Here is a 144,179-nt window from a genome sequence, read left to right on the forward strand (position 1 = left end):
TAAATTACGGAACGTGTGAATAAGGCCTAAGGGTGCCTTCACACCTACCGACTCGCAGCATTAATAATGCTGCGAGTCGGCTAGGTCCTGGCAGATCACTGTCATTACATACACGCAGTGGTCTGAACGACCGCTGTGTTATGTAAATCTGCTGGCCGCTTAACCCCTTCTGATGCTGGCCACCTCCCGTTCCGCTCTGCATACATACCTCCTCGCTCCACGGGGTCCCGGCGTCCTGCTCTCCCGCCCGGCCAATCAGTGTGTTGCCCTGCCGCAGCAGATTTACATACACGCAGCGGTCGTTCAGACCACTGCGTGTATGTAATGACAGTGATCTGCCAGGACCTAGCCGACTCGCAGCGTTATTAACGCTGCGAGTCGGTAGGTGTGAAGGCACCCTTAGGCTGCGTTCACACGTACAGGATCTGTAGCAGATTTGATGGCCCAGATTTGAATCTGCTGCAGATCCTGTAGGTGTGAACGCACCCTAAACATGGCCTCTTTCTCCCAGAGACAGCACCCCCTCGTCTCCAGTTCGGGTGTGGTTTGCATTCACTCCACTCACTTCAACTGAACTTACAAAACCCCACCCAAACTAAGGACAAGAGTGCTGCTGTCTCTGGAAGAAAGTGGCCATGTTTTTGAAGCGCTGGATAACCCCTTCAATAAAATTGCGTTTTGTGTAAATAATTTTTGGATTCCTGGTAATATAGGAGTGTAATTCTTTTATACAGTGCACAGAAAACAAACTTTCATAAACTCCAGAGGATAACGTTAAACTTTTGATGCAAAAACAAACCGCGTGCCTATCAGGGTGTGCGAGAATTTAGAGGATGCGGTCACCCCGGCTGTGGCTCTGCTGCCCTCGCATATAGTAACATAACTCATATTTCTGCCATCCTCCTGGGTATGATTAGTGAGTGCTAAGTGACCACACAGCCCTGCCCGGGCATCTACAATAGAATGGCACAGGCGCAGGACCGTCACGGGTGACTAGGAGCGCATTCCAGCAGAACTACGATCACGTGATGTCAATGTTGCCAGGAGCAGCTGTCACTCACCAACACACCTCCGCCCCGCCCACCTAACGTCCTTCCGATTCTACATTGTACGTACATGACTCACGCAAGCGTCAACGGCGCCATCTTTCTACACCTAACTCCCTACTAACTCGGGAATTGTGAGGTCACCGGAAGTGTCTGTTCGCCATCTTTGTCCTCCCGCTAATATTGATAGTTTTGTAGCGTTTTCAGATAATCGGGTGATATTTTCCAGCTTGTATCGTTATTATTGAGGATAACGAACGTTCCGATGCTGAAATAAAATCTGTTCCCGCTAAAAGTACCCGAATTTTTAATTTTCTCTTAGGTGTACAAAGATGGCGCTCCCGGGTGGAATGGTAGAAACGCGACCTCTAGGGGGAGGTTGAGGTTAAAGCAACTGCCGTAGGAGTTCCCGTATCGCCGGGGAGGTCATTGAAGAAGGAGAGGACCCAGGCCCTGAGTGCTCCCTCCGCAGCCATGCTCCGCCTGTGCCTGAGGCTCCGCGGCCCTCTCCGCTCTGCCCTGCCGGCCCGGGGACATGGCAACCAAGCGGGGCGGCTCCGGCGGTACCACATGGGCACTGGCAGCCGGCTCAAGGCTGTGACTGGGGCTCCAGCACGGGTGTCTGCCGTCCGGCTGCCGGGATGGGAGGTCGGGCGGAGGTGGTACAGTCTGCCGCCTCATCAGAAGGTGAGGAGCCGGGCAACGGGGGATGGTCACGTGACTGGCATTGCGGGCACCGCTGTGTAGAAGACTTTGGTCACGTGATGCTGCAGTTATAATACACAGGTAGTGTAATACTGAGCTGTTGTCATGGTGGCAGGAGGTCCTGTGCTTTATGTGGAGCCACCTTGTACAGACATAATGGGCACCACTTTGGGGGGATGCCCTGAGCTCAGGGGGGGACGCCATGTCTCATGACTGGAGCGCCATAGGTGGAGTAGTCAGTGACCCTCTGTAAAGTCATAGCAAGGGGAAATGTTAGTGGTCATGTGCTATTGTACCCACAGTGGGCATCACCATACACAGGAACCATGTGCCCTAAGCTGTGGGGCTTTACCATACACAGGAACCATGTGCCCTAAGCTGTGGGGCATCACCATACACAGGGAGCCATGTGCCCTACGCTGTGGGGCATTACCATACACAGGAACCATGTGCCCTAAGCTGTGGGGCATCACCATACACAGGAACCATGTGCCCTAAGCTGTGGGGCATTACCATACACAGGGAGCCATGTGCCCTAAGCTGTGGGGCATTACCATACACAGGAACCATGTGCCCTAAGCTGTGGGGCATCACCATACACAGGAACCATGTGCCCTAAGCTGTGGGGCATCACCATACACAGGGAGCCATGTGCCCTAAGCTGTGGGGCATCACCATACACAGGGAGCCATGTGCCCTAAGCTGTGGGGCATCACCATACACAGGGAGCCATGTGCCCTAAGCTGTGGGGCATCACCATACACAGGGAGCCATGTGCCCTAAGCTGTGGGGCATCACCATACACAGGGAGCCATGTGCCCTAAGCTGTGGGGCATCACCATACACAGGGAGCCATGTGCCCTAAGCTGTGGGGCATCACCAGACACAGGGAGCCATGTGCCCTAAGCTGTGGGGCATCACCAGACACAGGGAGCCATGTGCCCTAAGCTGTGGGGCATCACCAGACACAGGGAGCCATGTGCCCTAAGCTGTGGGGCATCACCAGACACAGGGAGCCATGTGCCCTAAGCTGTGGGGCATCACCAGACACAGGGAGCCATGTGCCCTAAGCTGTGGGGCATCACCAGACACAGGGAGCCATGTGCCCTAAGCTGTGGGGCATCACCAGACACAGGGAGCCATGTGCCATAAAAAAAGGGATGGCGGCTGGGCAACATGGCAAATACTTACCCCAAGGAAAGCCAGGTGACTGCTCACATATAAAGGGAAACTAACAGCAGGTTGGAAGCATCTAACCTGCTGATATGTCCCTTTATAGCGCAAGGGGAGCTGAGGATGAAGGTAAGTTTCTCATTCTCTACCCATCAGTTCCTTGGCACAGTCTCAGTGACCAGAACACGCTGGTGCTTTATGTTTTTTTTCCTCCCCCTAAAACCCACCCAATTGGAGCAGCTTCTCTGTGTTACATGGCTCAGTTTCTATTGGTTATACTACATAGTCCTACATTTTCTCTGCCCCCAATTTTGGGACATAATGTTGGGGGTACGTCTAGCTGTGCTGTGTCTTCTATCTCATAAGAAATGTTCTTCTCTCTGTTAGGTGCCTTTGCCCGCACTTTCTCCCACAATGCAGATGGGGACCATAGCTCGATGGGAAAAGAAAGAAGGAGATAAAATAAATGAAGGGGATCTCATAGCCGAGGTAATAACCTGGCCAGTGAGCTGTAAGTATTTAATGTTCCTTATGTTTTATCATAGTTATAGGGCTCTGATTTTATTTTATTTTTTTTATATACAGGTAGAGACTGACAAGGCCACAGTAGGATTTGAGAGTATAGAGGAGTGTTACCTGGCAAAAATCCTAGTGCCAGAAGGAACAAGAGATGTTCCTATTGGTGGTATAATCTGCATCACAGTAGACAAGTAAGTGATTGGCAGGGGTTTATGTTCTCTACAAAGGTTGGACAGCTCCCCACCCCCCCCCCCCCCCCCCCAGTATGCTTCTAGTGATGGTAGCCTAAAGTGTCCCTGTCACTTCAAAAAGCTTTTGACATGTAACACACATATCAGAAGCTTTATTAGTTGTGAAATGGGTGTTTAGACCCTGGCCAATGGTTAGAGCCATAAGGAGCATTCAGCTAAGTGTGTCGATCACTGCCTTTTCTGTTTTCTGCAGGATATGGGATCCATTGTAAAGGTGCCTTCACACACACCGGATCCGCAGCAGATTTCACGCTGCAGGTTTGCAGTGAAATCTGCTGCGGATCCAGTGTTGGTGTATCCCTATGAGAATACATACTCGCAGCAGGATTGACATCCCGCTGCGACTATGTGAGTTAACATCCCCCCCCCGGCGGTCAGAGCATACATCAACTGCTCCAGTTTGCTTTGGGGGTTCCCGGCGTCTGCTCGCCCCGCTCAGCCAATCAGTGCGCTGCCCTGCCACAGCGGGACGTCCTGCGGAGAACCCCCGAAGCAAGCCAGAGCGAATCCGCAGCATGAAATCTGATGCAGATCCGGTGTGTGTGAAGGCACCCTTACGATCCTATTAGACGAAGCGTTTTTTCATTCTCTCTGATTAACAATACACAATTGCGAACTACCTAAAATCATTGACCATAGTACACAGAACGATAGTTGTCATTTATACACTCTAGTAGTTGAGACCTTCTCTGTCGCTATATCTAGCAATCAGCTGGGGTGTGAACACTCAGACCCTAAACTAAAATCGGATAGGGATCGAATGATTTGGATCCCCATCGATCCTGAGAAGAAAAAACTCCTCTGAGTGATAGGAGCAGCAGCACAGCTCGGCAATGTTCAGAAGCCATAGAGAGAATGGATGGAGTACTGGCCACATATGCACTGTGTACTCCGTTCATTCTGAGGACATATGCCTTCTATTCCCAAGATAAATAGGGGTCCCAGCAGGTGGATTTCCACCGATCTGTTAGTTAACCTCCAACCTGAGGATAGGGGATAAAGTTTGATCGTGAGAATATCCCTTTAAGCAGCTGAGAGAAGTTGTATCTAGCCAAAATGTTGCACCATTGCATTAACGTTTCCATTTAATTTTCTAAACTTTAACATGAGTGCTGCTCTCCATTCTTTTTTCCTCTCATGTATTTTCTATACAGATAAACATGTTAATCCTGCTGACCTATGTGCATGAATAGATAGACAATTATAATTATAATATTATATTATAATTTCTGTTTTTTACGTTGCAGGCCAGAACTTATTGATGCCTTTAAGAACTACACCTTGGATTCTGCAGCTCCTGCTGCTTCTGCACCATCCGCAACCCCTTCACCAGCCCCTGCACAACAAGCTCCAGCACCTGTTCAAGCCCCCGGCAGCTCCTATCCCCCTCACCTAAAGGTAATGCAAACTCTGCAAGGTATGGTTCATGTCTGTATGAGAAACATAAGTCATATTTGATGGATCCTGCTAGGGAACCTGAAGGACCCCAGAGTGTATCAGAAACCACATAGGATAGGATATATTCACATGCTGAATATATATGCTGTGGATTCCATGTTATAGATTTAATGCTGTGTTCAATCATTTGTTTACATTGACTTACACAGCGTAAAATCCGCAGTATATATGCAACATAGGAACATACCCTAACTGAGGGATCTATATGTGTATATTATGCAGGATACAACTGGGTTTTCATGCCCAGTTTGACCATCATTGTGCCCATTAATTCACGTAAGGTTACTTATTGGCCGACTTCACAAGAATGCACAGAAATCGGTCCATAATACAGATGTATTTCAGATAAAATTGCATCAGTATTTTAAATGACACTTTTAGGCCATGTTCACACACTCTATGAACATCAGGTTGATGTCGGATAAACAGACGAACATCACTTTGCCATAGACCACAATAGAACATCACTCCAATTTGCCAGATACCACTGTAAAGTAGGGCCAGGAGCCTGTTCACTGAATAGCGGCCGCACAAAATAGACCTGACAATTATCTTGTACAGCCGTAGTGTATATAGTGTTTTTGTGTCCTGTTAACCATTTTTAAGGAAATAAAATCCCTCCCCTAACTATTTAATCAGACCTAAATTCCAAGAATGAACTGGGCTTTTCAGACCTTTCACGCTATCATAAAGCTGCAGTGATGGCCTATACTCTCCACTGGTTCCATCATGATGCTTCCAAGCAGTGGTTAAGGCTGCATTCACACGGAACATGTATGTGGAAGGCCTGTAATGGAGTTCCCCCCCCATAGGCGGAGTAGTCAGTGACCATCTGTGTAAAGTCAGAGCTAGGGGAAATATTAGTGGTCATCACCATACACAGCGCCATGTGCGCTGTTGCGCATAACTTGAGCACTATAGGAGGTGTAATCTGTTACTGTGCATGTGGGGGCGTAACTAAGAGGCAAGCTGGCAGTGATTTCCTACAAGCTACACAGCTCTAAATGGTATGAAAAAGGGATGGCTGGCCAACATGGCGAATACTTACCCCTTAGGAAAGCCAGGTGACTGCTCACATTTAAAGGGGTTATCCAGCGCTACAAAAACATGGCCACTTTTCCCCCTACTGTTGTCTCCAGTTCAGGTGCGGTTTGCAATTAAGCTCAATTTACTTCAATGGAACTGAATTTCAAAAGCCCACCCAAACTGGAGACAACAGTAGGGGGAAAGTGGCCATGTTTTTGTAGCACTGGATAACCCCTTTAAAGGGAAACTATCAGCATGTTGGAAGCATCTAACCTGCTCATGTGTCAGGGAGCTGAGGATGAAGGTCATATTCTTACCTTGATTTAGTAACAGCTGGAGAGCCGCAGGTTTTGGAACACTGATCCACAGAAATGTTTCTACTTAGCACAGCAGTAACCAGCCCATTATTGGTGTGTAATAGTGGAACGTTATACGTGATATCTGTGCAGCAACGGATGGGTCTCAGTCTCTGCATGTAGTCAGTCTCTATGTACCACAACATGCTGGCAGTTGTAGTCCCACAACTGACTGGAGGCCACTGGTTGTACACGCTATGTGTGCTTATGATGGGTATCGCCATGCTTCTGAGGTTAGGTTATAGTCAGCAGAGTTATGATAAGTATAGATGCCCGAGAGGTTAAATAGAATAGTGGGGGGGGTCTAAACACCCCAGACCACCAGTGATCAAAATGTTTGACATGTAAGAAGCTGCCAGCTGTTTAATACAGCCCGAGCTAAATGCATTATGATCACTGCAACATTTCAGAGAAATCCTATCTTTAGGGTATGTTCACATGTACAGTACAGTATATACTGTGAAGTTAATTTTTTTTTTCCTACAGCTGCAGTGAAAAACAGCCGTAGCACAGGCTGTGTGTGAGCACTACAGTCGTTGTTGCACTGACAGCTATGTTCACTGCAGCGCCGGAAAACTACGGCCATAGGTTTCTGTATTTTTTACGCTGTGTGAACAAGTTATACTAGCCTTATACATATGTGAACCCTTTAAACCCTTAACAACCGCGGAAGTCATTAGGGGTTAAAGAGTTCGAACCGCCGTGGTCCCGGGTGTCACATGTAGCCCGGGACCGCGGCAATTAGCGGGCACGCCGCACCCGGTAGTTAAGAATTCAAGTGCAGCTTTTAATGTTGACAGCTGCATCTGAATCCTCTATGCAGCTGATTCCCTGGTGTCCCCCCCCCCCCCCCTCCCCCGGAGGAGCGATCCACACATCCTGTACCTGCCAGGGTCAGCGCTGTAAGGACACTGATCCTGGCTCGGCACTTGATTGCTTTCGGCTGCCGAAAGCAATCCAGTGCCTATCTCATTGATCTATGCTGTATAACTATGCAGCATAGATCTCAATGAGAGATCAGTGTACTTATACTAGAAGTCCCCCAGGGGGGCTTCTAGTATATGCGTAAAAAAAATAAAGTATTATTAATAAAAAGCCCCCTCCCCTAATAAAAGTTTGAATCACTCCCCTTCCCCCATGTTATAAATATAAATAAATAAACATAACCATGATTAAGTGCACATGTGCGCGAAAAGCGTTGGTTCCTCTATCTGCCTCTACATGAGCTCTATTCATAACATTTTTTGATATGAAATAAAGTATATAAATTTTACTTTTGGAGTGCTGGGACCCTCATCATTCTATCCTTCAAATAAATAAACATGTTTGCTATCACCGCGTGCATAATTGCCCAAACTATTAATTTATCCCATTCCCAATCTCGCACGGTAAACAGCGTAAGCGTAAAAAAATCCAAAGTTGAAAATTGCACATTTTAATCGCATTAAATCCAGAAAAATTGTAATAAAAAGCGATCGAAAAGTTGCATATGCGCAATCAAGGTACCGATAGAAAGAACACATTATGGTCCCATCATGACCTGACACAGCCCCATAGACCAAAGGATAAAAGCGCTATAAGCCTGGGATTAGAGCGATTTAAGGAACATATATTTGTTAACAATGGTTTGAATTTTCTACAAGCCATCAGATAAAAGAAAAGTTATACATGTTGTAATCGTAACGACTTGAGGAACATATATAACATGTCAGTTTTACCCCAGGGCGCACGGCATAAAAACAAATACCCCCCAAATAAACAAAATGTGTTTTTTTTTTTTGTTTTGTTTTTTTCAATTTAATCACACATTTAATTTTTTTCTGGTTTCGCAGTGTACCTTATGTAAAAATTCAGCCTGTCATTGCAAAGTACAATTAGTGGCGCAAAAATAAGGGCTCATGTGGGTTTCTAGGTGAAAAAATGCAAGTGCTATGGCCCTTTAAGCACGAGGAGAAAAAAACGGAAGTGCAAAAATCTAAATTTGGCCCTGTGTTTAAGGGGTTAAAGGGGTTTTCTTAGACATATGTCATTGGGATAGGCAATCTGTATTACATTGGTGAGTGTTCAACCCCTTTGATCAGCTGACTGAAGGAGCTGTGGTGCTTGTGGTACCTCCTTCTTATCTAAAAGATTCAGCTTCATGCATTTGATATAGCTGATATTGCAGCTACCATAAAGATAGTTTATCATTAAGTAGGCCTCAGAAACCCCAATTTAACAGCTGATGATATAGGGTACATACACATGTTATGGTAGTACTCATTTGGCCCATATTGTTTACATTATTTTAAGGTCCTCAAAATGATGGAACATCCACTGGTGGCCCATGAAATAATGAGTGGATACTATGGGGATTTTCTGCCATTGGCTGCTTACTGGAAAACCTTATAAGTTGCTGAAAATCTGTAATTGTGTATATATATTTTTTCTATTAAACAGATCAATTTACCTGCACTTTCCCCAACAATGACAATGGGCACAGTACAAAAATGGGAAAAGAAGGTCGGAGAGAAGCTCAGCGAGGGAGATCTTCTAGCAGAGATTGAAACGGACAAAGCAACCATAGGTATCTGATATGTGATATATGATGAGTACAGTGGTAATACTGGTTGGAGTTGCTGCTCATGTTACTATAGCAGTGGGGTTTTCCATTACACATTTTGTGGGCTTGTGCAACTTTCCTCTCACTGCTGCTTTATCCAAAAAATACTGTCATGTAAATTTCCATCCCAAGTAATTGTCCCTACTGTGTGTCTAGGTTTGTGCATTTTATGTTGGTGAAATAGGATTGTGGATCAGTGTGACTGTCCGGCTATATTCCTTGTACAATTACAGAACCAATACAAGGGGTTAATAACATGTTCATTGTCTTTATTTCAATAAGGTTTTGAAGTTCAAGAAGAAGGGTATTTGGCCAAAATCCTTGTACCTGAGGGCACTCGGGACGTACCCCTTGGGGCACCCCTTTGTATAATAGTGGAGAAGGAGTCAGATGTTGGAAGCTTTGCTGATTACAAGGACACAGCTGGAGCAGTGGACATTAAACCTCAGCCTGCTCCGGTATGTACTTTTTTTTTTTTTTTTTTTTTTTTTTGCTGACAGGAAAAAAATATGGTGGAGGGAATTTATTTAAAACAGCATTCAAAACGCTCTTGTGCGCGACGATCCCTTCATTCTAGCAAACAGCGGGATTCTCAGCAGCTGGACCCCAACCGATCAGCACTTCTGATGCTATGTCGCTGGGACATGTCAGAAGTTTTTAAAAGTGATAGTTACACTTTAAAGGGGTTGTCCGGCGATAAAAAATTATTCACAGAATAACACACATTACAAAGTTATACAACTTTGTAATGTATGTTATGTCTGTGAATGGCCCCCTTCCCCGTGTCCCACCACCCCCACCCGTGTACCCGGAAGTGTGGTGCGCTATACATTACCTGTCACGTGCCGACCACGGTCTCCGATCCTCAGCAGTGACGTCTTCTTCGGGAGCCCGGCGGATCTTCCCGAGTGCCGGCCGCCCTCTGCAGCGTCATCCGAAGCTCAGCCGCGATTGGCTGAGCATAACTGTGCTCAGCCAATCGCGGCTGAGCTGCTGATGACGCGGCCACGTCATCAGCAGCTCAGCCGCGATTGGCTGAGCACAGTTATGCTGGCCTCCCGAAGAAGACGTCACTGCTGACGATCGGAGACCGTGGACGACACGAGATGCGGTGAGTATAATGCACCACACTTCCGGGTCTAGCGTGGGTGGGGGGAAACATGGGAAGGGGGCCATTCACAGACATAACATACATTATTTGTATAACTTTGTAATGTGTGTTATTCTGTGAATAATTTTTTATCGCCGGACAACCCCTTTAAGATGTGCCAGACTTAAGGCAAAAGCCCATTAATAAACTTGCCACATCTCATGCTCTATCCGTACGTCCGACTTAGAAATCTACACCGGCTCTGAGCTGCAGTAGATTTCAGTTGTTTTTATTTTTTTTTATTTTTGCCTATTCCAGGTACGTAAAATCAAGCAGGCAAACAAGTATATATGGGGCATGATGCCAACAGCGGCACCATTCTTTATACATGCCACTAAGAGGACACTGGTCACACTCAGATTCGGTTTCCAGTGTACCGTCATCTTATATATCCCGTTTGGAAAATATTGATCTACAGGGGGGAAGAACCATGATTAAGGACCACCTGTGTCTGAAACGCGTCGGCTGTTTTTTTTTTTAAATGAATGAAAAATAAAGTTTTTGGATTTTAAGAAAAAGCTGAAAAGCATTACGTAGTTTTTCCATTAAGAGTACTCATCCCTTGGAGTCCAAAGGAGTCTCTTCGTGCTTTTCCAATTTATGGTGGGACTATTTATTATTAATAAGATGAAGAGGTGCTGACAGCAATTTGAGTGGTTTTGTCTTTGCTATAAATACAGTTAGCCGTTTTCTAATCAATGTACCATTGTGGGGTGCTGTAAATAAACTTACCTGAAGTTCCAACACCCTCTGGCCCTGACACCAATGCTGGCTCCTGTGTCGGGTCATCACTAGTGGCACAGACTGCAGTGGTGACCCCCTCTTCTTGTCCAGTGATTGTTTCTGCGAGGATGACTTGTCACCGAAACCAGGAAGTAGCGGGGATCAGGAGACATCAGAATGGCAGCAGTGGGTTTTGGGGCAGGGGAGAATGGGTTCTTTTTTTTCTATTTTCACTGTGATCTCACCATATTTCTTTTCAAGGCTACTGGACTGCCACCAGCTCCTCCATTATCTCCGCCTCCTCCTTCATCTGCACCTGCACCAGCTCATACTCCAGCTCCTGCTGCAACTATGGGTAAAGTGTTTGTGAGTCCCTTGGCTAAAAAGCTGGCAGCTGAAAAAGGCATTGATATTAAACAAGTGAAAGGTAGGTTCTATATTATTTCCTCCACTCTTTGTGTGACCTGTTATAGAACAGATGACTCCTGTAATTTTTTTTATTTAACCTACAGTGCTTGGTGGAGCCCTTGTGCATTTTCCTTAAGTATAGGCTTGTGTAATAGTTATAAGGGGCACAGTAGTGCATGCTCTATTCTATAGAAGGCCTGAAGTATTATTCCGTCTCTGGCACTGGTGTGCCATGTTATTCTCCACTAAAGACATGTTTATGAATGTGAGAGTTAAAGAGGTATTCCAGCTATAAAAAGGTATCTATCTAGCCAAAGGATAGGGAATAAGTGTCTGCAGGGGTCTGACCTCTGGGATCTCGCTGAATGGAGTGGTAGGTCGGCATGCACACCCAACTGCTCCATTCATTGTCTATGGAGCTGTGGAGATAGCTGCATACATTCTCTTGTGGCGCCATAGAGAATACAAGAAGTATGTGCCGACCCATTGCGCCACTCAGTGGGTAGAGAAGGGTCCCTGTTCCAGTGATCGTGGGGAGTTTGAGGTTTTATTGCTGCAATACTCCTTTAGTGTTGTGGTATATTATATAGAGAATAGTTTATGTTATATTTCATGAGTTCGTCCTCCTGTCCCATCAGCTGTGCTGTATCTTTTCTGGTAATATTCTAGGTACTGGTCCAGACGGCAGAATTACAAAGAAAGATATTGAGACTTTTGTTCCTCCCAAGGCTGTTCCTGTAAGTGCAAGTATCTATATTTATTTTTGCAGTCTCATGCAGAACAATCATTATAATATCATAAATGTCATAAGCATCTAAATGATGGGTCCACCATGGCAGGGCTCCAGATGGCGACCAAAATGGTCGCCAATGCGACTGACTTTTTGCAAATGGCGCCCAGATTTATTAATCTGGGCGCCATTTGCGACTGGCCCCGGCGGCGGCGCGCTGTCTCTTTAAGATGCGCGGCTGATGCGCGGCTGCCGGGGGTGTCCCGTCCTATCCCCGGCAGCGCGGCGCATCAGTGAGCTGCCTGGGGCCCTGACTTCCGGCACAGGAAGCGCACGTCAGAGACGCTTCCTGTGTCAGAAGTCACAGCCCCGGCGTACAGGAGCTCACTGACGCGCCGCGCTGCCGGGGATAGGACGGGACACCCCCGGCAGCTGCGCATCAGCCGGGGACAGCGCCTGAAGAACAAGAGGATCGCCGGGGGAGCGGGTTGTCAGGTGAGTTTGTGTGTTTGTTTTTTTTTAAATATTGCTTAGCATAGAGGAAAGGGGGGGGGGCATCTATAATGGGGGGAAGAGAAGAGGGGGCATCTATAATGGGGGGAGAAGAGGGGCCATCTTCAAGGGGGGGAGAGGGGGCCATCTATAAGGGGGGGAGAAGAGGGGGCATCTATAATGGGGGGGGAGAGGGGGCATCTATAAGGTGAGGGGGTATCTATAAGGGGGGGAGAAGAGGGGGTATCTATAATGGGGGGAGAAGAGGGGGTATCTATAATGGGGGGAGAAGAGGGGGCATCTATAATGGGGGGAGAAGAGGGGGCATCTATAATGGGGGGGAGGAGGGGGCATCTATAATGGGGGGGGGGAGAGGGGGCATCTATAAGGTGAGGGGGAATCTATAATGGGGGGGAGAAGAGGGGGCATCTATAATGGGGGGGGAGAAGAGGGGGCATCTATAATGGGGGGGAGGAGGGGGCATCTATAATGGGGGGGGGAGAGGGGGCATCTATAATGGGGGGGAGAGGGGGCATCTATAAGGTGAGGGGGAATCTATAAGGGGGGGAGAAGAGGGGGCATCTATAATGGGGGGGAGAAGAGGGGGTATCTATAATGGGGGGAGAAGAGGGGGCATCTATAAGGGGGGGAGAAGAGGGGGTATCTATAATGGGGGGGGGAGAAGAGGGGGTATCTATAATGGGGGGGGAGAAGAGGGGGTATCTATAATGGGGGGAGAAGAGGGGGCATCTATAAGGGGGGGAGAAGAGGGGGTATCTATAATGGGGGGGAGAAGAGGGGGTATCTATAATGGGGGGAGAGGGGGCCATCTATAAGGGGAGGGGGTATCTATAAGGGGGGGGAGAAGAGGGGGCATCTATAATGGGGGGAGGAGGGGGCATCTATAATGGGGGGGAGAAGAGGGGGTATCTATAATGGGGGGGAGGAGGGGGTCATCTATAAGGGGAGGGGGCCATCTATAAGTGTAGGGCAAACTGGCTGCAGACACTGGGAGATAGATATATGCACAATTATTATTATCAGGGCCCCTCAGGTGTCTGTATTGTAGGGGGTCACTTGCATTAGTCACTAGGTGAGAGATATATCTATCTATATACACATCTTGTGGGGGGTCACTATGGCTGCAGTCATAAGTCTAGCTCAGTATGTATAGACTGTTGCAAGCTTTTAAAGGGAACCTGTCACCCCCCGTGACGGGGTGACAGGCTCCCAACCCCCCGTTAGAGCCCCCTATACTCACCTCATCGCGCCGGGTCCCGCTTCTGAAGATGGTCGGGTCACGGAGATCTCAGCCGCTGCAGCCCGGCGCGCACACTGAGAGATGAGTCCAACGCTCATAGAGAATGACGGAGCGCTGGACTCTCCCGTCATTCTCTATGAGCGTTGGACTCATCTCTCAGTGTGCACGCCGGGCTGCAGCGGCTGAGATCTCCGTGACCCGACCATCTTCAGAAGCGGGACCCGGCGCCATGAGGTGAATATAGGGGGCTCTAACGGGGGGTTGGGAGCCTGTCACCCCGGCACGGGGGTCGACAGGTTCCCTTTAAGTTCAAGTTCAGAAGAGTAAGCCTCATTAAAAGGCTAGCCAAGTGAAGCTGAAGTACTGAGTCAGACTGGATATGGTTGTCAAGTTGCAAGTTTCCATGTTGAACGTTTTCAAACTAAGAAAAGAAAGAATCTAAAGGAGGAGGAGGCTGCCGCGGCCTCTGCACACAGTAAGTCCCATGTAACATAACATTAATTTTACATGGTTTAAAATGTTGGCGACCAAATATTCTATTTGGCGCCTAAATTTTTCAGGTTAGGAGCCAATGGCTCCTAGGTAAATTTTTTAGTCTGGAGCCCTGCATGGTCATCCCAGTTAGACCAACACATTACGTATATACACCTGAAGTTTATAAGAGACTCAGCAGAGTAATGATTTAACATAACCATTGTATTACTGGTTGAGTTATACACAAAGTTATGGGAAATTTGGAATAAAAGTTAATTTGCAGCACATTATATCCAGGCATATTGCAGTTAAGTTCCGTCCTGTTTAATCCTTTATTCTTTGATTCTCTTTATGCCACCAGGCTCCAGCTGCGGCTGCTCCGACTCCGGCAGCACCATCTCCGGCTGTGGCCGCTGTCCCTACTGGAGTTTTCACAGATATCCCCATTAGCAATATTAGGAAGGTAAGATCAGTGATTCTTATGTGATATGTGCATTTCAGCTTTCTGTAATGATTACCTTTGCTCCTGGCAAAATCACACACCAGTTGGCCATTGCATGTGGGTGTGTTGTCCTTTCTGCATGCCAAGTTTGGCTTATGCCCCCCTGAGAAGAGCATTTCCAGAAACACTTCCCCGATATGTTTCCAGATGAGGCCTACATTTGTGGGGTGTGCCTCCGGTGGCAAATGTGATTTACTGAAATGGTGTATCTGGAAAAGTTGCAACTTTTGTTGTGCTCCATATGATCCACATTAAGCTCTTGGAAAATACCAATGGGTGTGGGCTCAAAGTTCCCGCTATGCCCCTCACTGCAGTAATTCTATAATACAATATTCTTGGCTACATCATTTCTGATCTTTTCTGCAGGTGATCGCCCAGCGGCTAATGCTGTCCAAACAGACGATACCTCATTACTATCTGTCCATTGATATCAACATGGGAGAAATAATAAGGTTAAGGAAAGAGTTAAATGAGGTAAAACTTATCTGTCTGTATCTCAAATTTTTTTTTTTGACGGTATATGTTAGGGTGCTTTTGTAACCCACCTCCCCACCCCCATCTTCTCTGAATATGAACATCTGTATCACACATTTATCAAAGGGGATGGATGGATGTCTGATGTGTCGCACAATCACTCTGAAGGTTTATAATATTTTTGACATAATGGAATGGATAGCATGTGCAGATTATTGGATATTCAAATGTGTTTTTTTCCCCCTTTACTTAACTTGACATGTCCTAGACCCCAACAACTTGAACAAATGGGGAGCAAAACCAGAGCTTAGCGATTCTCTGTGGGACCAAGATAGATCCCATAGACTTGGATTATGATACCATCCTCAGTCACATGATACAGAGTTGGGAGAAATTGGCTTTATCTGGCAATTGTTTAATTGTTGAGCTCTAAACAGTGAAATCCCTGTAATGTAGGAGATTTGTATCCACACTCCTAGTACATGGTAGGTGCTGTATGGAAAGGGCAGTCCACCAGATCTGGACTGCCCAGAGAGTTTGGTTAGAGAAAGGTCTGATAGGACCTAAACCTTGTCACATTCCCTTATCTCTATTTACTGGTTGGAATTATGGAACATTCACACTGAGCAAAACAGGCGGAAATTCCAAATGGAACCCGCGCCATGGAACCTGTTCAGAATCTCGCCTATCTATATGTCTCAATGTGATGTCACACGCGCCGCCGCTCTCCACTCAAAGAACTGATATGTGGTGCATTGGTTATAAAGGACAGGACTGCAATCCATGAATAACCTGTGATGGCTTTTGATATATTCTTCTTTGGCAGGTTGTAAAGTCTGAAAACATTAAGCTCTCGGTCAATGATTTCATTATTAAGGCTTCAGCTTTATCATGTCTAAAAGTGCCTGAAGCAAACTCCTCCTGGATGGACACTGTTATTAGGCAGTAAGTATGAGACATCATCAAGAAGCAGGGGCAGAATTGTTTTATAGGCTTAATCTGTAATTTTCCATCTTTGTAGAAACCACGTGGTGGATGTCAGTGTGGCTGTCAGCACGCCGGCTGGACTTATTACACCTATAGTCTTCAATGCGCACATAAAGGGCCTTTCATCAATCAGCAAAGATGTGACGTCCTTAGCTACACGTGCACGAGAGGGCAAACTAAAGCCCCATGAGTTTCAGGTATGTTCCTTGTCTCAGGATTATGTTTTTATCTGATTTAAGGGGTTGTCCAGCAAAAATCTTTTTCTTTCATATCAAATGGTGTCAGAAAGTAATATAGATTTGTCATTTACTTCTATTAAAAAATCTCAAGTCTTCCTATACTTATTTGCTGATGTATGTCATGCAGAAAATTTATGTTTTTGTTTTCAGTTTGACTCAGTGCTCCCTGCTGACATCTCTGGCCGAGACATGAACTGTGCAGAGTGGTAGAGGCTTTCTATGGGAATCCCCATAGAAAACCTCTCCTACTCTGGACAGTTCATGTCTCGGCCAGAAATGTATGTCCTGCAGGAAATTTTCAGTCTGACAGCAGCTGATAAGTATGGGAAGACTTGAGGTTTTTTAATAGAAGTCAATTACAAATCTATATAACTTTCTGACACCATTTGATATGAAAGAAAAAGATTTTCGCTGGACAACCTCTTTAATGAATGTGCAGTGCTGAGCTGGAAAGGAAAGAACTGTTAACCAGTAGTGAAAGGGGGTTTTCTAGAACATTTGATTTAAAAAAAAATCCAGGACGAATAACGGCTAGAAAAGAAAAACATACTTTCTGCTCACTCCTGATCCAGCTTTCCCACTGCTCCAGACTGTTCAGAGGAAGTTTGCCAACAATGTCCTTGCACACTCCGCACTGGGAGCTGCAGCCAATGTGGTTTCTCGTGTTTTGGGTGTAACCTCTGAGGCTGATTGGCTGCAGCCCCCATGCTGAACAGATGGGGATGACATCAGGGCACTTCCTCCAGGCAGAACAGGACATTTGTGGCACTTAACTGGGAGCCAATGGAGGGGTAAGTATTGTCTTTCTTTCAGCAATTGTTTGCTTATGTAAAATTGTCTCAAAAATGCATGTATGTGTGTAATAAATACATTTATCACTGCACATATAACTGACTGTAATGTGGAAAAGGCTGTAGGTCAGGGGCGTTGCTAGGGTCTTAAAACATCCGGGGCACGGGCCCCCTGAGTTGATTTCTGCAGTGACGTTACACACACACACGCTATATATATATATATATATATATATATATATATATATATATATATATATAATATATATATATAAATGTATATATTTATAGTATATATATAATATATATATATATATATATGTATATGTGTATGTATATATATATATGTGTGTGTGTGTGTGTGTGTGTAACTTTTTTTTTTAAACAGATGATCGAATTGAAATTGAAATTGTGACTCACAGTTGACGTCTTCTCTGATCAGATTCGCTCACTTTTCTCTTTCTTTTCCATTCAGCCGGAGCCATAACCCTTCTCTTTAGAATCTGCCAGGAAAAACATTTTAGGCTCCTTGCTCCAGCACACACAGTAATTAGTTCTCCTCTGTGCCCTATATGCCCTATCTGTGCTCACATAGGCCTTTTCTCTACCCCCACATAGTTGTAGCTCCCCCTTCCCTCTGTGTCTGCATAAATTATAGGCCTCAACTGTGCCTCCAAATAGTATAGCCCCCCTGCTCAGCATCCTCCCTATATAGAATAACCCCCCTGCTGTGCAGCATCCCCATATAGAATACCCCTGCTGTGCATTATTCCAGTATAGAATACCCCAGCTGTGCACCCAAATATAGTAATAATGCTCCCTGCTGTGCCATCCCACATTGTTAAATGCCCCTACTGTGCCTCCATATAGTAATAATGTCCCCTGCTATGATCTCATATAGTAATAATGTCCCCTGCTGGGCTCCCATATAATAATAATGTCTCCTGCTTTGCCCACCATATAGTAATAATGCCTCCTGCTGTAACCTCATATAGTAATAATGCCTCCTGCTGTGCCTTAATATAGTAATAATGCTTCCTGCTGTGCCTCAATATAGTAATAATGCTTCCTGCTGTGCCCCAATATAGTAGTAATGCTTCCTACTGTGCCCCAATATAGTAGTAATGCTTCCTACTGTGCCCTAATATAGTAGTAATGCTTCCTACTGTGCCCCAATATAGTAGTAATGCCACCTACTGTGCCTCCATATAGTAATAGTGTCCATGCTGTGCACCCAAATATAGTAATAGGGCTCCTGCTGTGTCCCCCATAGTAAAATGCCCCCACTGCTGTGCCCTCTATATAGTAATATAGCACCTACTGTACCCACCATAGTAATAAAGTTCCCCCCTCTGCCTACAATAAACCTGCCCCCTACACACACCCCACCTGACCCCCCCCCCCTACATACTACCCCCATCTGAGCCCCCCATACACACACTACTACCCCCATCTGAGCCCCCCATACACACACTACTATCCCCATTTGACCTCCCCATACACACACTACTTCCCCCCATCTGACCACCCCATACACACACACTACTACCCCCATCTGACCTCCCCATACACACACTACTACCCCCATCTGAGCCCCCCATACACACACTACTACCCCCATCTGACCTCCCCATACACACACTACTACCCCCATCTGAGCCCCCCATACACACACTACTACCCCATCTGAGCCCCCATACACACACTACTACCCCCATCTGAGCCCCCATACACACACTACTACCCCCATCTGACCTCCCCATACACACACTACTACCCCCATCTGACCTCCCCATACACACACTACTACCCCCATCTGAGCCCCCATACACACACTACTACCCCATCTGAGCCCCCATACACACACTACTACCCCATCTGAGCCCCCATACACACACTACTACCCCCATCTGACCTCCCCATACACACACTACTATCCCCATCTGACCCCCCATACACACACTACTACCCCCATCTGATCTCCCATACACACACTACTACCCCCATCTGATCTCCCATACACACACTACTACCCCCATCTGATCTCCCATACACACACTACTACCCCCATCTGACCCCCCCCATACACACACACTACTACCCCCATCTGAGCCCCCCATACACACACTACTACCCCCATCTGAGCCCCCATACACACACTACTACCCCCATCTGACCTCCCCATACACACACTACTACCCCCATCTGATCTCCCCATACACACACTACTACCCCCATCTGACCTCCCCATACACACACTACTACCCCCATCTAACCCCCCCCCATACACACACTACTACCCCCATCTAACCCCCCCATACACACACTACTACCCCCTATCTGAGCCCCCCATACACACACTACTACCCCCATCTGACCTCCCCATACACACACTACTACCCCCATCTAACCCCCCCCCCCATACACACACTACTACCCCCATCTGACCTCCCCATACACACACTACTACCCCCATCTGACCTCCCCATACACACACTACTATCCCCATCTGACCTCCCCATACACACACTACTATCCCCATCTGACCCCCCATACACACACTACTACCCCCATCTGATCTCCCATACACACACTACTACCCCCATCTGATCTCCCATACACACACTACTACCCCCATCTGATCTCCCATACACACACTACTACCCCCATCTGATCTCCCATACACACACTAGTAACCCCATCTGACCCCCCCATACACACACACTACTACCCCCATCTGAGCCCCCCATGCACACACTACTACCCCCATCTGAGCCCCCATACACACACTACTACCCCCATCTGAGCCCCCATACACACACTACTACCCCCATCTGAGCCCCCATACACACACTACTACCCCCATCTGATCTCCCATACACACACTACTACCCCCATCTGATCTCCCATACACACACTACTACCCCCATCTGATCTCCCCATACACACACTACTACCCCCATCTGACCTCCCCATACACACACTACTACCCCCATCTGACCTCCCCCCCCCATACACACACTACTACCCCCATCTGACCTCCCCCCCCATACACACACTACTACCCCCATCTAACCTCCCCCCATACACACACTACTACCCCCTATCTGAGCCCCCCATACACACACTACTACCCCCATCTAACCCCCCATACACATACAGAGTACTATCTGGTCACCATCCCCACACACTGCCAGCCCCCCGCCACCCCGGGTTCCAATACTATTCCCCACACACTCCCCCACCTGATATCACACACACACACACTACACTGCCAGCCCCCCCTCCCAACACGCACAGTAACCCCCCCGGGGGTTACAATACTCACCCCGAGCTGCAGCCTGAGGTGGAGGAGCGCGGCGGGGGAGAAGCTTGGCCCCGCTACAGCCGGCTGTGACGTCCCTGGAGTGCAGGCGGGCCAGAGCGTGCAGCGTCCACTGCGGTCCTCCGTCCAATGAAGAGCCGGGTGACGTCACGAGGTGTCCGGAAGTGATGCCGGCCGATCCCGCTCCCGCGGCCCGCCAGCGCTGAAGTAACAGCAGCCTGGGGCCTCTGATAGTGATCTATCACAGACCCCGGCTGCTGTTATTTCGGCGCTGGCGGGATCAAAAAGACTTTCGGGGCTAGGCTAAAATCATTCGGGGCTTGGGCCCCGAATGATTAAGCCTAGCGACGCCACTGCTGTAGGTGTTTTGCACTTAAGTAAAGAAAGTCCAACAGCACCTTATAGATATATTGCCAAGGTATGGCTGAGTAGTAGGTAGGGATGCACCCTGGAGGGCCCACTATGCTCGCGGTGGGCACTGTAAACTCTAAAGCAGAAGAATTCCTGCAGCATCTAAATAGAAGCAACAAGATCTTTATTCACGTAACCAAGTACAGGAAATGCAACGTTTCGACCCAAACAGGGTCTTTGACAAAGACCCTGTTTGGGTCGGAACGTTGCATTTCCTGTACCGTTATGTGAATAAAGATGACGTTGCTTTTACTTGGATGTTGCAGGAATTCTTCTGCTTAACATGTGTTTTGCAGTCTTGGCAACATACAGAACTGGGAAGGATATCCTGTCTTCAAGGGAGAAATTGCAGTTAGCATAGGATCTGTTCACATCTGCATTGTCCTCTCCTCGATCAATGTTGCAGTGCCAGATCCTTCACACACTGGACACCAACCAGTGACACACACCAGATTTTGTTATATGTGTGATATTCATCCACTTAAATATGATGGAATCTGAAATATCATCCAATACAGTTGTGTACAGGGACTTAGAGAAGATATGGTGAAGGAAGGCAAAGCCCCATGGCCTCTAGGTTATTAACATCAAGGGTGACTGGATAGAGCTGGTTAATAAATCAACCGTGAAGCAATAAAATAATTGAGCAGCTTTGTATAAGCTGCGTCTAAAGAATAGATGCATTAATATAAAGCTGGTTTGTTGATTTTGTGATGTGTTTTAGGGTGGAACTTTCACTGTCTCCAACCTGGGAATGTATGGAGTCAAGAACTTCTCGGCTATAATAAACCCACCTCAGGCCTGTATCCTTGCTGTGGGAGGATCGGAGAACAGACTCATACCAGCAGACAATGAGAAAGGGTAAGGATGTTATTGTGGCTATATATAGTAACTGGGATTAGAGATTAGCGAACCTGGAGCATGCTCGAGTCGATCCGAACGCAAACTTTCGGCATTTGATTAGCGGTGGCTGCTGAAGTTGGATATCCAAGCCCTAAGGCTATGTGGAAAACATGGATATAGTCATTGTCTGTATCCGTGTTTTCCAGACAACCTTAGAGCTTTATCCAAGTTCAGCAGCCACCACTAATCAAATGCCGAAAGTTTGGGTTCGGATCGACCCGAACCCGGTTCGCTCATCTCTAACTGGGATATATATTGCTGCTATTAGTGACTTCACCTTCAGGGATTTTGTTGTAGATATATAAGACATAGAAGATTGTTGGCAGAAAAAGAACACTTGGTCCATCTAATCTGCCCTTTTAGTATTTCCTTTCTTATTCTCTTAGGATAGATGTATGTTTATCCAAGGTTTAAAAAGTTGCAATATATTTTTTGGATTGATATATTAGCCCAATTTTCAGGGAAATAAACCCCCCTGACAATGACTGCAAAACTGATCTGAATCTGCTAAACCAGCAGCTCCTGCAGTTACCCAGACGTAAGCCTTAAAGTGTCAGTTTTTTTTTTTGTTTTGTTTTTTCTTTGTTTCCTTTGCAGAAATCAATAGTACGGGCGATTTTAAGAAACTCTGTAATTCGGGTTTATTAGGCAAATATGCCATTATCTGCATTCAAAAAGACTTTTCCCAGGTCCCCCCTCCCTCCTCTCTTATATTCACTGTTCATTATCAGGAAATCTCGACTCTTTTACATCAGTCGAGCCCTGTGTAACCTATAAAGGGGGGAGGGGGGAGGAGGGAGGAGGGGGATTAGTCGGCAGCAGAGAACAAAGGATTACACAGTGGGAGCTGTGTGAAAGCCGGTATTCAGAGGTCAGTGCTGACTTCAGAGGGGAGAGCCTGGTGATGTAGCTGTAAATTAACTCTTTGTTGTCCTGTTTTGCTGCCTCATCTCCCTCCACCCCTCCCCTCTCTATAAGAGAACCATGAAGACAGGGGGGAGAGGTTCAAACTGCTTTTTCATGATAATAATTCATATTTTGGCTAATAAGCCCAATTACAAAGTTTCTTAAAATCGCCTGTACTATTGATTTCTGCAAAAAAAAATTTAAATGACAGTGACACTTTAAGCCTTCTGCTAAACTTTGTACTTTTATTGAGCACTATGTATACAGAGATAAACCGTTCTAGTATTTGACAGCCTACTCCCCATATACTTCACATGCAATTCCAGATATCATAAGGATGTCCCTTTTGGGTCAGTTATGGAGCAGTTGGATGTTTGTAGTAGAACAACATTGCAGACCTAGTGTCTGTCTAAAGCTATGTGTCATTTTTTTTATTCTGGTTCCTGATCCCTTTGCAGGTTCGATGTTGCCAGTGTGATGTCGGTCACATTGAGCTGTGATCACCGCGTGGTGGACGGAGCAGTCGGTGCTCAGTGGTTGGCTGAATTCAAAAAGTTCCTGGAGAAGCCGACCACCATGCTGCTATAGATCATTGGACATTCTCTTCCTTGGGTCTGCTCTACTACTATTTATATACTGCTATCTCAGAACACTCAGAATAAACATACATAACCTTTTTTTATTTAAACGAACAAAGGAAAAAAAAACCCTAGTTATGTGGCTCTTTTTATTCCCCATTCTGTACAGGTCACCAGTGCTCCACTTCTGTAATGGGTCTCTGTGCAGTGTAAAGGTCATCAGTGTCCTAAATGTCTTCTTACAGAGGTCAATGTTTCCTGATATGGTTCTAAATCATAGCTGTCAAGCACTTCAGAGGGCTTCTGAATATATACATGAGGTCTGCATATTTTGCCAATGGATGAATAAATGTCGGTTTAGACAACGCTGAGACACTGACTTTTTTTATGTTGATTTCTTATTTTAGAAGTTACCAGTAGTGCCACTTTATCATTTGTTCACTCATAGCAGCAATATCCCCTTAAAGGCTATGGACACTTGTTTTTATTCTTGCTTTGTATATCCTCTCTATATACTGTACACAGCCCATATGATTCTCCTCAGTCTTGCATCTTCTCTCTCCACAATCAGATCTGATGATTAATCCCCTCAATGCTGCTGTATGTGACACTGAGAAGGTCTATTTAATGGATGGTAGGAAATTTGTAATGGAGACTATTTAGAAAGTTGCAGCTAATTGTGCACTCGGGAGCAAAACAATACAAAAAGCAAAGATGTTTTATAGCCTTTAAAGCTGGAACTGGTCTTCAACTTACGGATACACTAAAATGTTTTTAGTTCTTTTGAACTGTAAGGCTATATTCTCACCGGCCGTTGTTTAGCATACTTTAACAACTGTTGGGGCATTATTTAAGTTTAGGTTTAACGATGGCCGTGTTTAACACCCTTTTGGGTGTGGCTAATAAAAAGTTACATAGAATTAAAGTGAAGAACTGTGAAATGGCAACTAGGGAAAAAAAATCAATGTATGAACAAATAAATATAATGTTCATTGTTCGCTAAATAACATCTGCCACTAAATTCCTGAACATTAATTTGACACCAAATGCAAACAACGGCTGTTATTCTATATATATATTGTGTGAACAACAAACGCTGTTCACATTAGCTTTCTATAGGAAATATTAAAGTAAAAAACGGTCGTTATTTAAAAATTAATATCGGACGTTATTTTGGATAAAAAGACAGTGTTAGAACATAACCTAAGAAGGGGGGGGGGGGGGGGGGGGGGGGGGGCTGTGTGGCCCTCCAAAGAATACCACCCCACACCATTACTGACCTTCTGCCAAACTGGTGCTGAAGGATGTTGCAGGCAGCAGATTGTTCTCCACAGCATCTCCAGACGTGAACCTTTCATCTGTGAAGAGCACAGGGCGCCATTGGCGAATTTGCCAATCCTGGCAAATGCCAAGTGTCCTTCACGGTGTTGGGCTGTGAGCACAACCCCCATCTGTGGACATCGGGCCCTCGTACCATCCTCATGGAGTTGGTTTCTAAACGTTTGTGCAGACACCTGCACATTTGTGGCCTGCTGGAGGTTATTTTTCAGGGCTCCTCCGGGGCAGTGCTCCTCCTGTTCCTCCTTGCACAAAGACATTGGTAGCGGTCCTGATGCTGGGTTGTTGACCTCCTCCACATCTCCTGGTGTACTGGGTTGTGTCCTGGTAGCGCCTCTGGACACTACACTGACACACAGCAAACCTTCTTGCCACTGCTCGCATTGATGTGCCATCCTGGATGAGCTGAACTACCTGAGCCACTTGTGGTAGCATGAGATGGACTCTATAACCCACACAAGTGTGAAAGAACCACCAACATTCAAAAGTGACCAAAACATCAGCCAGAAAGCATAGGTACTGAGAGGTGGTCTGTGGTCCCCACCTGCATAACCGCTCCTTTATTGAGCGTGTCTTGCTAATTGCCAATAACTTCCACCTGTTGTCTATTCCAGGGTTTCTCAACCTGCGGTACGCACCGCAGGTTGAGAGGGTATGTGGGAGGTGGGGGGAAAAAAATACTTTTGTTTTGGGTGTCGGGACACTTAGTGAGGCTGCTGGGGGAAGGATGAAGTCAGAGGATCGGGCTGTCGTCCAGCCGGGGGCTCAAGGAGGATATGCAGCAGCCTGGGGAGTGCTGGGCAGGCTGTCTGAGGTGACCCACACAGGCGGAGAGGAGATGTGGCGGCGGCACGCTGATGCCCCTGCAGGCGGCCGCCGGACCAGCAGGTCCTCAAAGAAAGTCAGTGGCTAAGGGGGGGGTTGTGGTGCGCAAGACTACCCCGCCCGGGGCTCCTGCACCTGATTGTGGACTGGGAGATGGGGTGCCCCCCATGTCCACCTGCTGCCGCCGCTTCTCCCCGTTCAAGCAGTGGATTGTGGACAGGGAGATGGGGGGGCCTCCCACGGCTGACGTTGCTGCCGGTGGAAGTGGGGTGCCCCAACTCCCGGCCCACAATCCACTGCTGCAGGAGCCTCCGGCGGGGTAGCCCCACTACCCCCTTGCTGACCTGGTTCCCTGACCGGGAGCTGGACAAACCCCTCTCAGTAATAGCACATCCTCCACCTCCTCTCTACTCCCTTTGTACCCCCATCATCTCTTCTCTCCCCCTCCACCCCCTTTGTACCCCCATCATCTCCTCTCTCCCCCTCCACCCCCTTTGTACCCCCATCAGCTCCTCTCTCCCCCACCTCCTCTGTACCCCCATCATCTCCTCTCTCCCCCACCTCCTCTGTACCCCATCATCTCTCTCCACCTCCTCTGTACCCCCATCATCTCCTCTCCACCTCCTCTGTACCCCCATCATCTAATCTCTCCCCCTCCTCTGTACCACCATCCTCTCCTCTCTCCACCCCCTCTGTACCCCCATCATCTCCCCCTCCACCTCTTCTCTACCCCATCATCTCCTCTCAACCCCATCACTTCCTCTCTACCCCCTCCACCTCCCCTCTCCCCATCACCTCCTCTCCCACTTCCTCCTCCTCTCTCCCCCTTTACCAACCCTCTCTTCCCCCTTTACCAACCCTCTCTTCCCCCATCACCTCCCCCTCTACCCTTTTCACCTCCCCTCTCCTCCTTTCTCCCCCTCACCTCCTGTGCCTCCTCTCCCCTCACCCCATTTACCTCCCCTTTCTTTATCTCCCCCTTTACCTCCTCTCTCCCCCATCACCTCCTCTTTCCATCCTTCTCTCTCCCCTTCACCCCTTTTACCTCCTCTCTCTTCCTCTACCCCTTCCCCCCTCTATCCTTCTCTCCCCCATAACCTCCTCTTTCCACCCCCTTTACCTCATCTACCCTCTTTACCTTCTCTCTCTTCCTTCACTTCCTCTCTCCCCCATTCTGTCTCTCTCGGACCTCACTCTGCACACCAGGCCTTGATGAGATTTTTCCCTTGGCTCAGAGGCTGGAGAAGAGAGGAAGATCCGCTCCCTGCCCAGATTAGGAGAGTATGACTTTTTTGTGTTATGGTGGTGGTGGGGGGAGTGGAACGGTGGGTATTGCTATGGGGGCACAGTAGGGCAGGGGGCATTTACTATAGGGACATAGCAGGTGAGGGGGCATTTACTATGGGGACACAGCAGGAGACATTATTACTATATGGGGAACACAGCAGGAGACATTACTATATGAAGGGCACAGCAGGGACATTATTCCTATATGAGGGCACAGCAGGAGACATTATTACTATATGGGGAACAGCAGGAGACGTTATTACTATATGAAGGGCACAGCAGGGACATTATTACTATATGGGGAACACATCAGGGGGTATTATTACTATATGGAGCCTATAGGTAGGAAAAAGGAAGGGAAGTGAAAGGAAAAGTCGGGATCCTAAGATGTTTGGCAGTTTATCTGGCAAGAGATGAATTGTGGCTGCAAAAAATCATCAGGGTGATCTGGGCCGGATGGAGAAGAAAACATGGGGAGGTATCTGACTACATGAAGAGGTGTCTGGCTACATGAGGACATATTTGGCTGCAATGGGGGGAGGTATCTGGCTGCAGGGTGACATGTCCAACTCCATGGGACAGATCTGGCAGTAAGAGGCATATCCAGCTTCAGGGAACAAATGTCTGGAAGAGACATATCCACCTACAGGGAACATACCTGGCATCTAGAAACATATCTGACTTCAGGGGGCATACCTAGCTACAGACAGTACATCTGGCTGAAATGGGCAATTCTGATTCCAGGGGGCGCATCTAGCTCCATGGGACATACCTGGCTGCAAGAGGCATACCTAGCCAAAAGGGGTGTATGCGTCTGCAAAGCATGTATTTGGCTGCAGGGGACATATCTGCCTCCAGGGGCATACCATGCTTACCTGCCTGCGCTCCCACCTGCTTCTCTGGGAACCTGCTCAGTACGCTGTCCTGCTGCAGCCACTGATTGGCTGAGTGAGCCGTCAATGACCCACAAAACTGAGAAGCAGGTAGGAGTGCGGGCAGGTTAATATGATCTGTTTAAGGCCTTGCAGCTAACTAGTTAAATAGGCAGTGGCTACATTCTCGCAGTGAAATGAAAATCTGCTGTGAGAATGCAGAGCCATAGGCCATAACAGTAGAATGTCACATCGGATTTTGCTGCGAAAAGTATGTGTGAATCTACCCTTAGGCTATGTTATTAATGGATGGCATTAGGGATGGTCCGAACAGAGTTCGGTTCGGGTTCGTACGACCCCAAACTCTCGGCAATGATTCCCGCTGTCTGCCCTCTCCGTGGAGAGGGTGGATACAGCGGGAGGACCGCCTGGAAAACTGGGATACAGCCATAGGCTGTATCCCAGTTTTCCAGACGGTCCTCCCGCTGTATCCACCCGCTGCACGGAGCGGGCAGACAGCGGGAATCTGATTCTGAACCTCGGCAGTTTCAGACCATCCCTAGATGGCATCCTTGGGGGCTGAAGCAGCTTGTCACATGGGGGTACTTGGCTTCAAAAGGTTGAGAAACACTGGTCTATTCCATGCTGCACAACAGCATGTGAAATTAATTGTCAATCAGTGTTGCTTCCTATGTGGACAATTTGATTTCAAAGAAGTTTTATTTAGGGTAGCTTCTCACACATCGGATCCACAGCGGATTTCACGCTGCGAGTTTGCAGTAAAATCCACAGCGGATCCTGGTAGTGTGAAGGTCTATGGGGTTACATATCCACAGCAGAATTTTCATTTCACTGCGAATATGTAAGCCCCTTTAACCACCCGCAGCCCCCGGCCTGGAGGGGCGCCGCGGCTGTGTGTGAGGGGCGCCAAGCAGGTAATGTATGCTGCGGGTGGCGAGGGGTTAAAGGGTCCGGGTTACATACTGGCAGTGGAGTGAAAATTCCGCTGCGGGTATGTGACCCATTCAACTTCACACTACCAGGATCCGCATCCGCGTGAACTCTGCAGCGGATCCGGTACATGTGAAGCTACCCTTATATTACGTTTACACGTAACGATTATCATTCGAATTTTCGCGATAACTATCGCACTTGAGCAATAATCTGCTCGTGTAAACACAACTAACGATCAAGCGACGAGCGATAAATCGTTTGTGATCTTTCAACAAGTTCTCAAATCGTCTTTGGTCGTTCCCTGAAAATTTGCAGATCGCTTTGTGTAAACAGTCTTTCACCGATTCACCGTATTTGTAAGATGGGCTTAAGCGATCTTAAAACAATTGCAATGATTTTTCCAAATGATTTATCGTTCCGTCTAAATGCTGATCGTTATAAAAAAAACATAGTTACTTCGAAATCGTTAATCGTTCGATTATGCGAATTATCGCTCCGTGTAAACGCACCATAACTTGGAGTTATATTGTGTTGTTTAATGGTACGTTTAGACGGAGCGATAATTCGATCGTTTAACGATTTTGAAGCAACAATTTGGTTTTTATAACAATCAGCGTTTAGACAAAGTGAAAAATCGTTAAAAAAAATCATTGCAATCATTTTAATATTGCTTAAGCCCATCTCTCACTTACACAAAGCGATCTGCGAATTTTTAGCGAACGACCACAACGATTTGAGAACATGCTGAAAGATCTCCATCTCTGTGGTGCGACCGTAACCCCTACACAACAAGCCCGCTGCCTTGGGGTTATGTTTGACTCAGATCTTTCCTTCACTCCTCATATTAAATCTCTTTCACGTTCCTGTAATCTGCATCTAAAAAACATCTCTAAAATCCGTCCCTTCCTTCCTGTCGAATCTGCTAAAACTCTCATTGTCGCTCTGATTCATTCCCGTCTTGACTACTGCAATTCCCTACTAATCGGCCTTCCTTCCTTTAAACTCTCCTCTCTCCAGTCCAGTCTCAATACAGCGGCCAGGCTCATCTCCATGTCCAGCCGTTATACTGATGCCTCCCCCCTGTGTCAGTCACTACACTGGCTCCCTATTAAACACAGGATACAATATAAACTCCTCCAGCTCACCCATAAAGCTCTCCACCGTGCTGCACCTCCCTATATCTCCTCCCTCATCTCTGTCTACCGTCCTACCCGTGCCTTACGCTCCTCTAATGACTTACAACTAACATCCACCTTGATCCGCACCACTCACTCCCGTCTCCAGGACTTCACCAGTTCTATGGAATGCATTACCCAAGACTGTTAGACTCCCCTCCAATACACAAAGCTTCAAACGTGCCCTCAAAACTCACCTGTTCCAACAGGCTTACCAGGTTCCCTAATTTTGACTGCTACCCTCAACCACCCCCCCACCCCCCAACACACACAGACACACACCTCCACCATGCACAGACACATACATACACACACGCCAAGCATTTAAAGGGGTAGTCCACCCAAAAATTTTTTCTTTCAAATCAACTGGTGCCATAAAGTGCCAGAGATTTGTAATTCACTTCTATTAAAAAATCTTAAGTCTTCCAGTACTTATTAGCTGCTGTATGTCCAGCAGGAAGTGGTGTTTTCTTTCCTGTCTGACCCAGTGCTCTCTGTTGCCTCCTCTGTCCATGTCAGGAACTGTCCAAAGCAGGAGCAAATCCCCATAGAAAACCCCTCCTGCTCTCCAGACTGGAAATAATACAACTTCCTGTTGGGCATACAGCAGCTAATAAGTACTGGAAGGCTTGAGATTTTTTAATAGAAGTAAATTACAAATCTCTGTCACTTCATGGCAGCAGTTAATTTGAAAGAAAATTTTTTTGGGTGGACTACCCCTTTAAGCACTTAGACCTGTGCATGCAGGCATTGGCTGGTGACAGGTTCACCCACCCTTACCTGCACTGCCTTATTTATAAAGATGGCCGGACCATAAAAACAATGATGCACTTTGCCCCTCTGCCATTTTTTCTCAAACCCCCTCCCGATAGTGTGTAAGCTCATGCATGCGAGCAGGGATCTCACTCCTCATGTATGGATAATTATATGTATATCTCTGTAATGTCTATTTTTTGTCTATGTATGTACCCCCAGAATTGTAAAGTGCTGCGGAATCTGTTGGCGCTATATAAATAAAAATTATTATTATTATCACAATGAACGATTTCTCAAATCATCGCGAAAATTAGAACGATAATCGTTCCGTGTAAATATAAGTGTTCACTTTATTTTTTTGAGCAGTGTATATGGCTAGTTTAAAGAAAATATGTTTAATTTGGGTGTTCAGACTCCTACCAACTGTTAGAATGAGTCAGGAGAAACACGGCTAAGCACTTCTTTCCCTGTGTCCCTGCAGGAGATAGGCTTTGTAGGCTTCTCTCTCTCCTGCAGCAAAGCGAGTGCTTCTCCTGGCTGATTCTAATGATCAGTGGGGGGCTGAACATGCAGACCCCAACTCATCAAAACTTTTGATATGTCAGAACATTTTGACAAATGACACTTTAAAGCTAGAATCACACTGTTTAATAAGCTACATCCAGAAGAAAATACTTTCCCACTTTCCTGGTTCTACTGATTTTGGCCAAAAAAGGTATGTTGTATAAATAGCATAATGTGTTAGATAAACTGTTTAGTCAAATGTGTGCAAAACAGATATCAAATGGACTATACAATAAACAAAACAATTGGTGACATGTTCACACTTTACTGTATATTTAGCAGCAGTACACTCCACATCAACTTTGTCTCCAATGTTCCCAACCCATGGTTCATGCTGATGCATTATTCTGTGCAATATTACGTTATTTTTTTAACCTGTATGCATTCTTTTGTAGAACTTTTACATGATGGCATTTTAGTTGTTTGCCAGCTGTCTCAATGCATCAAGGACTCCTTCACTTCACAAAGCCATGGTGATGGTGCCATTTTACAGAATTATGGTGCTATAGTACAGACATTGTCACAGTCAGTGTGCCGTTTGCTCTGTTGTACTTTGCAGTGATTGTTTCTTCATTGACCAGCTCAGGCAGATCCAAGTGCAGTCTGTACTTTCCAGGGACTTCAAGCAACAGATCATCCTAAAAAGTAAATAACATCTAATTTAGTTGTCTGAGGTAATATTTCCCCAAGAGCCAAATAAACGTAATATTTTACATGTCATAATTTCTTCTTTCCTTAGATTTCTATATTGCGATCTCGCTCTGTTAATGCCCCTGGAAACATATGAATAATGAAACAGAACATTTTCATTGCCTGTTAATAGGGTGTCCCTATCCAGTCAGATACTGTTCAATCAATGACTTTGTCACTATGGACACAAAGCCCCGGCTGAAGCTATGTTAGCCATGAAAAGACAGCTGCCAATGTGATGTGGCATACAAACTGAAAACAAGTGGTGCCATTTCTAAAAAACAGTCACCAGTTTGGGTTTGGTTTTGCAGATCCGTTCCATTGAATTGTACAGCGGTAAACTGTAATGAGGCAAATGACTGAGGACAGGCTGTCCACACATCAGCAAAAGCTTTGAAGAAGATGGCAACAGACACCAGGTGGCCTGGAAACTGGCAGGGGAGGGAGACGAATAAACTAATACATGGTTATATTCGACGCAGCAACCCCTTTGAAGGCTGAAGTTACTTTTGACCACAGCATCAAGGGGGTTACACTGCTGTGATCTGAGAGTTTACTGACATTTCTATGTATTATTTTACTTTAGTATCTGTATCCTCCCACTATCTTATTGAATCTGGACACACAGCTATTAAAAGAAGCCAGCACTTACTGGGAGGATACATTTGGCATACAGCTCTGCCCTCTTACCTTGGATACATTTAGATCACAACTGGAAACAGAGCGCACCCCTTCTAAGTTTGCTGTAAGAATGAGTTTTAGTGAGTTCCCGGCCTTGTCCCTTATTACAGACAGTTCATGGTGTGGGGGAGGTGTGAGGTCATCCTCATTCAGCTTTGTGCTGGAGATCACTTCTATCAGGCCTACTTTTGCTTTGGTCTTGCTTTCCTTCATTATCTCTATGTGCGTTTTGGGTTCCGCCTTTTCTTCATCTTTCACTGCTATGCTTCTTAGTTGTTCCAGTAATGGTTTGTCAGTAACTGGGGAACCAAACGAAAATTAATACTCTGCACATATCACCAGCTCACAATAGAATGTACTTTAAATAGGACCCCCCAACCCACCAACACATACCTACATAACCCCTTGGTCTGCAGAAAGCCAGAGACCATGTTCCCTTTTATGGGTTATTTTATATCTCTATTTATTTTATTTATTTATTTTATTTATTCCATTATATTTATAGCTCTTTTTGGTCATGCTGCTCTTCAAGAGCTGTCACACAGAGAAATAAGAACTTTCTTATACAATGATTCTTCCTCACCACACTCATCTCAGGTCTTGTAGGGGACAGGGGGGCAGGTTTGGGACATCTGCTGTTCTATGAACCATTTCTATCCTTTGCTCTAATCACTGCCTTAGGGCCCGCCCCGTTCACACTACGCAATCCGCACGATAACCTCCAGCGGATTCCCTGCATTCCGCCCCCCCCCTCTCCCCACTTAAAAATCTGCCTGTCCCATAGTTTCCATCCTATTTAGGCAGATTCCGCCGTAAGCTCAAATAAGAATTGACAGATTACTTATTTGGAATCTGCTTGAGCGCAGAATGAAGCCTATGGGACGGACAGATGTTCAAGCGGGAGCGTGCATAGAATCCGCTGGAGGTTATGCACTTTTATTCTGTAGTGTGAACGGGCCCTTAGAGTAGTAAAACTGTAGAATCAATTATCTAGGCAAAGCAAGCACTAAAATATTACCATACATATAGGGTTTTAAATAAAAGAAATTTCTCTTGCAACACTATTTTAAAGACAATACTGTTTGAAATGTATGCTATTCGTCATATAATAAAAATCTATAGTTTTCCAATATCTCAGCTTTCTGTCAATTTATCTCCTAAAAGTACACAACAAGGTTTATCTTGAATGCTAGCAGATATCTTAAAGGGGTTGTCCAGGGAGAAGAAGACTGCTAATTCCTTCTGTTCCCCTGAACTGAAACTTTTTCAGCCCCCCCCCCCCCCTTCCCTTTCCAAGACATGGAGGGGAGGGTCTAAGTCCCAATCATTGCATGCAGGTGAAACTATGCCCACATGTGACATCCCATAGCTGTGTGGCTGCAACATTGGTGACATTATGCAGCTAATGGACATTGCGGGCTTGCGGGCTTAGGGGCTTAGAGATTTATCTGACAGATTTTTAAAGCCAAAGCCAGGAACAGACTATAAAAAGAAAACAGGTCATAAAGAAAAGGCTGACTTTTCCTCTTTTCAAATCCATTCTTGTAGCATATCAATAGAACGGCGCCGGCACGGGGAAGCCAGTGCCGCGGACCTTTTTTTTTTTTTTTTTTTTTTTTTTAACAGCGCTAGTCTATTGCTGGGCACTGGCCTGAGCTGAAGCACTGGAGGCGGGCTGGGAGGAAACCCCCACTCCTCTATGTCACAGCTTCATTGATTCTAATCTTCAGCCCGGGTCGGTAATAAACCTCCCTGTGCTGGTGCCGTTCTATTGATGTGCTTCACTTAACCCATTAAGGACGGAGCCAGTTTTCATTTAGGCTCTTTCGTTTTTTCCTCCTCATGTTTAAAAGGCCACTGTGCTTGCATATTTCCCCCTACAGACCCACATGAGCCCTAATTTTTTGCGACACCGATTATACTTTGCAAATACAGACTTAATTTTTCTATAAAATATGCTAAGAAAACTGAAAAAAATTATATGTGCAGTGAAATTTGAAAAAAAGGTGCAATTCCTTTTATTTCGAGGGGTTTCATATTCACGCCGTTCGCCCTGGGGTAAAACTGATATTTTATCTATGTTCCTCAAGTCAGTCCGATTACAACGATATGTAACTTGTATAACTTGTATATTATTTGATGGCTTTTAAAAAATTTAAACCTTTTAAAGAAAACTAAATGTGTTTAAAATCGCTCTATTCCCATCCTAATAACGCTTTTATTGTTTGGTCTACTGGGCTGTGTGAGGTGTCATTTGTTGTGCCCCGATCTGTTCTTTCTTTTGGTACCTTGTTTGTATATATGCGACTTTTTGATCACTTTTTATTAGATTTTTTCTGGATTTAATGTAAACAAAAATGCGCACTTTTGCACTTTGGTGGGTTTTTGCGCTTATGCTGTTTACCGTGCGAGATCAGGAATGTGATAATTTAATAGTTCGGGCGATTACTCACATAGCAATACCAAATTATTTATTTATTTTTATTTATAAAATGGGAAAAGGGGGGGGGGTCAAACTTTTATTAGGGGAGGTTTTTTTTTTTTTTTTTTTTAAATTAATAAAAACACTGTTTTTTTTCACTAACAGTAATTAGAAGCCCCCTCGGGGTCTCCAATTGAGATCAATGCTGTGTATATAATAGAGCAATGATCCATCAGATCGGTGCTCTATTATAATGGTCTGCTGCAGACCACATACATGGATTGCAGAGACGGGATCAGCGTCTTTCCGGCTCGGCAATTGGCTGTGCTGAAACTACATGTTTCACCCACTTACCACCCCCACCCCCTAACGAATCACAGTCCGGCCCCCAGGGGTTTAACGTTACGTTACGCCAGAGAGGAGAGAAAACCACCGCTGAGAAAAAACACCAAGTATGTAGGGCATTTGATAAACTTCCATTGACTTTTAGCTAACATCTGGCCGCTTACGTTCAGCACCATGTTTTTGGGGACGTTTTTGCTAAATTGTGAGGCAGTGTGAAGCCAGCCCAACAAGGAATAATTACAGAGCATATATTGGAAAATTGTGTGAATTCACATTACGAAAGCAACTACTGTTACCTGCTATTTATCATAACCTCACTCACCATCCTCTGTCCTTCCCTTTGTGATTTTTTGCTTCTTCCCAATTCCTTCTAGACTCTTCTTCATTTGCTGTATGGTGCCCTTCAGTTTGAAAGGAGCAATGTGGTAAGAATGGCAGAGAGTGACTTTATGCTGTTGTTCTATGTATTTCATTGCTAGGCGGATAAGCTGGTCCTGTTCTATGGGGTCTTTGTCTGCTGTCTTCAGGACATCTGGGCTGTAGGCGATGCTAATAACTGGCAGAGAAAAATAGAACAGTACTAGTAACTAGGGAATTGATCACGAATGTATCCCAGTTCTCAGACAAATTTGTTACTTTTGCCAAAAAGTTATGTTAGAAATCTATTCCACCTTGTGCCTCTTAATGAATTTGGTGCATCTCAAACGAGTCTCCATAGACTTACAGTGGAGCCCATCTCCTAGAATGAGTCGGAGGTTAGGAGTAGAGATGATCGAACAGTGCCGAGGTTAGGGTTTGCACGAACCTGAACCATCGGCACTGTTCGATCATCTCTAGTTAGGAGTAAAGAACACAGCCAAGCACTTCTCCCAGCTATATCTATAGATCAGTGGGGGTCTCAGCACTAAGATCCCTGACTGATAAAAACTTTTGACACATGACTGTAACAATTTATGATTGTTTTCCGAGATGCTGGTGTTACTTTTCAGTGTATTTGCTTGTCAATGGGGCTCTGTAGCTCTGTAGCTGTTACTTTACCCTCAAATCAAACACTGACCCTGGAACCTGCTTCAGATTTTCTTAATAACCCCTCTGGAACTAAAGAGTGCTATTTATTTATATTATTATATATTTATTATATACGCAGCAGATTCTTTTCCAAGGCAGAGCTAAAAATCCACATGAAAATTTTCCACTACATGTCAACAGAGTGCTGAAACTCCACACAAGTGGATGGGATACAAATTGCCATTGGATTTAATGTAGATTTAACAAACTGTAAATGTGTGAAGGGGTGGGAGCTGCGTTTGTAGGGGAGACTCATATAGGCCCAGATGTAGCAGTATTGCTTCATTTTCTGCACATTTGGAGCCAAGATTGTTTGTGCATCTTGGAACAATTTGTCCTTAAAACATTTGGGAAAATGTGGGATGTGTGGTGTCAGTCGCCTTGGACACTGATTATGCCCAACTTTGCCCGACCCTGATTGTATGTCTTGGAGAAACAACTCTCTCACAATGTGCCTAAATACCTCCTCATCTGTTGGTAGTTTTGCCATGACTGGTTGTTTTTTTTTATATACTTCTTCCCTTCTCTATGTTTGTTACTAAATGTGGAAGTACGTTTTGTTAGCATATTGTGGATTGTAAGTGAATGATCCTGTTTAATGGACCCTCTTACTGCTTATGATGTCTTGTATGTTATAATATATATTCTAAGTTTAAAAAAAGGATAACGGGGGAGGATTTCTGAAGACTAAAAACCAGCGCCTTTTTGCCAACATATGATGGGCAGGCAGGGGGGCTGGCAAGACAGAGGAGGCACAGGTGAATTTTTCATGATTTATGCCTGGAGCTGGAGTAGATTTCTGCAGCTGCTGTATGGCTGCCTCAGATTCACTGGATTTACTTAGAAGCATGCACCTTCCAGTAAATCCAATGTGGAGCGTGGGGGCGGAGCGACAGATCTTGATAAACTCCACCCAAAATGTATGTAAATCTGGCCCATAGTCTGTACAACTGTAGCAAGGAGGAAGTGCTCAGACGGCAATTTGCGGAGGCTGAAAGGTGCCTTATTACTTCATTTTAGTTTACTTTACAAGATGAGTAAGGTGTGTGATGACACAATGGCTAGACAAACATAACAACAGTATTCATATATTTGTATACCAGTCCTGGACTGGACAGGCTCGTTTTGGCACACTCACCTGCTCCATCAGATGTATCCTCTAATTCCCCAGCCATGAGAGGCACAGGATGCCCATCAGATTCAGGAGATGGGATCCTCTTCCATCCACATACATTAATAAATAACAACCGTTCATCTGGATCCTGCACACACAGTTTAGTGAGAAATTTATATATTTATATATATATATATATATATATATATATATATATATATATAGACAATGTATATTACATTTTTTTAATAAAAAAAAAAATATCTGTATTTTAGAATATGGTTTAATTTGGTGTAATGATTAATTATTTACTCAGATCAAACTTTTTTTTTTTTTTATAATTTCTGTAACATACTTCTGTGTCTTAATATTCCCTTACATCAACCAGTGGCATAATAATGCAGTAATAGCAATTCAATTAGTTAAACAATAAAGTTGCTACCTTGGTTCAGGTAGACCACTATTTTATCTGACTGTTTTTAGCCTTTCTGATACATTCAACCACCATCTTTCCCTATATTAGCATCAATATGCAAAAAAGCCATCGGAGCCTCAGTTACGAGTCTTAAAACACAGGAAATTTCCCAGGATTGGATCCAGCTTTTAACCCTGAAGGCTGTATTCATGTTGGCAATAACATTTGCTAAGAGAATTGGAGAGCTGCAGGCTATTGCTTCCAAGCCTTATACTAACTTTTTTTTAGGCAGTGCTGTTAAAGTTCTTTCCTTCTTTTACACCTAAATGTCCTTCTTTATCATATCTGAATTTAGATTATTTCCATACTGGTACTTTCTCCAGAGTCAACGTCTTGGGATCCACAACTACAGGAGCTGGATGTTGTGAGTATCTCCAAAGAACTGAGGGATTTAGACTCTCTGAAAGTTTATTGATTTCCTTTATGGGAAAAAATAGTTTGTCGTCTACAGCCTTTTCTAGGTCTGTGGTTCACGCTGCTTGGCATGATGCCCTCCCATAGGGGGTTGTATGTGCTATATCTCTGTTATTTTGTTGCTGGGGGATGTAAGGGAAGGATACATTTATCTTTTAGTCCCAACAGTGGCACAAGCATCCCTCCCTTTTCTTTTTGTTTAGTCTTTATAAATAACTCCTTATCTAAAGGGGACAGGCACCTCTTATAACCTCTGGGTAGGAGCCTTTATTGTTTAATTGAAGTGCTTTTAAAGATTCTTCTTTGTCCTGCTTAGATCACAGGGGCAAAAACATCCGTTATTGGGCTGCTGCAGCAATTTTTTTTCTTACAAATCAACTGGTGTCATAAAGTTATTTAGAGTTGTATTTTACTTTTTATTATTTATTTAAAAATCTTAAGTCTTCCCATACTTATCAGCTGCTGTATGTCCTGCAGGAAGTGTTGTTTTATTTACATTCAGATACAGTGCTCTCTGCTGACATCTCTGGCCGAGACAGAAACTGTCCTGAGCAGGTGAGGTTTTCTGTGGGGATTTGCTACTGCTCTGGACAGTTCCTGACATGGACAGAGGTGGCAGCAGAGAGAACTGTTTATGAATGTAAATAAAGCAACATTTCCTGCATGACATATAGTAGCTAGAGATGAGCGAACCAGGTTCGGGTTCGAGTTGATCCGAACCCGAACGTTCGGTATTTGATTAGCGGGGGCTGCTGAACTTGGATAAAGCTCTAAGGTTGTCTGGAAAACATGGATACAGCCAATGACTATATCCATGTTTTCCACATAGCCTTAGGGCTTTATCCAACTTCAGCAGCCACCGCTAATCAAATGCCGAAAGTTTGGGTTCGGATCGACTCGAGCATGCTCAAGGTTCGCTCATCTCTAATAGTAGCTAATAAGTATGGGAAGACTTGAGATTTTTAAATAGAAGTAAATTACAAATCTATATAACTTTCTGAAACCAGTTGATTTGAAAGAAAAACATTTTCGCTGGACAACCCCTTTAAGATGTAATCTTGCTGTTACTTATTTGTTATGGCTCTGAGAGAGTATGATTTTTTTTATACTCTCTCGGAGCCTTGATCTAATCGAGTATCCTTTGCACAGTTTTCTCAGTAGTTTGGTACAGTGCCAAATTATCACTTCATCTGTTTACTTTCAAAGCTGTCAGGACACCCTGACTGCGAACTATAAGATGCAGGCACTTTTTAGCAAAGATATTTTCTTGTTAAAAAAAAGCATCTTATAGACCAAAAAATATGGTATGATCCAAAAAATGTAGTCTCAGACTAGCTGTAATACAATAATTTTACCAATATTTTGGTTTGGAGACACAGATGCGGTTCAGCGGGTGCCATGAACTCCTTCCCTTCTTCCAGATGTCGTTGTATAAACTTCTGGTAGCTCTGTGGACTGTTCTCAGCCATGTCATCCAACATGCTCCAAAACTGGTTGACTTGAGACAGCAGCTGGTCTGGGCCGATTTTGAGGTCCATCTTGATTTCTGTAAGGAAAGCTGTGATCTACGTTCCCTAACAGATGAAAATAAAATATGACTTATGAAGTAATGCACATAGAACTCAACTTCTACAGACAAGATCAGTACCATAACTTGATAAGTTGCTATAAATCTATTTAGACTCAACAAATTAGGTTAAAACTGTCTGTATATCAGTCTGTATGACGTGAACGTGAACCGTCACCCACAAAAGTAAGTTGTCACTCTTAGGAACCTTACATGTTTCTTTCTTCTTTTAAAGGGCATTCCAATCTCCAGATGTGAACCCTATCCCTTAGGATAGGAGATAATAAGCTGATTAGTGAGGATCTGACCATATGGAACACCTACCAATCCTTAGAACAGGGAAAAAAGATGTTTAGCCAGCGCTCCACTCAGTCTCTGTGGGGCTGTCAAACATTTTCAAGCAGTGAACAGGGAAATGTTTAGCAGACCCACAGAGAATGAAAGGAGCACTGGCTGCACACCAGCCATTCCGGGGACAATTTTGTCAACATTCTCACGGACCCCTTTGATCAGCTTGTTAATTCTATCATAGCCACACTCATTATCCCTAGAAAGACTAGTATGCGGACAGCGCTCCATTCATTCTCTATGAGGCTGTCAAACATTTCTCTACTTGAAAATTTTGCTGGCCCCAAAGAGAGTAAATAGAGCACTGGCTACACACTGTTCTTTCAAGGGATTCCGTCCCCGTTCTCAGTATTAGTGGGGGTCCTAATGATTAGGCCACCGATCAGTTTGCTATCCCCTATCCTTAAAGTATACCTGTCACAAATTCTGGACCTGGTGCGGCATGCAAGCCATTTGCGTCCAGAAGTTCTGAATTCTATGAAGATGACCACTGCGTACGACTCACATTCTGATTCAATTGAGGTAACAAGCATTACCGAGCTAGCATGGTGGTCTTCATGGATACCTGAACTTTTGATAGCAAATGGATTGCGTGCTGCGCCAGGTTTCAGGCTTCATGACGGGTACACTTCAAGACGGGATAACATCTTGAGATGGGAATACCCTTTAATACAATATATATAATCTGAAAATGTCACCCCTTTCTACTGTAAGGGTGGGTTCACACTACGTAATTCTCGCTGATAAACTCTGCGGAATTCCACAGTATGTCCACGCGCCTTTCCGCCGGCTCCGCCGCCGACATGTCACTTCTTTTGGCGGATATCGGAATATGCCGGCCCATAGAATGGTGTCTATGGAGCCGGCAGAACGGCGCGCGGACAGCCGACGGAATTCCGCTGAGTTTATCTGTGAGAATTCCGTAGTGTGAACCCATCCTTAGGGCCCGATCACACAGAGCAAAAGAAGTTCTGCATGTCCAATTCATTGAATAGGATGACATTTCAATTCTTTCGGTTGAGAGCGGCATGAGGCATCCTATTCAATGAATAGGACAGGCAGAACTTCAAGTTCCGCCTCTTTTGACCTAAATTCTGAATATTGTCCATTTTTACTAGTGTACTATGGCCTTATGCCACATTACAGATCCATAGTATAGTACTCACAAAAGCCATGGCCCGTATTGTGCTACCATACAAAGGATTTTCTTTTTGTTACAGATAAATATAAATCTGTGACCACAAATGTGGCTGTTACATTAGATCTCATACTAAAAAAATATTCTCTAGTATTGCTTCTAGAGGTCACAGTACTTTAGAATTAGAATTGGATGATTTTTACTGGAAATTTGCATGGGGATTTTACCTTTGCTGCAATGAAAGGGGTTAAAGCCGAAGGTAAACTAAACAGCAACTCCGCATAAAACCTGAGGGCCCATTGAAGTGAATGGAGCAGACTTGAAACACTGCATTAATAAGACATTCACTTTCTGCTCAGGTAAAGCAGCTTGTGCTAACATGTAGCTGTTCTTTCTGTAGGCCACAGGATCAGTGGATACTGGCACCAAACATGGGTCATTAGGCGGCTGGAGGGTGACTGCACCAAATAAAAAATCCTTCTTATTATCTATGCAGTTGCTGTTACATCACAGCGAGCGGCTATCCTCTCACACCGAGGGGGGATTTATCAAAAGGAATGTAACGTGATCTATAGCAACCAATCAGTATCCAGCTTGCAGGCTGCCCCCACAATGGGTTGCTATGGGCAACAGCCCCACCGGAGAGGGTTGTGGGCTCCACTCAAGGGGCTTGCGTTACGTCTAGGCTACTGGTTCGGGCAATCTTGGGCAGGCTTGCAGACGTCTCCACTACTTCTACAGGGCCCAGTTTGCTCCTCTTGGCCCTCTCCTTGCCCTGCAGGTAGCGCAGCAGTATGTGAGTCTGGTCAGTGACTATAGTCTGCTGGGAGGGGGACTCCTCTGTGGGAATATGGACTAACAGATGCTTCTCTGAAAATTTACACTCAGGTTCTGCCTGAAATCTGGTAAAGCTTCTCTTATTGTAAGATGGAAGGTCTTTTAAAAAGTGCGCCATGGTCTCTCGCCTGACGGTATGCTGCAAAGTATCAGCCGCTCACGTGACCAAGCAGATAAGGAGCCCAGCAGTCACATGACAAAGTGATAACCCTGCATATCCCAGTTTCTTCTCCGCCTCAATTTACTCACCCGAATTGCTGTACTGTCGCCTGTGCTGTGTAGTGAGAATAATATACACATAGAATAGATCACAGTCAGTCATACTTACACGCGCCGCCGTTCGGTCAGTCAAGAGGCACAACAGTTTCTATGGAAACCAGAACACAGTGCCTCATTCATATGCATCCCTCCTACAACAGGAGCCACGCACAGTAAGTTCCGCCCCCTGAGTTGTGCGCTAGACCCTGAAAGGTACTTCCGGGAGGAACGGGAAGCGCGGACACAGCTCGGCTCGGAGGTGGGAATGCTGTGTGACTGATCTCCGGAGGATAGCGGAGAAGAAGCCGCGGAGGTGACCGGAGAATGACATAGAGAACGGGAAGGCCGGAGCGGAAGTGACCGTGTGCTCGGGATGTCCGTCTGCTGGCTCACCATTACCGAGGCTTAGCAGCTCTAGTACGTGGCAGGGGATGGTGGCATCTGACGTGTACCGGGGGGAATCGTATTCTCATATGCAGTAGCGTTATATATATCTGTATATTATCAACCTGTGTAACTGCCCACAGCAACCAATCACAGCTCAGGTTACAGCTCTGGTGAAATGAAAGCTGGCCTGTGATTGGTTGCAGGTTACATGGTTCTTACAGTTTGATACATTTGGGTCAATATGTCAATGTCCCCAACGTAGTGTATATGTGTATAGAGATGTAGTGTCCATGTGTTATATGTGTTTAGAGATGTAGTGTACATGTGTTATATGTGTATAGAGATGGAGTGTCCATGTGTTATATGTGTATAGAGATGTAGTGTATATGTGTTATATGTGTATAGAGATGTAGTGTCCATGTGTTATATGTGTATAGAGATGTAGTGTCCATGTGTTATATGTGTATAGAGATGTAGTGTCCATGTGTTATATGTGTATAGAGATGTAGTGTCCATGTGTTATGTGTGTATAGAGATGTAGTGTATGTGTGTATAGAGATGTAGTGTATGTGTGTATAGAGATGTAGTGTATGTGTGTATAGAGATGTAGTGTCCATGTGTTATATGTGTATAGAGATGTAGTGTCCATGTGTTATGTGTGTATAGAGATGGAGTGTATGTGTGTATAGAGATGGAGTGTATGTGTGTATAGAGATGGAGTGTCCGTGTGTATAGAGATGTAGTGTCCATGTGGTATGTGTGTATAGAGATGTAGTGTCCATGTGTTATATGTGTATAGAGATGTAGTGTCCATGTGTTATATGTGTATACGAGGCTGAAGTTGGTTTCTTATTCGGCCAGTTTCTTATTCGGGGTTGAAGTTGGTTTCTTATTCGGCAGTTTCTTATTCAGAGGATTTTTCTTTTTCCTGTTTTAGCTATTATTCTTACAGAAAATGTATAATATTCATACCCTACTGTAAGTGAGGGGCCCTGAGAGGACTGGTGATAAAAATGGCAAAAAAAGACCCCACGGTTGGCATAAAAATGGGCATGAAAGTAAAACCACAAAATTATTATTTAAAAATAAAATTGACTTTGGGCCACTGATCTCACACTGATAATACACAGAGAGGGATGCCCCGCATCACATCCAAGAGATTCCAGCCTGGCCCAAAGTGGTTCTGGGTATAAAAACTGGCATCAAAGTGGGCACATAGGCATTTTTCATGATTTGAATAAGTAACAGCTATTTTCAAAGGGTTAAATGACTTTGGGCCACTGATCTCACACTGATATTATACAGAGAGGGATGCCCCGCACCACATCCAAGAGAGTCCAGCCTGGCCCAAAGTGGTTCTTGGTATAAAAACTGGCATCAAAGTGGGCAGATTGGCATTTTTTCCTAATTTGAATAAGTAACAGCTGTTTTCAAAGGGTTAAATGAGTTTGGGCCACTGATCTCACACTGATAATACACAGAGAGGGATCCCCCGCATCACATCCAACAGAGTCCAGCCTGACCCAAAGTGGTTCTGGGTATAAAAACTGGCATCAAAGTGGGCACATAGCCATTTTTCATGATTTGAATAAGTAACAGCTATTTTCAAAGGGTTAAATGAGTTTGGGCCACTGATCTCACACTACGTACACACAGATAGGCATGCCCCGCATCACATCCAAGAGACTCCAGCCTGGCCCAAAGTGGTTCTGGGTATAAAAACTGGCATCAAAGTGGGCAGATGGGCATTTTTGTCCTATTTTGAATAAGTAACAGGTGTTTTCAAAGGGTTAAATGAGTTTGGGCCACTGATCTCACACTGATAATACACAGAGAGGGATGCCCCGCATCACAACCAAGAGAGTCCAGCCTGGCCCAAAGTGGTTCTGGGTATAAAAACTGGCATCAAAGTGGGCAGATTGGAATTTTTCCTGATTTAAATAAGTAACAGCTATTTTCAAAGGGTTAAATGAGTTTGGGCCACTGATCTCACACTGATAATACACAGAGAGGGATGCCCTGTGGGTCCTTACCAGACTTTCGAGCAAATGCCAAACTTTACTGAAACGGTAATAAGGATTAAGGTAAAACACACCTTTATCCATGGTGTTTTTGGTGCAATAGGGAGCTATCAGCAGTTTAGATTAATCTAACTGGCTGACAGTTCCCCTTTAATAATGGTCATTATTTGCCCTTATTTTTACTTTGTTTAAACATAGCCTAAAGGGGTATTCCTGGAAAAAATGAAAAAAAAAAAGAACCAAAATTACCCCTTAACTAAAGAACTTATATATTCCTTGTTGGCTTTACTCGGAGATTGCTGGTCCAGTCACATGATGCAACCTTTCTTACAGTGATGTCCTACTTCCTTTCATCTTCTTGGGTATGGTGACGTCAGCACTTGGGGGCAAAGCCATCTCTCGTACCCAGAACGGCCTTCCTACACGTGCGCAGTGCGATCATTAGTATTGCAGCATGCATCTGCTAATCCCACTGGGTACAGGGACATCAATGCTCCCGTAATCAGGTTCTGCTGGCTACTAGGGCGGTCTTACTGGCTACAAAGGGGTCCTATATGGCTACAAGGGGACCCTGACATTGCAGGCAACACATAGGACAAATATATTTCAATGGCCCTGTTCACACATCTGTACAAGTGTTCAGGTCCATTGTCTTCTACATAGTGCTCCGTAAACTGCGTAGCACTGTTACTGCACATTCATAGTGCGGTCCACCATTACAGGTCCGTATTCACTGGCTGAACTATGGATGTGTGAATGAGGCCTAACATAGCCTAAAGCAGACCTGTCAGCAGAAAACATTGCTGCAGGTATTGTTATTATAGAAATGTATTCAGGGTTAGCCGAGAAATGTTTAATAAGACGAGATGGGACAGCTAATTCTGGGATCCTGTTATGCTGACAAATGCCTCCTGAGTACTTTAGCCCTGTTTGCTTAAAGGGGTAGTGCGGCGCTAAACATTTATTCACAAAATACCCAGAACCACTTTGGGCCAGGCTGGACTCTCTTGGGTATGATGTGGGGCATCCCTCTCTGTATATTATCAGTGTGAGATCAGTGGCCCAAACTCATTTAACCCTTTGAAAACAGCTGTTACTTATTCAAATTAGGAAAAAAATGCCAATCTGCCCACTTTGATGCCAGTTTTTATACCAAGAACCACTTTGGGCCAGGCTGGACTCTCTTGGATGTGGTGCGGGGCATCCCTCTCTGTATAATATCAGTGTGAGATCAGTGGCCCAAAGTCATTTAACCCTTTGAAAATAGCTGTTACTTATTCAAATAATGAAAAATGCCTATGTGCCCACTTTGATGCCAGTTTTTATACCCAGAACCACTTTGGGCCAGGCTGGACTCTCTTGGGTGTGATGCGGGGCATCCCTCTCTGTGTATTATCAGTGTGAGATCAGTGGCCCAAAGTCAATTTTATTTTTAAATAATAATTTTGTGGTTTTACTTTCATGCCCATTTTTATGCCAACCGTGGGGTCTTTTTTGCCATTTTTATCACCAGTCCTCTCAGGGCCCCTCACTTACGGTAGGGTATGAATATTATACATTTTCTGTAAGAATAATAGCTAAAACAGGAAAAAGAAAAATCCTCTGAATAAGAATCTGCCGAATAAGAAACCAACTTCAGCCCCGAATAAGAAACTGGCCGAATAAGAAACCAACTTCAGCCTCGTTATGTGTATAGAGATGTAGTGTCCATGTGTTATGTGTATAGAGGTGTAGTGTATATGTGTTATGTGTATGTATAGAGATGTAGTGTCCATGTGTTATGTGTATAGAGATGTAGTGTCCATGTGTTATGTGTATAGAGATGTAGTGTACATGTGTTATATGTGTATAGAGATGTAGTGTCCATGTGTTATATGTGTTTAGAGATGTAGTGTCCATGTGTTATGTGTATAGAGATGTAGTGTACATGTGTTATATGTGTATGTATAGAGATGTAGTGTCCATGTGTTATATGTGTATAGAGATGTAGTGTCCATGTGTTATATGTGTATAGAGGTGTAGTGTATATGTTATGTGTATGTATAGAGATGTAGTGTCCATGTGTTATATGTGTATAGAGATGTAGTGTCCATGTGTTATATGTGTATAGAGATGGAGTGTCCATGTGTTATATGTGTATAGAGATGTAGTGTACATGTGTTATATGTGTATGTATAGAGATGTAGTGTCCATGTGTTATATGTGTATAGAGATGTAGTGTCCATGTGTTATATGTGTATAGAGGTGTAGTGTATATGTTATGTGTATGTATAGAGATGTAGTGTCCATGTGTTATATGTGTATAGAGATGGAGTGTCCATGTGTTATATGTGTATAGAGATGTAGTGTACATGTTTTATATGTGTATGTATAGAGATGTAGTGTCCATGTGTTATATGTGTATAGAGATGTAGTGTCCATGTGTTATGTTAACTCTCATTAAAAGTTTTCATTTTACAAAGACAAAAATTAAATAACATTGTAATGTGACAAGGCACCTTATGGTGCAAACAATGACCCAAGCTTGGGCAATATGTCAGCTGAAACACAGGTATAATAACCAAAAAAAGAAAGAAAAAGAAAACTTACAGAAATAAAAATAAACCTCGGTCGAAGGGCCATACCGTCAACCAGGATATACGATAGGGGCATGAGCATGAGTGCAACACAGGTACTATAAATGAACACTGCGTATCAGATCCCCTGGTCACCCATATGATATAGATGAGGGAAGACATGAGCCAAATGTACCCTTTTTGCTTCATTCACAGAGGCAGACAGGCGTAGTACAGACACAAAAGAAAAAGACACAAGACAAAACAAGACCAACAAAAAAACAAAAAAAAAAAAGGGGGGGGGGAACACTGAAGGAAAGAAAGGGGAAGGAAAGTCCGATAATAGTATAGCAAAGTACCTAGTGGAAATCACTGAGGTCAGTCGACCCATCCAGAATATAAGTCTACAATAGCACCGTGGCCATAACTCACGTCAGGAGTTGAGAGAAAGAAGGGGAGCTTGTAAAAAGAATCCATGGAGTCCATACCTTTTGTACACTTCTCAGAGCAGTCATGTGCCTCGGCCACCAGCTCCTCCGCCCGCTGCAGTGCACACAGTTCTCTATGCCATTCAGCCAAGGAAGGTATGACCACAGATTTCCAGTGGCGTGGGAGCACCGTCCTAGCTGCCGCTAGCATGTGTCTCAGTATGCCTTTCTTCTGGGATGCCAAAGTCCCCGGCAGGAGCGAGAGCAGAGCCAGTTGAGGGGTATGAGCCACCACCTTTCCAGAATAGGCCTCATATATTTTAAATATGCCCTCCCAGAATGGTCGTATTGCAGAGCATTCCCACCAAATATGTAAGAGTGTTCCCATAGCCGTCTGACACCTCCAGCACCTGTCTGACACATCAGGGTACATACGATGTAGCAACTGAGGGCAGCGGTACCATCGCAATAATATTTTGTAGTTCTTCTCCTTTGAGTGCGCATCTAGAGACATACCATGCGAGAATGTACAAATCTTCAATGTATCATTAGGAGAGAAAGTTACACCAAGGTCTCTTTCCCGTGCTGAGAAAAAGGGCGCTCGCTCATCATTGCTCAAGGCGAGAAGCAAAGAGTACATTCTCGAGAGAGTCCCCGTGCCCCCCTCAGAAGAGAGAACCCAGGTGTCAAAATCAGTACAATCAGGAAAAGCTAGTGAGCCGGCCGAGGAAGCACGTAGGAAAGAGCACAATTGGTTGTAGGCGAACCAGGAAAGGGTCCACCCCGTGCAGGCCTCCTGGAGGGCGGGCAATGTCGGGATCTGTGATGCAACCAGAATATCTGCTAAGCGAGGAGAGGCCTCGCGTTTCCAGATCAAAAAGACTGATTGTGTGAGACCAGGAGCAAAAGCAGGGTTAGAGAACAAAAGCGTCATGGGTCCCGGCCTATGGGAGATTGCATGCTTAGATACCCACATGTCCCACACACAGTGCGTATGTCTGGTTAAATACGCCCAAGTCGTCAGGGATTCCCTATCAGGTTTGAGGAGCCAGGGTGAGGTGGACAAGGTAACGGGAAATGCTAGTTTCCAGTGCCACCCAACGTTTCGTAGAGATGTTGTGAGTCCAGTCAACAATTCTGGCTAGCACCGCCGCCTCATGGTAACCTTAAATCGGGGAGCCCCGATCCCCCTCTAACCCTGAAACACATAAAGGAATCTAGGCAAAACGTCCATCTTTAGGACATTCATTCGACCAAACCAGGATAAAAACTTACGATGGTAAGCCTGTAACATATCCACGGTCCTCCTGTGCAGTGGGAGGTAATTCAATGGAAAAAGCAATTCTAAGCGTGAAGGGATCTGGACACTGAGGTATTTAATACTCTCGCTCTGCCAGCGAAAGGGAAAGTTAGACTGCAGAAGAGCGATGTCAGTGTCAGGGAGAGATACGTTCAACCCCTCGGACTTGGTGAGGTTAACTTTAAAATTACTGAGCCTGCCAAACTCCTCAAATTCTCTCAGAACCACAGGAAAAGAAATATGGGGCCGAGTGACGTATAGCAGTAGGTCATCCGCATAGAGGGCCAATTTGTGCTGTTGACCAGCCACCTCCATGCCCATGACGTCAGGACTGCCCCGAAGGGCTATTGCCAGATGTTCCATTGTTAAGATGTATAGGAGCGGGGACAGGGGACATCCCTGCCTCATCCCATTTCCGATGCGGAAGGCCTCCGACAGGGCTCCATTCACTCTGACTCTCGCAGTGGGTGAAGAATACAAGGCCATAATCTTAGCGATAAAATCAGCTCCGAGTCCCAATTGGGCCAAGGTAGCCACCAAGAATTTCCAGCGAACCCTGTCGAAGGCCTTCTCAGCATCGACTGAAAGAAGGCACAGTGGAGCCCGGGTTTGACGTGCGTGGGCAATCAACATAACCGTACGGAGGGTATTGTCCCTCGCCTCCCTCCCAGGGACAAAGCCCACCTGATCAGTGTGAATTACATGAGGGATGATGCTATTCAAACGAGTGGCCAATATCTTGGAGTACAATTTGCTATCAAAGATTGCTTAGGGAATGTGGTGGTAGCCGATACAGAATTGAAAACCTTCGTTAGGAAGGGAATAAGCAGGCCTTTAAATGTTTTAAAGAAAGGGGCAGTAAACCCATCCGGGCCGGGGCTCTTCCCATTTTTAAGTGAAGAGACAGCTGCTCCAACTTACAAGTCTGAAAAGGGGGCATCAATACTTTCCTTAATTTCGGGGTCAATGGTAGGCAAGGCCTTCAATTCCACATATTCTTGGATTTTCCTGTCCAACTGGGGGGCAGGCATGTCCGCATAGTGACCAGGAAGCGAGTACAGGGTACCATAGTAGTCCTGGAACGCTTTAGCTATGAGTCTAGGATCATGATCCAAGGAACCTGTGGAATTCCTAATATGTGGGACATAGGCAGGGGCAGTACGGGGATGGAGGTAGCGAGCCAGAGCCCTTCCACACTTATTAGCATTGGCGTACAGGTAACTTCGGAAGCGAGTTTTATGGTTCGCTTCAACCCCAGCAATCAGCTCCCGTAGTTGTTCCCTAACCTTAGTAATATCGGATAGCACAGAAAGATCGGGGCTGCGTTTATGACGTTTAGAAAGTTCCTCTAGTTCCAGCAAAAGAGCTCTAATTTTTGCGCCTCTATCCTTTTTAAGCCTGGAGCCTTGTTGAATACAGATGCCCCTGATCACACATTTTAGAGCCTCCAACTGCACAGGAAGAGGAGTAGAATCATTTTCGTGTACACTGAGAAACTCAGTAATCGCTGCTTCTATTGCTGCCCTACAAACAACGTCTTTCAATAAAGACTCATTGAGTCTCCAGGTCCACTCTGTAGGGACCCCCCTGGGACTCCAATAGACAGGAAGATAGGCGAATGATCTGACCACAGTGCCGTCCCAATAGTAGCATGGGGGGTATGGACTAGGGCAGAATGGGACAGGAAAAACATGTCGATCCGGCTGTAAGAGCCATGAGCGGGCGAATAGTAGGTATAATCTCGGTCAGTCGGGTGAAGCACCCTCCATATGTCTACCCGTCGATGCGCAAGTAACGCCCCCCTAACCAGTGATCTAGCAGCATTGGGCACTACAGAGCGCCCAGTAGATGTGTCCATTGTAGGGTCCAGTGTCACATTACAGTCCCCCCCTACGATTAGCGTGCCTTCAATGAAGGCATCTGCCTCCAGCAGCATGTTCCGTAGGGCCCTACCCTGGTCCGCATTAGGGAGGTATATGTTGCCTATGGTGTAAGTGGTGGTGGCCACTCTAAGTTTAACGAAGGCATACCTGCCATGAGGGTCAACCTTGGTATCCAAGAGGTCGTGCTGAAGCGACCTGTGGATCGCAATCGAGACACCTTTAGATTTGGACTCTGGGTTCGTGCTGTGCACCCACTGTGTATAATGTCGGGTCTGGAGCCGAGGCACATGATCCATCCGGAAATGCGTCTCCTGTAATAAAAGAACATGTGCACGTTGTTTATGCATGGCATACAACACATAGGACCTTTTGGAGGGTTCATTGAAACCCCGAACAGTGAGAGAGGCCAATTTGAGCGAAATTGGGGCCATGATAGGTGAAAAGAGGGAGAGATCTACTAGGGAAGAACAATAGGAATCGGGGAGACAAACACACAACAAAGAGAGAAAAAAAGAAAGAAGACCACACAGATGCTCACAACACAAAATAAACATAGAAACAAGGACTTAAAAGAAAGTCCTGAAACTACAGAGACCTAGACTCTGCAGAAAATGAGTACAGATATCCAGTGCAAAAGCGCTAACCTAGTTTAGGGACCTAACTGGTAACAGTAGTAGCTGCTCCCCCACGAAGTATACATAGGAAACAGCTTGTGTCACGCCGCATTTATCCCAATATTGAAATATGAATGCCCATATCAATAGATAATAAAGATTAAACAAAGAAACACACTATGAAATGTAACTTGTAAACCCCACCCTCATAACAGCGGAAGCAGAAAAGAGAATCTCCGCAAAGCATCACACCATACGACACGGCGGAGGCAGGAGCCACCCACCCATGTCGCACACCAAAAGTACACCATAGGACTAACTATGGCCAAAACATAATGTCAAAACATTGCAAAACACATATAAGGGACCATATAGGCCTAAGGTCGCCCAGGAGGAAGACAGACCAGTAATGTGGTAGAAATCTGCTAGGAGAGGATAGAGCGCAGACTATTCAACTAAGAGTAGGATGAGAGAGAGAAAAGAAAGGGAGGAAGAGGCAAAAGAGGAAGGCATATCAGAAAGCAAATATATTCAAGTTAGAGTAATTTCCCGACAGAAGTCACCACCACAGCAGAGCGTCCATCAGTAGCGAAGACATAGAACACCCTCACCCCTCGGTGTCCGCCAAATCCAGGGGCATTTGAGAACGTCTGTTGTCTTCAGGCAACGAGGGCGTCAGCGACCATCCTGGGAGGCGTACTTCGGGCAGGCCCAGTGCATTAAGAAATGAGGGCAGATCTGCAGGTTCCCTGAGGGTATGAAGCCTGCCGCCGTGTCTGACCACGAGATGAAAAGGGAACCCCCACATGTAAGGGATCTCCCTGTCACGCAGCAAAGTCAGGAGCGGTCGAAGGGCACGCCTTTGAGCCAACATGTGCCGTGATAAGTCTTGAAGAAGCGTCAAATGGGCCCCATCAAAGTCTATGAAGTCTTCTCTTCTTGCCATACGCATAATCTCCTCCTTCACAGAATAGTAATGGAGCCGACATATAACGTCACGTGGCCTGTTGGGATCAGAACTCACAGGACCCAGAGCTCTATGCGCTCTGTCTATTTCCAAGTCTTTGGACACCGTACGTTGCAGCAGAGCACTGAAAATCCCCTGTAAGGAGGGTATTAAGTCAGTCGTTTTAGTAGCCTCAGGCAGACCGCGTATTCGAATGTTATTGCGCCTGCTTCTGTTCTCATTATCATCATGTAAGCGGTATAACTGTGCTATATGAAATTCGTGAGCGTCCACCTTAGTGACAGTTTCCTCAACTTGGGCTGATAATGTAGCCTGAGCGGCAGCCATCTCCTCCACCTTAGCCTCAGTTGTATGTATGGCAGCCTTAAGAGACGTGAGCTCCTGCTTGTAAGAGGTCTCCAGGCGCTGCACAAATTGCTCCATCTCCTGTCTGGTGGGGAGCAGCTTCATTTGTTCCTGCCAGTCCCAGGGAGGTGTAGAGGCTACGGGCTCCTGGCTTTGCCCCATAGAGGCCGGCTGTGACGAAGTGCGGGACGCCATGTGCTTTGGGGAAAATGGCGCTGCAGTAGCTGATAAGGGCCGCCCTCGCACCACACTGCTCTCCTGAGCCTCCGCAGCTCCGTCTCCCCCCTCAGAGGCTTGTTGTGTGGCGGGCTCCGCTGGAGCTTGTACCGGCTCCCTAGTGTGGGCTGACCTGAGGCTCCTGTGTCTGGAGCGGGGAATCTCCGTTGCGGTCCCCGAGCTGTGGTCCTCCTGTGGCGGGATGCTGCCGCGTCTGAACCGGGGCGCGAGGAAGTCGTCCAGGCGGCTCTGCCGAGGTGCAGACCGCAAGCACCAGGTGTCGGGCGGTGATTGCCTTCCCCTCCTGCTCATATGGCCGAGCAGCAGGGACAGTTAGAGAGGGATTCGGCGGCAGAATGGAGCTTCGTGGCGGGAGTGCTGCACTCCGCCTTTACCAAACCACGCCCCCTCGTGTCCATGTGTTATATGTGTATAGAGATGTAGTGTCCATGTGTTATATGTGTATAGAGATGTAGTGTCCATGTGTTATATGTGTATAGAGATGGAGTGTCCATGTGTTATATGTGTATAGAGATGGAGTGTACATGTGTTATATGTGTATAGAGATGGAGTGTACATGTGTTATATGTGTATAGAGATGGAGTGTACATGTGTTATATGTGTATAGAGATGGAGTGTACATGTGTTATATGTGTATAGAGATGGAGTGTACATGTGTTATATGTGTATAGAGATGGAGTGTCCATGTGTTATATGTGTATAGAGATGGAGTGTCCATGTGTTATGTGTATAGAGATGTAGTGTACACGTGTTATATGTGTATAGATCCTGGATTTAGTGTACATGTGATGGACACTACATCCAGGATCTATACACATATAACACATGTACACTATATCCAGGATCTTTACATGTATATGTGTTATGGCAGTGTTATACAAGTATAGTTACAGTATGTATGTATGATGGTGATATACATGTATAGATCCAGTATGTAATGTAGATGCAGTGTAATGCATTTTTGATCCTGTTGGTAGTGTACATGTGTATATTTCCAGTATGTAATGTAGTCACTAACCGACTCCATTGATTCAAGTCTGTTCTCAGACGGGAGTACACTACGGTATACGCTGGCAACCTTTCCTGAAAGGATGAATACAAATAGTGGGGGATTAGGCTGAAAACTTGATGGGAACATAGTCTTGTACATGTATAGATCCTGTATGGAGTGTAGATGTGGTGGTGTTATACATGCATAGATTCTGTATGTGGTGGTGGCGTTATACACGTATACATTCTGTATGTGGTGGTGGTATATGTTTTGTATGTGGTGGTGGGGTAATACATGTATACATTCTGTATGTGGTGGTGGCGTTATACATGTATACATTCTGTGTGTGGTGTAGGAGTGTTATGTTGTGGTGTTAAACATGTATAGATCCTGTATACATATAGTGTAGATGTATAACCTCAGAAATCCAGCACATCCAATATAAGCCGCAATGTATTTGAAATCCATAGGAACAGTCCTAAAAAACACTCTAAGCACTTCTCATCTTATTGGTTCTTAGTCACAGGTTTGTATGATGAGACTTCTAACATACACCCTGCAGGCATTGAGGAATAGCTTTCACATGGCTGTAAGTCTATAGAGAGGTGAGGAGGAGATCACAAATGTTTAATGAGTAAATTGTTGGTTGCACAGCAGATGCCGGATCCTAATGACTTCTTATCATTTACTTCTTATAGATTTTACAATGTCCCGTGTCCCTCTTGGAAAAGTTTTGCTAAGAAATGTTATTCGACACACAGATGCTCATAACAAGGTAGGCAACCCTGTCTGCTCAACCTAACGCGCCTCCTTTTTGGCACATCCATAAAATATGTACACACGTGTGTTGTTTACAATGTTACTGTCCATGAAACTGGTAAGTTACTAAAACATGAACATTTCTGTAGATAGAAATTGGTAAAACCCTCTTGGCGCCTGTGCACATGGCATTACTACAGATCTGTGTATAGTGGATGTGCAGTACAGCGGGCCCATACTTCACCTCCATACGGACACTTTCTCTATCAAGCATTCTTACAGAACTTACATTCAGGATAGCTGGGTTCAGTTACAGGATGGATTATGGAGGTTATGGGGGAGATTTATCAAACATGGTGTAAAGTGAAACTGGCTCAGTTGCCCCTAGCAACCAATCAGATTCCACCTTTCATTTTCCAAAGAGTCTGTGAGGAATGAAAGGTGGAATCTGATTGGTTGCTAGGGGCAACTGAGCCAGTTTCACTTTACACCATGTTTGATAAATTTCCCCCGTTGTCTTAAAGGCACCATACAGTAGCACCTGAAGTGCACATAAACCAAAGGGACTCAATATGCCACCATACAGGGTGTGTACTTGTATACATAGTCCTTTAGAATGTAATATGATATTTATATTTGATATATATCCTCCACTTCCTGAATTCTTTCTCATCACATATCTGGTTCTCAGTCACCTTCCAGGTTCACCTCCATCCTTTGCTAGCGTGCTCCTTAGTTTGGTCACTGGTACAAGAGTACTGGGAAAATATAAACCCATCCGCCGTAACATTAAAACAACTGACAGGTGAAGTGAATAACATTATACTGATAATGGTGGCTATCAGTGAGTATTAGGCAGTAATTGCATAGTCCGTTCTTGAAGTTGATGTGTCAGAAGCAGAAAAATGGACAATTTAAAGGGAACCTGTCACCCCCTGTGCCGGGGTGCCAGGCTACAGCCCCCTATACTTGCCTGATCCCGCCGGGTCCAGCTTCTGGATCCGGTCGGGTCACGGAGATCTCAGCCGCTGCAGCCCGGCGCGCGCGTTGAGAGATGAGTCCAACGCTCATAGAGAATGACGGAGAGTCCAGCGCTCCGTCATTCTCTATGAGCGTTGGACTCATCTCTCAGTGCGCACGCCGGGCTGCAGCGGCTAAGATTTGCGGGACCCGGCGAGATCAGGTGAGTATAGGGGGCTGTAGCGGGGGGTCGGGAGCCTGTCACACCGGCACGGGGGGTGACAGGTTCCCTTCAAGGATCTGGGGATACCTAAACAGCTGGGTCACCGTATCTCCAAACTGGCTGGTCTTGTAGGGTGTTCCTGATGAGCAGTGGTTAGTACCTACCAAAAGTAGTCTGAAGAAAGACAACTGGTGAATAAATGCACATAGGTTTACTAGGCTCCTTGATGCATGTGGGATTCAAAAGCTATTCCATGTGGACAGATATGATTAGTTTTGCTATCTTCCGCAGTGAGTATGCTTAGGGATTTCTGGTATAGTGAGCTTGCTGGCAGCTTATTTTGCAGCCTTCCATCCTGCCGAGCAGCGAAGAAGCTGCAGTTTCAGAGCAAAAACACAAAGTCTTATGACATTTTTAAATCATGTTTTTCCTTCTCCTTCATATTTACTATGCCCAGATCCAAGAAGAATCTGAAATGTGGAAGATTCGGGAACTTGAGAAGCAAACAGAAGCTACTGGGACAAAACGGAGACGCGTGTCACCAGATCTTAACAGGTCAGTTATAGATTCTGAAAGCTGTGGCCTTATTTCAGCATTGTTTATTTATAGGAGGAGTCTGCATCACTATTGCAGAGAGAAAGCCAAAGCAACAGGGTCTAGGTTTTCATAATTGAAAGAAACTGGGCTAAGAAAAGTGTAGCACTATCACCTGTGAAAAGCAGAGTCACCACCTTAAGATCAGACTGCGTTCCCACAGAGGATGAATAAATGTGGCTGACGCCATGCACCTGCATAGTTTAGTCCGCATGCCTTTAATGCAGAATTTGTGAACCCTTGTGTGGAGGTACACTTTAAAGGAAATGTGTCATCAAAAAATGACTTATTGTTAAAAGGGAACCTATCACCTGCTAGATTCTAATAGGACATGTGACCGTACTTTTATTTAGAAAGTCCACTGTCATTAATAATAAATCTTCTTTTTCTGAATATGTAAATGAGGAGGTTTGGTGCACTTGGGGTGGTCCTGTAGCCCTGAGTGCTTTGCTCAGCCTACTGACTCCTGCAGCACTCCTCTGAATACCTATGAATGTTAATAAGAGCTCTGCAGAAAGAGACGGCAGAGAGTGATGTCACCGCAAAGCACTGTGATAAATATTCATAAGGAGGTGTGCTGTAAGAACTAGCAGGCAGATCTGGTCTTACTCCCCATCCCCTGGCCTATTACAGTCTATTAGCAGGTTAGATCTGTCTAACCTGCTGATAGATACCCTTTAAATAAAGTTTTTATGTTAAAAATATAAACCTGAAATGAAGGTGAGACTGCTTGTTCTGTCTGTAATGATATAGAGGAGGCTGCTGAAAAGTGCAGAATTGCAGCAAAAGTTGACACCTGTAGATATGACCTCTGCACAGGTCAGTGGGGTCCCAAAGGGTTGAACCTCTACTCATCAAAGTCATGGTCTGCCTTAGCGATATTATATCACTTTATGGGAAATATCTTACAGAACTTCATTAAGTAAGATCATACTTGTCGGCCATTGGTTTCAGCAAGCTAGATGCTATTGCAGTCACAAGCTTATTATTTGTTAGCTTATTTGATACCCTAATGGTGCGTTTACACAGGCTGATTTATCTGACAGAATTTGGAAGCCAAAGCCAGGAATGGATTTGAAAAGAGGAGAAATCTCAGTCTTTCCTTTATGACCTGTTCCCTGTTTATAGTCTGTTCCTGGTTTTGGCTTCAAAGATCTGTCAGATAAATTTCCCTGCTCTTTGCTGCCGCTGTTCCACACAGGAGCGAGTGGGTGAGTGCGGGAGGGGCTGCAGGGAGGCTGCCCAGGTGATCGCTTATCGTCCAGGCAGCCCATAGGATATAGCAGCGATCTGCTGGCGCCGCTCCTATTTCACGGAGCGACTGCGGCAGATCGTTGCTATATAAGTCGTTTATCTTTTCAACATGAACGATGTCTGCTGATGGTTGCCTCCTACTCTACGGGACGATTATCGGCCGATAATCGTTCCGTGGAATAGGGCCTTTAGACTGTCAATTTTTTTATCTGTGTGATAGTTGTATTGATCTTGTACATTTTTTTTGTGCTTATATATAATTTATTTTATTTATTTATTACCTTTTGCACGTTCTGTATGTACTATTCCTTTACTGACTGCTCTTCTCCCCTGTACAGATGGGATCACAATGGTTATAAGGAGCTGTATCCTGAAGAGTTTAATGATAACAGGTAGGCTTTTCCACAGTGTATGTGAACCCAATATATATATGCTGCATGTGAACATAACATAAAGCCTCATCCCTATCTGTTTTACTGTCCCTACAACCTTTCGGAGGCTCTGCATACTTATAATTTTAAACAGTTTTTTTTTCTATTGGTGTGTACTGAGTCCATCAGAAAAAAAGCCCTGCCATGCTAAAATGGATGCCGTAATATAATAGAGATATACTCTCACTTAAAGGAATATCTTCTAAAGAATATCTCATTAATATGGTGCTGTACAGGGGCGTCACAAGCCTGCACACAGAATGTCTACAAGAGGGACCTTGTGTGCCTATATCAGGTTCTTTCTATCTCTAGTGTATCAGTGTTGTTCCCTATTCAGTGTATTACTATTAATAAAAGAATTATAATAATAATGCTATGACCATAATCTAAAGAAATATTCTATCTTTTAGCACTGTATTGTTCTATGTCGTATCCCTTTAAATGGCTCTGTAGCATGACTGAAGTTTGGGTGGGAATGCTACTCAAATAACTAACAAATTGATATATTTATTGTAAGGAGCCGGATGAGATCTGATGGCTTTGATGCTGAAGGAAGCCAAGAAAGTGCCCGAAAGGAATCTGCAGCAGCAGCAGAAATTACTCTAAGACAAAGTGCACTGAGCGTGCGGGCATTGAACAAGAAGTACTACGAGTGTGAGTCTAGCATTCCAGACAGGTGAGTGTATTTTCTGTCATCCTGCAGGTGGCAGCATGGGAATGTATAAAATCTAAGGTTAAGCTGACATCACATTTGTCTTGTACAGCGTGTACGACATGGTATCCTAGTCCCCATAATGAAATATTATACATATTATTAATAAAGACACAACAACCAGATCTGTGGAAGAAATTTGGCCGCGATGTTTATTGTTTCTTTTATCCAATAATAACCATATGTTTATTTCAAACTTCATATAAATTTAAAAACATACGAAACCATTAACATAAAACATGTCCAGCCCTGTGTTGGGCGACTAACACACCCCATAATAAACATCGCGACAAGAATAGGTCCAAAGTAAATGGGGAGGGAGGGAGGGCAGCTCTTCTCTTCACCAACGGACTGCTGCGCCTCGCTCCTGCTCCTTCTTTTATACTGCTCATGCTGTACTCCTCGTGAGATCCAACGCCGGGTGCTTGCCCACGCAGATCTTCAGGTGCCACAAAGGAACGTTGGCCACTACCATCAACATACTTAGGTGACAGGATACCATGTGTACCCCCCCCCTTTACTGGTGCTCTGCTCCACGGGCGCGGGTACTCACATGGTATCCTAGTCCCCATAATGAAATATTATACATATTATTAATAAAGACACAACAACCAGATCTGTGGAAGAAATTTGGCCGCAATGTTTATTATTGTTTCTTTTATCCAATAATAACCATATGTTTATTTCAAACTCCATATAAAGTTAACAACATATCAAACCATTAACATAAAACATGTCCAGCCCTGTGTTGGGCGACTAACACACCCCACCAAGGCCATGTGATGTCACATGGCCTCCCCAACACATCGCAGCCACTTGTCAATGATATCCTGCAGACCACAATGAAAAACATTGTTGCCCACATCGGACATATGTACAAAATCGTCCCTAAAAAATCCCGGCAACGAGCCCTCAAGATCAATATGGCGATGAGAAAGTCCCCCTAGAGTTGGCAGGAATTTCTCCATCGCCCTATTGATGCGCTTGCGAATTTTGTTTAAAAATTTTAAATCTTTTGCCGTCCAGGCCAAGCGATTAATGATCTCAGAGTAAACAAAGTAAGTCAGAGGGAGCAAATCCCGCAATAAAATAAAATCTGACTTCATGCGGACCAGTAAGTCCACCGTTCGGGATTTACCCAGATCATTACCCGCCAGGTGGACTATAAGGAGGTGTGGAAGCGGCCAGGTACGTTTCAATTTAGAGATCTTGGATACCAACTCTGACCAACATAAACCCTTAAACCCAAACCAATAAATGACAACTTTATTAACATCATAACCCAGGTTTGCCATACCACGCTTAGTAAAGGCTCTCCGCATAGACCAATGAATAAAGGAGTGTCCAATAATCCAAATAATGGTCTTACCTAGGAAATAATAAAAAGGTTAAACCAACAATTGCGGACGGACATAGATTTTATATCTGTGTGAATGCCATCTCCCCAGCCTCTTGATGACCGACTCAGAAAGACCTAAGGACGCCACTTCAGTAGCAGCGCCCACTCTAAATGAGTGAGAGGAAAACTTTTTTCCTTCCAGGCCCAGGTGTTTCAGTGATTTCTTGAGTACTACATTAAACTGTGCCCTGGTCAGACTAGATTTATCCAGATGCATGAAAAGCGGTCCGTGATCAAAAGATCTCACAGCAAGCCATTCACGCATGGTCCTAACAGGGCAGTAGGCGGGGTCATGTAAAGAATTCAGTAAAACCCACGAACCTAAACCTTTCTGGTCAGTTTTTTATTTCTTAACAAATACAGAAACAGAATTGACACCCAACCGAAGGTCGGATAATAAGAGAGGAGAGAGAGACGACTTATTGTCAGCAGTAAATTCACCAACTCTCAAAGCAGCAAAAAAACGCCAAAACAAATGCCGCCGTAAATAAGCATGTCTCATAGGGAGAATAACAGACTACAGCCAGTGCAGAACATAATCTCCTCAATAGAGCCAGAGAGAGAGGTCTGGTTTTAACCCCAGGTAGGCCAACACGACCATAACCTTTCAGCAATTGCTTTATAAAAAATTCCTTCGTAAAATCAAACACACCCAGCAGTTTAAAAAAGAAAGCCAAACCGGACAAAAATTTGACAATGCTGGCAGCAGAGTATCCAGCACCCATCAGCTCAGACACAAACAGCAAGCCAGCGTCCACCGAGGACGAAAAGGCGTCCAGATGACGAACCGAACAAAAAGTAGTCCACTTAGACTACGCAGTCGAGTAACTGGCCCAGGTATTCTTGGCTAAAGAATTGCGCAAGTGCACAGCAGTTGCCTTAGTAACTCTCCGACCTCCAGCTGACCCTCCCCAGGCACAGGCAGGGCAGACTCTCCTCCCCCGGGTTGTAAATCTTCCTGGGACGGATCTTCCAGCAGCGCAGCAGCAGTCTTCTGTCTCCTCCTGACATCAGGCCTCCGAGATGACATTCTCCTGTTCAGTTCAGCAATGGGCAGGAGCACTCAGGACCGGAGCTCCTCACAGCAGGTCAGGGCAGCTCTTCTCTTCACCAACGGACTGCTGCACCTCGCTCCTGCTCCTTCTTTTATACTGCTCATGCTGTAGTCCTCGTGAGATCCAACGCCGGGTGCTTGCCCACGCAGATCTTCAGGTGCCACAAGGGACGTTGGCCACTACCATCAACATACTTAGGTGACAGGATGCCATGTGTACCCCCCCCTTTACTGGTGCTCTGCTCCACGGGCGCGGGTACTCACAATCCGTGAAAGGGTTGCTGGTGTATACTAAGGAACATAGACAGCAGCCCAATGAGTTTGATGTAGTCGACTGGTACACTATCAGCCCATTTTCTGAACATATGTTTATATTGCAAGACTAAAAGGCACAGGCAGACGAGCTTTTCCATCCTGGGGGGGGAAAAATACAGTACTGCTAATAGCATACAATTTGTCACTAGTTGATAATGTTTGGCCCATTAAACTATGTGCACCTGCTGTCCATATGTTGCAGTAAATGCTGGCACCACCTTTTGAGAGGTTGCTAACTAGAGATGAGCGAATCCCTCATCTAAAAGAGGTGAAGCGTTTTGTTTGATCAGTGCTCCACTCCCTGCCGCTCCCAGGATTGGATCCAGCTTTTCCCAGCATTATGGAAGGAGTGGCAGGGAGCGGAGCAGCGCTGAAAGGCTGACTGCTTGATGAGTGGAGCACTGATCAACCAAAGAGTTTAGATGTGCGAATCGCCCAGTATCGGAATTTGTGGGAAAGGTGAACTGGTTGATTGGTATAGAGAGGTACACATATGAGAAACGAAAAGCTAGCAGGAAATTTGAGAAGCTTTGGGGAAGGTGGATGGCTATACCTGAACTTGCGTCCCCAGGCCCCCGCACATAAAGCTAAGCTATGTTGTATACAAGCTAGAAGGATAGTTTGTGTCTCCTCTTTAGCCCTCTGCTTACCACATGTCGGTAGACATTATGAAGATCTTAGCCTATCTAGGCTCTTTACTTTCTTCTTCTTTTTTTTAGTCTATTACTTGAAAATATTCAGGCTGTAAAGTGATGTCATGGTTTTTGGAACGTTGCACTTTATGTATGTTCACATAGACTGTGGAACGGGAAAGTTTGGGGGGTGGGGGGGGAGGTCGTGGGGTTAGGGTGGGTATGGGTCGGAGGGTATGCCCTCCGGAGAGTTTTTTGTTTATATTGGGAGAAAATTGTTTTGTGAAAACGTTCAATAAAAATATTGATTCAAAAAAAGATGTGCGAATCGCTCATCTCTGTTGCTAACATATATGTATGCCAAATGTACAGGGGAAATGTGGTTCAGGGACATCGTCAAATTTGCACCTGGCTTTTGGAGATGCTGCATCAGATAATCCAACTCTGCAATGCCTGAGGCAGCTTCTGCTATGAGGATTGGCTTCTGGCGTCATAAAGTTGGCAAACCATGACGGCCATGTCTGGTGATGCATCTCCTATCACCAATTGCACATTTTTCTTGGAGATGTATTTAGTGACATTGTGACTTCAAGGAAGTTTAAGGTATGCATGCTATAATATTGTAGGGCTGAATAAAGGTTTATATCCATAATTTAACCATCTAGGATTTAACTTGTGTTAGGCTAGGTTCACACTGCGTTTTCAGCATCCATTTAACGCATCCGTTTTTTGCAAAAAACGCATGAAAAACGGATTGCAAAAAACGGATTCATTTGTGTGCATCCGTTCCATTGAATTCCATTATAAAAAAAAAAAAAACGGATCCGTTTTTTGGGGCGGACCAAAAAACGTTGCTGACCCTATTTTTCTGGACGTTAAAAAAAACGGATCCGTTAAACGGATGCTGAAAAAGCAGTGTGAACCTAGCCTTACTCATGTTTTTTTAAGAGGTTATCCATGCTTTAAAACCAAATAATCTAAAATAACAAGCAAGCAGTTACTCGCTTTTCCCATCCCACGCTGTTTCTCTCAGTTCAGGCTCTGGCCAGCACCCCGTTCTCACTTCTGGAGTGAATGTCACATAGCTGCTGCCGCCAGTCAGTGATCACGGGTGCCAACCAGAGCCTGAATGGGGGGGGGGGAGGATATCAGGGCAGGATCAGAGTGGTGAGTAACTGCTTACTATTTTAAATCACTTGGGGGCATTTTAACTATTATCATTATTATTTTTTCTTTTTTTTTTAACTTAATTAAATACTGAGCTCTGAGTATTTTGGGCAATAAATAAAGATTTTCAGCATGTTGAAACTCACTTTGTGTAATCTAAGTGTGTAGACTTTGTAGACAATTGTTAACCTTTTGTGAATTGTTTTATTAAATCTACTTTTATAAAAAAACAGAAGGTGCAACAGCAACCCACAGGTGCAAGGGCTTACCATATATATACTCCTCCTAGTGTACACATGATAAACATCTGCTCTGTTTATTGTGTGTACACTGGGAGGAGTATATACGGCAAGCCCTTGCACCTGTGGGTTGCTGTTGCACCTTCTGTTTTTTTTTTTGTCTGCACTTAAGCCACAAGCAGCGTGCAACCTGCAGTGTGAACAGAGTCATAGATATGCTGCCAATTTCTTTTCCTTTTTTTTTCTATTAAATCATTTAGTACAGTTACAAACTTTTATTTCTTTTCCTGGTTTCCAGGTGGGGTCATAGCGGTTATAAGGAGCTGTATCCTGATGAATTTGACACAGACAGGTTTGTTTGGTGAATTACAATTCATATATACTGCTGGAAGTAGTTGCTGTAATGGAGCATGAAGGAAGACTATGACCTATTTGTATCAGCCAGTTAGAGCACAATATAATAATAGGACTGAACATAATATTCAGTATTCCACCCCTGTACATCTTCCTTCTTTGTTCCTTCGTGTTGCACTATACAGTTAAAATGGCTTATGAGTTAAGCGCTGGATTAATAAAGATAAAATATTAATCTTTCTTCTTGTAGTCCAAGAGGGAACATGGTGAAAGTCTGTAAATGAAAAGAACCTGTATTTACCATATGGACAGCAGTGTCCTCATGAGACAACTCTGGAGTAAATAGAAATTTTCAAGCAGGCGGGGGAACGGCGGAACATAATAAACAAACCCTACTTACCTCTCCCTGTGCCTCCACAGCACTCTCACCACTGCGGGACCCCCGCCAATGTCACTACCCGTCTGGATTGCCCTCTCTGCCTGTCAGTGACTGAGGCAGGACACCGCTGCAGTCACTGTTTGGCTGAATGGGCAATCCATCAGCCTTGGGGGGGGCAATAGGAGTTCCGTCGGGGATCATGGAGCATTTGGCACAGCTCTTCAGAGACAGAGGGAGGGGTAAGAAGTGCTTGATTATTATGTTCCGCCCCTGCCTGCTTGCAAATTATTATTTTTTCTGGACTTCTCATTTAATATACACAAAATGATTTCAACCCATATAAATTACATTTTATTTTTATATAATACTAGATACTATGTACAAGTTTCGGAAAGTGTATGTGTCACTATGTTGCTTTGCACTGATTGTTGTGTCGTCGCGCAGATCAGGTTGCTCTTGCTGCAATGTATGCTGGGCAAGTTTTGTGCACAAGCCCTAATTATAAGTGCACAGAACTGAGAACCAACGCAAGATGTATTCACAGCAGCCCAATCTTTTGGTATTGGCTGCAACTGCATGCAGATTGGCGAAAAGCCACATGGTGACAGCTACGCTTTCAATGCTATAAGTATGTTATCTGAGGGTGATGACTTTTCAAAAAATTCTTTTGACAGTGATGTGGAAGAAAGGAGAGGCAAAAAAACAACCAATGGAGAAGATAAATCTAGACGCAAAGACCAGAAGGAGCAGGAATCCCATAAACGCAAACGGTCAAAGAAAACCCACAAGAAAAAGCAGAAGAAGCGTTCACATAAAAAGCTGAAAAAGAGGAAAAAAGAGCAGGAAGAGAGCACAGAATCCTCAAGTGAAAGCGATAGCTCAGACCATGTAGAAAAGAAACCAAAGAAGTCCAAGCGGAAGAAGAAGACTCGGAAAAAGACTTCAAAAAAGCAGCCATCTTCATCTGGACAGGATAGCGACACCTCAAGCAATGAGATGAGCAGCACTGAAGATCACGATGCAGAGGAACATAAAGAACGATGGACTGAGAAATCCAGCAGGAAACATCACCGAAGATCGAAAACTAAAAAAGACTCTGAGACAGAAGCCAGGAAAAGCAGGAGGACCAACTGGAAAGTGGCCAAAGACGAGAGCTCAGAAAGTTCTGATGACGACTAGCGCTAGTCACTCCACCTCAGACTGGTTTACTTTACTAAAAACAAGATAAATAGGCAAATGCTTATTCTTCAACCATTTCGTATGTGCAATATGAGGTCTTTTTTTTTTTGTTTGTTTTTTCGTTTTTTTTATAAAAAGATACAAATGATGACTTTTAGCCAGACCGAGCGAGTGTTGGTAATTTGCATCTTTGCATTGGGGCAGATGTATAAAGGCATCTAGTTCGGCATGCAACTTTACAAGCGTTTCCCTCTTAAGAATTTTTTTGTAGAATGTTTCTGTGCCGTGGAATAAATGTCAAACTCGGAAATGACGGAATTAATAATATTTCAAATGTAAGGAAGGCTGAGAACAAAACAAAAAAAAACACCTCATTGTGTAATATAGTATGTTTCTACTGAGTAGTACAATGAATAAAAAGATAGGTTGTTTTATACCAGAGATGTCCGGTGGTCATGTAGGGCAGTGATTCTCAAACGCATTAGTAAGATGCCTCCCAGTATGTCTACCAGTCGGCCAGATGTTAACAGGACGATCTAAATATGAGACGCTTGTCCTGGTAGAGGGAATCTATTACAAATTATATAAAGCTAGCTATACACGTAAGAGAACTGTTGGCTGAACAAACCAGCTTTTTTTCTCGATTCCCCTTATATACATGCCCAAATGCATGCATGTGCTCTCTCTAGTAAGTGGGGGAAAGCCACTTCCAGACTCTGCTGGTGGTACTTTATCTCCCAGAGGCTATAGAATCAGGCAGCTGGAATCCAACATGCTAATAGGAGGCCCCCATACACTTTAGATGGTCAGCCGGTCTCTGAAATCAGATGTTGTGGCCAATCTATTGTGTATAGCTAGCTTGACAGCACACAAGTAGTTAGCCTGCAAGCGTGAACTTGTGATTTTCTTCTTTGTGAAGACTGGAGGCTATGTTGCAGTTTCTGTTTAAAAAAAAAAAAAAAAAAAAAGTCTGTATTCTAGACTCTTCCCATGTTAGATACCTATGAGAATAGAATCTGAATAGATTTGCTTGTTACTGCTATGTAATAATTCACATGAATGGTAGCTTCACACATAACTGAACCGCAGCGGATTTCTTGCTTCGCTGCGAATGCCTTAACTGTCTTTTTCAATAGGATTACATACTTGGGATGGGTTCACACTACGGAATCCATGCAGATAAGTTTTGGTGGATTCCGTCACTCATACCCGCTCACGGCGGCGGCCCTATCCGCCCATGCCATAGACACGATTCTATGGCCATACGGATTCTGCCTTCCGATGAAAACTGACATGTCAGTTCTTTTGGCGGACAGCGGAATTGGCCCGGACATAGAATGGTGTCTATGGAGCTGGCAGATACACAGGTCGCCGTGAACGGGTACGAGCCACGGAATCCGCCAGAACTTATCCACACAGATTTCGTAGTGTAAACCTACTATTGGAGCAGAATTGTCATCCTGCTGCAAGCATGCACGTGACAGCCCCCTTAACACCCCACGGCTTGGTGCATACATTACCGGGCCACGGGGGGGTTAAGGTGGCTTTTTTTACATACTCACAGCGGGGTGACAATTCCGCTGCCAGTATGTAATCCTATTGAAAGTGACAGGAGGGGAATTGCAGAGGATTTTTCTGCATACTCGCAGCATGAAACCGCTGCAATTAAGTTACATGTAAACCCACCCCAAGGCTGCGTTCACACATCATACTTTTCATAAAAATAATGTCTGTTTACAATTAAAACAACAGCTGTTCTTTTTCATAATGCAGTGATTTGCATTGAAGTCAGACACAACGTATTGAGCAACGGCTGTCTGAATAATAATCATGTCATTTATTTCTGGCTGTTGTCCATAGACTTTAAAGGAGTTATCCAGTGCTACAAAAACATGACTACTTTCTTGCAGAGATAACACGACTCTTGTCTCTAGATCAGGTGTGGTTTGCAATTAATCTCCATTCACTTCAATGGAACTGAGCAGCAAACCCCCGCCCAAGCTGGAGACAAGAGTGGGGCTGTCTCTGGAAGAAAGTGGCTATGTTTTTGTAGCGCTAGATAACCCCTTTAATGCAATTTTTCATCTAAAACAAAGGCCGTTGTTTACACATTGTGAAAACATTGCCTAAAACATCTTCATAGTCCCAAAGAGTTGTAGAGGTTAGGAAAAATGGTCTATCTACCAATCTAATAGGAAATATTGCTGGTTTATTGTACAAAAGACTAAAGTATGGTCACTTCATGTAAAGCTGTGGTTTACTGTATATTACTGTTAAAATCACTGGTGAAGCAAGGTTGTTTTATTCAACTTTTGTAGCATATATCCTTATCGTACAACTTATAAAGATGCAAACATGGAGGAGATGCGATGGCCAAAATCCTTCCTGAGTTCACCTTGGAAATGACAGGAGAGGTATCCTCAGCGGATTTCACTGTGAACTCGCAGTTTGAAATCCACTGCAGATATGTTACATGTGAATCTAGCTTTAAAGGAAACCTGTCACCGCCCACGCCCGCCCGACCCCCCCCCCGGTGGAGCACCGTATACTTACCCCTTACCCGAAGTCCCGGTCCTGGACCCAGTCCTGCCGCTGCAATATCGCCATCGGAAGCCGTGCGTGCACTCATCTCTGAGTCAGACACTCATAGAGAACGACGGTTCCAGTCATTCTCTATGGGCGTCGGACTCATCTCAGATGAGTGTGCGCACGGCTTCCGACGGCGATATCACAGCGGCGGGAACGGGACTTCGGGGAAGGGGGTACGTATATGGTGCTCCACCAGGGGGTCGTGCGGGTGTCACCCTGGCACGGGGGGTGACAGGTTCCCTTTAAGTTAGCCATGTAATAAGCCATGTAATATGGCCTCCAGGGCCTATTACACGGGCCGATTATTGCACAATGAATAAATATATAGGTGTAAATGACGATCAATCAACGAACGAAAATTAGTTTATATGTCATTGATTGCATCTTTTGACCTTACCTCAAAGTCATTGTTAATCGTTCTGAAGTCTTTTAGTGTAAACATTCATCAGTATTCACAGTATTTGACTAAAGCAAATACAATCTTATTTAAGATAGTATTATCGACTTTTCGTAGCAATTTCTCACTTCGTCTAAATGCCTATTGTTTATATGAAAAAAAAAATAGCTGTATACACTCCGTCTGGGATTCCATGCAGCCGCACAAAAAACTGACATGTCCATTTTGTGTGGCTGCAATTCATTGGCCGCACGAAATTGACTGTGCAGACAAATGTAAAGTGTGGCTGCTGTCAGACTTTATATTGTCTGCTATGGTTAATTGGAATGCAGGCACACCAAGATGTGCCCGTATTCCAATTCAAAAGAAGTGATGTTCTTCTGCCCGGTACTGCAGTTCCGGCCGGGAAGAACTTCACAGACAGCGACACAGCTGTGTCACAGGACGGCCGCTGTTACATAGCACCTGAACCCAGAATTATAGTGTATTTACATGCGTCAGATTGTAACCAGATTTTTTTGATACTGAAAATCTGTTCTATTCATCTGAATAGGGTTTTGATTTCCGTATATGATGAATGGGACCCTTGCAGAAATTTCTATATGTCTGTCACATGTGAACTGACCCTAAGGTGTAAATGTGCCTGAATACACTTGTGCTGAACTTTTTTAAACATCTCCCCAAAAAAAGGACATTTCCTAAAATGCAAGCTATATACTAATAGTTTGCATGGGCTGACTCATGCCCTGACGTTTCAGCAATCCGCAAAATTCCATCTGTGTTTCATCGGTATTGTATTCCATCCGTATTTTTTGCTCATCCGCAAAAATTAAAGTGTGGTTAATAATAATCAAATCACTATTTGCGTATTGCGGATCCCCATAGGGTTCCAATTGCGTGTCCGTGGGGGAATTTAAGTCGGCACTAGGGCCTGTCTTTTTATGCGGTATGGATCACAGCCCTGTACACAGCTACAGATGTGTGAATGGAGCCATTGAAATACATTGATCCTATTTTCTGTCCGTAATTGCGGATCCGCAACTGGGGACAGAATTGTGGATATGTGAATATGGCCTTAAAGAGGTTTCTTATGAACAATCCCACTGGTCACTTCACTACTATTACACTGGACTCGGGTGCAGGGGTCACATATTAATGCCTGCCTTTTATATAATATTTTACATACCGGATTAGTCTGTTTGAATAAAAGCAATGACTGAACATATTGTAATGTTTTGTAATGACCTTAGCCACATATCCGTCATTGAATAATTAACCAGCAGTTTTCTCTTAGCAATATTTTCATGTTTATTTTATTCAACGCATGTAGTGACTATAAGGGTTTGTTCACACATTCAGTTTTATGTTTATTTCCTATTATTGAACTTGAAGCCATAAATGGAACTGAATAGAGGGAAAGTCTCCTATAGATGTTGATTTGTGATTAGAGATCAGCGAATTGGGTTCGAGTCCATCCGAACCCGAACGATCGGCATTTGATTAGTGGCGGCTGCTGAACTTTGATAAAGCTCTAAGGTTGTCTGGAAAACATGAGTACAGCCAATGACTATATCCATGTTTTCCACATAGCCTTAGGGTTTATCCAACTTCAGCAGCCACCGCTAATCAAATGCCGAACGTTCGGGTTCGGATGGACTCGAGCATGCTCCAGGTTCGCTCATCTCTATTTGTGACCTATACCTGGGTTTGTATTCAAAAATGGCATTTAAGGTCAGGGCTGTAAGAGGGAGCAAGAAGGCATTACATCCTACAGCAGTTGGGTTAACTACATATCAGACAAGGTGCCAAACCATAATGGTCATCATTCTATAATGTAGAAAATTGACAAACACATTGGCACAACCCCCTTCCTAACCGTTATACCAACTCTTAAAGTGTACATTGGATGAGACATGGTCACTTCTTAGGAGCAACAAGGAAGAGTGCCCACAGTATGCTGGAAGGTTGTGTTCCCAACTTCCCACATCGTGTTTTTAACATTAATACAATGTGGGGACACAGCCTAACACTCCTGTCCAGCTCCTGTGTGTATTGCATCTTCCTCTGCACTGCAGCCGCTAGTAAACGTGACCTTCACTAGAGGCTGCAGTACAACTGAAGAAACAGCCAGGAGCAAGGAGGGGTAATTGTTGAGTCCCTTTATAGTTAGCAGAGCTGCTTACTATCTGACCTGCAGGTGGCAGACACTAAGAAGAAATGTTTAGATCAATCCTTACTGCCCCCCCCCCCACACCTGCTGTGCTGATTGCATGGCAAACAGCATGGCAAGGAAATGGTTAAATGACTTAATCCCTCCTTGCTGGGAAAGGCGCAGTGCGCTTAGCATAACACATGGGAGACACGGAGTCTGGGCAAACAAGTGATGTAACCCCTTCCTCAATGGTACAGGCGCATTGTGCTTAGCACAGTGAGTAAGGGACAGTAAGCAAGGATCTGTACAGATCTCTACCTACTGTCTGGCTCCAAAAGGCTTACATGGGGATGCGCAGTGGAGTAGTTCCCTTGCCTCATTGGTAGAGCAGGCTGGCTGCAAGGGAACTATAAGTGGCAGAGCCAGTGCCTACCACTTCTTTAAACTGTTTCGCTAGTGAAAGTAGTGGCCTTTCACCGACATGTTAACCCTTCCACGGCATGTGTGGGGAGGGGGGACAGGGGTGTCTAGTGCCAAATAGGACCCTGATCTTACCCTAAAGATTTTAGAATCTGTCAAAGCATTTAGGAACTACACTGCGCCCATTTATTATAGAAACAATATTTTACAGCATGTTACTCAAGTGTGGATGTATACACGCCATTTTGTGTCTGTAACCATAGCCTCTATTTTGTTTTTTGAATAATTCTAAGAAATTTTTATTTTTATAAAGGGCAGGGCAGGGAGGAGCAGCAGATCTTTGTGACCGCCAAGAGACATCTGTGGTTTGATGGAAGATGATCCAAATATTTTACCCTCTCTGATCCAGCACTCTGTGTCTTCTGTGTCATTTGGTTCTCCGAGCGCTCATATTCAGATCTGACATATACAATTAGGAACTGAGGGGACATAACAGGGTGATTTCTCAGAAATGTGGTCCTTGGGGTCATAAACAGAACAAGAAAAGAGTTACTTCTAAATGTAACCCCAGCTACTCGCTTTTCACATCTGGGAACTTTGCAAGAAGACCTCCCCCCCCCCCCCCCCACACACACCCGACAATGAAAAAAGGGTCTGCAGCAAGGTAAGAAATTCTTCCATCTTTCTTTAAGTTTCACCCTCATAAGGGGGCGTACATCAGAATATAATAGATGTGATTAGTGACCTAGGTGAGAAAGGTTGAGAAGACTGAAATGTCTGCATTGGTATAATATTAAAATGCATGTTGAAAGAAATAGAATTGTTTATTGCATGTATAAGCTGAGTACTATAGAAGTATAATAATCAAAGTGTGAAAAATAAAAAAAAGGCTATTTTTCGTAGAAGGAGTGCTGTTGACTAGAGATAAGCGAACCTGGAGCATGCTCGAGTCGATCCGAACCCAAACTTTCGGTATTTGATTTAGTGGTGGCTGCTGAAGTTGGATAAAGCCCTAAGACTATGTGGAAAACATGGATATAGTCATTGGCTGTATCCATGTTTTCCAGACAACCTTAGAGCTTTATCCAAGTTCAGCAGCCCCAGCTAATCAAATGCCGAACGTTTGGGTTTGGATCGACTCGAACCCGGTTCGCTCATCTCTACTGTTGACTAGTCTTTAAATAAGCACCCAATAGAAAGCAGAGTGCAGTTACGCAGTCTCTTCTTTCTGGGTTATACAACACACACATATATATATATATATATATATATATATATATATATATATATATATATATATATATATATATATTCTGATGTAAAGAACTATTATGTATATGCTTCATCTGGTGACATGTTGTGTTTTTGATCTTAAGGGTTAGATTTCTGTGTACCTAGAGGTTGATATTAGTTTATGTATATTAGTTATATGTTGTTTCTTTACTGTTTGTTTATATGTATTTGCCTAGTTTCAGCTATTCTGTTTGTGCTGTTTGGGTATCCAGTTGCTCGTCTGCTGTAAGATATTGTAAGGTACTACTGATTCAAAGTCGTTTGTATGTTTTAAGGCTGTAGACCATTGTTGTAAAGGGCCCTATTGTTATCCTTGTGAGAAGAAAGGTCTCAATGACAAGTACCTGGAAGGGTTCGGTCCCACAGCAAGTGAATTATGGAAAATGCTATGAGTAGATGGGAATAGAATTATCCCGGAAGAAAAGAAGAAAAACTGCTATGGAAGGTGTACATATGTTGCTGTTTGGGCATATACTTGGCAAATGAGGATCAATGTAGATAAAGGTAAAGTTATGCACCTGGATTATAATAACCCACATGCATCATATGTCCTAAGGGAGTAAAGCCCTTATTACACGGGGTGATCAACGGGAGTAAGTGAGCGCTGATCTGTCAGGTCATCACTCACTTGCTCCTCGTTCCCCACTCGCTGCCTGTGTTACTACACGCGCCAACAGCGAGTGGAAAGTGCGAGACCAGTGAGCTGCGGGAGAGGATCTTTAGATCATCCAGGGAGCCCATGGGAGATAGCAGCAGTCTGCTGCTGCCGCTCCAATTACACGGAGGGATGGCAGTAGATTGTTGCTATGAAGGTTGTTTGTCTTTTTAGTATGTTTAAGTTTAACGTACAGAAAAATGTGGTCAGCCATGTCTCTGTTTGCGTAAAAAGAAAGAAAAAGAATTGAAAGTTAAAAAACTTTTTTTGTTTTTTTTAAATAATGTAAGTTGATTCTGCAGCATTGCATACAGCACAATCAGTTTTTACGATTTGTTTTTGCACCCTTTTTTCCCCCTTTAAATGTATACCTTAAACAGAAAGTAAAAACGCAGTGTGAGCCTAGCCTAAGTTTTAGCCTGACTGGGATGCTTAGCACTATAGCTGCCAGGTGCTGTAAGCTGATAAGAGATGGGAGAGGGAGAACGTCTGCATGATGGGAAATGCATTGAAACTAAAGCCCCTATTACATGGGGCGACGGAGAGGAGCAAGCAAGCGCTGTCATTCCCTGCTCGCTACCGGCACTATTACACGCGGGTGAGTGCAGGGAGGGCGCGGGGAGCTGTGGGGGGCGGCCTGGGTGATTGCTAGATAGCAGATCGCGGCGGTCTGCCATGCTGTTCCATGGATCGCTTCATGTTGAAAGACAAATGACAGTAATGATCATGTCAATTACATGTCAATTCTTTGGGTATGTTCATACTGAGGAATACGTGCAGATTCCCCAGCTCGCCCCCGCTCACGGCCAGACGCATCTCCGCCTGTACCATAGACTATTCTATGCATGGACAGATTCCACTGTCCATCCAAAGAATAAACCTGTATTCAGCCGTGAGCAGGGGTGAGCTGCGGAATCCGCAGCTCGGAAATTCTGCAATGTGAACAACAGAGCGGAAATTCCATTGAATGAAATGGGACATTGCTCTGTTCATATTTTACGGGAGGAATTTCAAGCAGAAAATAAGAGCGGAATTCTCTTCAATTCCTTGCCTATTCCTCAGTGTGCACATGCCCTTATAGCTGAAAGTTTGTAGATATGGCCTACCCAAGGCAGTAGAGGACTTAAGACAGTTGCTGAATGATGCCCTAGTTGCAGTAAGTGTATCTCAAGCAGAAGATACCGCACGCCAAGAGACCTTTGCATATAGAAAGATGGTACGAGTATCTTATCCTATCAAATATTATCTTATTTTTATCTTATTTTTCCTATGATATATCGAACTCCAACTTTTTTGGCATAAAGCCATCTTGAGTGTTATGGGTCCTAAGTTATAAATAGAGATGAGCAGTAAGTTTGGGTTCACGTAAAACCAGTTTCTAGGCTATTGAATCCTGCTGCCTTGAGAAGATGGATGCAGTCATAGATCTCTAGTTATAAAGCACCTGAAACAGCACCCTGTACGTTCTGTGTAATTTGGTTTTTATTGTGACTTTATCCAACCCAAGGAATTAACATTAGAAAAGAGCCTAAGACCATCATCATATGCTATGGCTATGACACTGCTTGGGCACCACCAAATACCATAAACCCAAGTGGCCAAGAGGAAGATTGTGTGTACGATCCAAGAAGAATTGAAGTGATAGACATTGCTCATGGAAATCCCGATGATGTAAGAAAACTGAAGCGTTTACTCTGCAATAAGTAAATACAGCTGTATACATTATATTATTCAACGCATGCACATCATATGTAAACAGAATGGCTTCAGGTCCATCTTCACTTACTTTTTAAATCAACTAAATTCATGTTAATCTCCATTTTATAAGGCAAACAATTTCAATTGATAAAAACAAACAAAAATATTTTTGCCATTTCCACTTTTCTTAAAAAAAAAAAATTACTGGATAAAAGGACAACAAGAACATTAAGACTTTTTTTGTACAAAATAAAGCATTCAGACATTTTTCCATGAATAGTGAGAAAATCTTGGTTTGGTGATTATTATTGCATATAGATTCCAGTACTATAAAAATGTCTATTACATAGTAATTTATTTGTATGGAGTCCATCATGAGATCCTTGTCACCTCCACCAATGAATGAACAAGTCTACTGTGAGGGTGCAAATGCTGAGAGCTCCACCAGTTGTTAGGATAAAGAGGCACAAGCACTGTGTTTCTTGAGCTCCCAACAGCAGTAGTAATGAGTGAACTTCAGGCAAATGTCCGGGTTCAGCCACATGGCCGAACCCAAACACTTGGCATTCAACTCCTGGTGTTTGGAGAAATTGGATGCCAGGAAAGCATGGATACAGCCTAACTGCAGACTAAGACCCAAACCACTACACCTATAACTACCATAATAAAAAAAAAAAAAAAAAGTGCAACAGCAACCTACAGGTGCAAGTGCTTACCGTACATTATCCCTATCCTTTAGGGATCCTATCTGCCCAGTTTGTAGGCTTAATGTTAGCACAGGAGAGGCCATTGCTAGTGTGGGAATGCTAGAGTAGGACCATGTCTCTTCATGTCTCTTAAGGTGGTGACACTCTGATCAAATGGTTTGCTCATTTTTTTAATACCGCCCACCCACAGTATGATCCTCCCCTGGTGATAATACTGTTAAAGGTCTAAGGGTTAACTACTGTTTTCTTCTGTTCACTGTTTGACCAATCACTGGTGCAGGTACCACACACACTTTCCTCCTATCAGAAAACTTCCTTTCTTTCCCTTCTAGCACTTTTCCCACCAATAGGAGGTTAGACCAGGTCACCCCTATATAGGTCAGTTAGTTCCTGGTGGGAAGGTCTTTTCTGTCCAGTTCAGCTGCAGTGAGGAGATATAGAGTTGCTGCTGCTGGCTTAGGCCAGGGCCCTGGATCTTTTAGGGTATGTGCACACCGAGGAATTCAGACGAAACCTCAGTCACGGAATTCCCAGCTCGCGCCTGTTCGTGGACTGCAGCGGGCGTGCGTGTCTCTGCCCGTGTCATAGAGTCCGTTCTATGCACGGGCCGATTCCTTCCTCCTTCCAAAGAATGAACTTGTTCAATCTTTGGACGGAGGGTGGAATCCGCCCGTGCAGGCAGAGACATGCGCGCCCGCTGCAGCCCGCAAGCGGGCGCGAGCTGGGTGTTTTGCAACGGAGGTTCCGTCTGAATTCCTCAGTCAGTATACCCATAGTCAGTATTGGAGTTGGAGTGAAACTGAAACACAGCTACAGTTTTCCAGAGAGATTTTAAGCACAAGATACACTGTTAAACCTAAAGATGGGGTAGCTGTCACCTGGTTCAATCTTACCTATGCCTGGGATTCTTCTTAAATGCCAGGACAGTACGTAAAGTCAAAGGATTGGTTTTCAGTAGGACAAAGAGCCTAAGCTGAAGTATCCTACTGGTAACTGCTTGACTTGCTTGGGTAATCTTGAGGATTTAGCTTTGCCCAGTTGTTCAAGGCTGGTTTGGCAAAAGGAGGTTATCCCAGCAGAGTACACTTCTACCTAGGCAAGGTCCCCAAGGCAGCCCCCTATACCTCTCCAGAGTCTCTACTTCAAGGACCAAATGGGTTGTTAAGGGCTTAATTCAACTTTGACAACTAATTGTTCATTAATAAAGATATAGCCACCACCAACATGAGCATGGTACTACAGTAGACCAGTGTGCTATGGCCCCCACACCCACCCAGTACATCTTGCCCTTGGATGGGTGGGAGCCATATAAGAGTACATGAGTAATAATGCATATGCTGTATGTTACCCAAATGTGGATGTATAGATTCCATTTTGTGTCTGTAATTACAACCTCCATTTTGTTTTCAATCTTTCTAAGAAGTTGTTTTTGTGGCATGGCTTCTAGGGCAGGGCAGGGAGGGAGACATCTGTGGTTTGCTGTGGGAAGATGATCTGAGGATCATATCTTCTCTGATACAGCGCCCGGCGGGTTGTTTCATTTGGCTCTCTGGGCGCTCATATTCAGATCTGACACATACGAGGGAACATAAAATTGATTCCTGGGGGCCGCAAGTATAATAAGGAAAGGCTTTCTTTACTTAATCAATCAAATCAAATCAATCAATTAATCAATCAAGCAATCTTATCAAATCCTGGAACTTCACAAGGAGACATCTCCACCTTTACAGTGAACAAAAAGTGCTACAACAAGGTAAGAAATATAGTCTTGCATCTTTCTTTCAGTGTAACCTATCCCGTTATACGTGTAACTTTGAACTTCACTATTCAGGTTCACATAATACCATACCCTTATAAACTTGTTAACTGTTACTTACATACACATCTCCATATCCAACCAGACAGAGGGCATATTCTCCTATAACTTAGAGGATTTTGAATACTTAAAGGGGTTATCCAGCGCTACAAAAACATGGCCACTTTTCCCCCTACTGTTGTCTCCAGTTCAGGTGCGGTTTGCAATTAAGCTCCATTTACTTCAATGGAACTGACTTTCAAAACCCCACCTAATCTGGATACAACATTAGAGGGAAAGTGGCCATGTTTTTGTAGCGCTGGATAACCCCTTTAAGTTTTAAATCTTGGATTTCGGATCTTTGAGCATAAACCCCCTTGCCTTTAGAGATTATTGGTAACTCCGGTTACATGGTGATGTAATTTGTCTTATGGCTCTGAGGACCAAGTGTCCTACCAGGTTTTAAAGGGGTTATCCAGCGCTACAAAAACATGGCCACTTTCCCCCTACTGTTGTCTCCAGTTCAGGTGCAGTTTGCAATTAAGCTCCATTTACTTCAATGGAACTGAGTTTCAAAACCACACCCAAACTGGAGACAACAGTAGGGGAAAAGTGGCCATGTTTTTGTAGCGCTGGATAACCCCTTTAAGGTAACTATGATTGGGAGTACTTACCTGCTTGCACTTCCGCCTGTTTCTCCGGGTCTCCGCTCATTGGCAGGCAACACAATGTTAGGACAGTGCAGCACTGCCCATCCATGATGCCCACAGTAAAGGAGTCATGTGAGACAACATACATATAATATTGAACATAAATGGATGCAACAAATGACAATTAAAGCATATTACGAGAGGGAACATATATTGTATATACATTTGTATTTGTATTCATTTGAGACTGCCCCAAATGAAAGTGAAAGTGTATAGATTTAAGCCTGGCTGGGATCCATGGTACTATAGCTGCAAGCTGATAAGAGATGGGAGGGGGGAGGGGGGGGGGGGGGAATGTCTGCATAACCCTGTCACTGAAAATAAGTGCAGAGAAATGAAGTATATCTTATCATTTATAGACTGGGGAACTGTAATGGCAAAGGGCCTAGTCAGGGACAGACTTTCCAGGTCAAGGTAAGTCAGATCAGGACAACACCTTTGTATAATAGGTCATTATATATATATATATATATATATATATATATATATATATATATATATATATATATATATATATATACACACACACACACTCACCGGCCACTTTATTAGGTACACCTGTCCAACTGCACGTTACCACTTAATTTCTAATCAGCCAATCACATGGCAGCAACTCAGTGCATTTAGGCATGTAGACATGGTCAAGACAATCTCCTGCAGTTCAGACCGAGCATCAGTATGGGGAAGAAAGGTGATTTGAGTGCCTTTGAACGCGGCATGGTTGTTGGTGCCAGAAGGGCTGGTCTGAGTATTTCAGAAACTGCTGATCTACTGGGATTTTCACGCACAACCATCTCTAGGGTTTACAGAGAATGGTCCGAAAAAGAAAAAACATCCAGTGAGCGTCAGTTCTGTGGGCGGAAATGCCTTGTTGATGCCAGAGGTCAGAGGAGAATGGGCAGACTGGTTCGAGCTGATAGAAAGGCAACAGTGACTCAAATAGCCAACCGTTACAACCAAGGTAGGCAGAAGAGCATCTCTGAACGCACAGTACGTCGAACTTTGAGGCAGATGGGCTACAGCAGCAGAAGACCACACCGGGTGCCACTCCTTTCAGCTAAGAACAGGAAACTGAGGCTACAATTTGCACAAGCTCATCGAAATTGGACAGTAGAAGATTGGAAAAACGTTGCCTGGTCTGATGAGTCTCGATTTCTGCTGCGACATTTGGATGGTAGGGTCAGAATTTGGCGTCAACATGAAAGCATGGATCCATCCTGCCTTGTATCAACGGTTCAGGCTGGTGGTGGTGGTGTCATGGTGTGGGGAATATTTTCTTGGCACTCTTTGGGCCCCTTGGTACCAATTGAGCATCGTTGCAACGCCACAGCCTACCTGAGTATTGTTGCTGACCATGTCCATCCCTTTATGACCACAATGTACCCAACATCTGATGGCTACTTTCAGCAGGATAATGCGCCATGTCATAAAGCTAGAATCATCTCAGACTGGTTTCTTGAACATGACAATGAGTTCACTGTACTCAAATGGCCTCCACAGTCACCAGATCTCAATCCAATAGAGCATCTTTGGGATGTGGTGGAACGGGAGATTCGCATCATGGATGTGCAGCCGACAAATCTGCGGCAACTGTGTGATGCCATCATGTCAATATGGACCAAAATCTCTGAGGAAGCTTCCAGCACCTTGTTGAATCTATGCCACGAAGAATTGAGGCAGTTCTGAAGGCAAAAGGGGGTCCAACCCGTTACTAGCATGGTGTACCTAATAAAGTGGCCGGTGAGTGTATGTACACACACATATATTCATAACAAATATACTTACACAGAAATTTAGCCAAGTATGTTTAAAGTGTCACTGTCGTTATAACTTTCAAAACCTAAATCAACAATAGATGTGATATAAAGCATGACTGCAATTTACATTACTATTTACATATACTATTTTTTTTTGTAGTTATCATGGGGAACACAGGAATTCCTGACTCTCTTTTTTCAGAGTCTAAACACAGGAAGTCCCATGTATCCCAGGCATGTGACTGATGGACACATTAAGTCGTGACTCTCTGTACTGGATGGGAATTCTTGTGTTCTCTTTTTTTCAACCAGCACAAAAAATCTGCCTTCAGTAGACTGAACCTGGATTTCTGGCAAGTATAGCTTTGTTTTACAGCATGATAACAACAAAATAATAGTGAATGAATGTATATTGCAAACTTGCTTTATTTCACATTGACTGTTGATTTACATTTTAAAAAGTTTTAAGCGCAGTGACACTTTAAGCTACTGCTGACATATATATGCTTATGCACCCCCTGTTCTTTCTGGCACTGGTACAGGGGGGTAAGTATGTATGAAACATATAGACTCCAGTTTGTGTCTGTAACGATAACCTCCCTTTTTTTTAGAATATTTCCTATAAGTTATTTTTACGAGATGCTTCTGTTTTTTGATGATATGATCTTTGGTCATTCTGATCGCCAAGAGACAGCTGTAAGAAAATGGTCTGAGTATCTTACTGTCCCAAATAGACACATTTTATTTCTCTTACTATGCATCAAATCCTGATTTATTTGGCATAAAGCCGCTATGAGTGTCATGAATGCTTATAAAAGTAATCATTCTCTGATTTGGCACCCTGCGTGTTCTGTGTTAGGGCCCATTCGCACAGAGCAAAAGTGGTAGAATTTCAAGTAGAGCCTGCGCCACGGACGCTACTTGAAATTTTGTCGATTCAATGGGATTTCTTGCACTCCTTAGCTCTCCGCTCTGTGCTTAAATCCCAATAAAACAGAGGGACAAGTGGAATTTCAAGCAATGTCCGGGGAGCAGGCTCCACTTGAAATTGTGCCACTTTTGCTCAGTGTGAATGGGCCCTTATTCAGTTCTCTGAGCGCCTGTATCCAGATCTGACACATACGATTAGGAACCAAGAACACATACCTTAGGGTGATTTCGCCAACACCCAGGGATTAACATTAAAATAAGGGGAAGCTCTAGACCATTACCAGATGTGTTGGTCCCCCCCCCCCCCTTAATTAATCTATGTGTTTTTTGTTTCTTTTTTTTTTCCCCAGAAAAAGCATGACCTTCTGTCTACAAATCGGTTTTTCACTGAAACATTCTCGCCAGGAAAGTTCTCCACTGGAACATTCTCCACTACTATGTCTTCCACCACCACCACCACATTCTCCACTCCCATTTCAAGTAAAATATAAGCCAAAACATAACTTTTTTACAGTGGATTGCTCAAAAGAGAATCCTTTCTAAATGGTGGTCAGTATCCAAGAGAGCATTGGATCTATACTATGCTTCATGGTACCACCTATGAAGCCGCTGAGGAGATCATAAGGCATGGATTCAAACAATCTGCAGATGGCATGTTTGGCAGAGGGGTCTATGTGAGCCGAGACATAGAAAAAGCTAAGAAGTACCCATTAAACAATAATAATAGAAAGGTTGTCTTAAAGCTGAGGGTGAACATTGGCAAAGTTAAAAAAATAACCCGTCAGAACCACCCATTACAGAAGACGTGGAATGATCATGGCTATAACACTGCTTGGGCCCCACCACACACCATGAACCCTAGTGGCCAAGAGGAAGATTGTGTCTTCAATCCTAGAAGAATTAAAGTGATAGACATTGTACATAGAAATCCCAATGATGTTCAACAATTGAAGCGTTTACTCCGCAATAAGTGAATACAGCTGTGTGCATTATATTGTTCAACACATGCACATGATATGTAAAAGGAATGGCGTCAGATCTGTCTCCACTTACTTGTCAAATCAGCTAAATCAATTATTCATGTCAATCTCTACCGCATAAGGCAAATTATTTCACCTAATAAAAAACAAAAATATTTTTCCCATTTTCATTTTTCTTACATTTCTATCCTCCAGACACCTAGATATAAGGACAAGGATATAAAGAGTTTTTTTATGAGCTGCATTAAGAACTATACAAAATCATGGTACTGTATGTTGGGCTAAGGTTACAATATTTTCTTTAACACCGTGTTTGTGATTTTTTCTGTATCACAATATTATTGCATATTAAGTCCAGTACTATAAAAAAAACCTGTCCATTAGTATGCATAGCAATACATTTGTATGTATGGAACTAGGAGAGCCTTGTGGTCTCCACCAATGGCTTAAAAAGTCAACATGTGAATAATCCAGCATCACCCCCACCCTATTGTCTTGTGATTTAGAGGCAACCAGGAATTGCAGACATTTTCTGAGCCGTAAATTGATTAATAAGTTCAGAGTAAGAAGTTTATGATTATTTGGTCTGCATTGTATTCTTTTCCCAGTGCCCATGAATAATATAAAAGCTGATGCTACAGCAGTGGCGTAACTAGAAAAGCCTAGGCCTCACAGCAAATTTTTGATTGGGCCCCCCTCTTCCACCCCATCCCACAGTAGGTAATCACCCTGTTTGCTAGTCTTCAGACCAGTAGATAGCATATGATAGGCATCTCCCCAGGTATCCCCCTACAGTAGATAGTGCCCCGAATGGTGGACATCGCCCATAGTGTCCTCCAAAATAGGCATCTCCCATAGTATCCTCCCCTCTCCAGTACATAGTGTCCTCCATGGTAGGCATCTCCCTTGGTCATATGATGACAACTCAGGAGACCCAGTGTATTGCAAGGGTGGGCCCCTGATACGTTGGGCCCCATAGTACCTGCTATGACTGCTAAGGTGGTAGTTAACATATTGGTGTTTTTCCCCAATTCTTCCATAGAAAGCCTGGAATCACATAGCTTGTACTTAGAAAATAATAAAACACTTAAATTCCAGAAAAGCTACTAGAAGTTTTTGGCCATTTTTGTGGCATTTTGCAACCCAAAGTAAATGGAGAGGGCGGCTGGATGGCGCTGTGGGGACAGGGTAGTGTTCCTAACAGTGCTGAAGATTACGCCGACTAACAGCACGGGACCAGTGCCAAGGAGGAAGGTGAGACACATACCTTCCTCCTCAGCATCCTGGGCGCTATAGGGGGCTGTCAGAAGGTTAGACTCGTCTAACCTGCTGATACTTCCCCTTTAACTGTAAAAAAAAGTAAAACATTAGAAAAGCTATAAAAACTTGCATATTGTTGTGTTTGGATTGATGTATAGAACAAAGATAACCTGTCAGTTTTACAAAAAAAAAAAAAACTAACTAACTTATCTACTAACTGTAGATAAAGAAATAAAGGCGCTATAGCTCTTAGAAGACGAGGAGCAAAAAATTTAAATGCAAAAATGAAAATTGGCACCTGGTCATTTAGGCCATTTTGGGATGGGTCGTGAAGTGGTTAAAAAAAGCCTTTTGTGGTTCATTTTTTTGTCCTTTTTAGGCCATGTTCACACACAGTATTTTGGCAGCATTATATAACTGTAAAAATAACACAATTTCTAATAGTAATAGCTATTTTTAAGGTTGGATTTTATTTTTGGGTTTGTCAGTTTTCATCCAGTGAGTTATCTTTTGGAAGAGGAAATTCATTGTTTTAATTGATCTGTACCTGACCTCAGTTGTGGCCTTTTTTACTGTCTACTCTGGTATCTCTACTTTTGAGCACATTGACGCCAAATTCCCTATCAACTTTACTGGAGCGCATAATTACTGCAGTATTTTGGTATTATTTTACAGTGTGTGAACATGGCCTTAGGCTATATTCACACAAAGTCTTTCTTTTAACCGTTTCGTGTTTTTTTTTTTCATGAATGTCATTTTGGGGCCCAAACGTACAGTTTTATGCAGACAGCCTCGCTTTGACACCAAAATGACGGATGTCAAAGCAGCAGCAGAAGTAGCGAAAAAAAAAAGATGTTGTGGCAACCAAGCCTTATAATGGATTTAAATCTGTTCCATTCATCTGAATACAGTTACTCTAATGTCAGAATATGATGACATCAGAGTAAGAGATGCCTGCACGCTCCATTGAGAAGACAGAGACAGCCCAAGGAAAATATGGATACAGTCATAGGCTATGTTCCCACAACTTCTTTTTTTGACCAAAACTCGTCCATTTTATGCAAATGATGGTCGTAATTTGCATAAAATGCCAAATTGACAGCCCCCCCCCACGCAAAAAAACAATGGCAATAAAAAGATGTTGTCCAGTCCAGAATAAAAAGCTGATTTAGTTGACAGTGGGATTCAAAAGCCGGTCATTTAGCTTTGTACCAATCGAAACAAAGTCAGCTTTGCTCAAGTCTAATTGCAAGCAATTTCTCATAGGGTGACATTAAAGAAGTACTCCGGACAAACGTAAAAAAAAAACTAAACAGGGGGGGGTGGGAACATAGTAAAGAATTGATGTTTAAATAAGAGAGGAGTGGCATTCACCATCATTTTGTACAGAATGTACTTGATTTGTTTCAGTACGTCCATAGTTACATACAACTCAGCAGGTAGGACGCCAACCAACCATGATGATGTCAGGTTGTCATAGTAAAGAAGTGATACTTACCTATCCTGGTTGCCCGGGAGAGCAGTGTCGCTGCTTGCAGTCATCCGCTGTATCTCTCAATCCTGTAACATCACAACCCTGCTTGGGTAACCATATGTACCTATTTCCCATTTAATCCACTGATTATTCCCAAGTAATGGTGGGATGAAACATGTATGGGTTGTATATAGGGAGAGAATCTAAGTACACTGTAGCAGACAGCAACATGGGGTCGCCCTTTCAAAAAAGGGTGCTCCACTATGGGCAAGCGAGACAAAAAGGGACAGAACACATTCCGGAGTCCAAGGCTACACCTCTAAAAAAAAAGAAAAAAAAAAAAGCTGGAACAAGGACCACAGGACATGCTGACCCTCAGAAGCAAACCTGATGCCCTTTTGATCAGCAATAGAGATGAGAAGAATCATTCTGGGGGGTGGTGATGTAGGGATGAGCGAACCTGAACTATCGGCTTCAGATTCCCGCTGTCTGCCCGCTCGGTAGAAAAGGGTGGATACAGCCTGAGGACCGCCTAGAAAACTGGGATACAGCCTATGGCTGTATCCCAGTTTTCCAGGCGGTCCCCAAGGTTGTATCCACCCTCTCCACGGAGCGGGCAGACATCGGGAATCAGAAGCCAATAGTTAAGGTTCATACGAACCCGAACCTCTGCCGTTTCGCTCATCCCTAGTGGTGAGTGGTACTACTTTCTTCTTATTACTGTCATTACTTCATCCTACTGTTTAAAAGTACTGCACTGCTTATGGCCCCTGGGTAAATTGTGCAATAGGTTGGGTTGGTACATGACCCTATTTTATATTTTTTTGGTATGTAGTTAACAATTTTTAAAGTTTTGAAGGGAGATATGGTCAAAATAAACATGTACAAAATAAAAATAAAATCATAAAAAAATAAGTCATTTTCTGTGATTCTGTGATGCATTGCCCCTGAAACATGTATTACATATGGATTGTACCTGATGAAGAAGTCTGACTGGCCCTGAAACATGTTGTACAGTGAATAGAAATACAGTTAAAGGCTATGTTCCCATAACATCTTTTTTTGGCCATTTGAGTCAAAATAATAGGCATCATTTGTATAACGGCCAACATTTTGAAATAACAGCTATTATTTTGAAATAACGGCAATTATTTAAACTCAAAAGGCCCAAAAAAAGAGGTTGTAGGAACATAACCTAAGACTACAAGTTCACAGCGTATTTCGCTCTGCACCAGACCTGATACCGTGACTGGATAACACTACCACACCAGACTTGAACAATTCTGCCATACTGTGACTGAATAACACCTCCATACCAGACCTAAACAATTCCACCATACCCCCACCCCCACCCCTTTGAAAAGACACCAGATTTAATGGCAAGTCTGAAGGGGAAGTGGGAGACTAAAAAAATAAAAACAAAAAAGGTGCTTCTTCCCCCTGCTCCTTGGTGCTGCCCCCTGTAAGGTGCTGCCCTAGGCACCAGACCATGGGTGCCTAGTGTTTTATATGTCCAAGACAGTATGGCGGTATTGTTCAGGTTTATGATGCTGATTGGTGAGTGAAGATGGGGCGTCTTCAGGTTTAGTACCTGGGCAAAAGCAGCTGTTAATACGGCCCTGCCGCCACTATCTCCTATGGGCTGCCCGGACGATCTGACAATCACTTGAGCAGCTCCCCACGGTCCTGGCTCCCAAGCTCTTACCTGCTCCTCCTCACTTGCTGTCAGCGTGAGTAATAGCGCCGGCAGCTGGCGAGGGAAAGAGGACCTGACAGGTCCGCGCTCGCTTACTACCCACATCATCCCGTGTAATGGGGCTTAAGATATTCTTCTGGGGAAAGATATTTCTAATAAATGTTAATAGTCCTGATTATATGGTGAATGGGGGGGGGGGATTTACTAATCTCTATCTCTTAGGCCCCATTCACACGTCCGTGTCAGTTTTTACTGTCAGGAAATCCTGATCAGGAGACCTCAAATGTCATCAGGATAGTATCAGGATTTCCTGACAGTAATCCGTTTTTACCATCAGGAAACCATCAGGAAACCATCAGGAAAAACCTTCAGGATTTCCTGATGAGATGGTCTAGTATGCCAACATAAATCACAGGTACCCACACAGCCCCTAGTGTACCTGGATGGCCACAGGCTGCAGAACTACAACTCCCATCATGGCCTGCCAGCAGAGCCATGATGGGAGTTGTACTTCTGCAACCTGGATAGCCACAGTCTGCAGAACTACAACTCCCATCATGGCCTGCCAGCAGAGCCATGATGGGAGTTGTACTTCTGCAACCTGGATGGCCACAGGCTGCAGAACTACAACTCCCATCATGGCCTGCCAGCAGAGCCATGATGGGAGTTGTACTTCTGCAACCTGGATAGCCACAGTCTGCAGAACTACAACTCCCATCATGGCCTGCCAGCAGAGCCATGATGGGAGTTGTACTTCTGCAACCTGGATAGCCACAGGCTGCAGAACTACAACTCCCATCATGGCCTGCCAGCAGAGCCATGATGGGAGTTGTACTTCTGCAACCTGGATGGCCACAGTCTGCAGAACTACAACTCCCATCATGGCCTGCCAGCAGAGCCATGATGGGAGTTGTACTTCTGCAACCTGGATGGCCACAGTCTGCAGAACTACAACTCCCATCATGGCCTGCCAGCAGAGCCATGATGGGAGTTGTACTTCTGCAACCTGGATGGCCACAGTCTGCAGAACTACAACTCCCATCATGGCCTGCCAGCAGAGTCATGATGGGAGTTGTACTTCTGCAACCTGGATGGCCACAGGCTGCAGAACTACAACTCCCATCATGGCCTGTCAGCAGAGCCATGATGGGAGTTGTACTTCTGCAACCTGGATGGCCACAGGCTGCAGAACTACAACTCCCATCATGGCCTGGCAACTCCATCAGAGCATGGTGGGAGTAGTAGTCCTAAAGGGGTAATCTCACCTGTCCTGGATCCTGCTCTGTCCGGGGAGCGAGGTTGAGGTCCGGGCAGAGTGCAGTGCAGAGATCCGGGCGGCGGCAGCGGTCGGAGGTCCGGAGCATGCGGCGGGCCGGTGGTGAGTTTCCGGGAGGGGGGGGGGGTGCAGGCGAGCGGGGCGGGCGGGCGAGCGAGCGGGGCGGGCGGGCGATCGGAGCGGAGCGGAGCTTGCGGGCGGGCGGGCGAGCGGAGCTTGCGGGCGGGCGGGCGGGAGAGCGGAGCTTGCGGGCGGGCGGGCGGGCGAGCGGAGCGGGCGGGCGATCGGAGCGGAGCGGAGCTTGCGGGCGAGCGGAGTGGGCGGGCGGTCGGCCCCGTGGTGAGGTCCTGGCTCTCTACCATTCCGGAATCACGGGCACTTTCCTGATATACATCAGGAAAATGCCCGTGATTCCGGCGCTCCCATAGACTTCTATGGGGGCGTCCGTGCCGGATTTCCGGACGAAAATAGGACAGGATCTAAAAAATCCAGTCCTATTTTCCGGAACGGACACCCTTCCGGAAAAATCCGGAAGGGTGTCCGTGTCCAATGTTAGCCTATGAGTCCGGAAATCCGTCCGGATTTCCTGATAGGAAATCCGGACAGATTTTCCGGACGTGTGAAGGGGGCCTTACTATACACTATTGTTTAAATTTGTTCCTTTATCCTAAGGAATATTGGTTAAAGAGAGATGTGTGGGGAAGTATTTATTGCAACAAAGTTTTTTTCTGTTACCTCTGTTTTGTTTTGTTTTTGTTTTTTTTTTTACATATTACTGGCCTGGTCATAGATTTCCTGGAATGTGTAGGTTTCTATCAATTTTATTCTATTCAAAGAAAAAAAGTCAAAGAGGGATGTGTGGGGAATTTTTATTGCAATAAAGTGTTTTTGTTCAGATTTTTTTTCACATATTACCAATCTAGTAGTAGATTCCTTGTACTATATAGATGACTGACATTATTATTTTTTTTATAAAATAAAATAGTCAAAAAGGGATGTGTAGGGGAATTTTTAATTCAACAAATAGATTTATTTTTTTTTAGCATTTTTTCATACATTTCCACCTCAGTATTGGGAAACTTGATAGACGGCTACTAGATTGGACTGGGAAAGGTAATTTACTATCAGGTTTGTAAAATCTAAAATGATGCCCAGGTCTTAGGGTGGCCACAGGCTCCAATATTAGCATAAGAAAGACCCCAAAGCCATGGACCTTATAATACTTAGAAAAGTAAATTACACCATACTGCTTAATAATTGAATCTTGTTTTCTATCTTCACTATTCTATTTTTTAAGCATTCTTTTTCGGCTAGTATCATCTGTAAATGGTAACACTGTCCATCCGCATCAAGCATATTCCTATTTATATCAGCTTCTTTTTTTAATATTAATGCCAGTTCAGCATTGAGTTGATCTAGCTGTTCCTGAAGGTATTCTGCCGTAATCCGTCCTTCATAATCTTCTTCATCAGGATCACTGTAAAATACACAAGAAAAATTGAAATTAAAAATTTAATTAAAAAGGAAATGATTTAGCTTCTGCTCACACTTAGTTTTTCAAGCATTTCAAGTTTATGCTGGAGTATTAATTGATGTATGTCACTGGCTCGCTGTATAGCATTCAGTGTCATACATCAGCCATTGATTTTGTAAAAAAAAATAAAAAATCTTTAATACATTGGCTTCTAAATGTTAATTAGACCAAACAATATTTTACCAGATTTGGGGATCATGGTTTGTAAAGAAATGCAATTTCCAAGGAGTCAGCTTGTTCTTGAGTATTGCCTCAACCTCATTCTGACAACCGTTTTTTTCTAAATTCTTCAGAGGCTGTAATATGCAAAAGAAACATGAATTTTTATTCAAACTATGTCAACTAATGCAATTTTTTTTTAAAAGACACAAGTGCTTTGATCATATGAGTGCAAAAACCAAAGTGTTTTACAGTTTGTAGAATGGTTCAGCAGAGACATAATACTACACAAAATAGTAAAAAACAAAAACAACATGTATTTGTATGGTGAGACATTCTCTCTACCTATGGGTGCATCCTAACACTATATCCGACTTCCTATATTATGAACAGATTTTTGTTTTGCTGAATTCAATAATTTAGATGGAAAGTGATTGAATAGCATTGATTTTGTAATATACGCGTTTTCCAATTTTATAACTTTGCTGACTTACCAGCTGCTGTATGTCCTGCAGAAAGGGATGTTTTCTTTCTAGTCTGACATAGTGCTCTCTGCTGACATCTCTGTCCATGACAGGAATTGTCCACAGTAGGAGAAGTTTTCTATGTGAATTCACTGCTGCTTTGAACAGTTCCAGTCACGGACAGAGGTGGCAGCAGAGATCACTGTGTCAAAATGGCAAAAGAATACACCACTTCCTGCAGGACATACAGCAGTTGATAAGGACTTGAAAACTTTAAACTGACAATACACATTTTATATATTTTCCACCTACCTTATAAAATGTTGAGGTGTCTGATTTCTGTGATATCAAAGTCGACAGTAAATCTAACTTTTCCTGACTAAACAGCTTTGCTTCTTGTGGTTTACTGCCATTTACATATTCTGATTTAATACACTGTGAATGAGATGACGGGAACTGGAGTCTAGCAAGGAACCCTTCAGTGAAGCAAACTTGTAATGCCTGGAGAAAGAAAACATATAGGGAGGCATTTATTAAGTCCGGCGTTTTTTACGCCGGACTTAAAAATGCCCCCGCAGCTCCGGCGGTACGGGGATTTATGTAGAGGCGGACTGCCTGTACATAAATCCTGTGCGCGCCGGTGCGCACCGCCGAAAACCTACGCCAGCTGAGGACTGGAGTAGGTTTTCGGCGTACATTTGGGCGGAACGGATGATAAATCGCGCGGACTCTGAGTCCGCGCCCTCCGTTCCGCCCACTTCCCGCCTACTTTCCGCCCCCTTTCCGCCCCCTGGCGTACTCGGCGGAAAGTGCCGATTTGCGATTATTTTATTCGCAAATCGGCCATTTACGTATAAAATAATACGCAAATCGGCACTTTCCGCCAAAAATCATCCGTCCGCCGGATGATAAATGTGGCCCATAGCATTCAATCTAGAACATAAATGTATTCATTCCATCCATCTACGTAGTTTTTTGTATGTGTTATAACATAGTTGCCAACATTCGAAATATTTTTCCAAGGACACTTTAGCGTTGACAAGGGGTGTGGGTTATTTTGGGTGTGGTCTCAGTGGGGTGTGGCCTATTGTGAGTGTGGTTGGAGGGGTGTGGCTTGTCACCAGAGGTTTTTTTCCAGAACAACAAAAATGGGGGATTACACACTCCAGTATCAGGTCCTCAGTGTATTACATACCCCAATATCAGGTCCCCAGTATATTACACACCCCAGTATCAGGTCCCCAGTATATTACACACCCCAGTATCAGGTATTTAGTATATAATACACCCATTGTCAGGTCCCCAGTATATTATACACCCAAGTATCAGGTCCCCAGTATATTACACACCCCACCTCAAAGCAGCATATAGGCTGTGACCCAGAGATAGCACTCTACTGACTGACTGTATATACTGGTAGTTTGTGCCCATATGATGCAGCTGATCCCCATATCCTCATACTACTACCCACTTCATCCTCTTGCCCCGCCATCATCATACCACTATCCCTTTATCATCCTCTTGCCCTTACATCATACTACTACCCTCTTGATCCTCCTGCCCCTTAATCATCATACCACTACTCCCTTCATCTGTAATAATAATAATAAAAAACACATAATAAGCTTATAGCTAAAGGCGTAGGGGGCAGCAGTGGGTGAGACTTCATGTGGCAGGGGTGGGGTTTCCCGGGAAATGGTTTTGCCAGGACCTCAAAATCAGAACAACACCGGCAAAACCCGGGACTGTTGGCAACTATGATTATATCCCTTGACAAAGCCACGCAAAACGCACGTTGGGGTAAGTAGGTGAGTGGGACTGAAGGTAATACATGCATCCTCCGTTACTTATTTAAATTTAATATTGTTTGGTGACCTTACCCAGCACATAGTACTCACTGAGTACTTTTTGGCACTTTATCAAAGGCTTTTTTGCCTGTTTATATTCTTCCTTGTTTGCCATCTATCACATAATTTTGAATGCCATCTTGTGGAGGCTGCCTGTATTACAATAGCTTTCAGGAATTATTTTCATGCATGTGCAATATATGATCTCATAAAATACGTTATACGTCCCCTCACCTCTGTTTGTATTGTATGGTTCTGTTTCACTTCCTTCATCTTTTAATGAATTTTATTAAATATGAATTATTCAAATAAAGACTATATTATTTATCTCTGATTGTCCTGACTTGATGTGTCTGTGTTACAATGCAAAATCTTATACGAGGCCCCAGATAAAATGATTTATGTAAAGTACTGTTCTTCCTATAGGGTAGGGGAACCTTTGGGCCCCCTCAGGACCCAGGACCTAGGAGACAACAGTTTTGTCCCTGCTTATACCTGATACAGAGTTCTCCGGAACAATGGGTTTGAATCGTCATTGAAGTCCCCAACAGCAATGTGACAAGTGCAGTGAACAACCAGTAGAATAAAGCTTCCAACAGACTGGAGATACTCACGGGATACAAAGAGATTGTTCTCAGTACCCTGTAAGAAAATGTATGTATAGGTGTAGGTAGTATTGCATCTAGGTTAGTAACAGACATTATAGACATGAGGACAGATACAACATATACAGTTCACTGTGCATGAGTAAATACTATTAACTAAATAGCTAAAGGATACAGTAATTTTTAGCCTTTCAGATACATTCCTTCATTCAGTTACATACATTCATTTAGTTACCTACATCATATGCGTTTATATGGTTAGTATCACAATGGGAGCTGCAGACATTTATATGCAGATGGGAATCACTCCAAACAAAGCAATACTGCTTACCTGGTAAAAGAAAGAGTGAGAAAAGGCATTGCCCTTGTAACTATTGCTTGGTAGACAAGATGTGACATGCAAATTGAGATCTCCAATCTGAAAAGTTAAACACAGTCATAGGCATAGTCAACGTATAAAAGTAAATATAGTATAATAATTTCAGTATTTCTAAACATCCATGATAAAACCTACTATATACACTTATTAATGTACTTTCTTCACTGTATTTGGCTTGCTAGATGAATTGTCTGTGGCTAACCAGGCCATACTAAGATCCACATTTTGGCAAATTTTGAAGCCCACAATGTGTTTGCACAATCTCTTCGACCCTCTCCACCCTCTTTCACCTATATTAACTATGTGGAAATTACTCTATATTCATATCCACCTGCTGTTTTGTCTTCTTATAACAGTACAAAAGGAAACAAACTCCGAAACGGAGACATAAAAGACATAAAAAGCTGACATAAGAGCCCACATGTAGTCTAGAATTAAGAATAAAAGAATGAAGAATGCTCTTACCAACACCACCGTGAATTGACTGCTACTACTAAAATATGTACATTCAGAACTTACATTAATATGTAACTTTAAGAGCTGTAAGATGTACTTTCCATACTCATATATGGCAAGCTCCCTTGCAGAAAGGGCTTCAGGTTCTATTGGTGACAGGTCACCTTTGCAGTTGGATAATAGATCCTTAACATCCCAAAATGAATTTTCTAAACCTACAAAATAATAAACACATCATAGACATAAAAAGTACTCCTAATTGGTCAATTCTTCACACCATTATCCGAGATTTAAGGAAGCACTTGACCTTTTTTTATTTCTCCCCCTGGTGCAGGCTGACACATATACTTACTATTGATGATCGGTGTCCCGTGGTGCGGCTTCATTTCAGTCCTACAGCACCGCTCAAATCCCACTGACGCCCACGTGACCTCTTTGCCGGCTGGCCTGTAGCTAAAGAAGCTGGAAGTCAGGGTCTCCAATGCATCTCTATGAGAGTGTTCTCATAGAGATGCATTGGAGACCCTGACCTCTAGCATTCAAAAGCCCTGGAGAAAGAAGAGGGGTCAGAAGAGCCTTGACGTCACTGCCAACGGGATCCAAATGGCACCGTAGGACCAGAATGAAGCTGGGCCCTGGGACATCAGTCATCAATGGTGTTTTAATTTGCCCCCTAGCAGCAGACAGGCGCATATACTTACCATTGATGATCAGTGTCTCTTAAACATGCATTGGAGACCCTGACTTCCGGCCTCCTTTGTTTCGGGACAGCAGTCAGTAAAGGGGTCATGTGGGCGCCCTCAGGATTTTAATGACGCCTTAGGACCGAAAATGAAGACACACCGTGGGACACTGATCACCATTGGTGCATATGATGATCGTTGCATGTGGGCAAAACCATGCCCGCATGGGATGTCCAAAAGCTGCACAATGTCGCTGATGTTGCGGTGACATTGTGCAGCTCTTGGACATCACTTGTGGTATATGCACTCCTGTTCCGTGAGGTATTATTCCCCTGTTCCGTGAAACACGTACGAGGAAGCTATGTAGCGGAGTCTTTCCCCACGTGGCATGATTTATCAATATCATGCCAGAAGGGGGAAAAGTTTGAATATTTGCGGCGGTGTCTTTACAGTGCCACAAATATTCAAACATTTTTCCTGCTCCCGGCATGATATTGATACATTATGACGTAAGGGGAAAGACTCCACTACAGAGCTTCCCTGTCACGGAACATGGGAATAAGCCCTAAGACACTGTGGGATTTGTGATGCATGTGTATATAGGAACATGTCCTGCTAATATCACGCCTTTCATTATGATTAGGGATGAGCGGGAATCAGAAGCCGAGAGTTCAGGTTCATACGAACCCGAACCTCACCCGCTTCGCTCATCTCTAATTATGATGATACACATAATCCATTTAGTTCTTAGTATTTTTCTGTTGTGTCAGTGATAAAAAATGCATACAAAAAACATGTTTTCCACTTTTTAATACCCAGATTATTGTCACTTTGAAGCAGTTTTGCACTCTGGGCACTTGCTCGTAGCTGACTGTCCACTTCCTTCAGCAGATTTAGCATTGGTGAGGACTCCAGAAGTTTGCATGAATCCCCAGCTGTTTGAATAGAAAAATTAACATATAAATACATATGTATATTTCAATGTAATTATTATTATTATTGTTCATCACCTTCAATATTATTAGGATATCAATATTCGGCATAGTCTGTATCTATTGAAATTTTGCCATCATGGTTTTATGATTTGTGCCATTTCCTGGCTATTTCATATAAAATATATAAAAAAAGCTTTAAAGCAACTCTGTACCCACAATCTGACCCCCCAAACCACTTGGATAGCTAGACACAAAAGCAGGGGTAATGCACAGCCAAATCAGGGGTGCTCATTGTGTAGCATACAAAACAACAACGCTATCACATCCAAAAAGAACAGATGTATGCTATAACACACTAAAGGCACACCACTATTCAGTCAAATACAATAATATAATCTTTATTTAACAATATGAAATATAAGACAAAACACAACCCTATACAAGCCCTGACGAAGTTCCGGTCACGGGACGTAACGCGTAGGGTGCTCTTTGGACCCACTCAGCAGACCACGCTCTACCTGGTGACTTGTTCCCTTGTGTGCACTTTAGTTGTATACATATACCTGTATTATATCTGATATATATACTTTTTATCTAGCATATTGATATTTATATTTCATCTGGCCGGGTCTGTGATAGCAATTATTTTCAGGTAGAGTGTGGTTCTTACTATACTTAGCTGAGTGGTGTTTCAGGGATCCAATGTATTTTGAGTGGATTCCCAATGAATTTTGTGTGTTTTTAAATGTTTTTAACATAGGGCTTGTATAGGGTTGTGTTTTGTCTTATATTTCATATTGTTAAATAAAGATTATATTATTGTATTTGACTGAATAGTGGTGTGCCTTTAGTGTGTTATAGCATACATCTGTTCCACTTGGATAGCTGCTTTTAATCCAAGATCTGTCCTGGGGTCCGTTCGGCAGGTGATGCAGTTATTGTCCTAAAAAACAACTTTTAAACTTGCAGCCCCATGCCCAACATTCGTGGCTTAGAATATCTGTGCCCTAACTTTGCACCACCCCTCCGTCCCTCCTCCCCACCCTCTTCATCATTAGTCTGAACATTGCACAGGTGCCCTAACGATCCAGCCCATGTGCCATGCTGACACAGGTGGGGAATAGGAGCCAATCTGCCTGGAGCATTCCTATTGATGAGGAGGGCGGGGAGGAGGGACAGAGAGGTTGTGCCAGCCTAATGCATACACAATCTAGGCCACGCCCGTTGGGCACAGGGCTGCAAGTTTAAAAGTTGCTTTTTAGGACAATAACTGCATCACCTGCCAAAGGGATTCCAGGACAGATCTTGGAGCAGCTATCCGAAGGTACAAGCGGTTTTGGGGGGGGGTCAGATTGTGGGTACAGAGTAACTTTAACCCTCTTTAACCTTTTTTGCACTACGGCAAGATGCATTTTCATCCTGAATAATGATTTCTTTGGTATACTGTACCTGAAGGAAGCATGGAGGAATACAAGCACGGGCCTAGAAGTGTTATTCTTGCAGCTGCAATTTGTTCTGTTTGGTGGAATATATTTATATCTGGAATATTTAAACATAAAGAAACATCATGAGAAAATTTGCTTACAATTGTGTTATGTAGTTTATACCTTGTTTGGATTCAGTTTATAAAGTGAATCTGTATTCACTGACCCACCCCCCAAACAACTGATACCGTTCCTTAGAAGAGGTATTGTCCTTCCCGATTGTCTTTTTCCAAAGAGCTGCTCGTGCAGTCTTTAGGGAGAAAAATCTACTTTTATTCTTCAGTAGTGGTATCCATGAGGCGGGGCCTAGAGCATTTGTGTTCTAGGCCTGTGCTGCCTCCGTTGTGGTATTCTCTGAGCCCCTCGGATTCTCGTACCGCCCTAGGGCTAGATCTGTTGTCTCCAACACCTATTTCTTTAAATGCGCATGCCCCACAGCGATTCTAGAAAGTGCAGATGCAGTCATGTGGCTGGGCCTCACTTTCCACTCCAGTGTGTGATTGCGCCTGTCATTGCCTCTAGAGGCGCTAAGGCGCATACACAATTGAAGAAACGAGCATTAGAGATCAGGGATCCAGCCTGGGGGTGGTCTGAAAATTAAGGGGGATGGGGGGGGGGGGCTGGTGGGGGTTGGCATGAAGAATACCACCACAGAGGCAGCGCAGGTCTAGGGCAGCAACACTCCAGGCCCCGCTTTATTGATACCACTACTGAGGAATAAAAGATAATTTTTTACCCAAAAGACAGCACCAGCAGCATTTTGGAAAAGACATCTGGGAAGGACTTTACCTCATCTAAGGAATGGTACCAGTAGTTTGAGGGGGGGCAGTGCATATTGAATAAAGAGAACATTTACAGAAAACATTGCTGAGGACAAAGATAAGAAAATTACCTTCATTCCCAGCGCCCCAGACTATGAGAACACAACAGCAGGTTAGTATATTCTAAGCTGCTATTAGTTTCCATTTACAAATATTAAGTTAATGTGGTAAGTGGATAGTAAACAGAAAAGTATAGGTCCTCGAGTTAGAAATGTACACTGTTGAAGGTTTAAGTGTTTAATATATAAGTGGTAAATAAATACAATCAATAATATCAATAATTAGGAAGTATAGTTAAAAAGATGCATCTAAAAATCCACATACGTAGTGGGAAAAATAGACAAGAGCAAAAATACAAACAAAAAAAAATGTAGAAAATAAAATAAAAAATAAAAATGAAAATATGAAGACTGAGTTAAAAATAAACAGAATATTCATGTGGTATGTGCTCATGAGATATACAGTTTATACTATAACTATAAAGATTTGGTTAAATAATAAATGTATACATACAGTCAGTCAGTAAAGACAGAATTTTGTGGTCATTGTTTTGCACGTTGGTCTTTCCAGCTGGTGCACCTGTATCCATGTTGGGATGGTCATGGGTAACTTCTGGGAGTCTCTCTCCTTCTAATTTTAGATTCCGTTTCTCAAGGTCTTGTTGAAGAGTCTTCTCTAGGTATGCAATTGTTTCACCATGTTCTCTAATGAGTTTCTGTAATGTATATGAACAAAAGAGAGGTGAACTATCTATCTAATCTATCTTTTCATATATGAGCGGTGTCTGAGTACCCAGTCCTACTGCAGCTCTAGGTTTACAAGGTTTATATTCTCTTTGCTGCCACCTCTGGTGAATTGTTCATAAGGGTTAGAGAGGTAGGTCACATGATCCTTCCCACAGAGTTTTTTAATAGAATTCACCATAAAGTTCTCTGGTGGGAGCTCAAGAGGGCTGGAGCAAACCAATCAGTGTAGTCTGGCTCTAGCCAGAGAAGGGTGATGTTGTGCCAGCTAGCTCTTTTGCATAGCAGGAAGCTAGTTTGGGCTAATTTTGCCAGTGCAACATTCAAGTAAACTTAAATCTAGTCAGCCAGAGTTGTTTATGGTAAATTTCCATGGCATAGTGTAAATTCTAAAGTCATAAGGCATAAGAAAAGAACAAGTGCCATCCAAATACTGGACTCCAATGAGTTTCCAAACAGTTCCAGTGCTATATGACTTCCTCGCCCATCCTACACCCCGCTATATGGCATTGTAGTGAGTAGTGAGTAATGCAAGTCAACTGCCATATGAAACCAACCTTTGAGGGTTCCTTACAGCAAAGAAATTACTTGTACTGCATTTCCCAAGTTTAACCCTTCAAGTGCTACTGGCTATTATAACGTGCACATGCAAACAACATAATACCTGTTTCATCAGTCCATTGAGTTCTCCACGTTCTAGCTGGTCCTGAAGTTTAAGATGTTCTTCAGATATCTGCTTTCTATGGGCTTGTTCTACTGCTGCTTGCTTTTCTTGTAAATGTGTTACACATATTTTTTTCTCTACAACACACTTAACAATAAAAACGAAATGAAATAAACCAAGATTAGAAGATATCAACTTGCAGTAATAACTTTAAATTTATGATTCTGATTCTCGCTGAACTCTTAAGGATCATGGTAGGTGAGAATAGGATGTTTATTATCTTCTCAGCAACCCCAGGGCTATCAGCAACATGTACTCCAGACACACTACTTGTAATGTTAAGCTATGTAATTGAATAAACATAAAACAAAGTGTAAATAGGTAAAAAAAAGTCTTTTTTTTTTTTTTTTTTGCAAAAGTAGGTAGAAAATAATGAGCATGTTAATTATTAAGACCGTCGTCATCAATTACAGCTGTTATTCTACATGGTGTGTACTGCCCACCATTGACTTCATTGGAGTGCATTATCAGGACTGAGTAGTGATGCATATGGGTGAGCTCTTGCACAAAAACACTATCTATTATACATTTACCTCTTGGTCAGACTGTGAGCATTCAGATAATTCTTCAAGTTCTTCTTTAAGGCATTTAAGTTGCTGCTTTACAGCAGTTTGAAGTTCGTATTCCAGATAATGGGCTTCCTCCATACAGGAAAGGATGTGAACCTATAAAATGTATATGTAATAAGTGCCTAAGGAGGCATTCACATTCCGTTATGTCTGTACACCATAAGTATATGATGAATTACTATAAAAAATTTACACCGAGTTATACTGTAATATGCCCATTGTGTGGCCATAGCTATTAACAGACCAAGCAAAATAAGAAGATTCCTTGACAATATTCACAGTACGAATGAACGCATTTTAGAAATCAAATAAAGACATAGGGTGAGATTTATCAAACTGGTGTAAAGTAAAATTGTCTTAGTTGCCCCTAGCAACCAATCAGATTCCACTTTACATTCCTCACAGATTCTTTGAAAAGTGAAAAGTGGAATCTGATTGGTTGCTAGGGGCAACTGAGACAATTCTAAGTTACCCCAGTTTGATAAATCTCCCCCATAGACACAGGCAACAAAGCTAAGTCCTTCACACACACTGAATCTGCAGTGGGTTTTAACTTCAAATCAGCACCATCAAATCTGCTGCAGATCTTGTACGTGTGAACGCACCCAAAAGAAGGTTCTTATATTGCTGACCTATCCTTAGGATAAGCCATAAGTCATAACCCATCCAGCGAAAATCTTTTTCTTTCAAATCAACTGGTTTTAGAAAGTTATATAGATTTGTAAATTACTTCTATTTAAAAATCTCCATTCTTTCCATAATTATCAGCTGCTGTATGACCTGCAGGAAATGTTGTTCTCTTTTTAGTCTTACACAGTGCTCTCTGCTGACATCTCTGTCTAAGACAGGAACTGTCCAGAGCAGCAGCAAATCCCCATAGAAAACCTCTCCTGCTCTGGACAGTTCCTGTCTCGGCCAGAGATGTCAGCAGAGAGCACTGTGTCAGGCTGAAAAGAAAACATTTCCTGCAGAACATACTGCAGTTGATAAGTATGGGAAGACTTGAAATTTTCAAATACAAGCAAATTACAAATCTATATAACTTTCTGAAACTAGTAGAAAAAGTATTTCACTGGATAAGCTCTTTAATATTAGGTGGGTGGGGCTCAGATAGTATTAGGAACAGTCATTACAAATCATATGGAGTAATGCCTTGTAAACAATGCAAGAGTGATATAGCCCTTTAAGCAGCTGATATTGATAACCTATCCTAAGAACCCCTTTAACTCTTTTGGAGAAACCTATAGATACCTTGTCGGAACAAAATTCCTTTAATCCACTAGCAATTTCTCCCAGATGGCGTTCTTTTAGTTGTATTCTCTTTATGACATGCTGCAATTCCATAAGTAACAATTTTGCTTCTGCTTTGTTGTTGAGTAGATTTAGAATTTCTTCTTGACCCTAGAGGATTAAGTTGTATACAGGTATAAATTTTAGGTTATTGTAATCTTAGATCCAATTCCTGAGTTATTCAATAATAGTCAACAAGTATGTGTTTTGGTTTACTTACAGTGACAACGCTACTATCATACTCTCCACATTTTCTCAAAAGTTTTTCATGATCTTGTTTTTGGGTCTTGAACACTTCTTGTAGAAGAATAACAGTCTGGCGAAAGTGCCTTTGAGATAGGACAAAGCACACTGCATAGTCCATATGGCTCCTGGTTTCTAAGCACTTTGACATCTCTTGTAATGATGAACTATATTTTTCTTGCAGCTAACAAAATATCGAAAAGTACATTACTATTTATAATATGTTAGTGGTTTTGCAAGTAAAATTCATAAAAAGCCACATAAAAAAGTAAGAAAAAAAAAACCCTTTTGTCATAACAGTGACAGCAACAATGGTAACTCAACAGGGCCAACTCCATTGTTGCCTTACTATATTAGTGACAGCTATATTAAGAGATGCTACCATTTCTACCCAAAACTAGGTGACTAATGGGTGAGATCTTGATCAGTGATTTTTTTTTTACTAAAAAAAATGTAAAAAAAAAAAAATACCAACCCTCCACCACTTCCAAAAAATGCCATGTGTGAAACCACTCCATCAGGTTGCACATATGACATTTTAATACAAATTTTTGAAGCAGTTTTTACACTCAAAGCAACTCATTACAACCTGTCCTCCACTGGCAGCAGTATTGTTCCAATTCCTACCTCTCCTCCACTGGCAGCAGTATTGTTCCCATTCCTACCTCTCCTCCACTGGCAGCAGTATTGTTCCCATTCCTACCTCCCCTCCACTGGCAGCAGTATTGTTCCCATTCCTACCTCCCCTCCACTGGCAGCAGTATTGTTCCAATTCCTACCTCTCCTCCACTGGCAGCAGTATTGTTCCCATTTCTACCTCAACTCCACTGGCAGCAGTATTGTTCCCATTCCTACCTCTCCTCCACTGGCAGCAGTGTTGTTTCCATTCCTACCTCTCCTCCACTGGCAGCAGTATTGTTCCCATTCCTACCTCTCCTCCACTGGCAACAGTATTGTTCCCATTTCTACCTTTTTCCCACTAGCAGCAGTATTGTTCCCATTCCTACCTCTCCTCCACTGGCAGCAGTATTGTTCCCATTCCTTCCTCTCCTCCACTGGCAGCAGTATTGTACCCATTCCTACCTCTCCTCCACTGGCAGCCGCAGCAGTGTTGTTCCCATTCCTACCTTTTCTCCACTGGCAGCAGTATTGTTCCCATTCCTAGTTTTCCTTCACTGGCAGCAGTATTGTTCCCATTCCTACCTTTCTCCCACTGGCAGCAGTATTGTTCCCATTCCTACCTCTCCTCCACTGGCAGCAGTAATGTTCCCTTTCTCCCACTGGCAGCAGTATTGTTCCAATTCCTACCTCTCCTCCACTGGCAGCAGTATTGTTCCAATTCCTACCTCTCCTCCACTGGCAGCAGTATTGTTCCCATTCCTACCTCTCCTCCACTGGCAGCAGTATTGTTCCCATTCCTACCTCTCCTCCACTGGCAGCAGTATTGTTCCCATTCCTACCTCTCCTCCACTGGCAGCAGTATTGTTCCCATTCCTACCTCTCCTCCACTGGCAGCCACAGCAGTGTTGTTCCCATTCCTACCTCTCCTCCACTGGCAGCAGTATTGTTCCCATTCCTACCTTTCTTCCACTGGCAGCAGTATTGTTCCAATTCCTACCTCTCCTCCACTGGCAGCAGTATTGTTCCAATTCCTACCTCTCCTCCACTGGCAGCAGTATTGTTCCCATTCCTACCTCTCCTCCACTGGCAGCAGTATTGTTCCCATTCCTACCTCTCCTCCACTGGCAGCAGTATTGTTCCCATTCCTACCTCTCCTCCACTGGCAGCAGTATTGTTCCCATTCATACCTCTCCTTCACAGGCAGCAGTATTGTTTCCATTCCTACCTTTCCTCCACTGGCAGCAGTATTGTTCCCATTCCTACCTCTCCTCCACTGGCAGCCGCAGCAGTGTTGTTCCCATTCCTACCTTTCCTCCACTGGCAGCAGTATTGTTCCCATTCCTAGTTTTCCTTCACTGGCAGCAGTGTTGTTCCCATTCCTACCTTTCTCCCACTGGCAGCAATATTGTTTCCATTCCTACCTCTCCTCCACTGGCAGCAGTATTGTTCCCATTCCTACCTCTCCTCCACTTGCCGCAGTATTGTTCCCATTCCTACCTCTCCTCCACTTGCAGCAGTATTGTTCCCATTCCTTCCCCTCCTCCACTGGCAGCAGTATTGTTTCCATTCCTTCCTCTCCTCCACTGGCAGCAGTATTGTTTCCATTCCTTCCTCTCCTCCACTGGCAGCAGTATTGTTTCCATTCATACCTCTCCTCCACTGGCAGCAGTGTTGTTTCCATTCCTACCTCTCCTCCACTGGCAGCAGTATTGTTCCCATTCCTACCTCTCCTCCACTGGCAGCAGTATTGTTTCCATTCCTACCTTTCCTCCACTGGCAGCAGTATTGTTTCCATTCCTACCTTTCCTCCACTGGCAGCAGTGTTGTTCCCATTCCTACCTCTCCTCCACTGGCAGCAGTATTGTTCCCATTCCTACCTCTCCTCCACTGGCAGCAGTATTGTTTCCATTCCTACCTCTCCTCCACTGGCAGCAGTATTGTTTCCATTCCTACCTTTCCTTCACTGGCAGCAGTATTGTTCCCATTCATACCTCTCCTTCACAGGCAGCAGTATTGTTTCCATTCCTACCTTTCCTCCACTGGCAGCAGTATTGTTCCCATTCCTACCTCTCCTCCACTGGCAGCAGTATTGTTCCAATTCCTACCTCTCCTCCACTGGCAGCAGTATTGTTCCCATTCCTACCTCTCCTCCACTGGCAGCAGTATTGTTCCCATTCCTACCTCTCCTCCACTGGCAGCAGTATTGTTCCCATTCCTACCTCTCCTCCACTGGCAGCAGTATTGTTCCCATTCATACCTCTCCTTCACAGGCAGCAGTATTGTTTCCATTCCTACCTTTCCTCCACTGGCAGCAGTATTGTTCCCATTCCTACCTCTCCTCCACTGGCAGCCGCAGCAGTGTTGTTCCCATTCCTACCTTTCCTCCACTGGCAGCAGTATTGTTCCCATTCCTAGTTTTCCTTCACTGGCAGCAGTGTTGTTCCCATTCCTACCTTTCTCCCACTGGCAGCAATATTGTTTCCATTCCTACCTCTCCTCCACTGGCAGCAGTATTGTTCCCATTCCTACCTCTCCTCCACTTGCCGCAGTATTGTTCCCATTCCTACCTCTCCTCCACTTGCAGCAGTATTGTTCCCATTCCTTCCCCTCCTCCACTGGCAGCAGTATTGTTTCCATTCCTTCCTCTCCTCCACTGGCAGCAGTATTGTTTCCATTCCTTCCTCTCCTCCACTGGCAGCAGTATTGTTTCCATTCATACCTCTCCTCCACTGGCAGCAGTGTTGTTTCCATTCCTACCTCTCCTCCACTGGCAGCAGTATTGTTCCCATTCCTACCTCTCCTCCACTGGCAGCAGTATTGTTTCCATTCCTACCTTTCCTCCACTGGCAGCAGTATTGTTTCCATTCCTACCTTTCCTCCACTGGCAGCAGTGTTGTTCCCATTCCTACCTCTCCTCCACTGGCAGCAGTATTGTTCCCATTCCTACCTCTCCTCCACTGGCAGCAGTATTGTTTCCATTCCTACCTCTCCTCCACTGGCAGCAGTATTGTTTCCATTCCTACCTTTCCTCCACTGGCAGCAGTGTTGTTCCCATTCCTACCTCTCCTCCATTTGTGTATGTTCTGTTCTCACTCCTCCCCCACAACTGACCCCCTAACCACCTCTTCTAATGGCAGCTACTTTCTCTTCATTTTAACCTGTCTTTTTCCTTCTATCTTATCCCTCTTCAGCAGCTCTCTTGCAGTCTGATGACCATTCACTGGGTGCAGGACCTGTAAACCCATGTTCATGAGACCATAATATCTTCACAGATCATTTATCACGTCTTACCATGGTAATGGTACAGATACAGCAGGACTGTCATGATTTGTGCAGTTTCTGTTTTTGAAATCCCTGCTTTGTGATGATGCCTTGCACAGGCCGAAACCTTGCATCTTACCAGACAGTAAGTTTGAGAAGCTGTTGCCTGGAGAATGGCAGGGTGGGAAATCTATGTACCCTCTTCTGCTTCAGATCTCAGGACTTGAAAACTAAAACTCCTCCTGGTAGCCACTTCACCTGGCTAAAAGTCTGGTGTCCTGGATCCCCATGGATAATGGCCCTGGGCAATGCCTCCCCCTCCCCCCACCGCCAAACGTCGGCATTGAATGCAATATAGATAAATAGAACATATTGATTAAAGGGGTGCTCTGGCAAAAAGAAAAAAAAATTTAAAAGAAAAAATGAACTGGTGCTAGAACACTGTGCTCTCTGCTGCCACCTGTGTCCATGTCAGAAACTGTCCAAAGCTGGAAAAGTTCCCCATGGGGATTTGTTACTGTTCTGAACAGTTCCTGTCACAGACAGAGGTGGCAGCAGAGAGCACTGTATTGGACTGGAAAGAAAACACCACTTCCTGCAGGACATACAGCAGCTCAATTTTAAAATAGAAGTAATCAACTTCTGACATCAGTTGATTTGCAAGAAAATAAAATTCACTATGGGTACCCCTTTAAGAAGGCATCAGGCAGAAGTTGCACACACATGCAGGGGTTACCAGCTGCTCTGTTAGTGCACAGTGTTCTTCCTTCAGCTGTGCCTGCATCTCATTCAGTGACATCTGGTTCTGTTGTTCCTTATATGATTTCTTCAGGAAAATGAATATCTTTTCTGTATGTTGCTTTTCTATCATGTTTGCAGCTTCTTTAGCAAGTGATTTCCCATCACATGGCTTAAGGTTCATCTTAGAGAGTATCGTCTGCATTTCTTGAAGGCAGTTATCAGACTGTTTGCAAAGAAAAAAAACTTATATGTTAGATGACCTGTATAATGTAACAATATTATCTATAAATTATAAGTAACAATATAATGTATTGTAAAAAGTGGGAAAGCCTTCATAGCTGCACTTGGAAACCTGTCATCATTAAAAAGCTATGTTCCCACAACGCCTTTATTTGGCGCCATTATGTGGTTTTTTTATGTAAATTAAAACCATAATGAGCATAAATTGGCTGCGTTTTGGTGCCAAAATGATGCCCCCCCCAAAAAAAACTTACATAAAACTTTCAATAACAGCCAGATAAAGATGTTGTGGGAACATAGCCTACACCTCCATAGTATGCTGTAACAGGGCATGCAGACGGTTGGTAAATGTAATATTTGCTGCAATAGGGAGAGACTGTCGCCAAGGGAGACAGCTGGACTTTTAGCGCTTTCTTTTCTCTACTATGAAATATTACTACATTTCTTATATTCATTTGTGTAAAGCTTGTTGAAACTGCAGGGACCAATACAATTGATGGCTTAAAGCGAATGTACTACTATGTACTTTGCTTTGTGTTTTATACATGAACAGATTGCTGCCGGAACGGGGATGCCGGTGCCGCAGTCCTTTATTTGAATCGCTGCCCACTGGTCTTTTCCCAAGCACCAGCCCTGCATGAAGCGGGCCCACCGGCCCCCAATGTCACGATCTACCCTCCCATTAGTATCAATGGAGCTGCATCACAGAGGAGAGGGGGTTTTGTCACATTGGGGGCTGGCGGGACCACTCCAGTGCTTCATGTCTGGACGGTGCTTGGTAATAGACTTTTGGGCGGTGGTCCAAACAAAGGACTGCGGTAGCGGCATCCCCATGCTGGCGGCGGTCTATACATGTAAAAAACCCAAAGCGATGTACTTAGTGGTACATTTGCTTTGAACACTTACCTTGTACTTGTCTATTTTACTATTGCACATAAAATAAGTCATATACTAAACAGCTATTTTTTTAAAATCGTACCTGAATTTTACTGTAGGCATCCAGTATATTGTACATATTGATCTGTAACAGCAGCTCCTGTCTTACAAACTTTGCAGCTAAGGTTTGAAAAAGAAGATGTTGGGAGTCTTTATCAAATGTAAATAATGTAGCGTCTGTTGATGACACCCCCTATAAAAAGAAGAAATGTACATAAGCTTCTACACATTCATCATAATAAATGAAATACCTTCCTTTACATTAGAAGGATTTGTTCCCACACTGCAGGAATATGACTCACTGGAAAAAACCACCACAAACTGTTCAAGCAAAGCCTTGCTGCTGATGCCGGATGTGCTGCGTAACAATAGAAAGAAGGCACATACAGAGTAGGTCCAGTAAGGGCCCTATTACATGGAACAATAGTTTGCCGAATCGGTCAGTGGCCCCGGCCAGTGATTGGCTGAGCAGCCTGTCAGCTAAGACAGGCCGCTCTGAAGCTGCAGCGCGCAAGACCTGGGGAGTTGCTAACATGATTCATTAAATATGGCGGCCGCAGATGTTAGTTTACAGCTCCTGCTCGGCAGGCGCAAGGGATCATCTAAAATCCCTCGCCACCGTCCAATCACCTGCAAACCCCACTGTGATGTCAGCAACCCCCCTCACCCTATAGCTACAGAATTTCTATGCAAGATGGCATCATCTGCTGTAATACATTATCACTGTACCTGGGAAGTCAAAAAACAAAAGGTGCTTAAGCCACCTGTACTTAAGCCACAAGCAGCGTGCAACCTGCAGTGTGAACAGAGTCATAGATGTGCTGCCAAAATTTCCCTTTTTTTCTGTACCTGGGAAGTGTCATTGAATTCTTGCTGATAGACAGATTGCATTTCTAGTGCCAATTGCAATATGGCCTCTTTAACATCTCTGCTGAAGTAGCTTGCAGGTATCACTGTGTCTGGGTTCAGTCCCATACTTTTCACTTCCTCTCGATGCTTCTCCTGCAAGGCCTTCAGAGCACTTCTGTGTACATCAGTGAGCTCCAATAGGAGTTTTTCCCATTGATTGTTCATATTTAGTTCTTGGTCCTTACCATAGAGCTTCAAAGACACAATGCCGAAAAGCTGGTTAGATAGCAGGTCAAACCCTTCTATGTCTATAACAAGTCACTATGGTGTCTAAAATATAAACGTGTGCATATTAGAAGAGAACTGTTTGATGAGCCTTTATGCCATAAAATAAATATAATGCCTTACACTTTTATTGGGGTTGGTGGTGCAAAAAGCTATATACCTAACAAAATAAAGCTATAAGGTGATGCATTCAGTTCTATAGGAAAGCCATCAATAAATAGAAAATGTACTTTTGTGTACATATCAACTAACAGAGGAGGTGCAATCTGTTACAATATAAGTGCACAACGTCAATCAGCTATAAATAAGCCATCATTTATGTACTGACAGAGGCTTTACAACTAGAATCAACTCTCATGACCACACTGTATATCAACCTGAGTATCTTTCTCTTCAGTCATCAGAGTCAACACATTTGATTTGATTTTATAAGATTCATAAAAGTTCCAGATTCTGCTTATTTCTTCTGTGAGCAAAATGCTTTCTAGATGAATGAGTTCACTTGCTTGCTTCTCTGTAAGAAACCTAAAGAAAGGAAATGAAATTAAATAGTCTCGTAACAAGATAGATATGAGATAGGTAGGTAGGTAGGTAGACACAAACAGACAGACAGATAGACAGACAGACAGATAGATAGATAGATGAGAGAGAGAGAGAGAGAGAGAGAGAGAGAGAGAGATGAGATAGATAGACAGACAGACAGACAGATGAGAGAGAGAGAGATGAGAGAGATAGGTAGGTAGGTAGATAGATAGACAGACAGACAGACAGACAGATAGATAGATAGATAGATAGATAGATAGATAGATGAGAGAGAGAGAGAGAGAGAGAGAGAGAGAGATGAGATAGATAGACAGACAGACAGACAGATGAGAGAGAGAGAGAGATGAGAGAGATAGGTAGGTAGGTAGGTAGATAGATAGATAGATAGACAGACAGACAGACAGACAGATAGATAGATAGATAGATAGATAGATGAGAGAGAGAGATGAGAGAGATAGGTAGGTAGATAGACAGATAGATAGGAGATAGATAGATAGATAGATAGATAGGAGATAGATAGATAGATAGATAGATAGATAGATAGATAGATAGATAGGAGATAGATGAGAGAGAGAGAGATGAGAGAGATAGGTAGATAGACAGACAGACAGATAGATAGATAGATAGATAGGAGATAGATAGATAGATAGATAGATAGATAGATAGATAGATAGGAGATAGATAGATAGATAGATAGGAGATAGATAGATAGATAATAGATAGATAGATTAATAGATAGATAGATAATAGATAGATAGATAGATAGATAGATAGATAGATAGATAGATAGAAGATAGATAGATAGATAGATAGAAGATAGATAGATAGGAGACAGACAGACAGACAGACAGACAAATATGAGCTTACTTGCCTGAATAGATATTCTTGATGCCTATGATATATTTCTGTGCTGTTAGTCGGAATATGAGCTGAAGGTTTAGCTTTATCAGCTGTACTGGGGGAAACTTGGAAGTTGTCTGAATTAGCAGCTGATGCTTTTAATGTGCTCCTAGATGAATAACCTGGAATTAAATTACAGAATATCCTGCCTCATCCACTTTTCATTAATTGTATGCATGAAACCTATAACTTAATTACTTATATTTGTGTTATATTTTGTGTTAATAACCATCACCGATTAAGTTGAAAGATCACGTTTAATAAGGGACTTTGATTTTCCATTTTCTTTGTACGAATACACGGTAGTAATATCAGCCATTTATATGTTACATGAAATATACTGTATGTTACATGAAATACCTGCATCAGATTAGAAAAAAGGTCTGTTTTTTTGTTTTTGTTTTTTTTATTTATTTAAGAAACAGCACCTCTCTTGCTCAGGGGCTGTGTCTGGTATTGCAGCTGAGCCCCCTTCACCTGAACACAGCCCATAGCCATACAGCTTATAGACTACAGTAGTGTTGTTTCCTAATCTTATACAAATCTTAAACTACTATAATACTTTGATAATGAGAATGATATTAGCGTGCATGTGGTGTAGCAACAGACAATTACCTGATACTGGGGCCTGTGTATCAGATGACAATAGACAGGTCTTATTTTCTTCCATAATTCGAATTAGATGCTTTAACATGGGAATCAGTGTTTCTCCGATATTTCTTTGCTCTCTGCCAGTAACACTCCAGTAAGAATCTTGCAGGTTAATATAAAGATGTGATGTACCTAATAAATAGGACTTAAACATAAAACATGGGTGAACATCATCTCCATAAGAGGCATTATGTTTATCAGTAAGGATTAAATCACAGAATAAAAAAAAATATACTTTAACCAGCAGAAAGACAATCCTTTAGAATAGATGGGATTAGATGGGTTAGAAAAAAACACACAAACATTAGTCTATACAAGACTAAGGCATAACTGTCATTTTAGGGTCATTTTTCAGAAAACAATAATTATCTACAGTACAAGCGATTTTAAGAAACTCTGTACAAGGTTTTACTTAGCAAAAGTGTTTCCTTCCGTACTCAAAAAGCTGTTTTTTTTTTACCTCCCCCCTCACTTCAGAAGAAGCAGGATTACTCTCTATGGAAAGGGGAGGGGCTGAGAGGAGTGAGTGAGCACAGAGGGAAAAATATCAGTCCTGCACAGCACAACACCCTTCAATCTTCTCTCAGCATGTTCCTAGATAAGCACTGACCTTTTTGACCCCAGAATCCAGCGTTTTAGGTGCCTAGAGAGTCTACAAATAGCTGACCTTCATGTCTTTTCTTCCTGCTCACTCATCTCCCTCTGCCTCTCCCCCCTCCATAGAATATAATGGACACAGCAGAACCCGTCTTCACTTGCTTCTCTTTAATGAAGACGGATTTGCCTGATAATGAGCAGATAAGAAGTGAGGGGGGGGGGGGGGAGGCTGGGAAACTGCTTCTTGAGTACAGAAAGAGGCTTTTTTGCCTTATAAAACCTATTACAGAGTTTATTAAAATCGCTTGTACAATTGACTTGTGCCAAGAAAAAAAAACATGACAGTTACACTTTAAGCACTGAAGACATTTTTCACACAATTAACCATCTCAATGGTGTTATTACGCCAATCTTCCCATCTTAGGGTGCCTTCACAGTCACCGAATCCGCAGTGGATATAACGCTGCGGTTTTGCAGTGAAATCCGCTGTGGATCCAGTGTCCGTGCATCCCTATGAGAATACATACTCGGAGCGGGATTGACATCCCACTGTGAGTATGTAAATTAACCCCCCGGCAGCTGGAGCATACATCACCTCCTCCCTGCTCCGGCTTGCTTCGGCCCTCTCAGCCAATCAGTGGCTGTGGCAGGGCAGCGCACTGATTGGTTGAACAGGACGAGCAGACACCGGGAACTGTCGAAGCAAGCTGGAGCAGGGAGGAGGTGATGTATGCTCCAGCTGCCGGGGGGGTTAACTTACATACTCGCAGCGGGGTGTCAATCCCGCTGTATGTATTCTCATAGGGATGCACTGACACTGGATCCGCAGCAGATTTAGCTGAAAATCTGCAGCGTGAAATTCGGTGCGGATTCGGTGTGTGTGAAGGCACCCTTAAACACAAGAACCAATTTATCTAGAAACAAAAGAAGAACACCTAAGCTACACATACAGTAGTGCTTGATCTGATAGAACCCAGGATTACTATATCACAGCGGTTTAACCACTAAGCCTCTATGCTGACACAGTATATATGCTCCATATAAAAAGTGCAGATAGTCATAGATGTGTAGATGCAATGTTCTTGTAGCAGCTAATGTTTAGAGGGCAAGAAACTCTGTATTTATTCATAATCAGATATGTTGTCTATCTCTAAGTTATCTATAGATGGACTTGATTAAACTTATTGGAATAGGAAGAATATCCAGCATCCGATTCTCAGATAAAAATTCAGCTTCTTTATCAGAAAAATCTTCACAAAACAGGAATACAAAAACACTCTGCGCGTTTCAGCGCTTCTCAGGCCTTGTTCACAACCGATCAGGAATGTTTAATTTGGGCAAATCCACACATGGATTAATTTATAAAATGGGAAAAGGGAGGTGATCTGAACTTTTAATATGGGATAAGATTCTTTGTAAAGTAACTTTTAGTCCCCCCTGCATTGATCTATGTATCTAGTGCTCAATTAACAAGGGCTGCTGAAGCCCCTAGTAATCGAGTGCCAAGTTGAGCTAGGATCAGTATCATTAGGCCGCTGAGGCCCAGTAGGTATGAACTATTGGCTTGTCACAATCGCATCATGAGAAGCCAATACCCCACCCCCACCCCCAGACCACCGGGATTTTTTTTAACTGCATTTATATTTCAAAAATGTGTCTTTTTTATGCCACAGCATTGGTTTAATCCATGGGTCTCCAAACTGCGGCCCTCCAGCTGTTGCAAAACTACATTTCCCATCATGCCCGCACAGCCAAATCCAAAGCTTTAGCTGTCCAGGCATGATGGGAGTTGTAGTTTTGCAACAGCTGGAGGGCCGCAGTTTGGAGACCCATGGTTTAATCCATATTCTGGTACTGCAGCTCAGCCACATTGAGGCCTAAAACACTGATATTTGTTCCTTACCTTAGCCATAAATCCTTGCAGTTTACTCTGTTTTCTCACATATTCCAGTCTGGAATAGGCAGAATCAGCCTCTGTTAATCTTCTCATGATATGATCTTCAAACTCATTAATGAAATGCATCATGACCTGTAACAAAGCTTCTGAAAGGTTACGTCTGCTCACTTATTTTTGAAACTATGGGTGTTATGACTTGTACTTGCCGCTGAGCATTAGGGCTCTTTCAGATGTGAAGATGGCTACATGAAAATGAGCCCTGATATTGCGTTAACATTATCGATGTTTCATTTTATTATTATTATGATCAGTATATCCTCCATTTAAACCAAGTGATGTGCCGCCAATAAGGACAATTTCAATGCCAATATAAAAGATCTGATCAGCTGATGGTGTTTTCTTAGAAATCGTCCAATCGCTGGTCCTTTTACACCGGCCAATTATCAGGAAGAAATGCCCCTATGAATGCTCATTCAACTGACATCCCATGTCAAAGGACCATGAGAACAAGGCTTGGGACATACATACGATAGACAACAGGTTATTTACCATTGCTTGTCTTGACTCACTGATGTCTTCACTCGTCTCTGCCCTGCTCTTCTGCCATTCTTCCAGCTGGACATTTACTCTCTCGGACTCCTGCTCCATTTTGACAATGAATTCCATTAATTTCTCAGTGGTTTTCCTGACAACTAGGGAAAATATAAGCTGCTGTTCCTTCTCTTCAGTGTTGTCACCTGTTGGAAATTAGTTACCTAAATCTTAATCTTGCATCTAAATACTTTAGTTTGCTATGTTTTCCTGTACAGAGGGACAAAGTGAGAAAAATAAGTATACCATGCAGTGTTATTTTTTACACTGAGTCTATGGGTGTCCCACTGTATGGTTATACTCTGCGATATGTCAGAGCCTGCAACATGTGTGTTCACAGCCTAACTTGGGGTAATAATCAGCCGATAATTTCTCAGTGTAAAAGTTACAACTAAACTAAAGAACATCAATTATTCCTACCCAGAAAAGGGAGATGACACATCTTGATAGATATACTGTTGACACTGCGGTTAGCTCTTCGCTGGGCTTCAGATACAGCTTCTTCTTCAAGTGATTGACAGGATTCTTCCAGAGACAGAATTTGGTCTCTTAGTCTAATCTAAATATAAAATATAATAAATATAAATTAATAATGTAGGATTGCAGTCATATTAGCTTTCCTACAGCCAGATTTTCAATATATTTTTGATAAAAAACAACAACAACAACACAGGTCACACATATGGGCACATGATGGGGCTTAAAAGGGGGTTGTGGTTCTACAGAAAAACCCTGAAGTTAACCCCATACCTCCCCATGCACTAAAACACCAAACACCTGCATACTTACCACCCCGCTTCACCAGGTACTGGAGCTATAAAATCTCCTGGTCACTGCTTCTGTGTTTTTCTTTCATCTTCCAATGACATCATCAAAAGGTAAGGTGGGGTAAGTATGCAGGTGTTTGTTGTTTTAGTGCACGAAGAGGCATGGGGTTAACTTTGAGCTTTGCCTAAAATAAGATGCAAAGCAATAAGATGCAAATAACCAGCAGCAGTCTAATGGTTTATAAGATTAGTTTCATACATGGTGCCCAACTTATAACTTGCAAATCACCCACAAATAGTCATTTGCTTTGGTTGTCCAGGCATGATGGGAATTGTAGTTTTGTAACAGCTGGAGGGCCAGAGTTTGACACGTCTGCTGTAAGTGTTGTTCCATCACCTGGGCTACCTGTCTTTCTGACAAAAGGCCAGTCATGTTCTGCCTCCACATTCCATGCTGTGGGTTTTTTTCATTTTGCTTTCCCTTCTTGCAGTGTTAAGTATCCATTGCACTTAACTTAGGTTGGGGTCACCTTTATCATAGCAAGTGCTACAAGAGGAAGGGACAGGAGTCACATCAGGGGTCTGATGTATTCTTTTATCTTGCCCAAATCTTGTGCAGAAGCATTGTTATGCATGGGCCTGGGCAGTACTTTCTTTAGTACATGCGGTGGCATCATTTTTCTACAGTGCCTGAGCCCTACAGCATGGAAGGCAATGCTTATGGTCATGCATGGTATTCCAGATAGAGGATGGCAGTGACCCATGCTTGCACTCTTAGGCCATGTTCACACACAGTATATTTTCGTAAAACCACGGCCGTTGTACAGCAGCCGTGATTTATACGGAAATATAGGTGCCATTGCTCCCTAGGAATCCCGGCCAAAGCGTATACACATCCCTAGCGGCGCCGCAAACAACTGACATGTCAGTTTTCTGTGGCCGCATTAAATAGCCGTAAGCTCCATAGTGTGCTGTGGAGAGTTCTGATGCAGGCGCCCATGGATGTGCTCGCATCAGAGCCCTTTGGCCCTAAAGATCTTTTCAGAGACCGGCCGGGTCATGGAATGGCCGGTCTCTTACTGCAGGTGAACATAGCCTTACTCCTTAGTAGGTGTAATTATTGCCCAGGACACACTTTCTATTTCTCAGAGGTTCATGGACAAATAATAAGTTGCGGGCACTTTTCATACAGCACTTGCCAGGCATTGATATGGATAGGGGTATGACCCATTATAGATCGTTGCTTGTTCATTGACAGATTCCCTTTAATACTGATGGCCTCTTCTATCTCATGGTGGTACAACCCAGTTGACTCGCCAAACAGCAGAAGCATCATGGCCCATTCACTGCAGTATAAAAATATTGTACACTTGTTACTTATCTCAGCCATACTGTAGCTCTTTCCTGTTTTGTACACTCACAAAGCCACATAAACCTGATGCTGTGCCGAGAAAAGCAGTGCAAGAACCTAGACATCATTGCAGCTGGTCCATGTGCTCAGACTGCCACCAACCACCTCAAAGGCTCTTCATAAGAACACACCATCAATGATAGAACCCAGATCCCCTTTTAAGCTGGATACATATGCTATGATGTTACCTTATGAATCTTCCCATCTCTGGCTACATCAAGGATATACAGAGTAAGTTTATTTAGCTCCTTCAGAAGTTCCTCTTCTTTCTTCTTCTGGCTTTGCCAATATTTCTCTCTCTCACTTAACTCCTTACGGAGAGCTTCCAACTAAAACAAATGATGCAATTGATGCATGATGCAGTTCTTTATTGTGTCAAACCAACTAAAATGCCTATAATCCCCTAATACATACCAGATAGTAATCTTTATCTTTTCTCATCCCCTGTGGTTGCAGAACTGGCATTATAATCCCTGACAATGGGTTGGTTTGAGCCCCCATCACTGCACAGCTGCACCCTGTTACTGGGTCAATTGTTTTACCTCCAATTTTAATAGGAATAAGACCTTGTAAAAATGAAAGCTTTTGTTAGAACATCATAGAAAACTATTCACTGATTGTAGAAAAGAACCAGATAACTGATCTCAGGGAGACCAGCCAAAAATAACACTGCCGGCTGCTGGTTAAAGCGCCCAATGCAGTAAAATCCTAGGTGCATTGCCCCCTGGGAAACATGAATATGCAAAAAAGAGCCTGTGGAGCCTCATGTAAGAGTCTCAAAACACAGGACTAGCCAGATATCCACTTGGCTGGGTCCTTCCCAAAGGGATATCTGGCTACTCCTTTGATTTGAGACTCTTACATGAGGCTCCACAGGCTCTTTTTTTTGCATATTCATGTATTAAAGAAGGTCACCTTGCATCTGTCTTGTCAAAAAAAGAGGAGGGGTAAGAAGAGAAAATTGTCACTAATTCAGGATAGTAAAGAACAACCAGGTCAGAACCAGATTTGACTGAGAAAGTACATAATAATGAAGAAGAGGAAACAGGTAACAGATCAATAAGGAAGACAAAATAAGAATGAGGATGAGAAGAAGAAATAATGTATGAGAGGGCATTCTCACTCTTCGCTTGGCCATAGTATTAAGGTTTACAAACCATCATAGATATAATATCTGATTTTAATGAATGTATATACCTCTACCCTCTGCATCTTCCATAGTTCCAGCCAGTGGGATAAGGTGACCTTTATTAAAATCATGTTCAACACCAAGAATGGGAACATTGAGGTCTGAAGGTCCGGGATCTGGGATCTCTATTCCAAGTACTGCTGGGATCCACAACTCTGTCCTGTTATACTTAATCAATCCTAACACAGAGATACACAATGGTGAGGAATGAATTCACCTTCATTATGAGAACTGAAATAATATTGTGTTCTTCTTGTCTTCTTCACGGTATACAATAGGTAATTTATATATATTTTTGAAAGCCGTGTTGGTTCACTATCTCCTGTAGTGCCGATATGTTATGTGACACTGTTCTAATGGGATATTCTGCTATTAGGTATGGCAAAGCCTACTTTTTTTATGCTAAATTACTACTTAAAGGGGTTATCCAGCGCTACAAAAACATGGCCACTTTCTTCCAGAGACAGCCCCTCTCTTGTCTCCAGCTTGGGTTTTGCGGCTCAATTCTATTGAAGTGAATGGAGCTTAATTGCAAACTGCAACTGAACTGGAGTCCTGTTGTCTCTGAAAGAAAGTGGCCATGTTTTTGTAGCACTGGATAACCCCTTTAAGAAACCCTGACAACGTAATGAATGGAGCACTCATTGTGCCTGTGTGGCCACCTTGGCTCGCTCCCAATTCATTCCCTGTGGCAGAGATGGGGAATCTTTGGCTCTCCAGTTGTTGGAAAACTATCATTCCCATGAGCTTTGCCTGTCCAGAAATGGTGAAAATTGTAGTTTTGCAACAGTTACCCCATATCCGTAGGGTAGGGGATAAAAAAAAACTATTGGATAAAAACCTACTGTATGTGTGTACCTGGCCTAAGCCTGATTTTACTTCCAGTATATTTGATCAAATAGACCCAGTATAGGTAAGCAGTGATAAATGTGAACATAGCTTAATAGTTATTTGTTTTTTCAAAATTGCATTGTGTTTCAATCAAATTGGTCTATTTATGTTGATTTAGGGTTAGGACATAAATATAACATATTACAATGCATGTACACGGTGTTACCCCAAACAGGTAAATAGATATCACACAGAAAACAATGTGCAGGTATAGGTCAACATGCCATCAGGGTCAATTGGATTAATTCTCCCTGGCTTACCTAAGCTTCCTCCATAACACTTAATATCTACAGCCATTTTGTGCTGACTAGTAACATTGTGCATCCTTGACAGCAAATACTGATTCCTTATTGAAAGTGCTTTTTCCATGGTGTCCATTGCCTCAGCTAGAGCATTATGAGTGTGTTCGAAATCCTCTTTGACTAACGGCAGGTCCTCAGAGAACAGGTCCCTGTGAGCCTTCATGGCATCAATGACAGTGATCTGTGCCATCATCAGGTTTGACTCTAGGAAAGCCTGGAAGCCTCCACCATATGGCAGCACTTTATCCTGACAGAGGACTGCGCCCTGAACACAGACTTTCTTCCCACTCAGAGGTTCAGAGAATAAATCCCCCAAAACCAATATGGAACCCGAGGAAGACGTGACACCTCCCAATGGAATGACATCACCTATAAATAGATAAAGTGAATAAGTGAATTTAAATCTTCATTCATTTTGTAGTATTCCATTTATCTACGTGTAGAATACAATTTTACCATTAGGCTAGGTTCACACTGTGTTTTCAGCATCTGTTTAACGGATCCATTTTTTGCAAAAAACGGATTGCAAAAAATGGATGCACTTGTGTGCATCCGTTTTTGATCCATTTTTCCATTGACTGTTTTTTTGACTGTTAAAAAAAATGGATCCGTTAAACGGATACTGAAAACCTAGCCTGTGAACCTAGCCTTACAGGGGTTGAACCATAGAGAGACGCAGGAGATATATTGCAATTAAATTCTCTGACATGACATATAGGCCTCTGAGGTCTCCCCTTACATGGAGCCAGGTCTTTAAAAAACAGTATGGCATGTGTGGAAAAAACACTACATATAGGTTTGTATTCTAGGTAAACGAGAAAGAACGATACTCACCTGTGCTTCTATCCAGCCCAATGCCTAAAATTGGGAATATTTTCCCTCTAGCCCCTATCATAGGGCCTCCAATTTCTATAGGTGACAATAGGTTTGTGAGTGGGTGAAGATATGTGCCTCCTAGAGCCAGCCATTGCTGTGTTTTTGGATGCCTTGTCACTGCAAGAATTGGAACCTCCAAACCTGATATTGGATCCACCATTGAAGAATAATTTTCACACAAAGCTTGATGTATATCAGTGAATTTGCAATCTACTGGTAAACCTGTATTTGGATGTAATGGGTATGGGATATATGGTAGAATTGGCACACCTGACTTCCATATATTTCCTAAAATGAAGATACAGAATAACAAGGTGAAATGTAAGTATCATGTACATATAATGCCCTAAAATACATGTAGACTGTTACTTTACAATGTAGCTGCCATTACAAACAATGGTGCTTGAATAAGTAGTACATGTGACTATAATAACATAAGAAGCTATAATTATTATAAGCATGCTTGTATCTCCACTTATTAGCCCCCCCCTATCTGTTCACTTACTAATAAATTACATAAAAAATCACTGAGAGATCAAGTTACACTGCCCATAGAAGTTAAAAAACTAAAGACAGGCAAAGGGCCCTATTCCACCGGACGATTATTGTTCGTACAATCGTTAACGATTAACAATTTCAAATGACCGCTATTGCGAAAGACCTGAAAACGTTCACTCATTTCCATGGAACGATAATCGTTACTTATGATCCTATTTGCGATAGTTTTTTCTTCGCTATTTCTTCGCTATTGCGTTCGTATCTACTGCGAGCGATCGAACAACGTCTTATTCAATGCGAATGATTTGCGAACGTTTTGCGAACGAGCAACGATTAAAATATGCCCAGGTCTTATAAAGCGATCAACGATTTCTCGTTCGGTCGTTAATCGTTAACTGCATTTCAACCGAACGATTATCGCTTAGATTCGAACGATTTAACGGTAATCTGAGCGATAATCGTCCGGTGGAATAGGGCCCAAAGGCATTGCTGGTTTTCACTGCTCAATACTGCTCTATAATGTCTTCAATACAGCTAATCCTCCAAATAGTTTCCTACAGAGAGGTAGAAAAGCAGTATCTTCTGTTTGTGTTTCCTGTCTGTGAAAAAAGTCTTATTAACTCGTTATTAACTCTGGAGATGACTACAGGAGCTCCTGCCCTGCCTCTGCAACACAAACTATCTGCACATTGGTCAGTACTGTAATGGGGGGGGTAGTGTGTGTGTGTGGCATTCTTGAGCTCAATTTTACTATCCTTCAGAGAGTTTACAGAGATCTTCAGAGCTGTAGGTGTACACAGAGCTCCCGTCCGCTAGCTTTCCACCCAACTGTCCATAAACCAATACAGAAAAAAACTGACCATAAATCTAGCATTAATCCACTCATGATTAACCACTAGTCCCGTCGCTGATGAACTGATGCATTGAGCCAAAAGTCCAGCCATAAATCATAAATGAAATGATCAATCCATCCATCTGTCTTTTGATCCCTATCAGATTAACCCTCTATACATCGTTCCTTATTCATAGAGCCATACAGTACATTCATCCTTCTTTACTGTGAGACTACTCCCATTGCTAGCTCCATATATAAATGTATATAATAGGTCGTCTATCTTACTGGAAGCTGAATCAACCGTTAAGATCAGCTGAGAGGTGACTGGATCGTATCCGACATTTCCAGCAATTGGAAGCACTTTCCCTGTTTCTCGATGTACAAAGTATTCTCCAGGAACAGGAGTCAGATAGTGACTGGACAACAGCATGACTGAATGCGGAGTAGGAGTGACCAGTCCAAGTACATTATCCAGAAAGACAAAGTCAGTGTCCAGGACTGTGCCGTCATGAGCTGTGATAAAAAGAATAACAGAAAAAAAAAGTTATTTTATTTTTATTTGCCCACAAAAGTTTTCTTTTGAAGGAGTACTCCGGTGAAACATTTTTTGTTTCATATCAGCTGATGTCAGAAAGTTATATAGATTTGTAATTTACTTCTATTTAAAAATCTCAAGTCTTCCAGTATTTATAAGCTGCTGTATGTCCTGCAGGAAGTGGTGTATTCTTTCCATCTTTTCCATGGGGATTTGCCACTGCTCTGCACAGTTCCTGACATGTACACAGGTGGCAGCAGAGAGTCCTGTGTCAGATTGGAAAGAATACACCGCTTCCTTCAGGACATACGGCAGCTGATAAGTACTTGAGATTTTTAATTGAAAGTAAATTACAAATTTATATAAGTTTCTACAACCAGTTGATTTTAATGAATAAAAAAAACTGCCAGACTACCCCTTTAATACTGTCTTAAGTGGAAAGGGTTCATTTGTATTTCATATTCATTTGTATTATATATTTTCACATGAAAAAAACTAAATTATGTTTCTAATGTTTTCATGTGACTGGGCCACTGCCTTGTTTCATACATAGCTTTTCTCTTTAAAAATGTTTTTAAATCAACTGTTGTCAGAAAGGTATACAGATTTGTAAATTACTTCTGTTTAAAAACCTCAAGTCTTCCATTACTTATCAGTGGCTGTATGTCCTGCAGGACTGCGTCAGACTGGTAAGAATACACCACTTCCTGCAGGGCATACAGCAGCTGATAAGTACTGGAAGACGTGAGATTTTTAAATAGAAGTAATTTACAAATCTGTATAACTTTCTGACAGCAGTTGATGTACAAAGAGTAGCTATGCATGAAACAAGGCAGTGGCTCAGTCACATGTAAACATTTGAAACATAATTTAGTTTTTTTCCTGTTCGGCATCTGGAGTCTAATAGACCATGCAGTTGTTTGCTAAAATACAACACACACACACACACACACACACACAACACACACACACACACACACACACACAACACACACAAACACAACACACACACACACACACACAACACACACACACACACACACACACACACGTAAGTGGCCATTAGTGCATTAGTGTATAAAAAGTCTGTAGATCCAATGCTGAACTTCCAATAGATGGCACCAGAGACCAGAGAGTTTCTTTGCCTACAGATTATTACTGTTTAACGGTTGTTGTGTAAATTCACATTTACAGAGCTCCCCCTAGTGGTAACTGCAAGTATTGTCTGACGAGAGACAATGGATTAAAAAGTTGTATAATGCTGCGTTTACACGAACCGATTATCATTCGAATTTTCGCAATAACGATCGCATGTGAGCGATAATTGTTCCGTGTAAACACAGTAAACGATCAAGCAACGAGCGAGAAATTGTTCATTTTGATCTTTCAACATGTTCTTCAATCGTCGTTCCTCGTTCGCTAAAAATTCGCAGGTCGCATCGTGTAAACAGTCTTTCAAAGATTCACCCTATGTGAAAGATTGGCTTAAGCAATCTTAAAAACAATCGCAATAACGATTTTTCTTACAAATTTTCTAACGATTTTGTTAACGATTTATTCGTCTTAACGCTGATCGTTATAAAAACCAAATTGTTGCTTCGAAATTGTTAAACGATTCATTGGACAAATTATCGCTTTGTGTAAACACAGCATAAGGTAGGTTTATCAATGTAGTAAGGCCACTTACAATGTGTAAATGAATTTAAAATATAAGGGGAGATTTATTAAACATGGTGTGAAGTGAAACTGGCTCAGCTGCCCCTAGCAACCAATCAGATTCCAGCTTTCTGTGAGGGGAGAAAAGTGGAATCTGACTACTTATATGTCCCAAAGAAAATACTTCATAAAACGTACTCATTTAGTCATGTGGGTGGTCCGGAGCTCCTAACTAGTCATGGCACAGCTGTTTATTCTATATAAACTGGAAAATGATTTTCCAATGTGAGTCTACAGTTCCCGCCATTCCTAATACTTACCAATAAGATCCCTTTTGGACAGTAATCTGGTTCTGTCCTTATTAACCAGATATGCTCCAGTTCCTTCACCCAGGACACCCCATGCTTTAAGCCTGTTACTCTCTTTCATCACTGCTGTGTACATTGTATTACAAGACGTGTCAAACTGTGCTAGGTACCTGCAGAGGATGGATAACATGTAAGGTTAATTTGGAGTGTATACAAGACATATTACTAATATAGGTAACATTCTTATCCTGCATACAGAAAAAACAAGGATTACAAAAACACAGCTACTTTCTATTAATAAACAGTGCCATACCTGTGCACAGGTTGTGTGTGGTATTACAACTCAGCTCCATCCACTTAAATAGAAATGAGCTGCAATACCACATGTGAAACGTGAAGAAGAGTGGCACTGTTTCTAGAAGAAGGCAGCTATGGTTTGATAACCCCTTCAAGGGGTTGTCCGGGATAATATGATATTTGGGCATCCTGTTGGGGTTGCGGGTATACTAACCTGTCCCACACCTCCACCACTGCTGGATCCTGAGCCTCCTGCTCTCCACAACTGTCAGTGTTTTGAAAACTCAGATGATATGCTGCTCCCTCTGGAAATGGCTGCTCAGTATTGACTCTATGCTAAGTAACCATTTTGGGAGGGAGCAGAAGTTCACAGGAGGTTGGTTACCTGCGGAGAGTGGCGGCCTGGGATTCAGCAGCAATGCCCCACTCAGCCAGTCAGTGACTGGGTCAGGACACAGCTAACAGTCACTGATTGTCTGATGGGGCAGCCATCAGCCAAATGAGGCATTTTCCCCAGAGGTAAGTAGTTGTTCCTTATGCTTCCCCCCCTGCCTCTTCCAGATTTTAAAAAAATTAAAAAAAAAACAACAACGCTGGACTTCTCCTTAAACAATGCTTCCAATATGTCTGATAAAGAATATTGGGATTTGTAGTACATCTGGTGCACACTTCTGCTAGTTATCCCCTATCCTTTGGCTAGGATTCATCTTTGAATAATGAGTAAAATAGAAAGAAACTGAACCATGCTCGAGTTTTTCAGCCACTGGTATTCAAATGACGAACGGTTGGACTGAAGCATGCTCAAATAACCCTAAATGGTGTTTTAGACCATGGAAAGACCCCTTTAGGGTATGAGGCTCATGCTCCCCAATTGTAGGAGCCCTCTTGTCTAGGAGAATACAATGGGTTTCCACTTTTGGAAATAACAGACCTTACTATGTATAGTGAGTTATGGATTGTGACTTACTTTTGCCATTTGTTCCCATACTCCCTCTCTCCTGAACCCAAAGGCTTATCTTTCATTAGCTCCAGCATTCTCATGGACTCTCTCAGTGCTGTTTTATATTCAACACAATGCTCCTCGTGGGATTTCATGTCCTCCTGTAGAACGTGCAGCTGCTTATTCAGGATGTTTTCATACTCGGCAGCAAGGATTTTTCTCTTGGCCATCTCTAACTCAGCCTGTCGCCAAAGAATAAGCAGATTGGTTGGATATGGATAATGTGCTATCAATTTTAACAAGATAAATTAGAGTTGATTAGTTAGGCTATTGTCACACATAGTAAGAGACCAGCCGGGTCACGGAGCGGTCGGTGTCAGAAAAGAGCATCCTGGACGGTACTGCAGTATCGGCTGGTTTATCTTTAGCGCCACTGAGTTCTGATTCTGGCGCATCAGTGCGCACCAGCATCAGAACTCCCCACTGCACACAATGGAGCGTACAGCCGGAGCCGCACACTCTATTGTGTGAACTGACAGGGTTTTCTGCGGCCGCTAGTCAGTGAATAGCGGCTGCAGAAAACTGACATGTCAGTTTCTTGTGACGCCGATAGGGATCCCGGCCGGAGTGTATAGCATGTGTATACACTCCGGCCGGGATTCCCTCAGCCTGCAGCACTACGTAAGGAACTTGTTACAACGGCCGTGATTTCTGTGGTACTTACGTAGTGCTGCAGGCTGAGGACATAACCTTACAATGTAATGAGAGGTCACATTCCCATGTCTATAGTCATTGATGTTTAGATCATAGGTGGCATTATAATTTCAGCCCCTGATGATTTGCCACTAGGGCGGTAAGTTACAGGTGATATTAATCAAGATTTCTCGCCAGCTGTGACTATTCAGGAGCTCCAGACTGCACACATGACTACATCAGTAGGTTTTACAAAGCACTTTTTTGGGACATATGAGTAACGATCAAAGCATTTATAAGTCTGTAAACAGTGCTGGGGGCATATAGGGACATATGAATAGCTGTAATTTTTGCATGATTGGTTCCCTTTAAATAACATGGGATTTACTGAGGATACCTCCCATTTAATGTTATCTCTGTGGAACATTGCACACTTTTTATCTGGTTGACAGTATGCAGTGCACACTATGGGGGACATTTATTAAGTCCGACGTTTTCTGCGCCCGCACTACGGAGATTTATGTAGAGGCGGACTGCCTTTACATAAATCCCGTGCACGCAGATGCGCAGGGCAGAAAACCTACGCCAGCTGACAGCTGGAGTAGGTTTTCTGCGTATTTTTATGATAAAACATTGACGAATTGCGCGGACTCTGAGTCCGCGCCCCCCTTTCCGCCCCCTCCATTCCTCCTCCCTGCCCTCCCGGCCATTTGCGAATAAAATATTCACAAATCGTCATTTTCCGCAAAAAAGTACGCCTTTTCTGCTTGATACATGTCCCCCTATGTCCAAGCAACCCAGTGACACAATTGGTTATAGAGCAGAGAAAAGCAGCTCTAAGGACTTTCTATCTATAACATAAAAGGAATTGCACACAAGCTCAGTTCCCTTTTTCAGACTGCTCAGTAATACCTCCTGCTTTTTCTGAATGTAGTTTTCCAGAACAGAACTGCTGTATCGCTTTGGGTGCCCAATAATACTAAGACGCTTCACAAATGTGTCTTTCAGGCTGCACACTTCATAGACAAGCTTTTCATAGAATACTTTTACCTGTAGAAAAAAAAACTTGAAAGCTCTTTATCTCATTTTTTAAATAAATCTAGCTTGTAAGAGAAAAAACATACCATTCTCATTAGGGCTATGTTCACACTACATAAGTTTCCGGCCGTAGCGCGTTCCGTGAATAAGCGGCCGGAGATTTACGTAGTTTGCGTACAATGGAAAGTATACGATGTACGGCTGCACAGTTCACACTACGTAAGAACTTACGCCCGGATCGTATGCGATGCCGTAAAAAATGAACCAGACCATTGTTTCAGGACGGAAATGCTGTAACTTACGCCCGTAGCGTAACATGCGGCCCCGTACGGAGTGGTGATTTCTTCTTTTTTGCTCTTTGATTTGCCGATCCAAAAGGTTCTGTGAAGTGTCCGGGGCTAGCTGAAGATATCCAAGTAAAAGACCGCTGTCAGATTGCTACGTACGGCGCTCGGGAAGCGTAAGTAGACTAGGGGCGTAAGTTCGCGGACCGTACGTAGCCGGCTGCAACTTACCTAAATCCCCGGCCGGAGTTTCACACGTATATGTCCGGCCGCGTAAATATGTCCGGCCACGTATATGTCCGTCCGCGGCCGGACATATACGTAGTGTGAACATAGCCTAAATATGTATTCCACTCAAACATAACTTTTGATATGTTGCTTCCCATAATGAGACTAACAATTTATTCCATACTTGTTATTATCTATTAAGGGTGCCGCCTTCACACGTAATGGATCCTCAGAGGATTTCTCGCTGCGGATCCCTGCCCTGTACACTCTATGGGCAAACAAACTTGCAGCGGGATGGATATCCTGCTGTGAGCATGTCAGCAGCCCGCCTCCGCAAACTCCTCGCTGCCGGACCGTATACATCACCTTCTCCACGCTCTGGCTTGTTTTGGGGGTTCCTGGCACGTCCCGCTCGGCCAATCGGGATGTGAAGACACCGGAAGCCCCGAAGTAAGCTGGAGAGTGGAGAAGGTGATGTATACGCTCCAGCGGCGGGGGGTAAACGGGGCGGGCTGCTGACATGCTCACAGCGGGATGTCCATCCCGCTGCGAGTTTGTCTGCCCATATAGAGTGTACAGGACAGGGATCCGAATTCGCGGCCAGAAATCCACTAAGGATCTGTTACTTGTGAGGGCACCCTTAGTCTTCTTCTCCCAGTTCTGAGCTGTTGCTTTTTACTGGACACAAACACTGTGTGTGAGCTTTCTCTCCATCTCCCCTCCCAGACCATGATGTAAACAAGTCCCTGGCAGGCTTTATCTGCAACTCTGTAGCTTCTTTATAATGCTTGGAGGGTTATTCTGAGGCCAGGTTGCTAATGAACTCACTGTGATTATCCCTCCTGGCATTACACAGTTGCTACAAAGTTGCAGATAAGGACTTCTTTACATCAGCCTTCTCAGAAGGCGGGGGGGAATCGTACACAGTTTTTTTGTGTCTTCAGTTTAGAACTGGGATAATAACAAGTATGAAATGAATTGTTAATCTCACCATGGGCAGATATGTTTGAGTGGAATAACTTTTAAATGACAAAACTAACATTTTGATCAGTAAGTGGAGAAAACACAGCAAACGATCAAAGGACAAGCTAGAAATCGTTCATTTTGATCTTTCAACATGTTCTTAAATCGTCGTTCGGTGAAAATTCGTAGATCGCTTGGTGTAAACAGTCTTTCACTGATTTACCCTATGTAAAAGATGGGCTTAAGCTATCTTAAAAACTATCGCAATAACGATTTTTCTTACGAATTTTCAAACGATTGTTCTAACGATTTATTAGTCTAAATGCTGATTGTAATAGAAAACAAATCATTGCTTCAAAATCGTTAAACGATCGATTGGGCGAATTATGGCTTAGTGTAAACATAGCATAGGAATGATCACTTGCCCAATAATTGGCCAATGTTTCTTTTTTAGGAATCCTACATTTTATATATACATTGCTTTAATGAATTTCTATGTGACTCCTACTGTCTATTTAGCTTTGAATTGTACAATAACTTTGATTTGGAGCAAAGAAAGAAAAGTTTGAAAAGGGCACATCACGCTTAAATTGAAAGATAGGCTTCATCTGCACAGGCCGGATTACATCTGCTCCATATAATGGGAGATTGTAGAAAACTAGACCCAAGTATATCAGCTGCCCACATACCTCTTCCTTTAAGTGACCGATCTTTGATGTGACCATAAAGGACTGTTTGAGCAAAATATCGTAGAACATGTGTGTGCTGAAACTTTCCATGTCTATTTGCTGCTCATAATCCCAAAATTCATCATCTGCAAGAAATTCTAAAGACAAGTCTGTGGTATCAGAATGTAGAGTAGCCATGATTTCACATATAAAATGATCTGTCACTGGCATTTATGTGTAGTAAACTAAGCACAGACCTAGATACAACTTAATAGCAAAGTCACAGGCACCTTCCTTATGGTTATCCATTCCTTTGGTGTTAAAAAAAAAAAAAAAAGAAGCCATTTACTGATTAAACAAATTAAGGGCCCTATTACACCAGCAACTTACCTGACAGATTTTTGTAAGCCAAAGCCAGGAATGGACTATAAACAGAGAACAGGTCATAAAGGAAAGACTGAGATTTTTCCTCTTTTCAAATCCATTCCTGGCTTTGGCTTAAAAACATCTGTCAGATAATCTGTTGGTGTAATAGGGCCCTAACCTCAAGTGCCCACAGGGCTTTCCTCAGCCTGGCAAGTGCCCAGGAATTCCTTTCCCTTCTCTGTGCTCACCACCTCCCCTGGCCTGTGATAAACCACTTTTTTACTCTCATTTCATGTCCTCTCCGTGTTGATTACATGTGCCGTTCTATTGTGGAGCCCCTTTAAAAGAAACTTTAACCCTGCCCTTTAAGAGCAAATTTAGTACCGGCCTTCTAAGAGCAAATTCAGTACCAGTCCTTTAAGAGGGAATTCTGTACTGGTTCCTTTAAGAGTGAATGTGGTACTGGTTCCTTTTAGAGTGAATGCGGTACCGGCCCTTTACGAGTACCTTTGGAGCTGGCCTATTTATGAGCAAATTTGTTAACGGCCCTTTAACAGAAAATTCAGTAATGGCCCTTTAACAGAAAATTCAGTAATGGCACTTTAACAGAAAATTCAGTAATGGCCCTTTAACAACAAATGCGGTACTTGCCCTTAAACAACAAATGCGGTACAAGCCCTTTAAGAGCAACATTGATACATTTCTATGGCGGGATTTTTGGTCTTTATATGTAAATTTCTCAAAAAAGACAAATCTGATTAAAACCAAAAATACTTGGCACACCTGTCATCATTGAGGGCTTTGAAATGAGTCTGTACACAAAGTGGTTCAGGCTGTATTACAGCAGAATATCGAGAGAAGAAAAAGAAGAAGAAGAAGAAGAAAAAAGGAAGAGGAAAGAAGAAAGAAGAAGAAGTTACAATACAATACAATGATTTTTCAAGCACTATAATGATGCAAGGCGAGGCAAGAGAACGGGAAGGAATTTCTGGGTGCTTGGGTATGTCCTCTGGGCTCTTGAGGTAAATATACATGCATTTTTACAGAGCAGGAGCAGAAGAACCATTCCAACACAGTTCAATAAGCATTTATACTTCTTACTCTGACATTTTTGTTTTTCTGTCTCATCCCACTTTTTGTCCGTGTGGCCTTTAATTCTTATTTTAGGATGAAGTTTTTTAGTGCTCATCACTGTTGACCCTTTGGATGAATAGATATCCAGGTTAAACTTCTGTTGGAGCTTCCTAAATTGAGGACGACCTGTAATCTTTTGTGTCCAGCCCAAATCCTGAAACCAAACCTGGAAGACATGAACATGATTTGGCGATATTCTAGAAAATATTTAAATATTGAATTCTAGGACAATGTAAATGAATAGTTCAGGACAATATAAGGCACAAGAAAAGAAACCCCAAATAAAGAAATTTAGGACTTAGTTCCTCGTACGTGGTTTTCCACCATTATATATTGTTTGGATGCTGTTTACAGGCTACCATAATGTGGCCTCATTTTGGCATTTATTCTATGGCAGCGACATAGCATCTTTACAGAGTTCCTAGATAGAGATGAGCGAATTTACAGTAATAACTAAGCAAAGCGCCGCTCCTCCCCAGGTGCTGGGAAAAGCTGGATCCAGTCCTGGTTGTGCTCATCTCTATCTAAGAACAATAATGAGTATTATTTATATGAGCAGTATTACTGTATTACATTTACTTACAAGTAACAAAATGCAGGTAATGAGAATGATTGTAAGCCCAGTGATGATTCCGGCAACAGCTGGCCAGTCCGGCTTCAATATAAGTGGCGGTATCTGTCCGATTCCATTACGTATGACATGACGGGGTGTTGTGGGGAAGAAGGGCCCTTCTTCATAGCACTGTCCTCCTATTAGCATTACTCTAATGTACTGGATGGCACATATAAACATAAAAAATAATACACAAAGTGCAACCATAATGCAATATTACCTTACATATAGACAATATAGAAGAACACTGCAGAATCTATTTATTTAGATACCAGGAGCTCCATGTTCATATCAGTAAATTGTTACATCCAGCAATATATTCTTTATAGCTCCCATGACTGTGGAACCTGTAGAACTTGCAGAATATGTGTGAACTTACCATCTTCTTATACTGGTTATTGCTGTGCTTCATGACATAGACCCCTGGCTCCCGAAACTGAAATAGCAATGAAAACTGTGTCTTTGAAGACAACCAGATTTCTTCCGCTAGTGTCCGAAATGCTCCCCAGTCAAATCCAGGGTTAGTGTTGTACAAATTGTTGCTGGAACCAAGAACACAATTAGGTTCCTATGACGGGAAGATATCGACAAAATGGGGCTGTCATGTTATATTGATGGCCAAGAATAATGATTCTCTTCTCAGCTGAGAACATGACTAGGGCTACATTGAAATGCAGCCTGAGGCCATGTTCACACAATGTGTGAGTGTTAGTGAAGATCATTCCGGACGATACTGCTGAATTGGGATGCGGGCGCATCTGTGTGCGTCCACATCCCAATTTACCATTGCCGACAATGGAGAGTGCGGCTGGAGCCACACTCTCCATTGTGTGACCTGTCAGGCTTGTGCAGCCACTATTCATTGTCAGTTTTTTGAACGGCCGGTGGCGATCCCGGCCAGAGTGTATACTATGTGTATACACTCTGGGCAGGATTCCATCAGAATGCAGTGCACGTACTGTAAGTTGTGTATTAATCACGGCCATTGTTTCACATCGACAACAATGGCTGTGATTAATACACAACTTACGTTGTGTGAACATGGCCTGAGAAGGTAAATCAGAATGTTCTCATAGAGTGAAAGAAATTTGTATAGCGCCAACAGAATCCACAGCGCAGTAGAGAATTCTAGAACTATAAATTTAAACAGTGAATATTACAAGAGAAATTGGAAAATAGAAAACCAGAACATTATACAATCATTAGATAACAAGAAAGATTGGGAGCCCTTTGGGAGATTCTCCCTGTGGAAGATGTTGGCTTTATACAAGCAACTAAAATAAATTTTATGTATATATATATATATATATATATATACACACACAGTGTTGCCTTGGATTACAAGCATACTTTGCTCCGGGACTGTGCTTATAATCCGAATCCCTCTTAAACCAAAGCAAAATTTCTCATAAGAAACCATTGAAATGCAGACAATTGGTTCCACCCCCCAAAAATGATTTTTTATTCTGAATAACATGTAAAACAAATGACTAGAGATGAGCGAACCGGGTATTTGATTAGCTGGGGCTGCTGAACTTGGATAAAGCTCTAAGGTTGTCTGGAAAACATGGATACAGCCAATGACTATATCCATGTTTTCCACATAGCCTTAGGGCTTTATCCAAGATCAGCAGCCACCGCTAATCAAACACCGAAAGTTCGGGTTCGGATGGACTCGAGCATGCTCCAGGTTCGCTCATCTCTACAAATGACACAAACATTTAGAAACAGCTGAATCTGAGATATTATAAGTTACTGTAGAGTATAGCAATTAGGCCGGGTTCACACTGAGCAAAACTAGCGGAATTCCGCAACGGAATTGTCCACCGCAGAATGCCGTTAGCCTCCCTCTCATAATAGGAATCTATGGGAGGAGCTCCTGCTCTGTCCACGCTGAAGAATGAACATGTTCATTCTTCAGCCCGGAGAGACGCTGTGAGAACAGCAGCGCGCACCTCCCATAGACTCACATTATGAGAGGGAGGCTAACGGCATTCCGTTGCAGACAATTCCGTTGCGGAATTCCGCTAGTTTTGCTCAGTTTGAACCCGGCCTTAGTATGTGGTGTATAATGTATAGTAAGTGCATAAACCTGAAAAAACAGCAGCAGTTTGTAGATACAGGATGGAACTGTAGATCCCTATAATGCAGTAGCGTAGTACAACAGGCTAGAATAGAGAACAGGGGCTGCTGTCAGAGATCTGTGTGGTCACATGACCCAGCCTGAATGTATCTTCTATGATTTGGAAGGCGAGGGAGACTTCCTGGGTCAGAGTACAGTGCTGTAGACCCTGCTATGCAGACCATGCCCCTCTTCCACTCTGCCTCCCACCCAGTACAGGGAGCTTTTATACCAAAGCAATGCTCTTACACAAAGTTACAATTTTTAAAAACTATGAGCTCTTCTTGCAAAGCGCTCTCAATCCAAGTTACTCTTAAACCAAGGTACCACTGTACATATAAATACATATATATATATATGTTCAGCACATTAGTTTGCCAATGTTTGAATATGTAAGAAAGGTAATACTTACACATCATACAGGGGGTAGTTGTCTTTAGATGCAATGAACAAGATGAAGTCATTAACATGTATACACGTGGTGGGGTTTAAGATTCCAGAAATCCTGTCTGATCTGGATGATCTGTATTCTACTGCAGAAGAAAGAAATAAAAAAGCCACTATACATGGAATAAAAAGAATTTTTGAAGCACACACATGATCTAAAACTATTTTCCAGCATTATTCTTCTCCTGATACTCCTGGAGAATATGAAAACAGAATTTTAGAAGATTTTGCAAAGTTATTAAAAAGGAAAAAGTAAAATTTTGCATGGATATAAGTATTTATATCCTTTGCCATGATACTTCAGATCTAGCTCCGGTTTAGCTCCAATTTTTCATGATAATCTTTGAGATGTTTCCAACCCTTGATTGGAGTCACCTGTGGTAAAGACTGGTGAGACTTTATGCGGAAATATATAAGGTCTTACAGCTTATAATGTATATCAGATCAAAAACCAAGCTATGAGGGGAAATGACTGCCTGTAAAGCTTAGAGACAGCCAGGACTCTTCCTAGAATTGACCAATCCACTAAACTAAGTAATGGGGGGAGAGAAGTGATCTATGTGAAGATAGTAGAAACCTCCAGAAGGTCTCCATCACTGCAGCCTCCACAAATCTGGGCTTTTTGGAAAAGTGGCCCAAGAAGCCAAATAAAAGCCATCTGGAGTTTGCAAAAAAACACCTAAAGAACTCATACGTGAGACACACGATTATCTTGTCAGATGAAACCAAGATTTAACTGTTTGCCTCAGTTCTCATGTTCTCAGTTCCAAGCATCATGTTTGGAAGACACCAGGCATTCCAATACCATTCCTACAATGGAAAAGGTGGTGGTGGCAGCATCATGCTGTGGCTGTATTTTTTAGTATATGGCACAAGGAGACTGGTCAGGGTACGGGCAAAGTAGGAATATATTATTAATTCTTAATCCTGAACTAAATGTTTTGGTTTTCAACCTGGGCTGAAGGTCCACCTTTTAGTAAGACAATGACCCTAGGTACACAGCCAAGACATCACAAGGGTTACTTAGGGACAACTCTGTGAATGTCCTGACTTGAACCCGATCAAACATTTTAGGAAAGATCTGCAAATGGCTCAACTGACAGTCCCCATCCAACTTGACAAATCTTGACAGAATCTGCAGAAAAGAATGACAGAAAATTCCCAAATCAAAATGAAAACCTTGTGGCATCATACCTAGAAAGGCCATGTTCACATTGCGTAAGACACCAGCCGTTCTGTGACCCTGCCGGGTCACGGAGCGGCTGGTCTCTGAAATGATCATCCTGGCGATACTGCAGTACCGGCCGGATGATCTTTCACGCCGCAGAGTTCTGATGTGTGCGCATCCGTGCACTCCCTCATCAGAACTCTCCACAACACACTATGAAGCGAGCGTCTGCAGCCGCTCGCTTCATTGTGTGCACTGACATGATTTTCTATGCCTGCTATTCACTGAATAGCGGCCGCAGAAAACTGACATGTCAATTCTTTGCGGCGCCGCGAGGGATCCCAACTGTAGCGTATGTGTATAAGCTCCGGCCGGGATCCCATAAAGAAACAGGACACGTATCTATTTGTAAAAGGTACGGTCGTTGTTGCCGATTTCAACAACGGCCGTACTTTTACAAAAAGATACGGTGTGTAAACATAGCCAAAGGCTGGAATCACTGCCAAAGTTGCCTCAACTAAGTACTACTTATTGTAATGTAATGGAAAGTAGAAGTAACAGATTAGTGCATGTGCTGTCATCAATTTTACCCCCAATAACTTTGACAGGTGAATTAGGGTCTTAGGAGAACATGTACTTCTATTTTTTTGTTTGTTGGGTTTATTATGGTTTTTCCAGGACTATCCTTAGAATGTGCCATCAATATCATGTTGGTGGTGGAGTTATACCCCAGCAATCAGTTGACCGAAGGGGAAAGAACAGCAGTGCTATTCTTTCTTTTATTCTTCTCACAGAACAAAAGCCAAACAAAGGGTAAAATAGTGCTGGTGGATCCATTTCATACTGGACACTAACAGAACCCACTGGACCCCATTTAAGACATTTCTCTGGACAAAGTAGCACAGAATGCAAAAATTTTAAAATATATCCCAATCATTACATGCTTCTAAAACCACACCCACACTTGACGTCCAATAGTCGCATAATTCACAGATGCTGTGGCGACATTATGCAGTTATTGGACATCAAGTGGAATCATTGAAAGTGAGCGCTGTTGAGCAGATGGTTTCAGCTGTCTTCTGCTCCCTAGAAAACCCTTTAAGGGGAACTCATCACCCCCCCTGGTTGAGTGTGAACCAGCCCCAGTACCTTTTAGCTTGGTGCCAATTTTTTTTTTTAAAAAAACAATCTTCAATCCTCATTCCAGGCACCCAGTAAGTAGGCATTGGGGCTAAGCGGCAGCTGCATGCAGTGACACTGCCTCTGCCCACTTCCTAGCCACTCACACTTGAATGGCAGCCTAAGGACTGGCCTTTGCATTAAAGAAGCAGTTCACTTTTTTTTTTTTTTGCCCCCCCGGGTAGCCGCTGTCATGTATACTTACAGAAGATGATCGGTGTCCCGTTCCCGTCGGTCAGTTCCGTCCCGCGGTGCCGTTCACATCGGGCGCGCGCTCACTTCCGCCGGCTGCTGCGAGTCCTCTTCTCTGCCCAGTGATTATACGCCGGAAGTCACTCGCTTCCATGCATTCTCTATGGAAGCGCGTGACTTCCGGCGTTCAAATGACAAGGGAGAGAAGAGGAGTCACAGCGCCGGCGGAAGTGAGCGCGCGCCCGATGTGAACGGCACCGCGGGACGGAACTGACCGACGGGAACGGGACACCGATCATCTTATGTAAGTATACATGACAGCGGCTACCCGGGGGGGCAAAAAAAAAAAAAGTGAACTGCTTCTTTAAGTTCCCAGCACTCAGGCTGCCAATAAGATCAAATGGCTGGGAAAAGGGCAGAGGCAGTGTCACTACATGCAGCGGATGCTTCACCCCAATGCCTAGTTACTGGGTGCCGAGACCAAGGATTAAAGATTGATTTTTTTTGTTGGAACCCTACCAGAGACTATAAGTTATAAGTTACTGGGGCTGGTTCACACTCACCAGTGAGAGGACTGGTTCTCTTTAAACAACTGAAGAAAGAAAGTTGATCAGAAATTGATGGCCTATCTTTGGGAAGCTTTGTTTTTCCAATCCTGGATAGCCCCCATATAGGTCTGTTATGTATTCTTACCTGAGAAGTTAGATAGTAAGTGATCATCATGACTATTCAGGAGATGGTTTATTTCTTTGGGGTTTGGATTGTAAACTCCCAGGAATCCTTGTTCTATAAGAGAGCAATACATATTTTAGTTTGAATTTAAAAGCATCTCTCTCTCTCTCATATCTATTTATCTAATCCAACAAAAAGTAACCGCAGCACTCTAATAGGCTGTGATCAAAACCAGTGCATTTATTTCTCCCACAGACCAATCACAATGTTTCAGTACAACATTAGGACCTTTTCCAAGCAGTGGCCCTATATATACTTCACAGCGTCTAGCTGCCACTTACTCTACAAATTTATTCAAGCATACCCAAAGGTCAACCCCATCCAAGGGATCTCAGATAGCAAGTGTATTATCTACTGTACCATATACACTTGTATTGAAGAGTTGCCTAGCTTGTACTACTTCTCAAAGTCCTTCTTCAGTAAAGACATTAACTGTTTAAGTGCCTAGACTCTGTGCTCATTAGCGTACAATACCTTGCTATACACACTTGTCCTACCTAACCAAAAAAGCTGTGTGTCAGTGTATTCAGGGGTGGGCAAACATACCACTCCTGGACATTGTGACAAGTGCCTACTTTGGTACTACACCAGCCTAACCCCCCCCCCCGAGTCGCTGCATATGTATCTCATATCTCTCTATACATCTGTCTTATATAGATCTATCTATCTTATAACTTTCTATCTATCAATCTATCTCTCTATTTATTCATCCATCCATGTATTTAGAATTTTTGCATATGACTATACATAGCCTGACATGATTGATACTTACCAGTAGATTTGACTACATACACAGAATGGGCCCTGCCTGGATGCAAGGAGCAGATTACTTTCTCCATGCTGCTGTCAGTGATAATAACCCCTTCTGTCTCTCTGTCCTCTGTAGTAATAAACACCTGAAAGGCAATGTCGGACTATGATGTGTTATACTATGTCAATCACATATTCAATAGTCTCTAGTCTAAATAGTATTTTTTGTGATCTTGTTTCATTATATCAGCACAATATCTGTGTTATCATGCATGCAGCCATGGTACGAGTTGTATAGAGACATAAAGCAAAACTTACATAAATTTATGGGAACAGAGGGATGGATTTACTATGACTGCCATTTTTATGTTTTATACAATGGTATTTCATACAATGGTATTAAGTAAACCCCAGTCAATGTAAGGCCAGTTTCACACAAGGTGTGACAGTGGCCCTTCTGTGACCCGGTACTCAGCAGATACTGCAGTATTGGCCGGATGAACCTCATTTCTTTTTAACTTGAATGTGGGCGCAGTCGGGTGTGCCCGCATTCCATTTACCCATAGCACACAATGTAAAGTTCAGCCGGAGCCGCACTTTACATTGTCTGCACTGTCAGTTTTGTGCGGCCGCTATTCAATGAATAGCAGCTGCACAAAACTGACATGTCAGTTTTCTGTGCGGCTGCATGAAATCCCGGCTGCAGTGTATACAGAGTGTATACACTGTGGCCGGGATTCCATAGTAAGTATAATTGATCAGCCACAGTGATTAAATAATGGCCGTTGTTGCAAACCTGCAACAACAGCCGTTGTTTAATCAAATTATACATTTTGTGAACGTGGCCTAAGGCTGCATTAAGTAAGGAATTACATTGTTGGGATCTGGAAAGTATTGTTGTTACAATGACATAGGTTCATGTAAAACTACCAAAGAATTAATCACTATTTCTCAAGACATCTGCAATAAACTCTACCTTCCCTCCTGATGGGTCATCAGAAAGCAGCTGAGGAGTGTCTTCTGTACAACTTATCTGTAGTAAGTGCTTTTGCTTTCTTCTACATCTAGCATTGCAAATGATATCAAGGTCTTCTGTCTGACAAATGCAAAGTCCCAGAAACTTGTCATAACCTTCATAATGTTCTGGCTGAGCACAAACCTGGAAAAGTGAGAGTATATACCATGTAAAATAAAGTAACCAGCATTTGTAGCAAGCATAGCTGACTCCTTATTTGCTCCTATGCATTACTGTGTTCTATGACCTGACTGCTTTCCTCTTTCTCTTCCTTTTGACATGAGGAAATGCCTTTCATCCTTTACATGGTCTCAGCAATAACCCACCCCGTAATTGGCGGAGTAGGCATGTTCTTGGGTTTAGATAGGAGCAAGAAAGTGGCTGCCGGGCACCACCAGAATGGCAGTGGCAGAGGGGAGTACTGCTAGTTTTCTTTAAGTATGCCCCCCTTTTCACTTAAAGAGAATCTCCCAGGTTCATACCAGGCACAAAGATGTAGATACAGGCAGATAGGTGATAGGGAGATTAAATAAATGATACCTTTGTTTCTGCTGATCGACATTTGCAGAATTATAAAATTACATTTGTCCTTTGAGGCTGAAGTGCCACAGAAGTGATGCTGAGCCACATTATGATAACTCCTTCCCCAGCTCTCCCTGTCCTAACTAACCGACATACAGAGCTGGAGGGAGGTCAAGACAAGGAGGGCATAGGAGGGAAGAGGCGTGCATGCTGTGGCTCATTATCACTTCTATGATGCTTCAGCTTCAAAGGTAAAAATGCAGTCTTACAATTTTGAAAATTCTTTATGACCGGTGAGTACCGCTAAATACTGCATAAAGCATCACCAAAACAAATATACCTGGCTGGAACAATAGTCTTCCCACTCCTGCTTGGTCAAGCACTTTCCTTCATGGTTGCGAGTGGATCCATCTCTGCATATATCGTACACAATCTGGATACAACTAACCCCATCGTCTGTCAGGTGATAGCCGGGAGCACAAGGGCACCTTCCATCACTAGGCTGAAGAAGAATACAGTCATATATTGTTATTTGGAAATGAAAACATTAATTCTAATCTGCAGCCCTATGGAAGAGCAAAAATAACACCACACATCATAGTGAATTGTGCTAAATGACCAACTCACCTCTGTTACATCTAAGGTAGCGTTGCAGAGATATGTGTAAGTGTGGATGACACATTACACCTTCCATCATTGAATATATACATTAATATAACGTCATAGAAATAAAATAAATAATTTTTTTTTAAATTTTTTTTTACCTGAAACACCCTTCCCTCACCACGACATATACAAGTGGTTTGGCCTTCCTCAGGCTGCACGGCTTCAGATCCACAAGAAAAACAGGACTTTTGGCCAGCCATGTGATTGAAGAAATTTATAGGACATTTTAAGCACTGGGCTGGGGGCTCCAATTCAGCTCCGGACCTGAAATATCCTTTAGCCAAGGAGAAACATTAGTCGTAGACTTGTGGACCAGCAGTGACATAGAACCATAAATATTTTCATAGAGTTTATGTATAATATATATATATATATCTGTAATCACCTGATCACAGTTTTATAAACTATGTTATAAACTACTACTCACCTGGTAGGTTTACTTTTATTCAGAATTAAAACACTAGTTAAAGCACCGCCTGTGTGGTGGTGTTCTCTGTGTCCCCCTGCCTCCCGTTCCTCCCTCTGTCCGCCGCACACTGCTTTCTGTAATTGCGCATTCGCCGCCTCCTGACCCCCCGACACCGCTGGAATAACGTAGCCGGGTCCACGTCACTAACACGGGGCAGGGACGGCGCTGAGAGGCCACATAACAGAAGCGGCGTGGACCCGGCTATGTCATTCCAGCGGCGCCGGGGGGGGGAGGCAAGAAGGCGGCACGTGCGCAAATGCAGAAAGCAGTGTGCGGCAGACAAAGGGCGGAATGGGAAGCAGGGGGACACGGAGAACACCACCACACAGGCGACGCTGGCCTAGGGCACGAGCGCTCTAGGCCAACGCCTCTTTGGCACGGCTGAACCACAGCTAAAGTATCATTTTTGCCCTCAGGAAAACAGCAAAAGCTTTGAAAATGATACCAGCTGAAAGAACTTCTCTGCACCTACGAGCAGGGCCGTATTTGCCACTAGGCACCCGTGGTCCGGTGCCTAGTCCGCGCCGGGGGGGGGGGGGGTGTTGACGGAGCGGCGGGGGAGCAGGATGGGCAGGCAGGCTGGTTCCCTCCCCCCATGCAGCGCCGAGGTCCGGGGTGCGAGGCAAAGGGTGAGCTTCCAGCACACACAGTCTGACAGAGGCCGGAAGCTCACAGCTGCAGCCCCGTGGTCCCGGATCTTCTCTCCTGCTCGGCGATGACATCACGTGAGCGCCGCCGAGCGGGAGAGAAGATCGGGCATCGCGGGGCTGCAGCTGTGAGCTTCCGGCCTCTGTCAGACTGTGTGTGCTGGAAGCTCACCCTTTGCCTCGCACCCCGGACCTCGGCGCTGCATGGGGGGAGGGAACCAGCCTGCCTGCCCATCCTTCTCCCGGCCGCCCTGTCTCCCCCAGTCTCTCCCCCCTGCCCCCCAGCGTCTGCCCGGCCCCCGGCCCCCCTGCATCCTCAGCTGCCCCCCCTCTGGGGGGCAGCCTCTCCCCCTACCCTCAGCCTCTCCCCTGCCCCCCAGCCTCAGCCTCTCCCCCTACCCTCAGCCTCTCCCCTGCCCCCCAGCCTCTCCCCCTGCCCCCCAGCCCCAGCCTCTCCCCTGCCCCCCAGCCCCAGCCTCTGCCCTGCCCCCCAGCCTCTCCCCCTAACCCCCAGACTGTCCCCTGCCCCCCAGCCTCTCCCCTGCCCCCCCAGCCTCTCCCCTGCACCCCAGCCTCAGCCTCTCCCCCTAACCCCCAGACTGTCCCCTGCCCCCCAACGTCTCCCCTGCCCCCCAGCATCTCCCCTGCCCCCCCAGCCTCTCCGCCTGCCCCCCAGCCTCTCCACCTAACCCTCAGCCTCTCCCCTGCCCCCCAGCGTCTCCCCTGCCCCCTCAGCCTCTCCACCTGCCCCAGCCTCTCCACCTAACCCTTAGCCTCTCCCCTGCCCCCCAGCATCTTCCCTGCCCCCAGCCTCTCCCCCTGCCCCCCCCAGCCTCTCCCCTGCCCCCCAGCCTCTCCCCTGCCCCCCCAGCCTCTCCCCCTACCCTCAGCCTCTCCCCTGCCCCCAGCCTCTCCCCCTGCCCCCCCCAGCCTCTCCCCTGCCCCCCAGCCTCTCCCCTGCCCCCCATCCTCTTCCCTGCCCCCCCAGCCTCTCCCCCTACCCTCAGCCTCTCCCCTGCCCCCAGCCTCTCCCCCTGCCCCCCCAGCCTCTCCCCTGCCCCCCAGCCTCTCCCCTGCCCCCTATCCTCTCCCCTACCTCCCAGACTCTCCCCCTAACCCTCAGACTCTCCCCTGCCCCCCAGACTCTCCCCTGCCCCCTCAGCCTTTCCCCCTAACCCTCAGCCTCTCCCCCTAACCCCAATATCTCCCCTGCCCCCCCAGCCTCTCCACCTAACCCTCAGCCTCTCCCCTGCCCCCCAGCGTCTCCCCTGCCCCCCAGCCTCTCCCCCTGCCCCCCAGCCTCTCCCCCTGCCTCTCCCCCCTGCATTCTCAGCCTCTCCCCTGCCCCCAGCCTTTCCCCTACCCCCCGAGACTCTCCCCCAACCCCCAGCCTCTCCCCTGCCCCTCCAGCCTCTCCCCTGCACCCCAGCCTCAGCCTCTCCCCCTAACCCCCAGACTGTCCCCTGCCCCCCAACGTCTCCCCTGCCCCCCAGCATCTCCCCTGCCCCCCCCCCCAGCCTCTCCCCTGCCCCCCAGCATCTCTCCTGACTCCAGCATCTCCCCTGCCCCCCCAGCCTCTCCACCTAACCCTCAGCCTCTCCTCTGCCCCCCAGCCTCTCCCCTGACCCCAGCCTCTCCCCCTGCCCCCCAGCCTCTCCCCCTGCATTCTCAGCCTCTCCCCTGACCCCCCAGCGTCTCCCCTGACCCCCCAGCGTCTCCCCTGGTCCCCAGGCTTTTCCCTGCCCCCAGCCTCTCCCCCCTGCATTCTCATCTGCTCCCCTGCCTCCCAGCCCCTCCCCCTGACCCCCAGCTTCTCCCTCTCACCCCCAGCCTCTTCCATGCCCCCAGCCTCTCCCCCTGAATCCCAGCTTCTCCCCTGCCCCCCTACTGCTCCCCCTGACCCCCAGCCTCTCCCCCTGAACCCCAGCTTCTCCCCTGAGCCCCAGCTTCTCCCCTGCCACCCTAGCTGCCCCTCCCTGCTGCTCCCCTGCCCCCCAGCTGCTCTCCCTTTCCCCCAGCTGCTCTCCCTGGCTCCCCCAGCTGCTCCCCCTGTCACCCCAGCTGCCTCCCTTCCCCAGTCCCCCCCCCTCCAGCTGCCTCCCTTCCCCAGTCCCCCCCTTCCCAGCTGCCTCCCTTCCCCAGTCACCCCCAGCTGCCTCCCTTCCTCAGTCCCCCACAGCTGCCTCCTTTCCCCAGTCCCCCCCCAGCTGCCTCCCTTCCCCAGTCCCCCCCCAGCTGCCTCCCTTCCCCAGTCACCCCCAGCTGCCTCCCTTCCCCAGTCACCCCCAGCTGCCCTCCTGCCCCAGTCACCCCCAGCTGCCCGCCTGCAGACGAGTTATGGTCAAAGAAGTCTTCATGATGCTGCGCCAGATGGAGAAGAAAGCAAAAAGTTAGCGACGGCAATTCGAGAAGACGTCACCTGTGAGTCATTAGTAACTGCACTGTAATCACTTCTATAGTGTGCAGAGCCTGTGTACCATTGGGGTCTCAATGGGTCAGTGTATTGTTTGCGGTAGTGTACTGACACATCCTTGCGGTCACTACAGTACTCTAGCGCAAACTTTTAAACTAGGACCCAACTACAAGAGCTGCAGGCACTACAACTCCCAGCATATCCTGAGGGCTGTAGACTGTCAGTAAATGCTGGAAGTTGTAGTGCCTGCAGCTGTTGTAGTTGGGTCCTAGGTGCATTATACACTGGAGGCTTTGTGGAAGATTAGAATACAGAGATCTGTGGGGGCTCAGTGTGTGGAAGTGACCCCAGAACATCACTAATAGGGGATAGAACAAAAACATCTCCCCCTATCCCTATTAGTGCTGTTCTGGGGTCACGTCCCTGTACTGAGCCCCCACAGATCTATGTATTCTGATCTCCCACAACGCCTCCAGGACCCAACTACAACAGCTGCAGGCACTACAACTCCCAGAACAGTCTGCAGCCCTCAGTACATGCTGGGAGTTGTAGTGCATGCAGCTGTTGTGGTTGGGTCCTAGGTGCATCATACACTGAAAGCTTTGTGGCATATAAGAATACATAGATCTGTGGGGGCTCAGTGTAGGGAAGTGACCCCAGAACATCACTAATAAGATATAGGGGGAGATGTTTTTGTTCTATCCCCTATTAGTGCCGTTCTGGGGTCACTTCCCTGCACGGAGCCCCCACAGATCTATGTATACTTATATGCCACAAAGCATTCAGTGTATAGGACCCAACTACAACAGCTGCAGGCACTACAACTCCCAGCATGTACTGACAGTCTGCAGCCCTCAGGATATGCTGGGAGTTGTAGTACAGTAGTATAATCCTCTGATAGCTGACGCTGTAGACAGATGTATTGCTGGACCTTCAGGGCTGATGGTTGTCACCCACAGATTGCAGCCACCAGGAGACTCTGCACACAGTGATTTATTACAGGGTTGTCCTTTCAGAGACTACAACTCCCAGCATAACCTGAGAGCTGTATAAATAGAGGGGGTTCTGAGATTTGTCACAGATACAGATGAATTCAGGAAAGGAGCGGGTCAGCATGTCGTGTCTCACTGGTTGTATATTGGTGGGCTCCAGGTGTCCCAGTCCAACACTGGACAGAACCAGTCCCCAAACTAAGACGTCCCTGGCCTCCTTCCTTCCTCCATCACGTCTGTTTGATAAGAACAGTGGGCATCAAGCGAAGTGGCACCCAAGTGCCAGGGTATATACCATGCATGTACAGTAACGTGTGTGTGTGTGTGGGGGGGGGGGGGTTGGGGGGCGCCTCTGCGTGAAAAGTGCCTAGGGCAGCATGAACTCTAAATACAGGCCTGCCTACGAGAAGGTATAAGTAGTTTGGGGGGGGGGACAAAAGTGGGTACAGAGTCGCTTTAAGGCTATGTTACCGCATGTACTAAAGAATTTGTGTGGGTTTCCAGCACTGATCACAACAAGAATAGCACAGCATGCAGCACACAAGCCATGACACCAGTGTAAACAGAGCCTAATATAATCCTGGAGCTGAATAGGAACCTGCAGCCACATTGTTTGTACAGAAAGGATTGCTTAGATGGTATCACTTTCTCAGCTGTGTGCATAATCTCTTATGTATGGTTTATCAGAAGGTTTTCATTCATATTTTGACATATTTATCCACCAGCAGCAAACAAGTATCTAGAATATTGTGAGGCTGAAACATTGAAGTTTCCATTCTACAATACACAGTGCAGTAACCCACAGAGGTGCATGAAGCCTTATTATACCTCTGATGTCTCATGGCAGCACGCAGATGCTTTATTAGACATTGGCTTTCTTCCAGCTGAGACTATCTACTACATATGGCACCCATAGGGACAACATAAGATGGCACATACTGTATGGTGGCTCCTTACTGTGAAGCCAAATAGGACTATATGTGCCACTATATGCTGTAGCCTCTGTTACATGGCTATGGAAACTGGAAATCCATAAAAGGGAATATAAACCTAATAAAAAAAAAACCTCCATTAAAGAGGTACTCAGGAGACTAAAAATGTATATCAAATACATTATTTCAATGAAGTTTTATTACTTTGTAAAAAAAATGTATAGTTTTTATTTACATATATACTTCTGTTGACTGGGACGACACAGCCCCCTCTGCTGCCACCAATGTTTGTGTCGGGAACTGCAGGGCTACCCCCTGCTCTGATGTAGGGCTGCCGCGTACACTATACAAAGCAGGGTCCTGTTCCCTCCATGTACTCTATATACTTATTAGTGGTTCTTGCACAGTGAGCGGTGATACCAATCCGTAAGGGCCGTGTCACCCTTTCTGCTGCCAGTCAACAGAAGTGTATATATAAATAAAAAAAATAGATACATTTTTTAAAAGCGTTATATTACAAAATAATAGAACCCTTTTAAAGGGGAATTCCGGGATCCGTGCGCACCCGCATCCGAATTCCCCGCTGTTCACAATGGAGTGTGCGGCC

The 144,179-nt window shown here is 43.9% G+C and overlaps 5 protein-coding genes, 1 long non-coding RNA gene and 1 pseudogene across 12 annotated transcripts; 3 read left to right on the forward strand and 4 right to left on the reverse strand.

The window, feature by feature from the left end:
• The first annotated feature begins 1,233 nt into the window (after positions 1-1,233).
• On the forward strand, positions 1,234-23,861 carry DLAT (dihydrolipoamide S-acetyltransferase). Its single transcript, XM_069947263.1, has 14 exons — positions 1,234-1,733; positions 3,312-3,413; positions 3,510-3,634; positions 4,942-5,092; positions 8,974-9,100; positions 9,419-9,594; positions 11,271-11,436; positions 12,087-12,154; positions 14,736-14,837; positions 15,243-15,350; positions 16,177-16,295; positions 16,372-16,534; positions 21,828-21,964; positions 23,371-23,861. The coding sequence occupies exons 1-14, from the start codon at positions 1,521-1,523 to the stop codon at positions 23,498-23,500; spliced, it is 1,887 nt and encodes a 628-aa protein (XP_069803364.1). The 5' UTR covers positions 1,234-1,520; the 3' UTR covers positions 23,501-23,861.
• A 7,469-nt stretch (positions 23,862-31,330) lies between these two features.
• PIH1D2 (PIH1 domain containing 2) lies at positions 31,331-55,475 on the reverse strand. 6 transcript variants are annotated; one of them, XM_069947148.1, is made up of 7 exons: positions 55,395-55,436; positions 54,374-54,438; positions 39,826-40,044; positions 37,606-37,729; positions 35,722-35,955; positions 32,642-32,931; positions 31,331-31,899 (listed from the first exon to the last, which is right to left on the reverse strand). In XM_069947148.1, the coding sequence occupies exons 3-7, from the start codon at positions 40,006-40,008 to the stop codon at positions 31,765-31,767; spliced, it is 966 nt and encodes a 321-aa protein (XP_069803249.1). In that variant the 5' UTR covers positions 40,009-40,044; positions 54,374-54,438; positions 55,395-55,436; the 3' UTR covers positions 31,331-31,764. The 6 variants fall into 6 exon arrangements, with proteins under 6 accessions (XP_069803249.1, XP_069803248.1, XP_069803247.1 ...); XM_069947147.1 differs by lacking the exon at positions 54,374-54,438 and having other exon boundaries at positions 55,395-55,475; XM_069947146.1 differs by lacking the exons at positions 54,374-54,438; positions 55,395-55,436 and adding an exon at positions 42,689-43,086.
• Positions 42,185-42,478, reverse strand: LOC138768697 (DET1- and DDB1-associated protein 1 pseudogene; annotated as a pseudogene).
• Positions 42,512-66,307, forward strand: NKAPD1 (NKAP domain containing 1). 2 transcript variants are annotated; one of them, XM_069947153.1, is made up of 7 exons: positions 42,512-43,035; positions 55,045-55,121; positions 56,746-56,843; positions 58,475-58,528; positions 59,085-59,243; positions 64,384-64,437; positions 65,493-66,307. In XM_069947153.1, exons 2-7 carry the CDS (start codon positions 55,053-55,055, stop codon positions 65,995-65,997), a joined length of 939 nt encoding a protein of 312 aa, XP_069803254.1. In that variant the 5' UTR covers positions 42,512-43,035; positions 55,045-55,052; the 3' UTR covers positions 65,998-66,307. The 2 variants fall into 2 exon arrangements, with proteins under 2 accessions (XP_069803254.1, XP_069803255.1); XM_069947154.1 differs by lacking the exons at positions 42,512-43,035; positions 55,045-55,121 and adding an exon at positions 55,604-55,692.
• An 11,130-nt stretch (positions 66,308-77,437) lies between these two features.
• On the forward strand, positions 77,438-82,237 carry LOC138769567 (uncharacterized). Its single transcript, XR_011359269.1, has 2 exons — positions 77,438-77,661; positions 81,451-82,237. It is a non-coding gene; the product is annotated as an uncharacterized lncRNA (long non-coding RNA).
• A 6,643-nt stretch (positions 82,238-88,880) lies between these two features.
• Positions 88,881-99,995, reverse strand: LOC138768698 (uncharacterized). The gene is made up of 13 exons (XM_069946649.1): positions 99,920-99,995; positions 99,154-99,285; positions 98,561-98,707; positions 97,667-97,868; positions 96,298-96,387; positions 94,701-94,848; positions 93,583-93,719; positions 93,294-93,445; positions 92,727-92,813; positions 92,286-92,432; positions 90,256-90,444; positions 89,504-89,616; positions 88,881-89,263 (listed from the first exon to the last, which is right to left on the reverse strand). Exons 2-13 carry the CDS (start codon positions 99,265-99,267, stop codon positions 89,023-89,025), a joined length of 1,767 nt encoding a protein of 588 aa, XP_069802750.1. The 5' UTR covers positions 99,268-99,285; positions 99,920-99,995; the 3' UTR covers positions 88,881-89,022.
• Positions 99,334-115,453, reverse strand: LOC138768699 (putative leucine-rich repeat-containing protein DDB_G0290503). Its single transcript, XM_069946650.1, has 14 exons — positions 115,427-115,453; positions 115,201-115,341; positions 113,255-113,393; positions 112,793-112,980; positions 112,250-112,375; positions 109,714-109,894; positions 109,070-109,220; positions 108,033-108,180; positions 107,371-107,622; positions 106,565-106,714; positions 105,341-105,568; positions 100,700-100,906; positions 100,441-100,590; positions 99,334-99,339 (listed from the first exon to the last, which is right to left on the reverse strand). Exons 1-14 carry the CDS (start codon positions 115,451-115,453, stop codon positions 99,334-99,336), a joined length of 2,094 nt encoding a protein of 697 aa, XP_069802751.1.
• Between the last annotated feature and the right edge of the window lie 28,726 nt (positions 115,454-144,179).

The sequence above is a fragment of the Dendropsophus ebraccatus genome, chromosome 12, assembly GCF_027789765.1.
Source record: "Dendropsophus ebraccatus isolate aDenEbr1 chromosome 12, aDenEbr1.pat, whole genome shotgun sequence".
In the NCBI taxonomy this organism is placed as follows: domain Eukaryota; kingdom Metazoa; phylum Chordata; class Amphibia; order Anura; family Hylidae; genus Dendropsophus; species Dendropsophus ebraccatus.

Bases quoted from the DNA above. Each gene is read 5' to 3' on its own strand.
- DLAT (XM_069947263.1), top strand. From the start codon at position 1,521: ATGCTCCGCCTGTGCCTGAGGCTCCGCGGCCCTCTCCGCTCTGCCCTG. The intron at 11,437-12,086 runs GTAGGTTCTATA...GTAATATTCTAG, and splicing joins TGATATTAAACAAGTGAAAG to GTACTGGTCCAGACGGCAGA. The intron at 14,838-15,242 runs GTAAGATCAGTG...TCTTTTCTGCAG, and splicing joins CCATTAGCAATATTAGGAAG to GTGATCGCCCAGCGGCTAAT.
- PIH1D2 (XM_069947147.1), bottom strand. From the start codon at position 40,008: ATGGACCTCAAAATCGGCCCAGACCAGCTGCTGTCTCAAGTCAACCAG. The intron at 37,730-39,825 runs GTAAAATTATTG...CTGTGTGTGCAG, and splicing joins GTCTCCAAACCAAAATATTG to GATCCAGATGAACGGTTGTT. The intron at 35,956-37,605 runs GTGAGTGTGCCA...TTTCTCTGCCAG, and splicing joins GGATACATCTGATGGAGCAG to TTATTAGCATCGCCTACAGC.
- NKAPD1 (XM_069947153.1), top strand. From the start codon at position 55,053: ATGTCCCGTGTCCCTCTTGGAAAAGTTTTGCTAAGAAATGTTATTCGA. The intron at 55,122-56,745 runs GTAGGCAACCCT...TACTATGCCCAG, and splicing joins ACACAGATGCTCATAACAAG to ATCCAAGAAGAATCTGAAAT. The intron at 64,438-65,492 runs GTTTGTTTGGTG...TTCTTTTGACAG, and splicing joins GATGAATTTGACACAGACAG to TGATGTGGAAGAAAGGAGAG.
- LOC138768698 (XM_069946649.1), bottom strand. From the start codon at position 99,267: ATGGAGGAAGCCCATTATCTGGAATACGAACTTCAAACTGCTGTAAAG. The intron at 98,708-99,153 runs GTAAATGTATAA...TTTATTGTTAAG, and splicing joins GCTCACAGTCTGACCAAGAG to TGTGTTGTAGAGAAAAAAAT. The intron at 96,388-97,666 runs GTATGTATACAT...TAAATATTCCAG, and splicing joins TCTGTCTTTACTGACTGACT to ATATAAATATATTCCACCAA.
- LOC138768699 (XM_069946650.1), bottom strand. From the start codon at position 115,453: ATGAGAAAAGATAAAGATTACTATCTG. The intron at 115,342-115,426 runs GTATGTATTAGG...CATTTGTTTTAG, and splicing joins AAGATAAAGATTACTATCTG to TTGGAAGCTCTCCGTAAGGA. The intron at 100,591-100,699 runs GTAAGTAAACCA...TTAATCCTCTAG, and splicing joins ATGATAGTAGCGTTGTCACT to GGTCAAGAAGAAATTCTAAA.